At 35.4% G+C, this 144,179-nt stretch overlaps 9 protein-coding genes, 1 long non-coding RNA gene and 1 pseudogene across 19 annotated transcripts; 7 read left to right on the forward strand and 4 right to left on the reverse strand.

Annotated features, from left to right (window-relative positions):
* Positions 1–12,976: 12,976 nt before the first annotated feature.
* LOC115994096 (receptor-like protein 46) lies at positions 12,977–14,065 on the forward strand. The gene is made up of 2 exons (XM_031118126.1): positions 12,977–13,469; positions 13,665–14,065. Exons 1-2 carry the CDS (start codon positions 12,977–12,979, stop codon positions 14,063–14,065), a joined length of 894 nt encoding a protein of 297 aa, XP_030973986.1.
* Positions 14,066–16,478: 2,413 nt separating this feature from the next.
* Positions 16,479–19,536, reverse strand: LOC115975478 (putative pentatricopeptide repeat-containing protein At3g11460, mitochondrial). Its single transcript, XM_031096265.1, has one exon. It carries the CDS (start codon positions 19,384–19,386, stop codon positions 16,813–16,815), a length of 2,574 nt encoding a protein of 857 aa, XP_030952125.1. The 5' UTR covers positions 19,387–19,536; the 3' UTR covers positions 16,479–16,812.
* Positions 19,537–20,885: 1,349 nt separating this feature from the next.
* Positions 20,886–27,360, reverse strand: LOC115975531 (protein DETOXIFICATION 42). 3 transcript variants are annotated; one of them, XM_031096340.1, is made up of 14 exons: positions 26,670–27,360; positions 26,087–26,240; positions 25,317–25,438; positions 24,570–24,779; positions 24,221–24,411; positions 23,893–24,028; positions 23,676–23,772; positions 23,445–23,545; positions 22,903–23,066; positions 22,256–22,327; positions 22,023–22,139; positions 21,836–21,931; positions 21,521–21,642; positions 20,886–21,214 (listed from the first exon to the last, which is right to left on the reverse strand). In XM_031096340.1, exons 2-14 carry the CDS (start codon positions 26,161–26,163, stop codon positions 21,172–21,174), a joined length of 1,548 nt encoding a protein of 515 aa, XP_030952200.1. In that variant the 5' UTR covers positions 26,164–26,240; positions 26,670–27,360; the 3' UTR covers positions 20,886–21,171. The 3 variants fall into 3 exon arrangements, with proteins under 3 accessions (XP_030952200.1, XP_030952209.1, XP_030952216.1); XM_031096349.1 differs by lacking the exon at positions 26,670–27,360 and adding an exon at positions 26,545–26,663; XM_031096356.1 differs by lacking the exon at positions 26,670–27,360 and adding an exon at positions 26,371–26,663.
* Positions 27,361–45,717: 18,357 nt separating this feature from the next.
* On the forward strand, positions 45,718–47,486 carry LOC115975547. Its single transcript, XR_004088131.1, has 2 exons — positions 45,718–45,919; positions 46,396–47,486. It is a non-coding gene; the product is annotated as an uncharacterized LOC115975547 (long non-coding RNA).
* Positions 47,487–51,204: 3,718 nt separating this feature from the next.
* LOC115975487 (dicarboxylate transporter 1, chloroplastic) lies at positions 51,205–55,570 on the reverse strand. Its single transcript, XM_031096277.1, has 3 exons — positions 54,241–55,570; positions 52,706–52,927; positions 51,205–51,850 (listed from the first exon to the last, which is right to left on the reverse strand). Exons 1-3 carry the CDS (start codon positions 55,360–55,362, stop codon positions 51,488–51,490), a joined length of 1,707 nt encoding a protein of 568 aa, XP_030952137.1. The 5' UTR covers positions 55,363–55,570; the 3' UTR covers positions 51,205–51,487.
* An 8,273-nt stretch (positions 55,571–63,843) lies between these two features.
* Positions 63,844–68,243, reverse strand: LOC115975497 (pentatricopeptide repeat-containing protein At1g08070, chloroplastic-like). Of its 6 annotated transcripts, XM_031096298.1 has the most exons (6): positions 67,997–68,243; positions 67,581–67,667; positions 65,234–67,159; positions 65,015–65,101; positions 64,376–64,556; positions 63,844–64,233 (listed from the first exon to the last, which is right to left on the reverse strand). In XM_031096298.1, the coding sequence occupies exon 3, from the start codon at positions 66,942–66,944 to the stop codon at positions 65,361–65,363; it is 1,584 nt and encodes a 527-aa protein (XP_030952158.1). In that variant the 5' UTR covers positions 66,945–67,159; positions 67,581–67,667; positions 67,997–68,243; the 3' UTR covers positions 63,844–64,233; positions 64,376–64,556; positions 65,015–65,101; positions 65,234–65,360. The 6 variants fall into 6 exon arrangements, with proteins under 6 accessions (XP_030952158.1, XP_030952165.1, XP_030952182.1 ...); XM_031096305.1 differs by lacking the exon at positions 67,581–67,667 and having other exon boundaries at positions 64,432–64,556; XM_031096322.1 differs by lacking the exon at positions 67,581–67,667 and having other exon boundaries at positions 64,400–64,556.
* A 2,577-nt stretch (positions 68,244–70,820) lies between these two features.
* LOC115975552 (tRNA-specific 2-thiouridylase MnmA) lies at positions 70,821–76,593 on the forward strand. Its single transcript, XM_031096377.1, has 10 exons — positions 70,821–71,274; positions 71,400–71,474; positions 72,266–72,319; positions 72,695–72,773; positions 72,868–72,995; positions 73,461–73,544; positions 74,059–74,142; positions 74,557–74,708; positions 75,288–75,438; positions 75,712–76,593. The coding sequence occupies exons 1-10, from the start codon at positions 70,903–70,905 to the stop codon at positions 76,165–76,167; spliced, it is 1,635 nt and encodes a 544-aa protein (XP_030952237.1). The 5' UTR covers positions 70,821–70,902; the 3' UTR covers positions 76,168–76,593.
* Positions 76,594–79,125: 2,532 nt separating this feature from the next.
* Positions 79,126–87,067, forward strand: LOC115994105 (annotated as a pseudogene).
* Positions 87,068–94,567: 7,500 nt separating this feature from the next.
* Positions 94,568–98,442, forward strand: LOC115975559 (aldehyde dehydrogenase family 3 member F1-like). 2 transcript variants are annotated; one of them, XM_031096388.1, is made up of 10 exons: positions 94,568–94,829; positions 95,146–95,214; positions 95,505–95,601; positions 95,749–95,955; positions 96,215–96,339; positions 96,480–96,584; positions 96,679–96,851; positions 97,153–97,255; positions 97,408–97,557; positions 97,796–98,442. In XM_031096388.1, the coding sequence occupies exons 1-10, from the start codon at positions 94,632–94,634 to the stop codon at positions 98,054–98,056; spliced, it is 1,488 nt and encodes a 495-aa protein (XP_030952248.1). In that variant the 5' UTR covers positions 94,568–94,631; the 3' UTR covers positions 98,057–98,442. The 2 variants fall into 2 exon arrangements, with proteins under 2 accessions (XP_030952248.1, XP_030952257.1); XM_031096397.1 differs by having other exon boundaries at positions 94,569–94,829; positions 97,153–97,243; positions 97,796–98,432.
* Positions 98,443–115,708: 17,266 nt separating this feature from the next.
* LOC115975571 (aldehyde dehydrogenase family 3 member F1-like) lies at positions 115,709–120,867 on the forward strand. Of its 2 annotated transcripts, none has more exons than XM_031096419.1 (10): positions 115,709–116,003; positions 116,609–116,677; positions 117,734–117,830; positions 118,240–118,446; positions 118,730–118,854; positions 118,984–119,088; positions 119,197–119,369; positions 119,747–119,837; positions 119,991–120,151; positions 120,312–120,867. In XM_031096419.1, the coding sequence occupies exons 1-10, from the start codon at positions 115,806–115,808 to the stop codon at positions 120,517–120,519; spliced, it is 1,434 nt and encodes a 477-aa protein (XP_030952279.1). In that variant the 5' UTR covers positions 115,709–115,805; the 3' UTR covers positions 120,520–120,867. The 2 variants fall into 2 exon arrangements, with proteins under 2 accessions (XP_030952279.1, XP_030952270.1); XM_031096410.1 differs by having other exon boundaries at positions 119,991–120,140.
* Positions 120,868–128,541: 7,674 nt separating this feature from the next.
* On the forward strand, positions 128,542–128,940 carry LOC115994114. The gene has a single exon (XM_031118146.1). It carries the CDS (start codon positions 128,542–128,544, stop codon positions 128,938–128,940), a length of 399 nt encoding a protein of 132 aa, XP_030974006.1.
* Positions 128,941–144,179: the final 15,239 nt, after the last annotated feature.

A 144,179-nucleotide genomic window follows, 5' to 3' on the forward strand; every position in this document is an offset into this window, starting at 1 on the left:
CCCGATACGACAAAGATGCTACAAAACATTCCGACCAATCCTTGGTTGCTTTCTGGGTGCAAGTATATGACATCCCCATCCGCTTCAGGAACAAAGCAGTTGCGGAACAAATCTGCGAAGCGATAGGTTCCATCCTCCACCCGGAAGATGCGCCAGACTGTGATGGAGGCAGTTTCATCAGAGTAAGAGTCCGGGTCGATATCGCCCAACCTCTTTGCCGGGGAAGACTTATCACATTAGAGGATGGTGAATCACATTGGGTGTCGTTTAAATACGAAAGATTGGCCAATCTATGTTACTGGTGTGGCTGCCTGTCGCACGTTGACAGAGATTGTGAGGTCTGGATGGACAGCGAAGGGACTCTGAAAACAGAGGACCAACAATACGGTCCATGGCTTCGTGCCCCTCCTTTCCTTGTCTCCAGAAAGAAGGTGGTTTCGGTACCTGGTTTCTTTTCGAAGAAGTCCAACGACAAGGCCAACCTGCAACCACCCTCCCCCCGACCCCAATCTCCATTGACCTCCACCCCAAAACCACCCTCCCATGTAGCTAAACCATCTGGTTTGAACGAGATGTGCCCCGACTCTCTACACACCTTATCACCGGATGAAACGGAATGCATAACGGAGGATCATCGGAAAAAATCTCCAATCCAGTCGGATTTCGAGGACCTAATCCGTGACATTGACAAGGACCTCAGTCGATTTGACAGGGAGACGCCAGAGTTTCAAATTTCAAATAACCCTCTTCTCGCCCCATTGCTGGACTCCACTTATCTGCCAGACCAACCCCCCGGCCCATTAAACATAAGGTCAGTTACTCAACTCAAGAAGCCCATTCCTTTTAATGACCTAACTAATGTGGATCCAGGCCTAACTCAGAAACAAGCCCAAGAAGGTGGAAAGTGGATCCGTGAGCTACGTCCAAATCAGTTCGGTGATAGTCTCCCCCTAGAAACTTCCTTAGGCAAACGACACTCCTCTGAGCCACATATCTCTCCTCTCCCTTCCAAACGCAGAGCCCTTGATGGTGCGAACCAAAATGAAATTCCCTTCCAAACGGCGGCGGCTGCTCCCCAGCCCCGCCGAGCTCAATGAATTGGGTTTGCTGGAACGTGCGTGGGCTTGGGAACCGACGCACAGTCCGAGAGCTCGAGGTAGTCACTCGCGCACAAGACCCCGCTGCCATGTTCCTTGCCGAGACGTGGTCAGCTGAAGCTAGGCTAAGGAAATTGTGTTCTGACTTGAAGTTTGATCAATGTTGGATCAGTCCAAGTGCGGGTAAGCCCGGTTGTTTGGCTTTGTTTTGGAAGAACTCTACTTGCATTGATGTGGTTTCATCCTCCCCAAACCACATCGATGCCATTGTGGGTGAGGCGGGCAATGGGCAATGGAGATTTTCTGGTGTTTATGGCTTCGCCGACGCGGCAAGAAAGCATGAGACTTGGTCCCTGCTTCGCGAGCTTCACCGATGTTCCTCCCTCCCCTGGTTATGCGCAGGGGATTTTAACGAGATCCTTTGGTCTCATGAGAAACTTGGCCTCAGTCCCAGGCGGGAGTCTCTCATGTCGGCGTTCAGGGATGTTCTTGACGAATGCGGTCTAATGGACCTTGGTTTTGTTGGGGATAAATTTACATGGAAAGGTAAAAGAGCTGGGGGTTTGGTTCTTGAGCGGCTGGACAGAGCAACTGCATCTAATAGTTGGTTCGCCCGGTTCCCAGGCACAAAGGTTAGACACCTTAACTCCCACGCTTCAGATCATAAAGTCATTGTAATTAAATTTGATGGAATTGTCCCTTGTCCAAATAGACCTTTTAAGTTCGAACAAATGTGGCTCAAAGATAGTGGTTGTAGCGAAACGGTTGTGTCTGCTTGGGGCTCAAATTCAGGGGCCGTTTCCATGCTGATTGTTGCTGGGAAAATAAAAATGTGTGGGGAAAAGCTTACCGTGTGGAGTAGAAATTCATTCGGTTGTATCAAGAAGCAAATTGAAAAGACAAGGAAATTGCTCTCCAAAGTTGAGGTAGCAGTGGCGAAGGGCGAGTTGGAGTATGAGGTGGTCAAGAATTTAAATTCGGAATTGAATGGGCTTCTGGATAAGGAGAGCCTAATGTGGGAGCAACGAGCGCGCGCCCTGTTTCTGAAGTGTGGGGACCGAAATACGGGTTACTTTCACAGTAAGGCTTCCCATAGGTTCCGTCGTAACAAAATCTCCGGTCTAAGGAATTCAGGCAACGTTTGGTGCACTGAGGAAAGGCAAATTAAAGAGATAGCAGTGGACTACTTCCGTTCCCTGTTTACAACTTCTCACCCTGCAGAGCTTTCTGAAATCCTTGAGGCAGTTAAACCCTCTGTTACTCCAGAAATGAACGTGCAACTCCTCAAGGCATACTCTAAGGAGGAAGTTGATGCAGCCCTAAGCCAGATGGAACCCATTACGGCCCCAGGTCCCGACGGTATGCCGCCTCTCTTCTATCATTCTTTCTGGAATTTTTTTGAAAAAGATGTGTCTTCTGCTGTTCTTGACTGCCTAAATAATTGTAAAGTTCCGACTGAGATAAATCACACCAACATTACTCTAATTCCTAAAGTTAAATCTCCTGAATTTATTACTGAATTTAGGCCAATTAGTTTATGTAATGTTGTTTATAAACTTGTATCAAAAGTCCTGGCAAACAGATTAAAGGCAGTGCTTCCAGCTGTGATCTCGGAAAATCAGAGTGCTTTCCAATCGGGGAGACTTATTACGGACAACATCCTCATGGCATTCGAAACCCTCCACTATATGAAGAACCACCAAAAAGGGAAGTCGGGCTTTATGGCTCTCAAGTTGGATATGAGCAAGGCCTACAATCGCGTGGAATGGGTTTTTCTTGAGGGAATGATGAAGAAGATGGGCTTTGATAGAAAGTGGATTGCTCTTATCATGGAATGTATCACTACGGTTAGCTACTCCATTCTTGTCAACGGCGATCCTTCGGAAACTTTTTTTCCTTCTCGCGGCCTTAGGCAGGGAGACCCTCTGTCTCCTTACCTATTTCTTATATGCTCAGAAGGGCTGCACGGACTATTTAATAGAGAGGCGGAGATGGGTCATATCCGAGGGGTTTCCATTTGTAAGAAGGGCCCTAGATTAACGCATTTATTCTTTGCGGACGATAGCCTGGTTTTCTGCAAGGCCTCCATCGCTGAATGCCAGCACATCCAATCTGCACTGATTGTATATGAGAAAGCCTCGGGGCAGCAGCTCAACCGGAACAAAACGGGGCTATTTTTCAGCAAGTCCACCCCTCCACTCATCCTCAACCAAATAAAGGAGTTCTTGGGAGTTCAAGAGGTAAAAAACCATGAGAAGTACCTTGGTCTCCCATCTTTAGTAGGAAAACACAAAAAAGCAAGCCTGAGGTTCATTAAAGAAAAGATTTTATCTAAGCTCCAAGGCTGGAAGGAGCAATTGCTATCCCAAGCGGGTCGTGAAATCCTCCTAAAGGCTGTTATTCAGGCAATTCCAACCTTTGCGATGAGTTGCTTCAAAATCCCAACTACTCTATGCGAGGAGATTGAGTCCTTGACTAGGAAATTCTGGTGGGGGCAGCGGGGAAACCAAAGAAAAATTCACTGGACCAAATGGAGTGCCCTCTGTAAGCCAAAAGATCGTGGAGGCATGGGTTTCAAGGAACTTCAAAAATTCAACGAAGCCATGCTTGCCAAACAGGTTTGGCGGCTGCTGGACAACAGCGACTCTCTCTTCCACCGGTTTTTTAAATCAAAGTTCTTCCCCAATGGCTCCATTCTTGTGGCCAAAGAAGGCAATGGTTCCTTTGCATGGAAAAGTATTTTAAAGGGTTGGGATGTAATTAAAAAAGGCCTTCAATGGAGAGTGGGTAATGGAGAATCGATCCATATCTTCCATGATGCTTGGCTTCCTACCCCTCGGCCTCAAAAGGTAATCTCCTCTCACAGCCCTCTTGGTTTTGATGCAAAAGTTTCTGTTTTAATTGATCATGTTAATGGCTGCTGGCGTGATGATGTGATTGACTCCTCCTTCTTGCCTCATGAAGCTGCCCTGATCAAAGCCATCCCTCTAAGCTTAGAAAACTGTGTGGATATGCTTTTTTGGCCTAAGAACTCTAATGGACTATACTCTGTCAAATCCGGGTATAATTTGCTTTTGGAGTGTGAACTAAGTGATGAACCATCTTCCTCTGATTTGTCGCTGTCAAAAAAAGTTTGGAGAGGCATTTGGAACCTCAAAATTCCTAATAGAGCTAAAAATCTCCTATGGAGAGCTGGTTCGGAGTCCCTTCCCACTAGAGTAAACCTTAGGCGAAGGAAAATCCTGAATGAGGACTCCTGCCCTCACTGCTTGCTTGAAAAAGAAACATCCCTCCATGCTCTATGGTCATGCCCCTGTCTGTATCCGGTGTGGCAGGTCCACTTTAGCTGGCTCTCTAAGCTTGCCTTGAATTGCTCTTCTTTCCTTGATGTCATCCAGCTTTCCCAAGAGCACAACAACCTCGCGGACCTATTTGCCATGACAGCTATGTTAATTTGGGCGCGAAGGAACCAGATCCGTGTGGGTGACAAGGCTCTTCCCATAGAAAAAATCAACTCCACAGCCCTTGAAAACCTTCAGGAATTCCAGCGTGCTTCCTCCACTCCCTTCCGAACTCCCCCAACATCCAAATCAGCTAAATGGTCTCCTCCTCCCCCGGGTTGGATGAAGGTTAACTTTGATGGTGCCACCTTCTCATCCAAAGCTCTGGCTGGTTTGGGAGCCATTATCCGAAACGACCAAGGTCTTGTTATGGCTGCCTATACACAATCTATTCCCCTGCCTACTTCGGTAGAGACAGTGGAAGTGTTGGCAGCGCGCAGTGCAATCTGCCTGGCTAAGGATCTGAATTTTTCTAAGGTAATCTTTGAAGGTGACTCGGAGATCATCATTAAAGCCATCAACAAGGGAGATCTTCTGTCCTCAAGCTTTGGCCACATTCTGAATGACATTAATCTTCTATCCAAGTCCTTTCATCGGGTGTCCTTCTGTCACACTCGCAGAATGGGGAATAGAGTTGCCCATGGTTTGGCACGTATGGCATGTAAATTTTCTGATTACCAAGTCTGGATGGAGGATGTTCCTCCAGACTTATTTGATGTATATTGTGCTGATTTCCTTAATTGAATTGCTCCCCCCTTTCCCTGGGGTGGTTTCTCAAAAAAAAAAAAAAAACTCCCTCTTTGTCTGTGTCCCAAGCCCGAGAAAAAGAGGAGAAGGTTGCAGTGGGTTGACGGCCAACTTAATATATAGTCATTCTTTGTGAATAGATTCTCTACGGTTAAGAGATATGGCCGACCATAACTAGCTCATTGAGATTCATAGCAAACCCCAAAATTTTGGAACTAGTATTTTGTTTGTTGTTGTATAGAGGGAACAACTCTTGCCCGAAAGTTCAAATTATAGTGTTAAAACCGTTTTCAGCTTTAAGGATTCCAAATTTTTATTTTTATTTTTATTTATTTTGATAATTCAATAGGATTCCAAATTTTTTTAATTATTATTATTATTATTTTTTTTTTTGATAATTCAATAGTTGGAAGATGAAGTATTTAAACCCTAAACATTTTAACATATGATTTGATACTTGTGTGGGTGAACCACTCGAAGAACGAATTTGAAATATGATGAGGCAATTGAATTTTCTTTTTGGGCTGGAACCATGGTCATGGTGGGAGAAGTATGCACGGGCATTTTAAATTTAGTTGTGTAACATTGAGACATCCTAGCAATTTTAAAAGTAAATTAATTAACTAATTCAATCTAGATAGACATCTGCACCCTCTTGGGACAGGCTTTACTATAATTATTTTGAAAATTGTTTGTTACAGTTTATTTCTAGATGATTTATCTTATTTTCAAAGCTAATAAATCAATGAAAATAAACTATTATTACCTTTATATTTCTATAAATTCCTTTTACGAATAACTTCAAGCTTTGATTTTCTTATTTAATTGTTAAATAACAAATGGGGAATAGAGGATTCAACTTTTAACCCTTACAAGAGAGATTAGGTAATATCATTAGTTTACAGGTCTAAAATAAATAAATAAATGTATCAATTAAGCTTTAATCGGCCAGACGATACTAGAGATTGGTAAAGGACAAACAATTATGAAATGGATTGCTTTATAATTGAGATTCCTTTTCTCATTAATTAAGTTAAAGATCAAACAACTTGGCTTTTACATCAAAAATCTCCCCTCAACTATTGCTTTCACATTCACCAATTGACCTTCGTAGAATCCAAGGTTTTGAAAACTTTAAGGTACGAGTTTGGGGGAAGGTTAGGGCACCAGTTCTTTGCTTATTAGTGACCCTAAGCTATGACCATAAGATAGATGACTTTTCCTACTTGACATTGCAATGTGTACATATATTATTAGCATTAATAAAAGTGGTACTAGCTTTTCATTGAAAACTTTACCTAATTAAAGCTTGTTATTCTACTAAATCCTAATATTGTCAAACCCACCAATGTCTTATCAAGTCTTACCAAGATCTAATCAGGAAAATGACTCCATGATCATATATATTAAGATGTCATTTTCAAGAAAAAAAAAAACAAATGTTGATTCCATTAATATTCTTGTCCCTCAAAACAAAATGACACATCTTGTTAAGGTTTTTCAGAGCTGACAACCAATATAATTGCCCACACTGTTTACAATGAAAAGAGCACTTATTAGCGTGCCTGTTATTACAAGGGAAAGCATGCAACAAAGCTCATAAGATATGAGCACTTCCACAGTAGCCTTGCAAAAAGATGCCAAATTCTTATGTAAGCAATATGCTTAAGATGAAATATGGACAAATCACAAGTATGGGACAAATATATAGCCATGGAAGCAGAGAGAGAGAGAGAGAGAGAGAGAGAGAGAGAGAGCTATTTGGTGGATTAATAATTAGGGGCGAAAATGTCAGGATGTCAAGCTTAAATGTACAGATTCAATTCTTAGAAGTCCCATCAAAAAAAAAAAAAAAAAAAAAAATTCTTAGAAGTGGTCCTTTTCATACAAGTAGTGGCATTTTACCAAATACATAGAAATTGGACACTTTTTTTCTTCCCTCTCTCAAAAGCAGTGATGTTAATATTTTATATTATGGAAAAATGTTAACGGACACGACAAGTTGTTTCTTAAAGATAAGTTATTGTGGAGTCTAGCCAATAAAAATGAATAAAAAAATTGGCATGAAAAAATGAAAGTGGTTAAAAATACGGTTGAAATAATAAATGAAACTCAAAAAATTAGCTCAATTAGCTTCACACTTTATAAAGCTGGTAAAAAATCTAACATAAAGCAATTCCTTAACGTGCAACGCTGCTCCAAAACTTAGTAATCTGTCTTCATAATATCAATAACTTGGGTGATATGGAGTTGCTTCACAACAATTGAAATAATCCTTTTTGATAATCATGAAAGATTTTATTGAAGCAAGCAATAAAAGCATACTAGGAGCAGATCAAATTAGGATCCTCAAAATACACATCAAGAAAGGCTTGAGGCCCAGCGACTAAATCCAAACAGCCCCATAACCTATTCTTTATTAAGAGACCAGCCTGCTAAAACATGAGGGGCTCTGTTTACCTCTCTATAAGTCCCCAATTAAGAGAACAAGAAGAGAAAGAAACAGAGAGGGCTAAGGCTTATGCTATGTTGCTTGGAATTCTCTAAGGAGTTTCTGCAACTATCTCTTGAATGGTTTCAATACTCAATTCTGAATCACTTTCAATCATGATGTTTTCCTAATTGAGAGACTTTGCGAGCTGAATTAACCCGAGGATGGCCCCCGCCTCGGCTTGAAGAGGGATGTTGGTTTAACCCTTTTAGAGATAGCTAATTAATCCTTTACAGAATAATCAAAGAGCTCCCACAATGTTCTGGTCCCTTTTTAGCACAAAGGTTTGCAAATAATGCCCGGCATTATGAAAAACATTCTTGCCTAGACCCAAATGCAATAGAGAATGTGAAACAACATAGTGATTTTTAAATCACGTTGATGTCAAATGTATAAAGACAGTTGATAGTTTGATATATATTTAGTTGAAACTGAAAACTTTTTACTAAAAATATTATAGATAAAGCTAAAAATTAACTGGAATAGTACATTGAGATACATGAATAATAACAAAAAGTACAAAGGGACCCATGAATAGTAGCAAAAATAAGATAAATAGTAAAAGAAGTTGCCCAATATAAACTATCCCAAATGCAACCTAAGTCCTATTAATCTGTGGATAAACAAATTTCAAAGAAAAGAGGTTACATGAAGATTACATAAAATATATGTGCAAATCAATAGAAATTAAAAGAAAAAAAAAACATCATAAATACACAAATATATACATACACTACCATCATAAATACACAAATATACAGTTTCATATGCCTACTAGCGTTCATGATTACGTTCGTTGCATGTATATTCATCATCCCTACCTGTTTAAAGATCAAATTACCAAAATAATAAATTTGAAGCTTAGAAAGTTTGTAGTTGTGCCAAAAAAATTTTAGGAAAGCATAACCAGCTATGATATAAGTTAAAAGAATATGGCCAATCTTTAAAAAGCTTCATAGAGTTTGTCCTTAATATAAACATACACACTCATTTGAACACATTTCACTGTTCAAGTGATTGGTTTTATTCAATGCAGTACCGTTAGTGTGGATGCCATTGCTATACTAACTACTAAGCCATTGGTTTAGTATATCATTCAAAACATTTATGATGTTCAATCTTCATAGAGTCCACTATGAACTTTTTTACCATTTCTAATGTTTTCAAACATACTTGAAGATGAAACCTACAAATGACTTATGGTGTGGATATAGCGTATGCAATAATGATAGTTTGATTTTCCAATTCCTACCTTGATAAATATAATTATTTATAAGACCTAGGTTGACATAAACAACATACCTAAACTAACATAAATGATTTATATTTACAGGTACAAAATTCAGTTCTCAATGTTGAAGATTTAAATGCAAGTGCTACATTTCCTTTTATATTAAAAGGGCTGAAAGTTTAGTTCAAACAACAAGAAAAGGCTGTCAAATGAATGCTCAAGTGTCAGATTACAGAATATATAGTGTTACTTAATTTTCAACATAATTGTACTAAATCATATTTATTATATAATCAATTGAAATAAAAATTTTGTTTTGCCAATTAAGGCAAAAGACCTGATTGTGTGTTGATGTGTTCCTAAATCCTCATAAAGCCGAATGAAAGTTTTCAATAATACATTAGAAGCATGACAGTTCTATACATTAGAAAATGTATTTGATTAAGAAAACTTACAAAAATCAATAGTACACTTTTCAAATAATACATATGGCCTGTTTAATCTACAAATCTAGGTTACCCTTTTTTTTTTTTATGTGAATAAGACTATTTTGATTATAATTCCCAAAAAAAAAAAAAAAAAAAAGCTGCTAACCAACTAGCATTTGCAAAAGGATAGTGCTATTATACACACCCCGTTACATACACTTGAAATACACTGAAATTATGACTTGAAGTCACGATTTTCAAGATTTTAGTATATTTTAAGTGTGTGTAAAAATATGTGCATGCAATAGAGTTAAGTCCTATATCTTCCTTCTTGTTTTTCTTTTGCAAAAGGTTATAAAGGAAAACAAGAAGGAAGATATAGGACTTAACCAACGGCCTTAAGGAGGAGGCTAGGCCAGGAAGAAAGGAATGCAACCATGACGCCCTGAGGATTGCAGAGATACATCATATACCCAAACAACTGGGATTTTAAAGCCCATTAGGGAAGCTCCATCAGCACAGCAGACCCACAAAAATTTAAAACCCTGTAGACCCTCTTAAATTAATATAAACCCACATCCATTCGCTAAGGCCCGTTTAGTTGAATAGTGCCCTTGTTTGGTTGGGAGAGGAGAAGGTATACCCTGTTATGGATATATGAGTACTTTCTCTCACAACTAAGTGAAACCCACCAGCTATAAGAGAGATGACTCACATACCCGTAACATGATATATTTTTTCATTGGGAGAGGGAAAATAAAGGGATTAAAACAAAATACCCGGGTTCACCATTTTGGGGTGTTTTGTTTTTTCCCAAATTGAAGAAAAAGAGTGGTCTAGATGATAATTTACTCATTTGCCCCTGTCCTCCCTCAACATTAATTTTTTTTTTCAACATTAAGTTCAGTTTAAAAAAAAAAAAAATGTATATAGTAAAGGTATGAGAGTAAAGTTAAACAAACATTACATTTTATTATCTCATTTTTCTTTTTATCCAAACAAGATAGTTTTTCATTTTTCCATTTTCACCCCTAACCATTTTCCATTTTTTCTATTCCCTACTTTTTCTTTTTTCACCCCCTCATTAAAAACAATACTCTTCCATCTACTTTCATGATTTAAATATACATATCTTCCTTTTGTCTTTTAAAATGTATCAATCTTATCAAGAAACTTTTACTAACCACTTTTCCTTTACGTAATTTGCGCTGGAAGACCATGATTAGTAGTGCATGAGGTCTTCGCACTTTCTATCCCTTATCACACTCCAGTTCCAAGCCCAACAAAGAACAAAGAAACCCAACAATGGGTTCATGATGAATGTCATATAATGTAGCCCTACAACTAATCAAGTTTGCTACTTTTAATCAAATGTAGTGACTTACTTAACTGGTTGACGACTTGTATAGTTGTATACGTATCAAGATCACTCGAGATCATTAGTCAATCCCGAGGAAAATACTAGGATTACAACTTTTGTCACAACTTGTCTATGTGGCAAGTTATAAGTGGTGAAATAAAAGTAGTGGGTTTATATGGGTTTACAAATCTACTACTTACAACTCTCCACATGCATAAATTGTGGCAAAATTGTGATAAAAATTGTGGTCCTAACATTCATAATTGATATAGTATTTTTGGTTTGTCAAAGACGCTTCTCAAGTGGAAAGAGATCACATCACAAACCATAATCATAGTGCCTTCTAGCCTAATCTTTAACTTGACTTGACTTAGGCCATGATTATCAGTATTATGTGGGCAAGTCGTGAGTGGTGAAATAAAAGAACAAAGATGTCTTTGATTTTTATATCCCTATTGCACTCCAATTCCAAGTCCAACAAGGAACAAAGAAACCCAACAATGGGTTAATGATGAATGTCATATAATGTAGCCCTACAACTAATCAGGTTTGCTACATTTAATCAAATGCAGTGACTTGCTTAATGGGTTGAGGACTTGTATAGTTGTATACATGTCAAAAGCACTTGAGATCATTAGTCAATCATGAGGAAAATGCTAGGATTACAACTTTTGCTACAATTTTTGTCACAACTTGTCCATATGGCAAGTTATGAGTGGTGAAACAAATTTACTATTGACAACTCTCCATGTGAATAAATTGTGGCAAAATCGTGGCAAAAATTGTGATCCTAACATTCATAATTGGTATAGTATTTTTTGTTTGTCAAACACGCTTCTCAGTGGAAGGAGATCACATCACAAACCAAAATCATAGTGCCTTCCTCCCTCAAAAAAAAAAAAAAAAAAAAAAAATCATAGTGCCTTCTAGCCTAGTCTTTAACTTGACTTGACTTAGGCCATGATTACTAGTATTATGTGGGCAAGTTGTGAGTGGTGAAATAATAATAGTGGATCCATATGAGTTTACAAATTCACTACTTACAACTCTTTACATGGATAAGTTGTGATCCTAACATTTGGTATAGTATTTTTGGTTTGTCAAACACGCTTCTCAGTGGAAAAATATCACATCACAACCCAAATTATCGTGCCTTCCAGCCTAATTGTTGACTTGAATTAGGCCTTAATTACCGGTACCATTTTTATCCCACAGGCACAGCTAAGCTATGTAGCCCACTCTTTCCCAAGTTAAACATTTATAAGCATCCAATTCCAAGTCCAACAAAGAAGAAAGAAACACAAGAATGGCAAAACTCAGCCTACCATTACTACTACTTGTACTTCTCATCTTCTTCACCACTTCTTTCTCTTGTCCTCAACATCAAAAACAAGCCCTTCTCCAGTTTAAAGCCTCTCTCTTCAATGCTACTTCTCCTTTTACATCAGACAAAGAAAACAAGCCTATTTTTTTTGAATCATGGAATTCCAGTTCGGATTGTTGTGATTGGCACCTGGTCAATTGTAATTCTCAATTTGATTCAAGGAATGTGATTGCTCTAGATCTGAGGAGGTTATTCGGGAGACTTGAGCCCATAGTGTTGGCTTCCACCATCTTGACACCACTCTTTCACATTAGAAGCTTGATGCAACTTCATTTGTCCTCGAATCAAATACAGGGAGAATTGCCTGGCGACGGCATTGCCAATCTGACCAAATTAATTTTTCTTGATTTGATTGACAATCACTTCAGCGGCTCCATTCCCTCTCAAATTTTTAACTTGAGGTATCTCCAATATCTTTATGCAAGTTATAATTCATTCAATGGAAATATCCCTAACGAGATAGGGAACAAAACAAAGTTGCAGACATTGTCTCTTCAACACAAAAATTTCTTTGGTAAAATTCCATCTTCAATTTTGAACTTGAAGGAGTTGGAAGAATTGGACTTGAGTTACAATTCATAGTCCATGGAAATTCCTATTGATATTAGCAATCTATCTAACGTAATCTATTTGAACTTTGGTGACAATGAGCTCACAGGCACAATCCCATCATCCATATTGAAGATGACGAAGTTGGAAGAACTTCTGTTGGAAAACAACTTGTTCATTGGAGAAATTCCAACATGGTTGTTCAATATCACGGGGTTGAAGGCTCTTTGGCTTGGAGAAAATAATCTCATTTGGAATAACAAAGCAAAGATTGATCCAAATTCTACGTTATTAGAGTTGTCTATGAAGTCTTGTGGTCTTGCAGGAAGAATTCCATTCTGAATTCCTATGCTTAAGACTCTTAATCTTTTGGACTTGAGTGACAACCAGTTAGAAGGAATGTTCCCACAATGGCTTGTTAAAATCAAAGTGCGATATCTCTTTCTATCAAATAACAATTTCACAGGTTCTCTCCCACCTGGTCTCTTTGACAATCCATATTTAGAGCTTCTTTCTCTGTCATGGAACAATTTTTATGGAGAACTGCCAAACAACATTGGTAATGTGACTTCAATCAAGTATCTTATGTTGGATGGAAACAATTTTTCTGGAACGGTTCCTGAATCCATCAACAACTTAGATGTCCTCTTCTTATTGGACTTGTCAAACAACAGATTTTTTGGCAACTTTTTTCCAGCTTTATGGGGCCTAAGCCCTATAATCATTGATTTGTCTTCTAACGAATTCTCAGGTGAATTTCAAGTTGACTTTCTTTCTAATACTAATGTTCTTGTATTAGGCAAAAATAAGTTTTCTGGTAGCTTGTCTAGAAGCCTTACAAGTATGAGCTCACTTGAATACCTAGACATACGTGATAACAAAATTACAAGTAAATTACCAGATTTTATTTGCCAAATTTCCACCCTTAAAATCCTAAATTTACAAAACAACTCCATCCAAGGTTCAATCCCTGATTGTATTTCTAATCTTACTAGCCTCTAAATTCTTGATCTCTCAAGCAACCATCTTGTTGGAGAAATCCCTCTAAAGTTTGGAAAGCTTACTGGTACAATGGAAACACCTAACGTATTTTTGGATGACGTACTTTTGAATAATTTTTATAATGAAACTGGTGATTACGACTTGAATGTCAAGATTCATGATTTGATTGTAAATTGGAAGAAGTCAAAACAAGGTCTATCATTCAAGAACCTCAAGCTCTATTCTTTGTTAGACTTGTCAAGTAATCAACTTTCTGGTGAAATTCCAGCTTCATTGGGAAGTTTGAAGGCTCTAAAGCTTCTCAATGTCTCATTTAACAACCTTCATGGGAGAATACCCAAAAGTCTTGGAGGTTTAAAGAATCTAGAGAGTTTGGACTTGCCACACAACAATTTATTGGGCTCAATTCCACAATCACTAGCAAAGTTACAATAACTGACTATTTTGGATGTCAGTAACAACAAGCTCATAAGTACGTAAGATTCCAATGGATAACCAAATGGATACAATGAATAATTCAAACTTTTTTACCAACAATAGTGGGTTGTGTGGAATGCAAATTCGGGTGCCATGGCCAGAAGACATGTCACCAACAAAACCACCAAGAGTTGAGAGTAAGGAAACATGGTTCTCGTGAAAAGGAGCGGGAATTGGATATGCATTCGGCTTCTTTATAGCAGTGGGAATCTTTTATCATACTGAGTATTTTGTCATTGCAAAATATATCAATTACCGTTGTCAACAAAGAAGGTAAATGGTGTAAATTTCAAGTTTCTTACAGGTTATGCATGCAATCCATGGTCAAATATCCCAGCATTGTAAGACTTTAGTCAAGCAAATAATGTTGACTAGTAGTCATTCATAAGTATCAATAAGTAACATGCATAGGAGTCTACTGTTTTGGATTGTTAGGGTGATGTTTCTGTTGTAATTTAGTAGTCAGTGAAGCTTATTTCTTATTGTCTTTGTGTTGATGTCTTTTTATTAAGTTGAGGTTTTTTATTTTTATTTTTTTTATTGTTTGTTTGCAATTTTGCACATATAAAAGCAAGAATTTTTTTTTTTTTTTTTTGAGGAAAAAAAGGCAAGAAATTCAGTTAAAATGGTTTGAGGTTCTGTAATGTGAGATTTTTTATGTGATTCTTTTTAGGGTAAAATACTATTTTGGTCTCTAAACTTTATTAAAAGTTTGTTTTTCATCCTTAAATTTTAAGAAGTTTATTTTTTCCCTTAAACTATTGAAAAGTATATCTTTCGTCCCTAAACTATTGAAAATATTTTATTTATGTCCTTATACTTTACCAAAAGTTTGGTTTTCATCCCTAAACTATTGAAAAAAAAAGTTCTATTTTCATCCCTATTTTTGTCTCTAAACTATTGAAAAAACTCTTTACAAAGTTTATGGATGAAAACGAATGTTTTAAAATTTAGGCACAAAAAACAAACTTTTGATAAAGTTTAGGGACCAAAATAGTATTTTACATTTTTTTTATTTGCCTCAACCTCATCAAAGTTTAGCATTTATGTTATTAATTACTCTCTCTCTCTCTCTCTATATATATATATATATATTCAAAATCATATTGTTGGATTACACACTTTATTATGCTTAATACACTTGCCAAATTTTGTATTGATCAAATGTTATTTACTACCTAATCAACCAACTCTTCTTTTTTTAATTTAAAATATAAAAACTTAATATTTAATTATTTTGCAAAAAAAAAAAAAAAAAAAACCATTGATCTATTATAATCTTAAGTTTTTGCAAGTATAAAGAACATAAAGAGGCAAGCTTATATATAATTTTCAAAACATAATTCCAATCAAATTGATTAGGTGGTTTTATTTTGTCAGGTTACATGTTTTTTGTTTTGTTAATTCACATACCAAATTTCATATCAATAAGATGTTATTTACTATTCCATCTATAAATTCAACTTTTATGCATAATTCTAAAACTTGAAATTTAAGCATGTTAAAGATGATATATCTATTTATCTCTAATTGTCTTGAAATCTTGGATAATGTAATTTAACCGTGAATATGTTAAAACAAATATCCAATGAAAATTATATTAAGTTATTTAAGATTGTTAAAAGCTACACTAGCTTTTTAATTTTAATCAAAACCATAATTGCCTAATTCGGTGTTTTGTTTTTAGAAAGGGTTTAATGAACTAAATGCATTTATTTCCACTTATTAATTATGTAGAATGAATTTTATACTTATTTTTTCTAAAATTTGTATGAGAAACAATTGATTAGGATTATGGTATTCTTGCCCTAGTTTAGTTACTTTAACAACAATAGAAATCAAATCAAATCAAAAGGAGAAAAACATAATACGACATATGCAATTAATACTTAAAAAAAAATTTGTTAGAATCTTATTCCCTCTCCTTTGTGGATGTGTTTCGTTTCACTTAAGAAATACATTCATATTGCAAAATATTTTAGTCTTTAACAATTTACATTCTTCTATATTCACTAATGTGTAATATAATAGAAATTAATTCCCAAAATATTATAACATAACTTAAATAATTTTTTATTAAAATGTTCAAAATACTACACGTGCATCGCGCTGAACATTCGCTAGTTAATATTAATATCCAATGTATAAAGGTAATTGATACTTATGTGGCTGTTACTACTAGATAATTATATATGTAAAAAAAACGAATGAATATTTGAGAGTTGGAACCAATGAGGTCGTTTTGATGTAACATTTAAGTCTTTTATTAGTCCGTGGATAAACAAATTTCAAAGAAAAGAGGTTACACAAAGATTACAGAAAATATATGTGCAAATCAAAAAAAAAAAAAAAAAAAAAAAAACAAGGCAAGATTTTCACACACTACCATCATAAATGCACAACTATACAGTTCCATATGTGACTACCAGTGTTCATATAGTATCAAGTCAGATTTCCTGTATCAGAAACTTGTTCATTGAATATCAAGTTCCAGTGATATTCCTTGCATGAGCAGGGACCCTTAACAAATGAAAGTGTTCTATGTTCTAAGTTCCCAACAGTATCAAACTCCACATTCACCCAATTTGTGGCAATCAACAAAAAGCCTTGAGGTCTTAGTAATCATAATATGGGGCAGAACGCTCAAACTGATCAGTACAAATGCAAAACAAAGCTTCTCACTATGGCTGAACTGCCTCCAGCTTTCAACCATATTCACCTTCATCATGTGAAATCCAACTAAGATCAGGAGCATATCCATTTTCTTTGATTGTGGACAACAAAGAATTTAAATTTGCATAAATTTTGTCTGATTGAAGGTGTGACATGTCTCCAGCAGTAAAATAGTGGACCTGACTTCTAACAACAATCCAACTAATTCCTGGAGGCTTATTTAAACCCTTCTCTTTAAGCCATGTTCTTATTTGTCTAACTTCCAACCAATGTCCTGCCGCAGCATAGATGTTAGATAGCAAAACATAATTCCCTGGATTCATAGGTTCTAATTCAACAAGTTTTTCAAAAAAAATTTCAGCTAGCTTAGTGCTGTAATTAACTCGACAGGCACTGAGCAAAGCTCTCCAAACTGATGCATCTGGTTCGATCGGCATTGATTTGATAAACTCTCTAGCTTCATCTAAACGTCCTCCACGACCAAGCAGATCAACCACACAACCATAGTGAGCAAGCTCAGGTGTTATATTAAAATCCTGAATCATGGATTGAAAAAGCTCCAATCCCTTCTCTAGCAAACCTGAATGGCTGCAGGCAGACATAACAGATAAAAATGTTACTCCATTTGGTTGGTAACCTTCTTCTAACATTTGTAAGAAGGCAAGTATAGCATCATATCCCTGACCATGCATATGATAGCCAGTAATCATGGCATTCCACGAGATAATATTTCTCCTAGGCAAAGTGTCAAAGATCATTTTAGCATTTTGCATACTACCACATCTTGCATACATTGTTATAAAAGCGTTTGCAAGAGACAGATTGAAACCAAGATAGGAAAGCCTTCTAATTACATAAGCATGCAAGCATTGGCCTTGAGGAAGATTTGCAAGGTCTGTACATGATGAGAGAACATTTATAATCGTCACAGGGTTTGGCTCCACTTCAGAAATCATGCGATTAAATAGTAACAAAGCTTCATGAACTTGGTTGTCATTGATATAGTTGGCAATAATAGAATTCCATGAGATCAAATCTCTATTTGTACAGGACTCAAATAAAGTCCTAGCTGATGCTTCATCACCGCAGTTCATGTACATATCTGTAAGTATGGTGTTCAAAGATAAGTTTACTTCAATACCCTGTTTTACCACAAAGCCATGAATTGATCGCCCAACATTAAGACAAGTTTCATCTTCACAAGTGGCAAGAATAGATATTATTGTGTATGTGTTGGGTTTGAATTCTGACTTTCGCATGACCCCAAAGAGTTGCCACGCTTCACTCCTCATTTTGCTATGAGCCAATGCCAAGATCATAGTGTTCCACGATATTACATTTAAACTTCTCAAATCAGCAAAAACCTTTTGTGCAGCTTCAACACAATTTAGCTCTGCATACATGCTTAGCAATGCATTTCCCAGAGAAACATCCATCTTCATCCTGCACTTGATTGCATGAGCATGTAAACTTTTACCCATTCTCAAGCCATCAGCAAACTTGGCACATGTGGACAGCATGATAGAAATAGTTCTTTCATCTTCCTTGAGGCCTTTGTTTTTCATACTAATAAACAAACTTAGGGCTTCCTCATAACAGCCAAAGTCAATATATGCAGATATCATAGAATTCCACAAAGCAACATCACATGTAGGGATGGTATCAAACAACGCACAGGATGACGCTAGGCTACCATTTTCACTGTACATATTAAGCAATGCATTTACAATGAACAAATCACCAACATAGTTCAATTTGATAGCCATTTGATGGATTTGCATACCCAATTGGAGAGACTCAAATTCTGCACAGGCTTGGATAACAACCAACATTGTAACAGAATCAAAATGAACCCCATTCTCAAGCATTGACAGAAAAAGATTTAAAGCTTCCAAGCAATTCCCAACATCAACATAACCATTAATCATTGCATTCCAGCTCACTATGCTCCTCACAATCATCAAATCAAACACAAGACGAGAAATTCTCACATCAAATTTCAAATAAAACCCAATCAAAGCAGTACCCACATGAGGATCCAAATCAAACAATCCATTCCTCAAACAATACCCATGTATCTCCTTCCCTAGTGTAATTTCCAAACCATCCTCGCAAGCCAAAAGCAACGCCACCACAGTGCGCGAATTAGCCTTAAAACCCTCACTTTCCATCTCCCTAAACAACAAAACCGCCTCCTCATGATAAGAACACCCCACATACCCTGAAATCAATGCGTTCCACGAAACCACATCTCTCACAGGCATTTCATCAAACACTTTACGCGCCTCTTCAATCAACCCGCATTTACAGTAGAAATCAACCAGAGCCGTCCCAACTCGAACATCCCCGATCAAACTCGTACCCAGAATGCTAGAATGTATGTTCTTGCCACTCTCGACGGCGCTCAACCTCGCACACGCCTTGAGAACAAGAGGCAAAGTGGCATTATCAGGAGCTATACCGAGAGATGCCATTTGGGTATAAGTAGTGAGGATTGCATGGTCATCTTTGAGCTTAGTGTGGTGCTTTATGATTGAATTCCAACGTTCCTTTGAATGGTTTTGGTTTTTGAGGCTTAGAAGAGTTGCACTCACAGGTACTTCCATTGAAACTGGGTCCTTCACAATATTTGGCGGGAAAGCGACTTATAAAAAAGCAGATGACAAGGAAGCTAAAGACTAAATTGCATTTTTCACCCTTAAAGTTTATGTTGCTTTCATTTTGGTACCTTTGAAAATTTTCAGTTTAGATGATCATAGTGATATATATATATACACACACACCATAATCGGTCACTAATTTTGAACATTTCCAATAATATTACATGATATAAAAAGAGACACTCTCTATTTTGGATTTTCTTAAAAAATAACTATAAATTCGAAACAATACTATTAGTTAGGCAAGGTTTCAAACTATTTTCGTTTCTAACAATTCGAGTCTAGCGGACTCGATTTTGCCATTTGAAAATGCACTTGGAAATCGAGTGTGAGAAACTCGAGTTTGAAAATAGAGTGTCTCACACTTGATTTCCAAGTGCATTTTCAAATGGCAAAATCGAGTCCGCTGAATTCGAATTGCTAGAAATGAAAATAGTTTGAAACATTGCCTTACTAATAAAATAGTTTGAGGGATTTGGTTTTTTTTTTTTAAAAAAAAATCCCCCTATTCTATGAAACACATGAAACGTTTTACATTATTATTATTATAGTTTCTCCACAGAAAAAAAAAAGTTTAAGTTATTATATAAGTATAATACTTATATTATTGAAAGTTTGAAACCTGAATTTTAAAGTCATCTGGGGAATATTTATCATTATTATTACTTGTTTAGCCTTCTATCTCTAATTTCTAATACTTATTTTGTTTGTATTTTTTAGCTCAAAATTAAAGCGTTTTGCCCAAATAGAATAAAATTTCATATTTTTCAATCCAAAAATTAAGAAAAAGAAGAAAAAAAAAAAATTGACCCCAAAAAGAATCAATTTAATGTACAATTAGTTCAAAATAGACCGAAATTAGACTGAAGTGGATTGAAAAAACTAAAATGGACCAAGTGAACCGATGTATGTCAAAGTGGACCGAGATGAACTGAAATAGACTGAAATATGTTAATGTGAAAAAGAGAATATATATAACCGACTAGAGGATCCATAATTGACCCAAAATTTTAGAATTTTTTTTTGGGGGGTTGAATTTTTAAATACCACATACATTGAGAAAATTGAGTATTTCTTCTCTCTTTTGATATTGCTAAGGCTTAACATAGCAAAATCCTTGGTACTAATAATAGCAACTCTAAAAAGGTTCTATTCATGGGATACTATTTGTCTATACCAAGAAAATTGGATTGGATTTCTATTAGGAAAAAAAAAAAAAATTCCCCAACGTCTCTTTTTCAAGGAAACAAAAGCATCACTTTTAATTATAGAGACTGGCTCTTCTATGCAAGCTAGAGCTAATTATTTCCAGAATTTTGAGCACCTTCTGTAGTCATCTACAAAGACATAGGAGTTCAGATTGTTGTGGGAAGATATGCATATCATTGAAATTTTTTTTATTGATTGTTCAGACAATTATGGTGAAAATTGTAGAAGAAAATTTCTAGAGTAGGTAACTCTTTTTAAGGGAATATAATATGACAAATTTTTAAAGGGAATTATTGCAGTCTGAAAGAATATCATTACAACAATCCCTAATTATAATAGGTTAATATAGAACTTGCTCTAAATATTTCATTTCTCTATTTTCTTGTTATGAACATTTTCCATTTTTCTGTACAAAGAAGTATATGGAGGAGAAATGTCCTGGGCTGGACTTAACGCATGCCACAGGAATAGTTTCCCTGAGAATAAATCTATGGAGAAACTATGGAACCATAACCAATGTCATTAGCTGCGGAGAAAGTTCCAAGGACCTGTTCCTGTCCCTATCCTGCAAATCATAAGCATAAGCTTAGTAAGGATACCTAAAAAAAGGGTGAGCTTGAATTTAAATGTTGTTACAAGAACCATAATTAAACCTCGTGACCATTTCGTGCATAAGGTGTGGATTCAATCCAAGTTTCAAATGCAAGAGAGGCACCTGGTGCTGGTTTTTATTTTCTTTTTTAGAATATCATGGTATCAGAGTAAATGGTCTTAAGTTCGAACCTGTTTTTACTCTATCTCCCATTAAAAAATTAAAAATCCAAACATGTTGGACCCTATTTATTAAGAGGAAGTCTGATGAGGAAATTACCTCCAAAAACCAGCAAATGCACGAAGACTCATGAAGATGGTCAGGGCAACCCAGATTCCAATGAACCCATGACCAGAGGAGACAAGAAATAGATATAGAATGCTGATAATAGCCACCATAATCTGGAGAAAAAAGAATGTCAAACTGTTGAAATTTTCTTTCTTCCTTTTTTCCCCCTTCTATTTGAATGGGCAGAATATTTAATCATTTCAGCAGTGGTAAACAACATAAGAATCACCACTTCACCATACTTGTTCATATTCATAACAATCATATAATGTCTTCATAGTATGGGAAAGGGACTTATATACTTGCCATGGAATAAGCTGAATATGCAAAATCAGATGCTCCAAAGTTGATGCCATCGAAAACAAAGGCCAAAGCATTCATAGGTTGAGTAGCTGCAACAAACTGATATGGACAAAAAGAAATATTAGATCCTGCATCGTATGGGATCAAACAATTAAATTGTGGTATTACTATTTTCTAATGCAAGAAATACCGGAATGCCTCTACTAATAAGGTGGAGGACATGAACATCCTTTGTAAATAATCGTGCTCCAAAATGTAGCCCCACTCCAACAATGGTTGCAAGTATCAAACCAAGAACCAATCCCAACTGCAGTACAAATACATCATGGACTCTTAGTACTAGTAAGACATACATGATCTTTCTGTCATATAAAATGATACAGTACAAACACGAATAAGAAGAAGAAAGACATGACACAAAACCTGAAATACTCGGGATGCTGCTGCTTCAGCCTTCTTGTAATCCTTCTTTGCAAATGCACTTGCAAGTATTGCCTGAGATTGAATTTGAAAGGCAACTAAAGTTTAGTATACGCACTAATACAAAACTAGGGAATGATAAATTACCAAGTCAAGGCAGGATACAAACACTACACATTATCATAGGTAGTTAAAAAATACTATTCGTTACTTAATTTTGAACAAAATTTCTGCCAAGATCTATAAAAGGTTTTGCTCACTTTACAAAAAACAAATTCCTTTACTTTCTAAGGTGAAGCTGATGTTAATTTCTTATTCAAAAATGCTGGGCAAGTAACAATCTGGGATTAGATTGTCTTCAGAAAACTGGCAAAAAAGTGAATTTGACAATCATAAATTCAGGTCCAGGAGATTTGGGAAAAGCAATCTCACAAAATTGCAGAACTACTACAATCTTGATTAGCTCTATGTAAGTACTTTGCTGTGGATCACAAGAAAAAGTATATGTTGGAGGTGGTAATGTAATCTAAATTGCTTCAGTTATCTTTATCTCTTTAGGCCTTTATTGGCACAATACTTCATCCATTCTTTGAGAATATATACACATATAAAGTAATGTTCACGTGGTCAACAAAGAAATCGTTTCTAACCTGCCCAGCAACAGCCAACCCATCAGCAAGAAGTGATGTTGTCAACCAAACCTGCAAGCAAACTTGAAATGCAGCCATGGGTGTTGGCCCCAAGCGTGCAGCCATTGATGCAGCCAAAGTCACACAGAATGTCGCAGCAATGACCCTCATTAATAGTAGAAAACCTGGAGTTCAAGCACAAAAGAAGAAAAGACTAATGGGGTATCAACTTTAAAATGCCCAGTATTATTTTATAATGCAATGGTGAAATCTATAAAACAATTACCATTTTTAATGATAAGCTAAAAGAAAAAGGAGGAAAACTTTTATGTAGAGGCAAAAACATTTTTGAGACAATTCCATTTTGTCTCAACTCTATTTAAAAAAAAAAAAAAAAAAAAAGAACTAGCTTTTTCAAAAAAATGAGCTTACATTTATCTTTTTGTTACACTTAAAAGCTACCAAAAACTATAAATTTTGTCTAAAGTTAAAAAACTTTAGGTTGTAAATAATATGAATTAGTTTTTGGTAAAGCATTTCTTAAAGCAAAGTTATATCCTTACCATTTTTTAGAAATCGACCAAATTGCAGTTGCTTGATACTTGGAGGTAAGAGATCAACTTTTTCCATTAATTTCCACAAGAGTATAACTGAAATTAGGTACCTATACAACAACAACAACCATGCCTTTAGTCCCAACCAAGAACATGTTAAAAGTTAAAACCATAAAAAGCAAGTCCCCAGTCACAATACATGTGAAATAATCTTGTGTAGAAAGATTAGATTACACTTACTGAGATATAACATGAGCAATGGCTGCCCCACGGATACCCATATGGAAAACAAACATAAATAGTGGATCAAGTATAATGTTTGTTACATCTCCTGCCACTGCAATTGATAAGATTAAAAAATAATCAAAATGGAGTGATGGCTGAAATTTTTTTGTATTTATTATAAGCTGAAAAAGAAAAATCATAAGTTGAACTATTCCCATCTGCTAAGGTATACCAGTGGCGTATAAAGGTGTTTTTGTGTCCTTAAATCCACGAAACACCCCTTGCATGGCCAATGAAAGAAGAACTGCAGGAGCACCAAGTGACCTCAATGTCAAGTACTGTTGTGCAGGAGTTAGCATTGGAGAATCCTATATATAAATGATAGCACAATGCTGTTATAACATTGACACAGTAATAATAAATCAAGGGACTTGAAATTAGAGGAAACCCAGAGTAAATCATATATATATATATATATATATATATTTAAGCAGAAACAATAAGAAAATTGAGCACAATAAGTTCTGGATCTACTTATTACTTTAACTTAAAGAACTTACAGAACTAACTCCCATGAAGCCTAATAGAGGTTTTGCTCCCAATATGAGGAATATGGCTTGTATGAGGCCAAGTATGCTGCCAATAACTAATGCTGATGAGGCAGATGGAATATGCCTTCTTTCATTGTCAATCTTAACTATTTCAAAGCTCCCACCATTTGGTTGTGACTTGTATGCATTCTCGCATGTACCTGATAGAGAAAATTTGAAGGGACCAATATAACTTACTACATCAACTTAGGTAGTGTATGAACAGTAAAAAGTATCTGAGATTTAAAAAGATAAAAACCAATGTTTTATCATTAAAAATGCTTAAAGAGTGAAATATGGGAAAAAAAGGAAAGTATACCATTTTTTGGAATCAACTCTTTGTCTTCCCCATTCGTAGTTGAACCTGTTTCCAAGTGTTCACAATCCTGTGCTTCATGGCTCACACTTCCAATAGCATCTTCCTCTGCAACAAAAGATGTAGTGACACTGACAAGTGGGAATATTGCAATCCTTGATACTTGATTGAATAGTGCAATCGAAACTCCTACAGCTGCAAGTTCCACTGGACCTGTATGGATTAAGGCAACTCCATTAATCAGTTTCTGCAATAAAAAACATTCTATCCAAAACAAAAGTATGATTACATCTAGAATCATATTTGACTTTTTAGTCCATACGTATAACTTAAAAAAAGTCCATGGTTGTGACAACAAAACCTAATCTTGTGATAATATCATTCATTTATAGTCTATTACTGTCATCTTAGCAAATGAATGTAGAAACATCAGAAAGCTAAGGCACTTTTGGCATGAGAATTTACTGAATCAATAATAAATTTTTTGAGCAGATCTGTCAAACTGTTACAGCATCTACTAATGGGCTAATGGGGCAATCTTACTGCCATGTAACACCTTGGGCTGTCCTTAACATTATTAAATTACATAAAATAAAAGATAAGGGGCAGCTGCAGAAACAATGTATAAACCAAAGTGTGAAACTCATTTTATACTGGGAATAGAAAGCATGGAATGGTGAAGGAAGATGATTTCTCATTCAAGACCATGCCTCATAATCCAAGCAAAACAGTTAAGAGAAATGGAAATACCTATTTGGCCAATGAATGCTGTGTCAATAAGAGAAGCAATAGGGTCAGCTGCCAAAGCCATTGCAGCTGGCAAAGCAATCTGTGCTATTTCTGAACCAAGTTCGTCCAGTTTAAAAATTTGTCTGCTCATAAAGTAGAGGAACCAATCATTAGATCTTACATACAAAGAAAAAAAAAAAAAAAAAAAAAAAAAAAAAACCCAAATGATATTTTATAAAAACAAGTCAACCCATTATCCCCCATGTGAACAAATACCCAACAAAACAAGAATTGCTTAGCATCAATTAGAGCTTGCTTTATCCTTAAGTGTAAGCTCCTACTTGCAGTGGTGGGGCATCATTAATCATGTCACATTGAGTTCATTTTAGAAAAGTAATTGAACCGTATTTCTGTTCAGTTGTTACTCTTCATTGAGAAATCATTTAATATATATATAAAGTAGTTTCCAGACAACATATGAAATTATTTGTAGGCAAACGCTGAAGAGCATGACAAAGCAAAACTAGAGCAACTTACAGAATACATAATTAGCTTTACAAATTTGTTTATCATTTAATGGGGAAATTTAAAGAACAAAAAATCTCCCTCATCTCTTTATACATGTGTATTAAAAAAATAATTTTGAGCAAAAATACAGATGATTAACTTAAATAGCACCAAAAAAAAAAAAAAAGTCTACCTGCGAATTTTAAACCTGAAGCTAACCAAAGAATCAATAACCTCCTAAAAAGGAGGTGCATATGGGTAAATGCAAATTAAAAAAGTAATACCTTGCGTGTTTAAAGAAAATGCATATTGGAATTCTCCTCTCATCCTTGGATGGATATTGATAATCATATTCAGACATAGTTGAGTATGCCAGTTCACCAAATTGCCTTTATAGCCGGCTTCCAAGTTCTTTGGAGCAACCGGACTTATTAAAGCCTATGTTGCCACGGAGGAAAGAACAATTATAATTAATAAAAATAATAATCACAATAATAAATTGAGCTCCACAGTACTAATTCATAGAATTGCTATTGAATTCAAAATATTATATTGAAAAACCAATAACCTTTGTTTAAAAGCTCCCAAACATTATGAAAGTTCCCCAGAAAACTCAAAGCAGAACCAAATATAGTGGAGAATCAAAACCAATGACAAAAAAAAAATGAATACCAAGAACCAATCAAAAATCTAGTCCCTTAACATATTAACGACTTTGAATTTTTGAAATTCTAAGCTTCACCTGCTACCCCAGAAAAACGATATCAGCTTTGGAAATTCAAACCCCATCAAAATAGAAGACTCATTTGTCGCTGCTTGTGTTTTTGTCAAGGTTATAAATTCAGAGTCCCAGAGAAAAAGAGATACCTTTCACTTGCACAGAAAAACCGAGGAAGTTTCCCACTCAGAAACTTGTATCAGTTTTCAAAACCACATAACCATCATCCAGAAGAAAAGAAAGTGCCTTTAACTGTCCCAGCTTGAAAGCCACAAGCAATTTTCACACTTTAGCTTTGAAACCTCAACTCCCAATAAAGACAACACCTTCCTAATTCAAACCACAAACCTGTCTCTTACTTTCCCAAGAATCCCCACCGGTCTTTACGCATGAAAGCCTTTATTTAAGAATAAAAACAAAACAAAACAAACAAACAAAACAAAACAAAAATTTATAACTAGACAAGACCCAACAAACTAAAATTACCCAGATGACAAAAGAACTAAAGAAGTATCCCTCAATCTCACACAAACAAAAATCTCAACAAAATTGGAAACACAGGTACATGAGTAACATGACAACAACAACAATGTGGCTTGTGTGTCCTTTGTGTGTGAGCGTGTGCAACAGAGTGAGAAAGAGACAAGGGGTTGTGGAAAAACTCTCCAGATTCTGAACCTATATGCTTAGATTTCTGGCCACAATGTGTGTGTGTAATAATTTTAAGCATTAACATTTGTGGGCCAAATGCTTCGTTCTAAGCTATTTTGTCAGAGAAGGCAAAAAAGGGACGGAACTACCTAGGGGCTGAGGGGGCCATCCCCCATCCCTTAGCCTTCGAAAAAATATCCCTTCTTATATATATTTGCATAAAAAATTTATTTTTGGTTAGCCCATCTCTTCTAAACAATTAAAAAAAAATTATCAAATCATCCTTTGTTTAGTTGTCCCAAGAATATCAAGAAAAACATTTAGCTAAACATTTAGGTAATTTATAAATATGGACAACAAGAAAAATATACAAAACAATTTACACATTCTTTGGACACAGTCTAAATAAAAAAAAAATTATAACAAATCAATTATAAATCCTAACAAAACAAATCACAAAAACTCAATAATCTTTATACAATTTTTACCTCTAATTTGAGAACTCTTTGTTCCTCTTAAATGACTCCACTCTATAGTTTTTGCATTTTTGTTTAGAATATTTTTAAGAATAGAATTATGTGAAAAGAATAAATAGATTTAAAAAGAAAAATTATAATATAGATAAAATAAAGAATTGGTCTAACCTCAGTCAGACTTTGAAAATATCAAAATATACTAATTGATTTACAGAACTCTTTGGTTATAGTTATCTATTATTGATTTTTAAAAAAATCAATGCTAATAATACATCATTATCAACTCCTAAGATTAATATCCCAACTTTCTAAAATTATTGAACAAAAAATTTTAGCCCCTCAAAATTTGAATCCTGATTCCGTCCTGAGGTAGAGGACATATGTGGCAGCATCAGATTTCAGCACAATTTGCACTGTGCGTCGACAGTGCCACTGCATGTTGCCAAGTGTCCCTCATTCCTCAATTCCACGCACAAGCTTCAGTCAGTACACATTCATTGGCGGAGGAAAAAAATAAATAAAAAAGTCATTGTAAGTTGCAACAGACTACCAGAAATAGACAATAAGTTATTTTAGGAAATTTATAATACTATTTTTATAAAAAATATTTTTTAATAAATTATTTTAAAAAAAATTGATACTATATGAGAAATATATAATATCGTCAAAATAATTATTTAAAAAAAAATTTTAAAATATATTTTAAACCAATATTCTAAAAATATTTGTTAATTTTTCACAAAAATAAATAAAATTTTTAGAAAAAATTTTACAACAATTATTAATAAATAGTTTTAGGAAATTTTTGACATTATTTTTATAAATAATATAAAAAACAGTCAAAAATATTAATTACTTTTTTTTCTTAAAAAGTTTTTTAAAATATATCATATAAATATTTAGTTTAAACTTATAAAATTAATTGTTTAATTTTCCTTTCTTTAACTTGTAACTTTTAGATACTTTAATGTATGCAATTATTAAGAAAATCACAGATTTTTATTAATATTTTTTTTTCTCACCCAAAAAACACTTAACAATATTTCTTTCTAGGTCTGATGGGTCATGGAACGAAAAGTCTATGGCGTAGAATGGTGTGTAATTGATAAAGAATAAATACTTCATGGTTCATATGCAGAGAATTTCATTGTCATGTGGTAAATAGCACGTATTGAATTTACAATTTCACATTACAAATGCAAGATAAAATGGCAATTGGCATGCCGTATTAGCTTTGATAAAGATTAAGACTGGTTGGTCATGGAGCATAATCATATAATTAATTTAGAAACAAAGAGTCATATTCTAGTCACTAATGAGTGGTGCTTCACATCTCCTCCTTCTTCTTTTTTCTTCTTTTTCCTTATCAAGTGGTGTGAATGTGGGTTTAAACTTAGGTTTAACCATGAAAAGAATCAAACATTATCATTGAGTTACAAATCTTTTGACCACGTTTAGGATTTCATCTTCCAAATCAATATGTGCATAATGTGACTTAAACTGGAAGATGAGAGAAGTTTATTATCTCGAATGGTTAGTGTGGGGCCCAGCCCAGAAATAATGGGCTATTCCAAATTTAGGCTCGTCCGAGGAGCGTCCTGTCCGAAGAGGAACCACATATGAAGCATTACTCAATCCCAATAAACGCCAAGGAAACCTGTCTGAGGAGTAACTACTCCTCGGACATCACGAAGCCCAGACGAGGAACTCTCCCCAGCCATTTCAGTTCATCCTCCCAACATATAAAATGAATAAAATCCAAAATATCTCATGGAGAGCTACCACCATATTAATTGCGCCCCAACCACCCTCTTGGCCGCATTAATGAGGAAAAGACCCCTGAACAGTACCGTCTTGGCCTCTGCAACTCACAAAGGGAGAGATGAGGGCGTCTGATGGGACAGGTACTCAAGTAGATGCTTAGATGATCAACAAGTGTAAGGTTGAGATGAGAGGAGGGGAACTATATAATGTAGTGGAGTCCCTCAAAGAAGGGGGGAGAAAACTGTATTATGAACTGAAGAAATAGAATTATACGTGAGAGATCCATTCTTGTGCTTTTGTTTTCTGCAACAATAATGCCCATGTACTAGACCGAATAGGCTCACTGAGGCTAAGTTCTTTGACCCATCCTCTACAAATATTTATTGTGGGTTGCGCTTTGGGCCAAGACCTGATCAATAGAATTTGGGCCAGGAAAATCGTGCAACTACAGTTAGCAAATATCATTATAATCAAAAAAATCAAATAGGAAATGAAAAATGTGTGTAGATTTTACGGACCTAAAAAAATATAGGTTAAATCATTATTTTAGTCTGTCAACTATGTACTACCGGATGAAGTTCAATTTGATTACTTGATTATTAGTTGCGTCATGACTCATGTGTGTATGTTAAAAATAAATAAAACTATTGATTGTATAATTTATTTTCTTCAACCTTTTAAGATCAAGTCAAGAGTATCATTTTTTCTCCCAAAAAAAAAAAAGACAATAGTATCATTATATATGCAAGTTAATAAATAAAAGATAAATATCATTCGCTAGCTTAACATGAAATTTGACATGAGTGTGAGGATAAATAGGTCGAGTAAGTGTGTGTTTGGCTCCAAATTAAAAGGCTAACTTATTTTATTATTCAGCTTATTTTTACTACTATTCATAGGCCCCACTGCATTTTTTGGTACTATTCATAAGTCACACTATACTATTTTAGCTAACTTTTACTTTTATCTACAATACTTTCAGTAAAAAGTTTTTAGTTTCAACAAAATAAATAGATTCCAAACAAACCAAATGATTCAATGTTACATTTTTTCTCTTCTACTATATAAAACGAACTATATACAATTAAATGGATATGCTAAAACTAGTCACTTGCCTTTTTTTCAAACTTCTTTATCCCCTTAAATGAATTTACTCAATTTAGATTATCTAATATTCATCTTTATATTATTTGAAACTAGAAATGTGCTACTCTGTCTATAGCATCACTATGAAAAAAAAAATGGAAACATTTAGGATTTAAATTCTATTCTTACATATTCTAAAAAAAAAAAAAAAAAATATTCCTAGATGTCTAAAAAAAAACTATTCCTAAATGTCCACAAAAAAAAAAAACAGGATTCAAATTATATTCCTCTATGATAATTATTTAATTATCCAATAAAAAACTTTCTAAAAAAATTATCCAATAAAAAAAACCATTATTGTGATAAATGGAGATTAATGCTTAGAAAACTTAACCCAATTTTCACTCTACAAAACAAAAGAGTGGAAACAGGTAATCCAATGACAATCTTGTAAAAAATAAATCGAAAAGTTGTTGTGTCAATCAAACTAAGTAAACTTTTTTTCAAAACTAATTTTCAAAAATACATTTGTTGGTTTTATGATATCTTCTTGGATACTGGTTTTCAAAAATAGAAGTCAAACACAAATTGGAAAATTCTGATGAAATTGTGTATTGAAAATTGGTTTCAAATACTATTTTCAAAGTCTAGAAAAAAAAAAAAAACAAAAAAAACAAAAAAAAAACAAAAACAAAAATTGGATTACCAAACACACCTATATGCGTAAAACCAGTGCACCAGAGTTGGAAATTCATGCATGAAAAAGTTATAACTATTTGAAGAAAAACTCAAAAGGAAAAAAAGTAGGTTGCCTTCCTTGGAGAACTTTGACTCAATTACTAGTAGTACTTCCCTATACCGTTTTCCACCATATTAATTAAAGTTTAAGGAAATTGTTTTACCTGAGTACGGATTTAACTATGCAATTCTTTGAGAGGTGTGCCAGATTTTTGTTTGTTTATTATTTATTCCTAAGTTTTTAATTTATAAAATAAATTATGATAATTACTCTTTATTATCCAGTTAAAATATTAATAAAGTCTTTTTTTAACTTTTTCTAGTATAAATCAGAAATTCACCGTCTGATTTGTTACTAATAATGACCAAATTTCTGGTGTAATTTTCCTTGCATATATTAAGCTGAAATTCTTATCCCTTTCACATAGACAATGATGAGTGAAAAGATGTTCTCAATTGAAAATTTAAATCACTTGCACATGACAGAGTTCTCACGAAGTGACTTTGATATGATAAATATAATCATAATAATTGAATAATGGCTTGTTACTGATAATGGCGTGAATCATTTACCCAAAAAAAAAAAAAAAAAAGAGATAATGGAGTGAATCCAAAAAGAGCAGAAGATATGGCTTGTTACTGATAAAGAGCAAAATCTAAAGCATAAGAAAGTGATGTTATTTATACAATATCTTTGTTCATAATCATAGACTTTTGATTTTGAAAGTATAGTGAGCACCATGCATGCATCGAGTAAATAATTGCGGGTACAGTCTTTGCTTTGTTTAATTAAAATGTGTCATTTTCATGTGACATGCAGCCATATATATAATGAAATAAATTTACTGCCTTAACTGGAAATAGCTCAATGAGGTCTAGATTTTTATTTATTATTTTTTTGTGGGGGGGAGAGTAGGGTGTTTCTAATTAATGTATATTGTCATTTTTAAAGTTTGGTCGATCATTCTTATAAAAATTTGTAGATGCCTTTTTGTTTGTTTTAGCCTTTCGGGCTATGTGAACTGATGACAAAGTATCCATTTGAATACGGATGAAAACTCACGCGTTTGCGTTTTTGCCTTTTTTTACTAGCATTTTTTGCACTGTTTATGGGACATGAACAGTGCATTAAGGCAAATGTACAATATTTGGGAGAGTGAACAGTAACCCTTTTTTTTTTTTTTTTTTTTTCAGCAATAAGTTTTCAGTTTTCAGCAAAATAAACGATATTCAAACATATCCAAAGTAAGCCCACCCACTTTTTCTCTCTCTCTCTCTTCTTCTTCCTCTTCTTTTTCATCTGTATTGTTTAATGTTTGTGTTTCGAACCACATTACCCTCTTCATCAACTATTTATCTAAAAACAAAGACTAAATATGAAATTTACATTTAAAAAAACAACAAAAATTAATGAATTATAATCATAAAATAAAAAAGGAAGATTACAACAATTGAACATTTCCACGTGAGTAATGTTAGGGATACTATAGTTCACAACTTATTATTGATGTGATTTGTTGTGTTTAGAGAGTAACATTAATTACTTTTACTTGGATCCAATACTACTGAAACTATTATACTTTCATTTTTATTAAAAGTTTCTATGTGAGCATTTCACAAAATTATTATTGATGTGATTTGTTGTGATTAGAGTAATATTAATTACTTTTACTTAGATCTAATACCATTGACATTATTTTTTGTTATACATCAATCACAACAAGACGTCAACAATTATAAAAAAGCAAGATCGTGAAACATTGCAACTGGATTATTACTTGAACCCAACCATAGGATATTATGAAACATTGCTTTATACACAAAACAGAATGCAAAGGCGACATGTATAGATAGGGCCTAGGGGGGTACCCGGAACTGAAATTGTGTTCATGTGTTGTCAACATTTTACGTAAATCCTATCAAAAAAAAGAAGAAGAAGATAATATGAAATTATGAATTCTTCATTGACGTCAAAGACCCCTATAGCCATTAGCCAGTAAGTGCAAGAAAGGCATAACCTGTTGCTTTTCATGTTTTGAAGCTTATAAACCATTTGGTCTCTATTAATTATTAGTGGTTCCTTGGTTTTAAGCTTTAATCTTACATTATTTCACATATACATCTAGCTTTTTTTTTTATGATATCTTAAAGGAAGTGGGAGGAGAAGGAAGATAGAAAATTTGAAGCTGAAGCTTTTTGAGTACGTAAGTCATACATATCTAACTTTAAGAGCTAGCCTATAAGCAATTATCAGCTTTTAAGTACATTATTAGCAAAATTAAATACAAGCATGATATCATAGGAAAACAAAAGGAAGCAAAAGAGAGAAAGATGACTGCAAAACCTAGAAAATAAAGCATAATAGGATATTCCCTTTGTTTAATATGCCTCACCAATTTCTACTTTGTTCTCTCCTATATGCCCCATCAAAGTCGTTCTAAAAGCTTCAGCTTCAAGTTTAATTTCTATCTTCCTTCTCATCCCACTTCCTTAAGATATCATTAAAAAAAAAAAAGTGGCATTCCACTACCACATATGAGTAGTCTAAATCTTTCACTATAACATATATGTCACCATTTATTAAGATCATAAATAATAAGGTTGGAATTGAATTTTTTCACGTAAATTCAAAACATAACACATCACATCAATTTTAATAAACAAAGGCGACATGCAGAGATTCGGAAATTCATGGTTTATAGTTGCCCATGAGTGTAGGATTGGTACCTCTCACAGAGGTGGTGGATCCCAGTTCTCACTGACAGAGGTCACAACCTGAGGGCTGAAAATTCCATATTGGTGGTTTTTTTTTTTTTTTTTTTGGTAGTTTCTAGTGGAGCATCTGACTCAATATGCCCTTAATTTATCTTATAAAATAACATTCTGAACTTTATCCTTCGATTAGTGTCAATTAATTTGTACCTAAATATGTTGGCAATTCTTGTCTGCTAGAACCTCATGTAGTTACTGTTATAGCCTACCTTTTGAAGTGGTAAACTCACTTTATAAGAGGCTTTAACTTTTAAGTCGAACCTGCAGAACTAAAAGACCAATGGAGTTTTAAAATTAGAGAGATTAACTCTTGTTCTGTATACATATATCAATACAAAATGGCAAAATTATGCACAGTTTCTATGCATCTTAAATTCAATCATTAGTTACACAAAGGGAAAGAGTCGCTATTTTAGCTATATGAAATAAGACTTTTTATTGCACTCATTTGGTTCTTTACAAAAAGAATACTTTTCAAATATAGCTAAAGAGAAGTGGCACATAGTGGTCCACAGTGTCGCAATGGACAATATAAATATAAGAAGATAATTAGATAAAAATATGGGTTAGTCCATTAGGTTTGTTGACAAAATAGTTTTTTTTTTCCGCATGACTTAAAGATAGAATAAAATAAAGGAAAAATATATATATGTGACTAACCTTTACTAATTTGTTGAGTATCTATAGTTGATCTCAAAATTTGAGAATAAGACTTTGTTGTTGTTGCTATGATAATCAAGGTTATCGATTCCGTACTGTACTGGCCGGTACGGCCGGAATATACCGTACCGGCCAGCAATCCGGTACGCTCGACCCCCCTGTTTCGTACTGGAAAAAATACCGGCCGTACCGGCGAAATCCGGCTGTACTAGCCGGTAATTGAATACCGAACTGAAACATGAAATATACCTTTTTTTTTTAAAAAAAAAAAAATTTAAACTATGAATTATTTGTTCTTAATTGAAGTAATGTTTTATGGTAAACATGAATTTTTAAGGTATTGTTTTATGGTAAATAGAGATTTTGTGTGTGTATGTGTGTGTGTGTGTGTGTATATACATATATTAAATATATAAAATAGCGGTAAACCCGAAACGGTACATCGGTATTAATTGGTATCTGAAATATATCGTACCGGTGGCCAAACCGGTACGGCCTCAGGTACGGTATTGACATTCTTGATGATAATATGAACTATTCATTTACTGTGTGCAAAGGTATTGAGTTATTCCTTTACATTTTTGCAAGGTCCACCAAGGAGTCCTAGTTGAATCTAGTTATCTTCAAAAGGAATAACCATGTAATTGTATTTAGTTAAAAAACATAAAATACAACTCTTTTTTTTTTCTTTTTTTGTGTGTGTGGGTTGAAATAAGATACAATTACAACACTTAAATTAATTATAACTAAATTTTTTCAATTAATAAAAAAAAATGCTAAAATACAAATTACACCCTCTAAGTTTGACTAAAATTCGTTTTAGTACTTTTAACTTTATTTTTGTTCAATTGAATCATCTAACTTTCAAATTTATTCAATTCAGGCATTTCATCGAATTTCATTAAAAATTTGCCATTAAAAAAACAATTTTTCTCACATGAAAAACATATAAAAATTAATAAGAATATTCAATAGGTTTTTTATGTTAAGTTTTTTTTCATTAGTTAATTGCATATTTAACATAAAAATTTTAACGTAATTGGACAAAATGTCATTTTTTAAGTTAGATGCCAACTAACGACTTATGGCCTGTTTGAATTGAGGGGGGAAAGAAGGTGGAGTAGAGAGGAGTAGAATTATCTGAAAATAGATTAATTTTGAGCTAAATTTACTTTACTCTACTCCTTTTCTCTCCCTCCAATCTAACATACCATTAAAGCTTCGACCTTCGACTATACGGTCAGAGCTTTAACGGACATTTCCAAGCAATACAGTTACAATCATCTTCCAAGGCATCTTCAACAGTACGACTTCCAAGGCATCTTCAACAGTACGACTAACTTTAACGCTTATTTTCTTTTTTGTCTTTAGAAATTAAGAGCAATGGCAATTATTGCCTTCGATTTTCTAAGTCACATGACTCACATTTTCACATTTTGGTTTCAAACTTTTCTTTCACTTAGGTTACGTTTGGATTCGGCTGAAAAACCCAACGTGTTTGTGTCTGGCATTTTTCTTTTTTCTTTTTTCTTTTTTTTGGCACGCGTTTGAGAGACAAACCTCATTGTTACGTCTACTGTTTATGCACTATTCATGAACAGTAGCCGCAATGTTTAACTTTTTCCACCCTTTTCAGCATATCAGTGGATCCCGTATACTGTTCACGAGACTCACAAACCTTACTTTTCAGCAATTTTTCATTAAAAATTGGTCTCATAGTACTATTCACACATTTAAAAATTATTTTACTACAGTGTTTTTCAATTTTCAGCTGTATCCAAACGGACCCTTATTTTTCTATTAAAATATTAGAGAATGTTAGGTAGCCAGTTTTCCTTCTTCTTCAATATATATATAAATATATATATATATATATATATTTTTTTTTTTTAAGTGGTGGGCCCTGTACAAAAATTCTCCTTTAGCAAGATTAATACTTTGCACCATTTTTTTCTTTTTTATAACATGTAGTAGAACTTTATTCAAATTAGTAGCACATTGCAAAGCATACTATACAACAACTTAGCGATAATATGGCTAAATCAACAATGCTGAATCTAATCTTTATCAAGAACAATGACCATAAAGTGGTGAAATTTTATCTACGTTCAATTGTATATTAACTAATCTCTAAATTAAGATGGCTTTAAATTAATTTCAATGTAGCCTTACATCACTTTGATGGTAAAAAAATGTTCTTAACATCTACAGAATATAATAGGCAACTGAACATAAAATCAAAAGCTCGATTCATTCATAATCAATTGATTATGCCAATTGTTGTGGGGCGTTCTCCTAGATTATGCAAATTAAATTGCGTAGCATAAAAACAAAAGTTGATTTTCTCATTCAAAGGCTCTTAACATTAAATCTTGTTTTCCCCTCAAAAAAAAAAAAAATTAAATTAAATCTTGTTTTATTTTCTCTAAAAGAAACTTTTTTGGAAAATATTTATCTTCAAACTAGTTTGGAGAAAAATCCTTCAAACTCCTCTTAGATTTTTTTTATTAGTTGAGATTTTTGAAAATCTAACCGTTGCATTGTATGTTCTTATTATATCATTCATGTTTGTAAAATTTCAAGAAGATCAAAGATCAATAGTTATGTAATCAATCAAATTTTTTTAATTTCAAGTTTTTGTAGTCTAAAATTATATATAAAAAATAATATTATTAATTGAATAGTAAATGTAGGATTAAGGGCCCAAATTATATATTGGGCCTTGGGTCTTGTCCGAGAGCGTGGGTGGTCCAAGGAGGAACGAATGGTAATAAACGGTTTAGGCTTAGGATTTAATGAGCAAGATACAAATGGGAAGGTTGTCCGAGGAGGAATATCTTATCGGATATGATAAATACAACTCAAATATGTATTCCAATGATCAGAGTGACCTTCCATGAAACTCCAGTGATAGGAACGTGCATCATGAACATACGAGAAGGAGTGAAACCCAAAAATATCTAAGAAAAGGTTGCTACCACCACATTGAATGCACTGTAGCTACTTTTCTAACCGCATTTATGTGGAGAAGACCTCTGAACAGTGTTATCTTGGTTACCACAACTCACAGAAAGCCAAAGAGGGTGTCTGATGGGACAGGTACTCAAATAAGAGCTCAGATGACTAAGAAGTGTAGGATCAAAATAGTCTAAAGGGAGCTATATAATGTAAAAGACTCTCTAGGAGGAAAGGATTAGAAAAATAAAAAGAGAACACTATAGCTATCAAAATTATACTTGTATCCAATCTAGTTGATTTATATAAAGACTTACCTCCTCAGACAATGAATTGATTCAGATCAGTGCTTCTTGTTCTTGTTTGATCATCATTTAAATCCATACTAGCCGTTATCCAATTCATTAGGGTCTAGTTCTTTGACCCACTCTCTACAAATTTATTGTACTGGGCTCACTGCGTCAAGATCCCATACAGCTTGGTCTTGGGCTGCAAAACGTGTCCTCACAGTAAATAACATCCAATTTGATTGAAATTTAACATATATGTTAAGAACATGAAATTCAACGATTCAATTTTAAAAATTCACATCCAATAAAAAGATATAATAAAAATTTGAAATTTTTCTTTCTAAACTAGTTTAAAAAGAAAAATAATTCAACTTTTTTTGGTTAGAGAGAAAAGAGATGCTAACAAATCTTCAAGTTACAATCCTCTATTTTAATACTTACTTCAACCTTAAAATCACCACACTCCAATAAAAACAACTTTACCAAGCTATATCCACTTTTTAAAAGTTTTGGTTCGTATTTTGAAATAGACAGTTAATTGTACCATCTAATAAGTATAGTTTTTTGCCTTTTGAAGTATGTAAAAAGTTTGTGAGTATGATTTTTATTACTAAAAATAAGTAACTAGGTAAACTCAATAACATCTACCAAATAAATAAAAAATAAATAAAAATTATAATATTCCACAATGCAAAAGTAATTAACCACACTACTGTTATATGTCTAGGCTAAAAAATAAGCATGATTCATGCCTACATCATCAAGTCTAGTGTGAAAAGAACAACACCACCGCACTTAAAGTAAAGATTCGAGAATTTTCAATATATGACCTTTAGTTTGGTTTCGATAGGGACGTAGTGGATGATAATCAATAGCTTAGCACAACCCTTATGGCAAAAGTAGTTGATGTTGAACATAGCTTAGACTTATATTGACTAATCTTTATATATTTATAGTAATTAATTGATTAAAATTTGAACTAAAATTAGCAATCTATATATAAAATAATAGGTGAAGCAGAGAGAGTGTGAAATTGAATTCCAAATTAGAACTCTAATTTTGTAAAATAATAGGTGAAGCAGAGAGAGTGTGAAATTGAATTCCAAATTAGAACTCTAATTTTGTGCCATGTGTCTAGAATCTGAAATTGAAGTTGAATTTTGCATCATGTGACTAAATGTATGTGGACTCATTCTCATTAAAACCACTTCTATGTATCGGGTCAAGTGAGTTATTGTGCTAATTAAGTTTTTTCTTGATTTTGTAGTCAAACGTAAAAACCAAAGAGATTAATATCGGTGATAAGAACTTGGTTTGGGTACATTGCATAATTTCCAAAAAGATAGCAAAGCCAGAGTTTGCATCTTTGTTATAAATTGTTTACAAAGTTTGCATCTTTACATTTGCACTGAGTTTCAGATTAAAGTGTTTTCTTCTTGGTTCTGACACTGAGTTTTGTTTACTATTCACTTACAAAGTTTGCATCTTTACATTTGTTAAAAATTGCTAATATGTGATCAGATGCACATTATGCCTAAAATTCACTATCCTTATATTTGGCTTTTTGTTCAGGTTTGGCACCTATAACAATGAAGAAAACACTGCTGTGGACCGATGGATGATACTTTTTGCAGGCTGCAAAGGAACTTAGTGATCAATGAAATCTCACGCGAATTGGAGAGGACCCGGCTGTAGATGTCTGGATGGCAGATGTGAGTCACTATGTTTTTAAAATGTTCAGTAAAGATAAAGGTTATGAACAATGTAAATTTTCCAGAGAGAAATTTATTATTCTATATTGACGCAAGTTTGGTCGCCTTCTTGGAGTGGATCACTCCACTCTGTCTTTCTACTGGAATTTTTTATTCAGATTGTTACAATTTAATTCGAAATTTTATTTGAATTTTCCTATTGTTGTTACTATCATATATTATCATTCCAATTGTTCAATTAGAATCTGAAATTGGAGTCCAATTTTACTATACACGTGTACAATCTAATTATTTTTAATTTTGCTGTCATGTGTAGAAGCTAATGAGATGAAATTAATAACACATTAAACACTTATGCTTTGGGAATCGGTAGTACCAATCTAAATCCATTGGACCTGCTTCGTGATAATACAACTATGAAGGATGTATAAAAACACGCACAAACCCCTCTCTCTATAAAAAGAGATTGGAGAGAATTTCTTTTATCAGCCATAGAACTTTAGAGGTTTTTTCTTCACACAAATACCCATCATGTTACAAAATAACCCATTGTAAAACTACAAAATGAGTACAACTCTGAAGGTTTTTTTTTTTTTTTTTTTAATTTAAAATTTTTTAAGCTGCGAAAATTTCAATCACCAATAGAGATTGAAGATTCAAAAGCGTGAATGGATTTTTTAGATAAACATTGTCACCAAGGTTCATCTTTCTATGTAAAATATATATACTGCTAAGTTTTGTTAATGAAATTTTCTGGTTAATAATATGAATTTAGACTTAACTGAGTTTTTTAAACATGAATAAACTCATGATTAATAATATATCCATTCCCGTGCAGTAGCACGGGACTACATACTAGTTGATCATAAAGCATTATGACTAATCTTTATATACTCTCAATCCACCACGCGCAGTGCCTTTATCTATATCTATATTGTTTATAAGAGGATTTTTTTCTTTGAATTGGACTTTTATGTAGTTTAAAAATACCCCTAAACTTTACGTTTAAAAGAGAAAAAACTTGAAGACAAATCAGTAAACATATACCTCCAACTTCACTTAAAATGCTTACAAAATAGGAAACTTTTCAAAATAATCTTACTGAAATTTTTTTTTAAAGAAAAATTATGACAATAGACAAAGAAAAAAAAAAAGCCTCATCGCCCATGCAAAGCACGTGTAATGAGGCTAATTATTTATAAACAACACTTCTCGCAAAGTTAATTTTTATCATATTGACTAATCTTTATATACTTACAGTAATTAATTGATTAAAATTCGAACTAAAATTAGAAATTAATCACAAAGCATTATGACTAATCTTTATATACTCTCAATCCTCCACGCATAGTAACTTTATCTATATCTATATTATTTATAAGAGAATTCCTTTTTTTGGATTAGATTTTTATGTGATTCAGAAATACCCCTAAACCTTACTTTTAGTAGGGAAAAAACTTGAAGAAAAATTAGTAGAGATATATCTCCAACTCCACTTAAAACGCCTACAGAATAGGACACTTTTCAAAACAAATTTACCCAAAAAAAAAAATTTTAATGAAAATTATGACACTAGACCAACAAAAAAAGTCTCATCGCACGCGAAAAGTATGTGTGATAAGACAAGTTATTTATAAAAGAATCCAAATGCTTCACGCAAAATTTATCTTTATCATATTGACTAATCTTTATGTACTTACAGTAATTAATTGATTAAAATTTGAACTAAAATTAGCAATTAATCATAAGGCATTATGACTAATCTTTATATACTTCCAATCCACCATGCACAATACCTATATTATTTATATAAACTAGATTGGAATTGAGTTTTTACAACAAATCACAGGTGGTTAGTTGCTATTAGTTCAAATTTGAACCTAACACTAAGATTACTTTTTTGCCCCAACAATAACAACCAGTAACAACCTGCCACTTAGAATTTATTGTAAAAATGTTGTAAACATATCATTTCTCTTATCTATATCTATATTGTTTATAAAAGGATTTTTCTCTTTGAATTGGATTTTTATGTAATTTAAAAATACCTCTAAACTTTAGGTTTAAAAGGGAAAAAACTTGAAGACAAATCAGTAAAAATATACCTCTAATTCTACTTAAAATGCCTACAAAATAGGACACTTTTCAAAATAATCTTACTGAATTTTTTTTTTTTAAAGAAAAATTATAACACTAGACAAAGAAAAAAAAGAAAAGCCTCATCGCCCACGCAAAGCACGTGTGATGAAGCGAATTATTTATAAACAACACTTCTCGCAAAGTTAATTTTTATCATATAGACTAATCTTTATATACTTACAGTAATTAATTGATTAAAATTCGAACTAAAATTAGAAATTAATCACAAAGCATTATGACTAATCTTTATATACTCTCAATCCCCACGCATAATAACTTTACCTATATCTATATTATTTATAAGAGAATTTTTTTCTTTAGACTGGACTTTTATATGATTCAAAAATACCCATAAACCTTACTTTTAATAGGGAAAAAACTTGAAGACAAATCAGTAGAGATATATCTCCAACTCCATTGAAAACGCCTACAAAATATGACACTTTTCAAAACAAATTTATCCAAAAAAAATTTTAAATGAAAATTATGACACTAGACCAACAAAAAAAGTCTTATCACATGCGAAAAGTATGTGTGATAAGACAAGTTATTTATAAAAGAATTCAAACACTTCACGCAAAATTTATCTTTATCATATTGACTAATCTTTATGTACTTACAGTAATTAATTGATTAAAATTTGAACTAAAATTAGCAATTAATCATAAGGCATTCGGACTAATCTTTATATACTTCCAATCCACCATGCACAGTACCTATATTATTTATATAAACTAGATTGGAATTGAGTTTTTGTTTGTTTTGAAAGATAAATTTGTCTTAATTATCCATAATGCCAATGTAGGACATGCCTCAGAGTTTTAAGCATCCTACACTTTTCACAGAAACCCAGATAATATAACAAAAGAATTGAATATTCACAGCAAAACCCAGATCAAATAAGAAATGAGAGACTAGACAGCAAAACCCAGAACAAAAACAAAAGAATTGAATATTCACAGCAAAACCCAGATCAAATAAGAAATGAGAAGAACCAAAAAAAAAAAGTGATGGTTCATTTAGGATGAACTCAACGGGTCTTGTTGGGCACAGGTGAGAATCAACCTGTAATCCTTCCACTGCCAAGGGAGGGAGGTAGTCGCTGCTCTGTGAAACCAGCCTCACGCAGTTCCCTCCACTCTAGAAACCATGAGACCCAGAGCCTTCGCCCAAGTCACATGGCTCAACCCTTGGCTTGGAATGGGCAGGCCAATTGGTAGCCACCTCGCACCCGAGCAGTTGAGTTGAACCACTGTTCAATCACTTTAGTGCCCCTGCACAGGTTACAAGCTCACGCTACTGAGCTCGGCGATTCAAGAAATGATTTATGCCTATTATAAAGTATAGTTTTTTCTTGTACTTGAGCGGTGTGGGACTGATGTTTGTTTTCATTTAGGGGTGCAAACTTCTCATTTAACCCCCCTCCATTTAAGTGATTAGTTCTGAGAAGTTCTAGTCCTTGATGGGTGGAGATATACATCAATTGTTTGTTTGATATCACTTTAATTTAACAAAGTATTGAATCATTTAGGTGGCTCAAATTGGATCACGCATACCATCCATTAGTTCAATGATAAAAAAAAAAAAAAAAAAAAAAAATCTGAGACATGGAAGAATTGGGAGTTGGGAGCTGGGAGCATTATCCACACACGTACATAAAAATATAAATAATTAGTCAAATTAATTTTTTGAAAAAATAAACATAAATATTCACATATTAAAATTTTTACCTAAATTTAATACTACTTATAATTATTTTTTTCTAATTTTTAATAAAAAAGAACATGTGGTGATCTTTGTTGTATGGTGATTTTTATTGAACATATGTGATTGATTTTTTTTATTTATAAATTTTATAATTCATTAATATTAGATTTTTAGTATTTTGCCTTTATTAATTCATTTGATACAAAAATTAAATAAATAAAAAAAAAACTTGAGTATATATATGACACAAATTTAAGTGGATTTTTCTCTTTGAATTGGATTTTAATGTAGTTCAAAAATACCCCTAAACTTTACGTTTAAAATGGAAAAAACTTGAAGACAAATCAATAAAAATATACCTCAAACTCCACTTAAAATGCCTACAAAATATGACGTTTTTCAAAATAATCTTTACTAATTAATTGATTAAAATTGGAACTAAAATTAGAAATTAATCACAAAACATTATGATTAATACTACTACACGTGTCTTGGGCTCAAGCTTATAAGGCATATGTGGGAGGCGTCTCTCCCCGATGTGGGATTGAGCAAAACCGTGAGGCATACCCAAAGCAGACAATACCTGTTAATTGGGGGCTGAGACAAGAAACCCTCCCACACCCCTAAACCTTACTTTTAATAGGGATTAAAAAATTTGAAGACAAATCGGTAGAGATATATCTTGAACTCCACATAAAACGTCTACAAATAACAAAAAGAATCTCATTACACGCGAAAAGTATGTGTGATAAGACAAGTTATTTATAAAAGAATCCAAACACTTCACGCAAAATTTATCTTTATCATATTGACTAATCTTTATGTACTTATAGTAATTAATTGATTAAAATTTGAACTAAAATTAGCAATTAATCATAAGGCATTATGACTAATCTTTATATACTCCCAATCCACCATGCACAGTACCTATATTATTTATATAAACTAGATTGGAATTGAGTTTTTGTTTGTTTTGAAAGATAAATGTCTTAATTATCCATAATGCCAATATAGGACATGCCTCAGAGTTATAAGCATCCTACACTTTTCACAGAAACCCAGATAATATAACAAAAGAATTGAATATTCACAGCAAAACCCAGATCAAATAAGAAATGAGAAGAACCAAAAAAAAAAAGTGATGGTTCATTTAGGATGAACTCAACGGGTCTTGTTGGGCACAGGTGAGAATCAACCTGTAATCCTTCCACTGCCAAGGGAGGGAGGTAGTCGCTGCTCTGTGAAACCAGCCTCACGCAGTTCCCTCCACTCTAGAAACCATGAGACCCAGAGCCTTCGCCCAAGTCACATGGCTCAACCCTTGGCTTGGAATGGGCAGGCCAATTAGTAGCCACCTCGCACCCGAGCAGTTGAGTTGAACCACTGTTCAATCACTTTAGTGCCCCTGCACAGGTTACAAGCTCACGCTACTGAGCTCGGCAATTCAAGAAATAATTTATGCCTATTATAAAGTATAGTTTTTTCTTGTACTTGAGCGGTGTGGGACTGATGTTTGTTTTCATTTTCGGGTGCAAACTTCTCATTTAACCCCCCCTCCATTTAAGTGATTAGTTCTGAGAAGTTCTAGTCCTTGATGGGTGGAGATATACATCAATTGTTTGTTTGATATCACTTTAATTTAACAAAGTATTGCATCATTTAGGTGGCTCAAATTGGATCACGCATACCATCCATAAGTTCAATGATAAAAAAAAAAAATCCGAGACATGGAAGAATTGGGAGTTGGGAGCATTATCCACACACGTACGTACAAATGGATACATTTAAAGTTAAACACAATTTTTATCATAAAAATATAAATAATTATTCAAATTAATTTTTTGAAAAAGTAAACATAAATAATCACATATTAAAATTCTTACCTAAATTTAATACTACTTATAATTATTTTTTTTCTAATTTTTAATAAGAAAGAACCCGTGGTGATCTTTGTTGTATAGTGATTTTTATTGAGCCTATGTGATTGATTTTTTTTTAATTTTATAATTCATTAATATTAAATTTTTAGTATTTTGCACTCATTAATTCATTTGGCACACAAATTTTTTTTTTTAAAAAAAATTGAGTATATATATGAAACAAATTTAAATGGATAATTATATCGTTATCTCCCTCTAAATTTAGAATTGGGATTCTAAGTTGTAATCGAACAGACATGGTGGGCTGGACTTAGTTTATGGGCCCAACCAAACTCCCATCTCTGTGTGTCTAACATATGAAAATATCAGATTCCAAGCTCCATCGTCAATAAGATGAGATCTCCTTCTTCTTCTTCTTCTTCTTCTTCAAGTTCCTCTTCACAATTGTGGGGCTGTTTCTTTGTCACAATCGGTTCAGTCTTCTTCGTGGGGTTTCTCTTCGCCGCCGTTATATCCAAGCTCCTCCCTCCATCGCGTAACGCTCTAATTTCCTCCATTCAAAACGACTGGTAATTTCCCTTCACTCACACTATTCTATTTTTTACTTTTTTGTTTCAAGCTATTACACCCAGGTCTCCTTTTTACTTTTTATCTTCAATTTGCACGAGATTCCTTGATTTGGACAAGCAACGTTCAAGTTTCAATTCTTCCAGTGCTTTTTTAGCTGCAAGGAATTCTACATGTCTCTTTCTATTTTCTTTAGTTCAAGCTTTTAGACCCAGATGGCATTTTTACTTGTTATCTTGTATCTGCATGAGATTCCTTGATTTGGACAAGCAATCAATACTCAAACTTCAGTTTTTCCAATGCTTGCTGCGTTGGCTTTCCCAATGGCTTACTGGGTGTCATTAATTTTTGGTTGTTTTTATGTTGAATTGAATTTAGTTATGTAAAGGCTATCAAATATTGGGCTTGTTTAGCATTTTGTTCTGCAATGAATCCTAAAATTCATTGTTTTGAAAAAATCTCAAATGTTTTGTGTTAGGTATTACTGCTTCTTAGTGCCCTTGACTCTTCCTGTCCTTGTGGTTGCTGTATATTTCCATTGGATCAGCATGAAATTGTTCAAGCACGCATGACTTTGTCTTGAGCTCATCACGTTGATTTATTGCCTTGACAAAAAGTATATAGCAGCTGAGGCTGCCTTGGCATTTGGTAGTTGAAGATCGTGGGGACCTACAAGTACAACCTTCCCATTTGTATTTACCCTTGGCATATAACCTAGCATTTTGCCAAACATTTGTATTGATAGCACATTGCCTTATTTGAAAATGACCTGCTCGTTTTTTGTACTCACAATTGTCATGTAATTTCCTTCCTACCCTAATTCAGAAAGGCAAGACCTGCTTTTAGATTGCCTTTCTATATTTTTTTCCCTGAGCCGTGTCCAATGATGTTGAAGTAACTGGATCATTAAATTTTGGATGGAATTTCCACATTTTGGGTCTCAGCGACAATTACTGCATAAGGATAATGGCTAGGAGGAGGATTGAAAGGCATTCTAGCATTAAGCTTTCCAGGATTTAGAGTTTGGTTGTTTTTGTCTCTGTACTGTATACAATTGTAATTTATTGGCTTTTCAAATGGCGATTGTGCATTTGAACAAACCTTATATAATCCATGTTCAAATTAGATCGAAATTAAACCGTATTCCTTTTCAATGCCAATTTAAACTCTTCTCACTCAAACATCTTTCCCCTTTCCCTTCCCTTTTCCTTCAGGCATCAAACCACGTAGGTTTAAAATTTGGAATGGAGAATAAACTGAATAAATTATACTCATACATATAACAATATGGTTTGAAGGAAGTTTAGTCATTCTCTTCCTATCAAGTTCAGACCTTCATTTCTCTTGCTGCACGAACTTCAGAAATATTTTGTTGCAACCACGTAAACAATGTTGCCAAACTCCAGGTGATTTCTCAGCTACTCAATGTATTATTAGAAGAGGATTGGAGCAATTCTTTCTTTATGCAGTATAATCTACTGGCTTATTTGAGTGGAAATCAAGTTGTGGAAGAGAGCTAGTCTGTTGCAGAACTGTACCATTGTACTTGATTTGGAGCATCTAATTACTTATTAGGGGAAAAAAAAGAAAGTAGACCATCTGGTCAAAAGAAGAATATTAGAGTATTTAAGGCTAGAAGAAATATTTGGTAGAGGTTAGAATTATTTAGGGCTTTCTTTTATGGGGTCTTGTTTCATCCTGCATTTGCAGATTTGGGATCTTTCCTATGTTATTGATGCTTTAGATTTTAGGATTTTCTTTTCATTTCCTGAGGGATGTCCTTTTTATACTCCCCATGCACTTAGGCTGCAACATTTTTGGCACCTTTTTGTTATATTACTCATCAAATAAAAGAAACTGCAGATTCACCTATATAATCACTTGATCCATTGTTTCATATCAATTGATCTTGTTCATTTACTTAAATTTGATCATCTCTATGCATTTTGGCGCTCGGTGATGGGTCTTCTGCACAAATCCATATTTGTTTAACTTTGTGCAACTCAAACTCAACTTTTGATGGATAATACAGTTCTTACTTTAGTTGTTTTTACTTTTTTCTGAAGGAATCAAAGTTTATGCATGTGAGGGGAAAAAGATTGTTGTTTGTTACATAAAAGTTTTATTTTTTGGGGGTTGTTTTTCTCATCCTTTTTGAGCCACAAGTTCACTTACAGATGGATAATCTAATTGATTGTGTTTGTTTTGTGCGATTGTTGTCTTTTGCTTTTATTGAAGCGCACTGCTTTCCTTCTCCGTTCTCTGTCAACTCATTTTTAAAAAACAAAATTAATTGACAATGATTTCCTCTCTTTTCCTTTGTTATCTCTATAGTGTTTAGTTAGTGAGTTCTGGATCAGGAAGGAGGTTTTTGACCCCACCTAAGGAACTTGGGAATTCTTGCTCAATCCTCCATCTGAATTTCGCCTGCATAATATTATGATTTCCACACTTCTCCATAATAAGAAACAAATCCTTGTAGCTGAAAAATAAGACGGTTCCGATTTTTGTGCTACATTCCATACTTATAATGTCATGACTCAACATTGGACAACAATTGACCCTCCCCAGCACACTATCGTGCCTGTCCTGCACAAGGGACGTCTTGGGTTTCCTAATGAGAACACCATCACTACTAAAAGACCTGCAGTTGTTAGTAATACTCTACTTTATTTGGTTTCAAAACAGTCTCTCTCCTCTTTCTTGGGTTCTTGTCCCTAGAAATGGCAAGATAGTTTTCTGTTTCTTCATCATAAAACCAGAAGATGAGGCCCTCTTCTTCTTCTTCTTCTTCAAGAAAACATGAACTGAGGAATAAAGTATTACATAGGTGTCCATGGTGTTATAATGGACAATAGAAATAAAATATTATAGATACATCATACATGGATTAGTATATACGGTTATATTGACCAATGCAATAGGAAAAAGGTAGAATGTATATGACCATGGGCTATTCATACGTTCCAAATTCCAAGCAATTGACTCGATTTCTAAGCTAGTTTCCAACTAACGTCTTAAAGCTTCAACAATACACTCAGAGCTTTAACGGTCATTTCCAAGTTAGGTGCCAACTAACATCTTCAACAATACGACTAGCTTTTTAACACTAATTTTCTGTTTGTCTTAGGAAGAGCAATGACAGTTATTGCTTTCAATTTCTACTCACATTTGACTATCAAAAAAATTTCTAGTCACATTTTCACATTTTGATTTCAAACTTTTCTTTCCCTTTATTTTCTGTTTCGTAGCTAGTTTTCCTTTTTTATTATTATTTTTTTTAAAATAAAAAATAGAAGTGGTGGATCCCAACAAAGAATTATCGTTTGGCAAGCTTTATACTCTGCACTTTGAAAGCTTTTGAGTCGAACCTAATATGAATGCAAGCTGATTCTAAACCCAAGTCACAGTAAACTTTTGGAACTTAATTTGACAAGAAGAGAGAACATATTGAGTATTGATGCGAGTATCAGATTCACAATATCCCTTGATAAGTCATCGTATCCTATGTTACTATTTTTTACGTTCAATATATCACTGTATTTCAATATGAAGACAATTTCATAATCTTAAAGCAGAGCAAAATTAACTCATCTAATTGTATGCATGCGTTAAAGAACAATTTCGCATCACTTAGAGCATTTCTAGCAGCTTTTCTAAATTTTTGTACTGTTTGGAAAATGAACAGTGACATTTAGTTTTTACCTGTCCACTTTTTCAAATACACTTTCAACAGATTCTCTATCCCATTCTCTATCTCATTTAAATATTATTTATTCATTCATTGTTTATTCTTTTTTTAATCATCATTTATTCTTTTTTTAACATCTATATTTTTCAATAAGAAGTATTATGTTCACAACATTTTACGCAATACTTTTACAACAAAATTTATGTGGAAAGTTGTTACTAGTTCTAATTTGAACCCACCACTGAAATTATTGTTTTACTCGCCAATATTAACTAATAACAATCTATTACTTAAAATTTATTGTAAAAATATTGAGGTAGTATTTTTCAATTAGGATTTTTTATTTTTTATATTATTTTTCTTCCTTTCATTTCATTTCTTTTTTTCTTTTTTCTTTTTCTTGTTTTTCTCCTCCACACAAGACACATAGCCCCCCTTCTTTTTATTTTCTTTTTCACCTCAAGAACATTCGCTTCACATAAGTATGAGAGAGAGAGAGAGAGAGATCAGCTTGGGCCTCCACCGCATGCATCTCCACCGCCGCTCCAGCATCTCTACCACCGCTCCAGCATCTCCACCGCTGCTCGTCGTCCTCCCCACCCACCGCTACTCGTCGTCCTCCTCACCGATCAACTTGGGTCAGATCGGCTTGTTCTTTTTCTTTTTCCTTTTTTTTCTTTTTTTGCATATTTGCTTGTTCTAATTCAACTTTATTTTAAGAATTTGATTTTGTTTTGTGCTTAGATTATGTGAGAAACGGGATCAGATCGACTTGTTCTTTTTCTTTTTTTTTTCATATTTGCTTGTTCTGATTCAACTTTATTTTAAGAATTAGATTTTGTTTTGTGTTTTGTGTTTGGATTATGTGAGAAATGGAGAGAATGAGAGAAAAAAAGAAATCCGGAGGAGAGAGAAAGAATTGATATAATAGTAGTTAGGATAATTTTTTAAGCAAAAAAATTGATTTGAAGGTGCTACAGTGTTCTCTAGATTTAGAGAACTACTGTAGCAACTTCAAAAAAAATTTGGAGAACCTGCGCGTTTGGAGAAGCTGTTGGAGTGTGAACAGTAACATTTGGTCGTCCAAAAATGGCTTTACAGTGGCTGTTGGAGATGCTCTTAGTTAACCGCCAGAAAAAGAAGTTGTTAAACCCTAAACTGGCATGTGTTAAGGTTCAGAGACACAATGGACTAATTTAAATTCCATTTCCTTTACAACTTGGTCCAGTTTGATTTTGTAGAAGATCCCATTCAATCCTGAAAAGGCAATCATATTCATCCAGAGTTTGGCCCTTGATAAGAAAATTTTCATTTTAATGCTCAAATTGAAGGGCATCATATTTGGTAATTCTTATTTCATATATAATATGTTCAGTGAATGGTCATGCTAGTAATGGAACACAAGCTCGTTCAATTGGTTTTTTTCACCATCAAAAGAAGCAGATGGATCACTGCTTTTGCTTCTCTATGTTAAAAAATCCATCATAATCTCCTTACACTGTATGAGCCTTCCAATACATACTGCAATGATTCACCTTTCCCTTTCTCCACATAACCAAAAAAAAAAAACAAACAAAATGTGTAGCGAGGAGAAAGAATCATTCAAGGATCCAAGTAATCACTGTTATAAATTTCAGGCAGTTATCACTCGTGCCATGTCAAAATTTCAGGTACAAATTCGAATGGTCTGCTCTACATAGACCTTATCTGTATACCAATTTCCCACCTAAAGCCTGTCCACTGAAGCCACCAAAAGATTCTTTCTAAGATAAAGAATCGAAATAAATTAACATCCTGCCTCAAAAGTAAACATGTAATGAAAATCGAAAAATCAGAAATTACTAAACTTTGGCTCGTAAAATTCTAATGACCAACTGCTTTACCACAAGCCAATGAACTTCCACCAAACTCCTCCAACTCCAAGCCAGATAATAATGTTGACAATAGACATGAGGAATCCATAGCCCCACCATTTACTAAGAGGGACGTAGTTGGCACCATAGAAAACAGGAGCTGACCCAATGCCATAGTGGGTAAGGCCACCCATGAGATTCGAAAGGAAGGCGAGCACCATGGCTCCAAAGTATGGTGGAGTGCCTAGAGCACTAGCAACAGACAAGAACGCTGTGAACATGGCACCAATATGAGCAGCTCCACTTGCAAAGAAGTAGTGAGAGTAGAAATAGAGGAGAACCAGAATGCCAAAAGATAGCTGCCATGAGAGACCCAATCCACCAACAAACTGTAAAAATAGTTTAACATAGTGTTAGCGATACCTTTATAATGATTAGATACAAAATCTGCATCAAAGCCTAAGAGTAGAAATAATTTGTCACTAATACAAAGGCAACTTAAATCTCTGATCAAAACTAGAAGGCAGTGATAAAGGAATTAGAACATAATACAATGCTTTTGGAATATAAATAAACAATATATATACTGTGTGTGTGTGTGTTCGTGGTCAATACACAGATTTAAGGTATTGCTTCAATTTGCTCTCAATTTCTAAGTTAAACACACACACACATTCAAGCATTTACTAAAAGATTATTGATACACTGTTGTTTTGCCCCTCCGTTCTGACATCTTACTTATCAAGGAGATTATTGATGATCAATTTAGATTATTACAATGCAACTCTCTAAGCATCATTTTCCCAGCAAAAATAAAATCTTAGGAAACACCATATGGTATAAGAATAAACAATTCAAGATACTATTATGAAAAAAATAAAGTGTTCAAGGCATCTTGCTAGACTGATTAGTCTATCAGTGGCTAACATCAAGACTGCACCTATGAATAAATGAAATCATGTAATTCATTAAACCCAATGTTGAAACTTTTATAGTATCATTCAGAGGATTCAAAATCAAATAATGTATTTACCATTAATCATAGGAAAAGGAAAGGGGAGATGAATTTTTCTGAGATAAGTCTCAGACATTTTAAGTAATGTCAATGATATATATATGTCTCAGTCATGGCACCCAACAACCAAAACCCACAGTTTAAGCACTTTGATGTGAGCAAACCATCTACACATGATTGAGAAAAGGGACAAAGCAATGAGATGCCAGTAAGAGGATAGAAGACAAACCTTGACTACAGTTTGGCTGAACCAGGAGATGAGACCATATTTGTTGAGATATCCAGCCATTGCAATGAGTGCAGCAAACCATGTGAGTGTATCCCAGGCAACTGATTCAGCTAAGCACTCCTTCCATGTCACAACCCCGGTGACCAGGAGGACAGATAATCCAAGAATGGCGGCAGTGACAGCGTCCACATTCAGCATCCCTCCAAAAATCCAGAGGCCCACCTGAAGTAATAAAGAGCGGAGGAGAGAGGTATTACAATAAAGAACACATGCTGAGATTAAATAAATATTTATAACACTGCATACATATTGAAACCAGCATGAACTTGGTGATTCATTTGTCTAAATGCATCATAGGGGAATGAAGTCAATGACCGAAAGAACGTGATACGACTTTTCTTTTCTTTTTTTTTTGCATAAGTAAAGACTTGGGGATCCAAACACCCATACTTGTCCACCACCCCAAACCAATGTGAGGTGAACAACAGAATACCACTTCAGTTCATAATTAATTTAGTGAATGACTTCTAGGTGGCCCAAATGCCATTGGCCTAATATGTCTTTGAGTTGATAATTAATTTGGTGAATAACAGATACTAAAGACCAACATATATAAGGTCAAATAATTAGCATACTGCATAATGAATCAGTGAAAGAAAACATTAATACTCTTGGTGCTTATAGAATTTGGAAAGTCCAGTTCTGGAATGCTAATACAATTGAGTTAAAGAAACTTGGTTGCAGAAAGACACGTACGTAACATGCAGGAGACACACACAAACATATGCATACCAATCAAGAAGTGTGCTCTACAACAACCCAAGTGGCAGAAAATATAATTTATGACCACTGGTGCTTGCCCAACACTCTTGGGTAGAAATCAATGAAAGATAGCAACCTTGTAAGAAGGGTAAGTAGCATGCAGGGATAAACACATCCACCAAACCACCCCCACCCCCCCAACATCAGTGAACTTCAAAAAGTATTTACAAAACACTAAAACTTACACTCAAATTTGGTTTTCGGATATGTAATTGCCAATGTCAGAATTTTCTGACCACCTTATCTTATAAAAATCGAAACTTTAGCATGCATATGGACACATGATTCAGTAAACATAACAATACAAATTCTTGAACAAAAATATACACTCAATCATCCAAAATAACCTCTGCAGCGAAACCGTCAAAAATCTCCAAATTCGGCTACTTTTGCATCAATCTACTCAAAATTTTCCCACAACAATCAGCAAGAAAGAAGACAAACTACCCTCTGCTATGTGCCCATAAGACCAAGACACTAGCACATTATTGACACTCTGTCACATTATCCTCAACCAATTGAGCAAGAAATCTCTACTTAAGATACAATAGTTACCAACATGAACACCATCCAAAATTTCAAAATACACAAAAGCACGGATAGCAAGAGTAGCTCAAAATCACTATATAAAGCATCAATAACCTAAAATCCAATAGATAAGATTATCACAGAGAGAGAGAGAGAGAGAGAGAGAGAGAGAGAGAGAAATGTACCGTAAGAAGCAGAGTTCCACCCATAATAATCTCATTCTTTGTCATTGGTCCCATCTTCTCCAACTTCTCTTTCGCCAATTTCGGCGCATCGGGGCTACTCTTCACCGTCGGCGGGTAAATCAAGTACAGAAGAAACGGAACCACAATCAACGACACCAAACCAGGCACGATCGCCGCCTTGGCCCAATCGGTCCACCCGATCGTCTGCTTGATCGTGTTGAAAGTCAGATTCGCGCTCAATGGATTCGCCGCCATAGCCGTCAAGAACATCGCCGACGAAATCACCGACGTCTGAAAGCACGTGAGCATCAGCCACGATCCGAGCCGCTCCTCGGTCCCGTCGCCGACGTTGCTGCCGCAAGCTACGCAGAGTGACTTCACGAGCGGGAGAAAGATCCCTCCGGCTCTCGCGGAAACCGACGGAATCGCCGGAGCTAACAGCGCTTCACTGAAAACCAAGCTGTAACCTAGCCCCAACGACGAGCTTCCGAACAAGGAGACGAACTGGTAAGCGATTCGGTTCCCAAGCCCGGTCTTGATGAACCCGCGGGCGAAGAAGAAAGCGAGCGCGATGAGCCACGGGATCGGATCTCCGAAGGCGGAGAACGCGGCGGCGAACGTCAAAGTCTTGGTGAGCACGGAGGCGCCGAGGCCGAGCAGCGCGACGGCGCCGAGAGGCAGAGGCTGGGTGATGATCCCGACGATGGTGGCGAGGAAGATAGCGAGCAGCTGCCACGCGTTGCGCGTGACTCCCGCGGGCACCGGAACGAACCAGAGGATAATTCCGGTGGCGATCGACGCCACCAGCGGCTTTATCGCCGCTCCTTGCCACGGCGGCGAAGCCGGCGCCGGCGCTGGCGGATTAGATGACGTGGCAGCGCCACTGGCTGTAGCTTTAACAGTGAATGTTTTATTGTTGTTATAATTAGTAGACTTGTTTGGGAACTGGGATAGGGGAATGGGAAAGGATTTGTTAGAGAATTGGGAATGGGAAATGGAAATGGGATTTGGAATTCTTAGGGAGGGAAGGAAATGAGCGGATTTGGAGGGGGTGCGGGAACGGAGGGAAGGGAAAGAGCGAGGTGGTGAAGTTAGTGAAGAAGTGAGCGCCATCGACGCCATGTTTTTTTCTCTCTCTCTCTCTCTAGCTCTGTGTGTGTGTGTGGTTTTAACTTTTTAAGTGGGGAGGAAGGAAATGTGGGGGGGTTTTAGGGGGATGGAAAAACGAGGACCGTTAGATGGGGGGATCAGAGGGTGTTGAAGGTTTGTTCTTTGTGAATGACGTCGTTGTGGGAAAAGTTGAAATGTCCGCCAGGGGAGTTTGATGAGATTCTCTGTTGCCAACCGGCCAGGTTGGATTTTATTTTGGACTCCCAATTATTGCTGCAGACGCTGTGTCAAGTTGAAGTCGTGTTTTCAATTTTTTTTTTAACACTCTAGTACCTACTCCAGCTGAAATCTAGGTAATAAATTATTTTAGGAAGTTTCAATACTAATTTTATGGAAAATTTTATAAAAGAATATTATAAGCTGTCAATCTATTAATTTTTTTTTATAAAAAACTTTCTTAAAATAATTCTCTAAAAATAATAATATTAGAGATACAAATTATTTTACAAAAGATTTTACAAACTGTTCAATGTGATGAGTGATTATTGATAAATGAAAAAATGATGTTAATGGTGGGATTAGATGAAAATCAATAAAAAGTTGGTCATATTAGCAGTTTGTAAAAATGTTATTGTGGGGCCCAGTAATTTGTGACCCTGGCCCATTTATTCATTGGGGCCTAAGGTCCGAGCCGAGGAAGGTTATGGCACAGGATCGGTAATACAAGTACAAAATAGTCTTGGGACACAGCCGAGGACAATTCAGTCTTCGGCATGTCCAAGGTCTCACTAGAAGGAATGACAAAAACGGTATAGGAACAGTTTGGAAAAAATCTAAAATATCTAGGTCAGTAGAAAAGGATACGCTGGAAAGTATAACGACCAGAGAAAGCTGCTCTTACTGTCATTCAATACTCTGCACCTGACAGAACTATACTCTCCAGTTTTTGCAACCACCCCCAACCACTCTGGATATGGGTTGATGGGACAAGTATCAGTCTTGGAAAAGTCGATCCTACACGTGGACGAAGGATAAGGAACACATGCTAGTATAAAAGGAAAAGTAAGCAATCCAGAGTAGGGGCTGGGAAAAAATAGCCAAAAACCAGAGCCTCCCAGCCCGCCTCCAGGAGAAAGACTCCCGGGGCGAGCACGAGTTAAATCATGTATGAACACCACGAAAAACCCACCGTCTGGTGACCAAGGTTTAGCATTTCAAACCCACGCTCTATAAATGATATTATTTGGGCATTTTTACGTGCGAACCCAACACTGTTACAGGTCGTTACAAATCGCGTCCTTACAATTGGCGCCGTTTGTGGGAAAGGCTTGTGTGTTGGCATAGGCGGTAGGTCGAGACAGTTCCTTTGTCATTTCTAACAGCCGGTTGTAGTGTTCTAGCGTAAAGTTCTACTAGGGGCTATGTTTCTTTACTAGGGGCTACGTCTCGTAACGTCAACCGCACGGATGGTTCTAGAGGCTTGGCCGAGGAGCTAATTCCCCTAAAACTAAGGTCTCATGCCATAGTCGAGGGGTTAATTTTCCCAACTACTTAGAAGAAAAATCAAGAATCAAGGTATTGCATGGTTCTCGGACTCAAACCTATGGGGAAACCAACTACTTATCAAAATCAAGTTTTGGACAGAACCAAGGTATTGCATGGTCCTCGGACTCAAACCTATGGGGAAACCAACTACTTATCAAAATCAAGTTTTTGACAGAACCAAGGTATTGCATGGTCCTCGGACTCAAACCTATGGGGAAACCAACTACTTATCAAAATCAAGTTTTTGACAGAACCAAGGTATTGCATGGTCCTCGGACTCAAACTTATAGGGAAACCAACTACTTATCAAAATTAAATTTTGGACAGAACCAAGGTATTGCATGGTCCTCAGACTCAAACCTATGGGGAAACCAACTACTTATCAAAATCAAGTTTTTGACAGAACTAAGGTATTACATAGTCCTAGGACTCAAACCTATGGGAAAACCAACTATTTATCAAAATCAAGTTTTGAACAGAACCAAGGTATTGCATGGTCCTCGGACTCAAATCTATGGGGAAACCAACTACTTATCACAATCAAGTTTTTGACAGAACTAAGATATTGCATGGTCCTCGGACTCAAACTTATGGGGAAACCAACTACTTATCAAAATCAAGTTTTGGACAGAATCAAGGTATTACATGGTCCTCGGACTCAAACCTATGGGGAAACCAACTACTTATCAAAATCAAGTTTTGGACAGAACCAAGGTATTGCATGGTCCTCGGACTCAAACCTATGGGGAAACCAACTACTTATCAAAATTAAGTTTTGGACAGAACTAAGGTATTGCATGGTCCTCGGACTTAAACCTATGGGGAAACCAACTACTTATCAAAATCAAGTTTTGGACAGAACCAAGGTATTGCATGGTCCTCGGACTCAAACCTATAGGGAAACCAACTACTTATCACAATCAAGTTTTGGACAGAACCAAGGTATTGCATGGTCCTTGGACCCAAACCTATGGGGAAACTAATTACTTATCAGTATCAAGTTTTGTCAGAACCAAGGTATTGCATGGTCCTCGGACTCAAACCTATGGAAAGATCGGCTACTTAATAAAGATTCTAAGTTGCTCAATCCTCGGATCAAATACCAAAAGAGGTTAAAGTTATGAAAGTTGTTAGGAAGATGGTGAAACACCTTATTACTCAGCAGCTTGTAGGGGTTGTTCATTTTTGGGTTATGTGTTTTTAGATGATTACCTCCTACACCGCACCGAGCATTCAGTTGTCATCTTGGCTATTTTGGGGTAAGTGTTGTTTTCTCAGGTCGGCATTATTGTGCCAAACCGCTCTATTAAGTTCATAATAATATCTTTTCCTTAGCAAGGGTTTTTGACCCTAAGTGTCATTTGTTCAAGTTGGTATTATTGTGCCGAACAGCACTTGTAAGTTCATGATAGCGTCTTTTTTCTTGGTAAGGGATTTCGTCCCTAAGTATTGTGTTCTCAAGTTGGCGTTATTGTGCCAGACAGCCCCAATAAGCTCATCATAAATATCTTTTCTTTTTCTTCTTAATATGGATTTCAGCCCTAAGTATCATTTGTTCAATTCAGTATTATTAAGTCGGATAGTTTCAATAAACACAGAGTAAGATCTTTTTATTAACTGGGATTTTGGCCCTAAGCATCGTTCAAAGTATAGAAATAAAAGAGAAGTCGCAAAGTAGCGCGTCTATTCACAACATATCCATTCCAAAAAAGAAGAGATAGAACATATGAAATAAAGAAATTATAATTTTTATTAATGTAAAGGGGTATTACAGTGTACAAAGAAGGGTTTAAACAAGCCTATATAGAAAACGAGTTACTAAAACAATAAAAAAAAAAAATACACTCAAACGAACAGCCAGAAATCTTTTTAAGTTCTACTCCCAAGTCTTTCCAAACTCTGCTCCACTAACATCCATATTGAGAAGAGGACCTTCCTTGATGGGAGAGGAGAAGAAGAGGAAGAAGGAAAAGCACCAGGATGGATCTGATGGTGGAAAGAAGAAGAAAGAGAAGCAAAAGGAGGCACCAGTGAAGGAAGAGAGGAAGAAGTAGGGATACTTTATCCCTGCGTCAGTCCTGACTCCTAACACACTGGTGCCATGTTAGCTATGCTCATAAGAGAGCGGCTGGTACTGATAATGGGTGACCCCAGCTCAGTCGCGCCAAAAGTTTGGCGCGACGAGCCCCTGCTTCGGATTTTAGCTGAAAGGAGGGTAAGAAGGATCTTGAGTCTCTGCCATCCCTGCCCTGACCGAGCCATTTTGAACTTCATAAGAACATGGTATTTTTGGGAAGGGTGTGGTCCCTTCATTACTTACTCGTATCTCGAACGTAACACAATTTAAGGTATAACTAGCAGATAAAGTAAACTCTGGAGAAGGCTAAGTATTTTAGGTTTCAGAAGAATTAAGAGGGTCTTTGTACAAGAGAAATAACCTCTTGCTTTTCTTCTTATATGAAGGGCAAAACGGAAGGTATTTAATCTGTCCAGATTTCCAAGAAAATCTGTAAACGAGAATATACCCGTTCCACTTCCCCACACCATCAATAACTGTCGAATTTAAATGGTCTCGTAAAGGGAAATCATTAAAGACGCGTTTTGGATAAGCAAACCGTAAGAACGCATTGTGAATGAATTTAGAGGAATGTCTCGTAGCCCGGTATGTTTCCTGAGTAGATGAATAGACACCAACATTAATGAAGGACCGAGTTAAACGAGCCGTAATAAAGGCTTGGCATTACCAAAACCCTCATCTCCAACCAAGAGGTTGGATAACAGGATTTTGAGGGGTTATTGTGGGGCCCAGTAATTTGTGGCCCTGGCCCATTTATTCATTGGGGCCTAAGGTCCGAGCCGAGGAAGGTTATGGCCCAGGATCGGTATTACAAGTACAAAATAGTCTTGGGACACAGCCGAGGACGATTCAGTCATCGGCATGTCCGAGGTCTCACTGGAAGGAAGGGCAAAAACGGTATAGAAACAGTTTGGAAAAAATCTAAAATATCTAGATCAGTAGAAAAGGATACGCTGGAAAGTATAACGACCAGGGAAAGCTGCTCTTACTGTCATTCAATACTGATAGAGTCATACTCTCCAGCTTTTGCAACCACCCCCAACCACTCTGGATATGGGCTGATGGGACAAGTATCAGTCTTGGAGAAGTCGATCCTACACGTGGACGAAGGATAAGGAACACATGCTAGTATAAAAGGAAAAAGTAAGCAATCCAGAGCAGGGGCTGGGAAAAAATGGCCAAAAACCAGAGCCTCCCAGCCCGCCTCCAGGAGAAAGACTCCCGGGGCGAGCACGAGTTAAATCATGTATGAACACCACGAAAAACCCACCGTCTGGTGACCAATGCCTAACTTTTCAAACCCACGCTCTATAAATGATATTGTTTGGACCTTTTCGAACCCAACACTGTTACGGGTCGTTACAAATCGCGTCCTTACAGTTATAAAATAGTTTGTGGTTATAACTTTACTCCTTTAAAAAATGTCTTGTTAATTTTTCCCTTAAAAATCTATACCTTTATAGTTCTATATCTATATTTATCTATATTTAGGCTTCCGTTTAAGTTGTGGATTCTAAGTTTTAGATATCCCAAAATATTTCCTTCTTGCTCACTTACTGGTTTTTAATTATGGTAAACAAATTGGTAAAATAAAAGTTCACAATTTAAAAACTTCTTACTAGACTCACGTTCACAACATTTTACAATCTCTTTATCTCTTATCACTTTAAAAAAAAAAAAAAACAAAAAACAAATACACTATCTTATTTATTTATTTATTTATTTTTGCTTCTTTTACATTTTCTTTTATTTTGAATAAAAAAATCTTTAGGCATTCAATAAACTTAGTGCACAAAAAAGATGAATGAATGGAAAATTATTATACTAAAACAAAAATAAAAAGCCTCATCGCACATGCAAGGTGCTTGTGATGAGACTAGTTTTAGTTGTATTTCTTATACTGTAGGGATAAGGGCCCAGGATCATATGTTGGGCCTTGGACTTAATCTGAAATCGTTGAATGGTCCGAGAAAGGCCAAATATTCATTAGGGGTTCAAATCCAAAGTCTTATAAGTAAGGAATGAATGGAGGATGGTCCGAGGAAAGACTCCTCCTCGGATATAATGAATGCAGCTCAAATATCTATTCCAGCAATTAGAGTGATCCTCCAGAAAGCTCAAATGATAAGAACATGCCATATGAACATACAGGAAATAATGAAACCCAAGAATATCTAAAGAAAAACTACTACCACCGCATTAAATGCGTTGCAGCTACTTTTCTGACTGCATTTATATGGAAAAAACCTCAAAACAATGTTGCCTTGGCTATCACGACTCACAGAGAGTTTAAAAAGGTGTCTAATGGGATAGGTACTCAAGTAAGGGCTTAAACAATCAATAAGTGTAGGATCAAGATGATCCAAAGGGAGCTATATAATGTGATAGACCCTCCATGAGAAAAGGATCGAAAATTGAAAGAGAGAATGCTGTTGTAATCTAAATTGTCTTCATATCCAGTTGTGATCAATTTATACTAGGTTATCTTCTCGGACTGAAAGTCTATTGATATTATTTGTGTTTGATTGTCATTTAATTCAATATTAGCCGTTGTCCAACTGATTAAACCTAATTCTTTGACTTACTCTCTACAAATTTTATTGTACTGAGCTTATTGAGCCGAGATCCCATACATCTTGGGCTTGTACTGTAAATCAGGTCCTTACATATACCATATGCTAATTTTGTTAAATATACTAATCGTGTTTTCACACTTCTTACCCACTCTAGTTGAAATCATATTTTGTTTATCTCGTACATTATATGTAATTATCACAACTCATATTTAAGTTCTTTGTATTGTTTATTTCTATTTTAAAAAGTTAAAAGTTAAATTATTCAAAATAAAGATAAATACAAAATTAGCTAATAATCTATCACTTAAGTATAAGTGAGCTGTTTCTCCCAGAAAAAAAAAAAAAGAGCCGTGCTACAGGTGTCAGGTTTTTAGTGGGTAGCTACTATCAACTATATTGCTCTACTATCTACTTTACAGTGGTGTTTAGTAGTGAGACTTTTGGGGGACGTGGACCAATGAAAGGGATAGGTGTGATGACGTGGCGTGGTGTGAGTGGAGGGTGATGGATTTTGGACATTTTGGTGGAGGGTAGGTGACCAAGACTGATCCAAATCACAAAAAGCCGAAAAGACCGAAAGGCAAAATTGGAAAGGGATGGCCAAGTAGGCAGGAGAATCTGCAATGTGTGTATCAGAGATTTTGAGGCCAGTTTTAATGCAGAGAGAATTATTAAATGACGGAATTGACCTTAAGAAAGAGTGTGAAGCTATTGCTTTGGGTACCATAGAAAGAAATTGCACGTGAAGGAGTATGTAGTAGTGTAGTACCAGAAAGAAATTGCACGTCAAGGAGTTTTGTCCAGCGAAGGTTGTTGTTGGTTCATGGTTGTGTATGGTGGAGGACAAAGCTGTCTTTGTTGTTTTATTTTTTAATGTCAGAAATGGTTTGGGCTTTTGTGAATGACGAAGAGTCTGATTCTTCTGTCTCTAAACTATAACCATAGGACATGAGTTGACAACTTGGATTTCAAAACTATCAACTACATCATCAACCGTCGACCGACGTTGGGTAACAAAGGCTTTTTTTATTATTTATTTTTTATTATTAGACTGAAATCATTAAAATAATAATGATGAAAATTCAAAAATACCCACTGAATTTTAGGTCATTAATAATTCACAATCAACCAACCCTTGTTGTTTTAAAGCAACAGAGTTCAAAGCAAACTTTGATGTAGCGTGGTTCAATGAAAGCGATGAAGCTGGAATTGGTGTGGTGGTGAGGGACTCCGCGGGTCAGGTAATTGCTGGACTAGTAGAAAAAATAAAAAAAACCTCACTCCGTGGACTGTTTGGAGATGATGGCAGCAATAGAGTAGCGGTTTTTGCACAAGAGATTGGCTTACAAAAATGCCAATTCGAGGGTGATTAAGAAACTATCATTAAGGCTATTAATAGAGGGGATATGTCCTCTTCATCTTTTGGTCATTTAATTAGAGATACTTTAATTGTTGTTAATTCGTTTTTGGATTTTTCTTTCTTTTATATTTTTAGGCAAGGTAATGCCGTGGTACATGTCTTAACCCAGAGAGCTCGTTTATCTTTTCCTTTACTAGTTTGGATGGAGTTTGGATGGAGGATGTCCTATAAAAAAATAATAATAATAAAAGTCAAACTTTGAGAAATCAAGTCAAATAACAAAAGAATGAGTTTGACAAAAAAATTGTTATGACCTACTGAACACATTATTCATTTTAATGATTTTTTTTTTTTTTTTGAATATGAAATAAATCATTTTAGAGTAAAGCTTAATAAAAATTATTATAAGATTCATTTAATTTGTTTTTCCTTCTTATTTTTCTTACATTAGTGGTGAGTGGTCATGAATGGGTTTACCCATGGCCAAACTCAAGGTTGGCCACCTTAAACCATCCATGATAACTCCATCCATTCCTCTTGCAAAATTCTCTTCCCCTAAAAACTCCATTTTTCTTTCACATTCTTTCATTTTCTTCACAACCAAATAAGCAAATACCACAAGTACCTTGTCTTTGCAAGCTAGTACCTGTTTTTTTTTTTTTAAAACTGCCAACTAGTATCTTGTCTTTGCCAACTGCTTCCTGAACCAGCTTAAATTCTTTATCTACAGTAAACTTCCATAAGATGGCTTGAGCATTTATCCAAAAATAACCCAAATAGAAAACCATACCAAAAGCATCAAAACCAAATTTAGAATAATATTCAAGTAAAAAAAAATTCTAAGAACCAGTTCCCGCACTCCACATAGCATACACTTCATAATCAGAAATCAGAATTAATTAACCAAATTGTTAAGGTATTTTCAAAATTCAAAATTAAGCAATAGATGCTAAATTTTAAATTGAATTTGGGGGAAAAGATAAAATAGCATCTTCACTTGAACAAAGTGAATTAGCAAAACAAGCTCAAATAGAACCACCCCAAAAGGGAGAAAGGCTGGATACAAGGCATCAAAATTTTAGTTCTTTTTCTCATCAACAACATCGAGCTCTCAGCTTCTGAAATTAAAATTTAATTCCTAATCCTTTACAGTCATCACAAACATTGGAGCACTATCATGCAGTGCAGTGCAAAATCTCTTTTCAGACTCTCTACTATTCCTCTCAAAGAGCTCCACCATCAAACCCATCCTTTTCTCATTGTCCACCAATTTAGAAAAGAACAGGTGCATGATCGTCCTAAAGCCAACTCTATCTGAATACTCTCTGCAATTTTAGGATCAGAATATTTTAAGTAATATAGAGATAGATAGTAAAAACATATAAAGCAAATATTAAATGGCATCAGGTTATTGAAATGCACATGCTTGGCAGGCTGCCTGAAGAGGGTGTTTATCATGCAACTTACTAGTTATTACCAGGAGAAAATTACTTTAGTACAATTATTTCGAAGGCCATATACACCTTGATGTGATATGCAGGTTCCACGGTAGCATTTATGCAGAACAGCATGAGTCACGTGGTACATCTGATACTCAATAACATGTACATCTTGATGTCTGGGTGTGTTAGAATGAACTTCCCAGGAGCTGCAAAATCATTACATTCCCCAGTGAAAAGACTTACATAGCAAAGTTCAAGTCTAGAATGCAAACAAAGAAAGTTTATTATTTGTTACGTCCATCAACAAAGAAGATTCATTAATCAAAGTCGTCAATTTGTTCTAAGATATGCTTGTATAGTAATGACACAGCCAATTGTTCTAATTGGAATGTTCTATCACTGTGTCACCAAAAGTAAAATTTGAGGGGAAGAGCTAGAAAAGAATAGGCTTAACTGAATTTGTACCATGCAAACAATACATACCAACATATTCTTCCCAGGTTGCAACACCTAATCTAGAGTTGGTTTATGACTATCTTACACTGTATAAAACCCAAAAATATAAATGAAAGAGAAGGCATTCAATAAGTTACTGTAATTTCAAGTTATTCTGGATCAATAATTACTTCATGTAAAAATCAGCAGATGAATTCATCATACTAACCATGAAAGATACCCCGGATCAGGGGTCATGTAGTTCCAATCAAAACTATGCATTCAACATTGGAGGACCCTCCATCCAACAGCATACCTGCATTATTAGAAAGTATTTAAGATAAATTTAGAGAGTCTTATATATGAGAATCACATACAATTTAAACAAAATATAAACTCCTGAACAGGTGTACAACAGATAGAAACAGCAAACAACTTCCACACTTACATGAATACAGAAATGTTGCCTCTTCCTCTTATGATACAAGGATGCAACGGAAGAATATCCAAATTCTCAGAAAAATCGGATCAGTTCAATTAAAATCTTCTTACGGATGATCAATAACGGCAGATTATTATCCTGCATATGCGAAGCAAGCATCTGGTTTATCCAGGGTATGGGTGGAGGGATTAACCTCTATCCAGCTACACCCTGCCATCTTCTTCAACCCCATGGATCTCATTTCATCACGGACCTTATTAGCATCTTCCCATCTATCAGAACTAGCAAATGAGTTTGACAATAAAGCAAAAGTCCCGATACTCACACCTCTTGTATCAAGAAGACATTGTCTGATCCGTTCAAACATCTTCTCATTCCAATGAACTCTGCAAGCGTTAAGCAAAGCTCCCCAAATTGGTCCATCGGCATCCACAGGCATCTTCCTAATAAAATCCTCTGCTTCCTCCAAGAGCCCAGCACGTCCATACATATCTACCATGCAAGCATAATGCTGTACTTGGGGCATAATACCATATACATTTTTCATTGCTTCAAAGATCATCAAGCCTTTATCTACAAGGCCTGCATGGCTGCAGGCTGATAGTAAGCCAATGAAAGTTACATCATCTGGAGGAACTCCATGAACTAGCATGAGAGAGAAGAGCTGCAATGCGTGCATGCCATGGCCATTCATGGCCATGCCGCTAATAATGGTACTCCATGATATGATATCCTTGTGCAGAAGCTTGTTAAAAATGTGAATTGCCACACCCGCAGTCCCACATTTAACATACATGTTGATCAAGGCATTTCCCATATTACCCTCCACTGGAAGATCACTTTGCGTTTCAATGTAGGAGTGCACCCATTGACCCAAACTCAATGCACCAATTGAAGAACATGCTGACAATACATTGACAATAGTGGCCTCATTAGGCTGAGCTTCTCCTCCTTCCACCATTTCCTGGAAAACCCTCACTGCCTCTTCACTAAATCCTCTTTGTGCATAACCACCCACCATTGTAGTCCAAGAAACCACATCTCTCTTAGGCATGTTCACAAACAAGTACTTCGCACTTACCAAGGACCCACATCTCACATAAAAATCAAGTATTACATTATCCAAAATAATATTACTTTCATCCAAATTCCTCAAACTATATCCATGAATGGCTTTGCCAAGCTTGAGAGCTCTTAGGCTAGAACAAGCAGACAAAACACTAACAAGAGTAGTAGAATTAGGCTTTACGTTCATGGAACAAAACTTAACAATAGCTTCCTCCTCAAAACCACACTTAGAAAGCCCCGAAATGATTGAAGTCCATGAAACAACATCCGGGAAAGATATAGAGTCAAAAATCCAGCAGGCAGATATGATATCATTTGCAACAATGTAGAAATGAAGCAAGGAGTTCTGGATGAAGATATCAGAATAGTAACCAGATTTTATGACATGTGCATGGATTTCAAGGCCCTTTTGGTGTGCATGCAATAAGGTGGATGCCTTGAGTGCATGGGTGAATGTGTAATGATTGTGGGAAGTTGGGTGGTGGAGCATTTGGTTGTAGAGGACAAGGGCATTTTGTGGGGTGGGGGAGTTTGTGAGAACTCCCACTAAAGCATTTAACAAACGGGGTTTTGAATTTTTGAGGATTTGAGCATGGATTTGATTTAGTTGTTTAGAGGTCAAGGTGGGTATGAGAGGTTTTACTAGCATGCTATGTTTTGTGCCTTATTGGTATCAATCTGACATACATACAGATCATATAAAGGAATACTGTCTGATTTATGTGTATATACATATATAACCATACAGTGCTTTGTTGGCTATATAAGGAGATGAGGAGGTGGCACCTAGCAACTTGGTACTTGGTCAATCTTCTTGAAGTTCTTCAGTGCACCGTCTTGATCGTTCAACTTTTAAGTTTTAACCTGCAACAAAGTAGTGAAATAAATTCAATTTCATTCATATCAATACAAATATGAACCCACACCCGAGGTTTGCATCACACCATCGAGTTTAATATCAATAACTTATCACAAATATAAGTATAACATCGACAAGCCACTATATCTTTAAAATGCGTGTACAACATATGAGGCATGTAACTAATGTTTAAGACTTTATAATGTAAAGAACAAGTTTTACAATTTATTATAGTGTTAACTGTTAAGATGAAAATACCCACAATTTTTTTTTTTTTTTAGCAAAAAAAAAAAATACCCACAAGAATTTCATACCCCAGCACACAAAAAAATCTCAACTTTCACAAGCACCAACGTTTGAAAGTTAAAAAAAAAACTAAAACCCAAAATTTTCTTCTAGCCCAGGAGGGTCCTAAAAAATCCTAACCTGTGGGAATAGACCCACCACCTCAACTTGACGCAGAGAACGTCGTCCCAGCCCAGATCACTGCTGCTCACCGCTCGCCACTCAAAACTGTCAAGGTTGCTTTATTTTCAATCTCAATATACAACTGAACTTGAGAAAAGCAAAGCGGTGGAGGAATAAAAATCAATTAAAGTATTTGACGTTGAATAGATATAGCCATTCGGTGATAACGTGTTGGGTCTTCAATAGCCCAAATCAACAAGAAATATACAGTAAATTATGCGGTCAAACAATTGCTAAAAACAATAGGAAAAAAAAAATTTTGATAAAGCAAAATTAAAGAAATTTAAAACAAGAATGGAGATAGAACAGATGGTGGTTTTACAAGCAGAATGAAAATGGCTTTACAAACAGAGGACAATAATCTGCACACCCACCTTGCACAATAGAGCTTCCTTGGCTTTTGGCAGAAAGATATTTTATTCTTCTTTGATTTTCTCATCTATTGTTCTGCTTTTACCTCTTTTTTTCCAGAAAGTAATGATCTTGGAGCCTTTGATTCTCAGGCGAGTGTGACGATGTTAGAGAGATAGGGTCAAAAACTTAAGAGAGAGATAGAAAGAACGAGAGAAACTGAGAAAGAGAGACCAAAAAATTGAGGGAAAATCATAGTTGACGTGGGTGGTTTTTAACCTTTGGATGTGTCATTTCTACTTTACATATTAATTTTTTTATTATAAGAAAAACACTCCATGCTATTTTTAATTAAAATATCAATTTTTATTTTTTATTTTGTTAGTTGTTTATTTTTTTATACACAATTTATCATTATTTATTCTCTTCTTTCATCTAAAGAAAAATAAAAAATAAAATGTAAAATGAACCGTATGAGTATAAATTTATAGGTTTAATATAGTAATTTTATATTTTTGCAAAACTTTGCATGACATAATGTAAGTAAATTTTGAATTTATTTTTAAAAGATAATTATAATATGCTGTTAATTTCGCAACTTAAATTATTTTTCTCCTAGACCACTAAGTTCTTTTGATTAGCTAAAATATTGTCATTTTTCTATTATACTAGCACTTATGTGTAATATTCTTTCGTATTATTTTTTCTATAAACCTTTTTATTTTTGTTATTTCTATTAATACTCTATTATTTCGGACTTTCTCTACCTTTTTTAATTCCCTCAATTTGCATCAACTAATTTTTCTTACTAGTATATTAATCATTATTCTCCAAACATGACCAAACCATCTCCAAGCTTAGAAAGAACTATGCACATCAAGAAGGAAGGGTGGGCTTGGATTCAAAACAACCAAGAGCACTAACAAAGCTCTGCTTGCAAAATTTGCCTGGATGATTGCTACCAAGCGTGATAGTTTATGTATGGAAATTCTGAGATCGAAATACAAGGTTCGGCATAACTGGCTCTACAAGAACCCCCCAAAAAAGCTTCACCAATTTGGAGGGCTATTGAAAATGCTAAAGAAATTATCGTCAAGGGTGCTTGCTATCTTATAGGAGATGGAGCGTCAGTCAACATTTGGCAAGACCCGTGGGTACCATGGCTGCAAGGCTTCATCCCAAGGCCTAAATCAGAGCACCTCATCAGATCCCCTTTAATGGTTTCCCAGCTGATCAATCAGAATTCACACGAGTGGAAGTCTGACTTTGTCCACAAAATTTTTGAACTAGAATTTGCCTAAGCAATTCTATGTATTCATTTACCAACAAGAGTCAAACCAGATAAGCTCATATGGACACCTGATCCTAAAGGGAAGTTTTCAGTAATATATGCTTACCATATCTCCACTGAACAAACTTCCAATGGCACAAAAATTCATTGGTCCAAGCTTTGGAGAATCGGCTCAAATTCTCTTCCTACAAAAGATAACCTAAGTAGAAGAAGTGTTTCATATGATCCCATCTGCGTTTTATGCAAACAAGAAAATGAAACAAGCCAACATATATTCTTCAAATGCCTAGTAGCACGAGCAATATGGTACTAAGGCTTCAAATTGGAAAAGCATCATATCATGGATTGCGAGGACATCATTAAAATCATCCTAACCCCCCCAAAGGTCTATTGCCCAGCAGAAGATCAGTGGCTTATTCCGCTTAATATGGCCTTCGTAATTGATGAGATTTGGTACCTAAGGAACCAAGTGTTGAACCATCGTGCAGAAATCAACATAGAAGAATCCTTTAAGCGGGTAAGACTTAAGTTGAGTGAACATTCAGCCTTGTTCACAAAGGAAGATGCCTCTCTCAACTTAGCTCCTCCCCCAGACAAATGGGAAGCTCCACCACATCTTTGGATCAAGCTGAACTAATTCATCTTCTGCTTTAGTTGTAGTGGCTAGAGACAGTATGGGGGACATCATCAAAATCTGGTCCAAAACCATACCTTCAGCTCTCCAATTATAGCTAAAGCTGCTACCATCCTCTGGGCTGCCCAACTCGCACATGAAGAAGATTGGAACCACATCATCATTGAGGGAGATGCCAAAAACTGTTTTGATCCTCTTTCCTTAGAGAATGTTATCCCCGACTGATCCATTGTTAACATTATTAGTAGTATTTTAATCCTTAAGTCTAGTTTCTTAGGTTTTTTGTTGAGATGGTTTAAAAGGGATTGCAATATGACTGCTCATGCAGCTGCAAAGTTTTCCCTCAATACCAAAAATCGTTTTGCTTCAATAAAGACAATCTACCAGGAGCTCTCGCCTCCACCTGTAGGTAGATTGTCTAAGTTGTACCTTGTTTTATCTCTATGAACATTGCAGTTTATCAAAAAAAAAGAAAAAACCTTCTCAAATGACTCTCTCAATTTTTTTCAATTTGTATTGGATACATTCATAATAAAGTGACTAAATTTTAGTTTAGTTGTCAACCTTTCACAACTCTCCTCCTACTCTCAAGCTTGAAATCAACTATGAACAAATATACAAAGGTGGATTTTTTTTTTTTTTTTTATAAGGAAGGGGATTCCACCTCTCGTTGACATAAATATTATTAGCATAATGGAATTTTTTAAAAACTTTGAAATATATATAGTAATTTTTTTTTCTTTTTACTAAATAAAAAGTTATAATTAGTTAAATTGTAAATGTTATCATCTAATTTTTACCAAATGTCTATTCAATTATACAAGTTTTGATTTATTTATTTTAGGTTTATTACTTTTACCTTTATTTCATTTAATAAGTGACTTGTTGTTCCAACTTCCAAGTTTGAACACAAAGGTACACGTTTAGCAAAAAAACACACCAAAACTTTTGTGTGCGTGTGACAAGGCTTATCGGTAGACATTGCGTAGCACATCAACAAAGCAATGCTGCTGAGACTGAGACTGAGGCCAATCTCCATGTCCATGTCCTCCTCGCTAACTCTCTTTCACCTCCCATTCCAAAGCCTCTCTCTCCAACGCCAAACTCAAATCAAACTAAAACCCTTCCTTCAATTCAGCCCCTCTAGACCCCTCTCTATATCTTCTTCTTTCTCTACTTCGGTGGCCCAAGTGCCACTACGCTTTTCAAACAGCCTCGATGTCGATGATCATCATCTCTCTTGCTCCATGCCCAACACCAAGCCCCTCAGAGTCGCCGTCCTTGTCAGTGGCGGCGTCGACAGCAGCGTCGCTCTTCGCCTCCTCCACGCCGCTGGCCATTCCTGCACCGCTTTCTACCTCAAAATCTGGTTCCAAGTATGCCCATTTATACATACATGATCATGTTGGTTGTGAAATTTTTTATTTTTTGCAAAAATGGAGAAAGACCCATCGCTCAAAATTGAATTGTGGTACTATACTGATGTGTGGTTTTGGTGTAGGAAGACTTTGAGAACTTCTGGTCAGAGTGCCCATGGGAAGAAGATTTGAAGTATGCTAAAGCTGTTTGTAATCAAGTAATTAACTTTACTTCTCTCTTTTCTAAGTTTTTTTTTTTTGGTTGAAAGTTAGAGTTAGTATTAAAGATGTGCATGGCGTCCATAGAATGTGTTAGGAAGTAAGATAAAATTTTACTCTTTCTGTTGTCTGCATAGAATATGTTAGGAAGTAATATAAATTTTTAATCTTTCTGTTGTCCAATAAAGTTTCAGTATGATGAATTACATTTTTCTTTAATATTTTTTATGTGGGAGAGGGGAGGTTGGAACCCTGGACATCTCTATTGAAAGCCACAGGAAATGCCATTCTATTGGTAATTACACGTGCACTGGACCTAATTAGTCCGTTGAGGATCCATAGCCAATTGTTAAATTTCGGGACTAAGGCATGGTTGTTGTTGAGGCAGTATTTATACACACACACACCTAGTGGGTCATGAACCCAGAACCTTACATCGATTTTGCTTTTACAAGGGAAGGAGGTGCCATTTGAGCTAGAGGCTAGAGCACATGGGCATCTAATGATTTACATCTTGTCACAATTCTTTAATTTGTGTCCCATGGATTTTTTCCCCCCATTCCTCCCTTTGGACTTAGTCATAAATTGATACCCTTCGAAGTTCATTTAATTTCTTAAATTTCTGTAGTCACATTTGCTAATCCAGCTATTACACTTGTTTGGGTGAATAGCACCCACCTGCATGATTTCAATGAAAGGCTTTTGCTCATGTTTCATAGATACAGCCTTTGATTTTATTTTGTGCTTTATGCTGAAGAGAGGTCTTACAACTGAATTTTTTTTTTCCCAGGTTGGTGTCCCATTAGAAGTTGTGCATTTGACAGATGAATATTGGAAGAATGTGGTAGGCGTTACCTCTCTGAGTGTATCTTCTTTGGATAATGTTTACTTGGCGCTCACTTTGCACTGTACTTTCTGCTGTATTTCTAATGCTTGCTAACTATATTTGTTAAACTTACACTGCGTGATGTTCTATCGTGTCTGTGAATTCAACTTAAAGCATAATATTGTTGTTCAGTCTTCATCATTGCTTGCATTCCTGTTTAGTAACCAGAGGAAGTCCTGAAAGGCTTAGTTTGCCTATTTAAGCGTTCTTTTTTTTTTTGATAAGTAACATAAGGATATTATTAATAATAGAAAAGGTGCCAAGCTGAGTACATTGGGGATGTACTATGGGGGTGCCTATTTAAGCGTTCAGAATTAATGGCCATTATTTCAGGTGTCTTACATTATTGAGGAGTATCGATGTGGCCGTACTCCTAACCCAGATGTTCTTTGCAATACAAGAATAAAGTTTGGTATGCTGTCAACTTAATTAAAAAAATGCACCTTTTACCACTGCAAAGTTACACATACTATTCTATTGTCTCTTAAGGGTATGTCATTTTCCAGGTGCATTCATGGATGCCATCAGCAGTATGAATTTTGACTATGTTGCTTCTGGACATTATGCAAAAATCGTTCACTCCTCCACAGATCAGATGGATAACCCTTCTGTTTTAGAACTTTCGAAAGACATGGTACCTTCATGAGATATTACTGAGTTCTATTATTCCCTGTCCTTTTTGGCTTTATTGCTGTTCTTTATATATTGAAGATGTGTCTGAAGAATTTTATCTTGTTAAATATGAGCTTTATTTATAATGCTTTCTCTTTTTCCTAACTGAGGAGATGCTTTAGATGGCTACTCTTGCTTGTTTTTAGAATATATGCAATTTTTATGATCATTATACATGTCTAGGAGGTTTTAATGTTACTTTAAGATGAGAATGTTTACAGTCATGGAATTTTGAGTTTGCAAGCAGATGGTTGTAATTCCTTTAATTCTTATATGAGGAAAGAAACACAGGACTGATTTAATTGGTTTTCTTTTGCAATTTGTACACAGATCTCAGTTTGAAATGGAGCACCCTTTTTAAAAAAAAAAAAAAAAAATTCTCCAGCATATTGTCTGGTTATAACACCTTCTAACTTTGAATTTTTAGGTCAAGGATCAAACATACTTCCTTTCGCATCTCTCGCAGGCTCAGCTCAAGCAACTAATGTTCCCACTTGGTTATATCTCAAAGGTTAGCTGGGACTAGTTTTACTGCAAGGTAGAACTTTACTTGAAAGTTTTTGTTTATCTATTTACATTCTGTTTCACATCATCTATTTACATTCTGCAACTGCTGAATATTTTTGAGGGTTTGAAAACTTTAGATGGGTATCATAGATTTTAGTTGCGAAAGATGCCTGATATTGTACACATATTATCAAACAGGATTGTTCTCACTCAAAGTGATGATATGATTACAAAGTAAATTAGTTACACAGATGCTGCCATGAATATTTGCCTTTATTCATAGTGTTTCTCATTGTTAATGGGAACTGAAACATCCATAATCGTGAACTTCTGAAAATTTTAGTTGCCGTAAATCCTCATATGGTTAATACAATCTCTCTTTTTCCACTAATTCCTCATTTGCCAAAGCAATTTATGGTCATTTTGTGTGGCTTTAATTGTCTCTTTGTGGAGCACTTGCATTTGTTTTTTCCTATTCTGATTCCCTTTTCTTTTTATCTTTGCCCAATTACCTGCAGGAAGAAGTTCGCAAACTTGCTACAAGATTTGATTTACCTAACAAAGATAGAAAGGATTCACAAGGAATATGCTTCCTTGGGAAGGTCTGTCTATAAAGTAGCTCTTTTGGACAATTTATTTATTTTCAGTATTTATTCCTGTCCAAGATATTATCTCCTGGTGCAGCATGTGTAATTGCCATTACTTTTTAACTTGAATTATATAGGAAAGCTAAGCAGATTGCCCTCAAGTCTCAATCATCTGCTGTTAGGTTTTGCTTGCTTTAAACCTTGTTCTTTGCTGGTGAAGGCTAATAGGAAAGAGTCAGAATAATATCTTTTTGCTAAGCTACAGAATAACATTTAATCATTATCTTTATCATGTGGGTTATGGATTTATTTTTATTGGCTATTTAAAAATTGTCATTTTGGTTTCTTATGATTGGTTTTATCACAAGGTTGCGAGTTGTGAATGGATTCATCTTGAAACCTTTTGTCTCCCTTTTTTTTGGGCTACAGATAAAGTTCAGTGAATTTGTTGGTAGACATATTGGGGAGAGGGAAGGTGTAATATTGGAAGCTGAGACAGGAGATTTCCTTGGAAAACATCGAGGTTTTTGGTTCTACACAATTGGTCAACGCCAAGGTCTACGTCTCCCTGGAGGACCCTGGTAGGCTCTCATCATTTAAACCTAGCATCCTTCTTCACTCCTTTGTTTGAATTGCTAAAATCCACCACCATCTCCTTTACGTCTTCAACGTTTCTATATGCTTCTTAGTTATGTTTTGTTTTCTCTGATGTGCTCATGTGCTCTTCTCTTGTTCACTTCTTGTGTACTTGGGCAGAATAACCCACTGTTCATGTTTTTAATGAAGTCTCTTATCAAACAATAATAAAAATGCCAGCATTTGTTTATTGTATTGTATCTTAAATTCATTTTTATGTTCTCTTTAGTGGTACTAGCATACCAATCAATATTGAAGTGTTGTATATGTTAAAGAAGCAGAGTGGCTATTATGACATTTCTTTCCTATTAACCATAGCATTTATTGCTGCAGCAAGATATGTTTCTGTATAATTTGATGGTCTGAAAACTGGCTATTGTCAAATACTTGTTATGAACTTATGATGCTTTATACACTGGCTATTGTCAAACACTTGTTATGAATTTATTCAATATGGGCCGTTGTTTATTCCAACCTTGCCTATTCTTTCTAAAGAATTCTTCCTTATGGTGTATCTCATGCAGGTATGTTGTTGAGAAGGACATTAAAAACAATGTAGTGTTTGTGTCAAGAAATTACTTCTCATTTGACAAAAGAAGACGCATATTTCGTGTTGGCTCCATAAAATGGCTTAGTGGGTTGCCTCCAAATCAGTTATGTCAGCTCCAGTGCAAGGTAGAAGTGTCCAATTCCTATTCCAGTGACTTTTCATAATTAAGTTCTGAAAATACCACAACCTTATTTCTGTGCTACCGCCCTGACAGAAAATGGCCCAAGCAGACATTATGCATAATTTACTTAGTGAATACTAGTCCTCTAAAGAATGCCCATCATGTACTAATAGGCATGCTATGAATCCGGTTATGTCGTTTGAAATTCCCATGTTGAGTCCCATCCCAAGTCTATAATCCTAGTAACTCGAAGCTCATGTCTCAATAATTTTTTCAGGTCAGACATGGCCCTGGATTTTACAACTGCAGTTTAGAAATGGAACTTGGTCAAGACGGTAGTGAAGACATTGCAGTTGTCCACTTATCTGAAGATGATCAGGGCCTGGCAGCTGGGCAGTTTGCAGCCTTCTATCAGGGAAGAACCTGCTTGGGCTCTGGCATAATTTTGGAGTCCTGGGATGATCAAGGTTTTCCTGTGTGTGCAAAGGCGCTCGAAATTGCAAGAATGGAAGATAAATCAAAGCTTGGGAAACCAATTAAGATAAAAATTAAACCAGAAACTCCTCTAGTGGAATCTAATGATACTGATGGACAAGAGCTTTGTAGAGGACTACAAAATTCCCATGTTGTAGCCGCTAAACAGAGAAAACGGGCATCTAAGGAAGAATCAATCTCTATATTCCCTGCGAATTGGCTGCGAAAGATTCTAGGGAAGTGGAGGCAGATCTTTTAGCTTTTGTGATCTCAAGGGCAGGAGAATTGACCACAGTGGAGGAGAAATCATACAAGTGATAGTTTGCATCCAGTATAAAATCTTGTGAATGGCTGGAATAATGCTTCAGTCTCTTATCCTATGTTTGGATGGAGGGGTGGGGGGGGGGTGGGGTCTAGTTCCAGCTATCTTCCCCCCTCTCCTCCTGACTCCCTCCATTCTAAACATATCCTTAGTGATTCTCATGTTGAGGTAGAAAGGTAACATGGAAGTTCATTAGGTAGTACATTAGATAGTTTGAAACCTTGAATTGGTCATTGGGTTGTAGCAACTATTTTACATCATATTCTTTGAGGCAATCATATTCTTTTTCATGGGGTGGGTTGAATCTGCAACAATTAGCTGCAGATATTAATATATCTATAATGTATGTTGTATTTAAAAATAGTTCTAAATCCCATTGACTATCTGAAAAGACTGAAATCATTTTGAGCTTCAAAGAACTTTGAACTTCTTCTATTGCATTGAGCTTTGAATCATGCTGAGCATTTTAACTTGTTATCAGTTAAAATGCTGGGAAAAGGACCATCTCCATTTGCTTTAAAATGGAGAAAGAGAGTACATTTTATGAACAAAATAACAAATTTAAAAATAAATTTAACACCATGCTTTTATCATTCCTTCAAATAGAATTTTAAATAGAGTGACACTTAACCATAAGATGGATTTTGTCAACTTTTGGATAAATAAAAATGGACAAAACTTCAGATGTAAAATTTAAACACCCTCAAAATTTCAGGGGGTAAAAATGCACCACATTTTTTAGCCATTCTAAAAACGGTATCAATTATGACTACTTGAAAAAAAAAATTCAATATTTTGGAAGCTTTTTTTTTTCTTAAAATTTTATATATTAATGTTTACTAACTAAATTTATGATAACGTCCATTATTCACACGAGAGAGAGAGAGAGAGAGAGAGAGAGAGAGAGAGAGAGAGAGAGAGAGAGAGAGAGAGAGAGAGAGAGAGAGAGAGAGAGAGAGAGAGAGAGAGAGAGAGAGAGAGAGAGAGAGTCACATGACTAAACTCTACCTCTAGGAACATTACTTCATTCATAAATTGTTATTTGGTCCACTTTGATCCATTCGGTCGACCTCGGTGCATTTCGGTTCACTTACTTAAGGAAAAGACAAGTTTGGGTTGAGACTTGAGAATACTTTCTATGAATCTGAATTTATTAAAAAATATAAATTTCAAACTCGTTCCAAATTTGATTAAATCTTAGCAATTTAATTTTTAATTTGTTTCACATATATTTATTAAGGAATTAAAACTCATTTCAAACTCATCTATTTATTTATTTATTTATTTTGCTTAATTAAAAAAAAAGACTAACTTAACATTATTTTTAAGTTTTAAAATATTATTAAATCACATTCAAATCTTAGAGCTACTTTTACTTTATTTAGTCGTGAGACTAGACAAATTGGAGTAATATTAATCTATAAATATTAAAACTTTCTAATAATATCAAATTTGCAAAAGAAGAGAAAAGGGCAAAAAGAAGAAGAAGAAGAAGGTAAATTGTAAATTATACTCCTAAAGTTTTGGGTAGTTTGAATTTTACACCATAAAATTTTAAAATTTAGATTTTACCCCTTAAAGTTTGGAGATGTTTAAATTTTACACCCTGATGTTTCAAAACTTGAATTTTATTTTCTAAATTTTAAGGATGTTTGGATTTTACTTCTAAAATTTGGAATTGTTTGAATTTTACATCTTAAATTTTCAAAATTTAGGGTGTAAAATTCAAACATTTCTAAATCTTAAGGGGTGAAATTTAAATTTTGAAATGTTAGAGTGTAAAATTTAAATACTACAAATATCAAAAAGGTAAAATCTAAATTGTGAAATTTAAAGAATAAAATAAAAAATACCTACATTTAAGGGTTTCAATTTACTGTGAAAAAAATAAAAAAAATCCTTCACAGTCCACACTCTTGTTTACGCTAAAAATGAACTTTCTTCTTCTACTACTCTTCCACTTACAGTAGCAGTAGCACTCTCACTATCTCCAAAACCCTTTCCTTTCTCTCCCCAATTCCAATTCCAATTCCCAAACTTTCTCCCACTTCCCTCTTCCCTGCAACTCATCTCTCCAAACGCACGCTTTCACATTTCCCGTTTCTCAAACACCAAACAACACCACCACCACCACCAACAACAACAACACGGAAAACCGATCGATGACGACGAGGAATTCGAATTCCAACACTTCGATGTTACCGGAATCGACGTCTCCGCGCTCGAGGAAGAAGCCAGACACGCTGCTTATCTCGCCAATTGACAATCGGTGAGCCTCTTTTGGATTTTTTTTTTTTTTTCATTTTCCATTCCATTCAATTCTATTCTATTCTCTGTGACATTCAATCGGTGAGTCTCTCTCTCTCTCTCTCTCTCTCTCTCACACACACACACACACACACATTTTCAAGTTGCTTACTTTGTTAAGGTAGTGGGTTTATTGCTAAACTTGTAAAATGTGCTAAGAATGAGTAATTCTTGTTCAATTGATAGAGTTGGGAAAATTCTAGTGCCAAAACATATCAAATTTGGAATGCAAAGAAGATTGATAAGTGGAAAACTAGATGGGTTTTTTTTTTTTTTTTTTTTTTTTTTTTTTAATATTTATTTTAGAAGAGGATTATATCTGAATCTTTGTTAGATATAATGGGTTCAAGTGAGTATTATAAGTTTTAACTCTTAGTGATTGCAGCAAGTGAACAAGGTTAATTGCAAGATTATAGTAAGCGTTTCTCTCTCTCATTTTCAAGTTATTTATATGTTAATGTGTGAATAAGATAGTGTTTTTTTTTGCTAATGTTGTGTAAAAAAACTTGTAATAGATGCTAAGAGTGAGTAATTCTTATCCAGTTGATAAAGTTAACTAAATTATGTATTTTGGGGTTCATAGATGCGATGGCAAATTCTAGTGCTGAAACATATCAAATTTGGAATGTAATGAATGATGGCAAATTCTCAATTCCAAGGGTTGATCATTTTTTGTTTTCATTGTTTTTGCTAGATTTTCCTGAAGTATGTGTTTTGTGGGTACTTCGGATAATAGCAGATAACCTTGGAATTGAGAGTCACTTATTTAGAGGATGCAGGAATTTGACAGTTTAAACATAAATGAAGTTTTTAAGAATAACAAAGGATATCCTTACTTATATAAAAAAAAATAATATCAAAGGATATCCTTGTGAAATTTTATTATGAATAGGTCGTACCTGGTGTACAAAGCTTCAAATTTTGTGGGGTCTAAGAGAGGTGATTGGTAGGCAGCCTTATTCCCAATATGGGTAGAAAATTTTTCCAGAATATGCATATGCCCTCAATTTTGTTTATTTATATTTCAAAGTTTACCACAAAACAGATAAAGAACCTAAAGAAATCGCATGTTTCAGTGATGCAATTTTACTTGATATTCCTTGATAACGTTTGATGTGCGCTTTCTCTTTTGAAAAGAAGAGGAAAAATAGCTGTTGCTTGCTAAAGTTTATAAATTCAATGTGCAGATCCCTGACCATCTACTTCCAAGGGTTGCAATTGTTGGAAGACCAAACGTTGGTAAATCAGCGCTGTTTAGTCGTCTAGTTGGGGTATTTTATCAATAATTCTGGCTTTTGATTCTCTGATTAGTATTGACGCTTTCCCATACTGTGGGAATAAAAATAGAAACTTCCATATGTGTGTTTTCATTTAGTGTAAGTTGACTTTCTTTTTTGATTAATATAGGGGAACAGGGAAATTGTGGTGGATGAACAAGGAGTTACAAGGGATTGCTTGTATGGTAGATCCTTTTGGGGAGAGTGAATATATGGTGGTTGATACCGGAGGTGTTCTCAATATAGCAACATCACAGGCTGATGTTATGGAAGAGTTGGCTATTACCACAACAATTGGTATGGATGGGATTCCACTAGCCTCCAGGGAGGCAGCTGTTGCCAGAATGGCCTCAATGATTGAGAGACAAGCTACTGCAGCTGTGGAAGAAGCATCTGTCATAATATTTCTTGTTGATGGACAGGTATTGTGCATGACTGTATGACTTAAATGTACTGTCTGTCTTCTTTCCATTATTTTGTCCAAACTCTTGAACTTACTCTTTCAAATTCCCATGCTTGTTAGCACTGGAAAAAGAATAGTATATTTATCCTTTGTGCGCTTGGAACTTAAGGGTGTGCTCGTGAATGAATGTATTGTACTGTTGGTCTTCTGGCTTGCAGGAACTTGGTAATACTGTTCTGCATAAATTTAAGATTTTCCACCAAGAGAATTATCTCTATTTTGAAGACCATTTCTCATGGTGAAGCACATGTTGACATATCATAGGGAGCCTCTTTTCCACCTGAAAGGCCTTCTAACAAATATTTCAATATACAAAGGCCTTAAGGGTGGTAACTAGTAATAGTAATAGTATACTGATTATCTATCAAAAAAAGAAAAGAAAAAGTATACTGATAAAGAATCAGCTGGCTGTACAATCATCATGAAATTTGAATTATTTGTTTCAAAATGGTTGGGGCAAAAATAGGATCCAGATAGAGTCACAACCATGTACAAGAGACCTGTTATGGTATCTGGACAGCTGCCAATAAATCAAATCCCTTTTTTCCCCTGATGGATCAAGTTGATAATGCACACATGAAACTTTGTATGCTCAAAAAAACTTGTCCACATAACTGACTGAGTAATAATTAATATCCCACATTACTGTGTTTATTATGCGCCAACCGTTGTTGGGAGCCAAGATTGTAGATGACCATTAATTTCTATTGAAATTGATGCCATTATTCGAAAATTTTAACTAAAACTGGTTCTCATGGAGCATAGCTGTTTCTATGTCCTAGTTGGGTGATTGCACGTGGGACTTATGTGTCTATGTATTCTAATAAATGATATCATATTTGTTTCTCTAATGTCACAATAGGCAAAAGAAATATCATTGGAGGAGATTCTTGAAGTTTGAATTAATTTGGGCAGTTTTTGGCTATTACAATTAAAAGTTTACAATTTGCTAATAAATGAGTGATTATGGTTAATACAGGCCCATCATGATTTTACAAAGTTTTCAATTTTTCCACATCTTGTATCATAAATGCCTTGATTTCTTGGAATCAGCCTCACCCTTTAAACAAAAAATTTTAAGTTACAACAGGCACTTGATAGGACTTGTACCCACAACCTCAACTTTCACCTTGGTCTTACAAAGGGAGGAGGTACCATTTGAGCTGGAGCTGATTGGTAAGTTACACACGTAAGGTAGTTTTGAATCCACGACCTCACCCTCCATTTCATTGTTATTATTGGAGGAGGAAGTGCAATTTGAGCTAGAGCTTATTGACTTCCTGGAATCAGCCACTTTATCATCAATATAATGGAAACGTGTGTTGTTTGGCGCTAGGATATTTGTATGTGGTAAACATCATAAGGTTGACTCTTTTCAATTTCAGTGGGGATTTATTTTTGAGGAACAATGATCCCACTCAATGTACTTTGTCCACCTCTTATATGAGCTTGAACTTTTTGTCAAAAATGCTTTGGTTGTGTCCATCTTTTTCCAAATTGCAAGCTGAGAGCACTTGAAGCTCTTAAACCTTATATGCTTCCTATTTCTAATCATTGGGGTGATCTTTAAAGATTCTGCAGTTTAGCGCTCTTTATGAATGTAAATGCTTGTGCATTATCTTTTACAGTATTTTTTGATTGGTTGTATCCCATATTTTGGGGTGTGTCTGGGTTGTGGGACACATTTTTTTGAATATAATGCAATGAAGCTTCATATCTTGGCTTCAAATCTGAGTGGACTAATTAGAACCGTAGCTAGAATTTTGAATGAGAGAGACTATTAGGTGCTGTGGAGTGGTCAGTCATGTGGGTAGGATGGGCTGTATTTCTTGGATGGCTGAAGGAGGGTTTTTGCTGAAATCATCATCTGTAATTTCTTGGGAACTACATATTCAACTTATTTGGAATGTTTTCATATGTTCCCAAGTCCTTGTCTTTATAATTGGGCAAGCAAATGTTTATAATACAAAGAAATAAAGATAATGATGAACAGGCAGGTCTGACCGCAGCTGATGAAGAAATTGAAGACTGGCTACGAAAGAACTACTCAAATAAGTATGTCATTCTTGCAGTTAACAAGTGTGAATCTCCATGTAAAGGACTCATGCAAGCATCAGAGTTTTGGTCATTGGGGTAAGGTGTCTCTTATTTTCTCCTCCTTGCTTTTTTTATTTCAAGTTTTTAGCAAGAGTATTGGTCTTCAGTCACATAACAGATGTGTATCGTTTAACAATGTGTGTGTATTTTTATGTGTTAATACAACACTCATTCATTCAGTAGACATTAATTTTATTTAGCATTTTTTAATTCCAAATTTAATGTGACATTGTGTGATATTGTGTTGTGCTAATTTAGTAAATATATGAATGATTGCGATATTGTATCTAATGCACCAAGGAGCACCATCTGGAGGCTGCATATGAATTTTGTAAATCGACCATGAATCCTCTATTATAAAGGTTTGAGACTTGAACTGCATTAGATTCTCTCTCTAACATAGTCAAAGCATGTTAAGATATTTTAGCAGACTCCACAGATGTAGTTTCTATATTCTTCTCTTATTATTAGTATTATTATTTTGGAAAAACACACTGATGTTTGGTTGGATACCATCTTCTAGTTCTATTTTATGTGACTCTCTGAGTTGACATCAAATTTGTTATACTATTTCTATGGGAAAAACCTGTTGGGTAATTTGTTGAGTTTTGTGGATTTTGATAAATGGATTGATGCTTATCTTTTGAAAGTAGTTATAATTCACTTGCGCATTTAAAGGATTGTCTGGAAACTGATTTCTTGATGGAATAAGTACAGCTCTCAGAAATAACAGTTTGTCATAATTAAGGTTGTGGGGTGTGTATTCTCAGGAAAAAAAAAAAAAAGAAAGGTTGTGGGGGTGTGCATCCCCTACCCATCTCACCCTAAAATCCATATTTTTTCATGTTTTCTATCAAGATTAACACACACTAATATCCCCCATCATGTTAACCACATCCAACGACCTTGATATAAGTGTAGGCCTTGGTGCCTTAAGCATGCGGAATAGACTAAATTACTAGAACAGGGGTTTCCTAATTCCTAGGATGGAAACACAAGACCAAAGATACATGAAAGCTCTGGTACCATGTTTTGGAATTGAAAAATTAGAAAAGTTGGAATTGAGGATTGCTTTTCCAACCACCAACTACTTCAAAGATCCCTCTTGAAACATTTTTTCAAATAAACAGAGTCTACCACAGTTTCAAGTGTGTGTGTATCTATGTATTAAGCAAGTGGATCACACCCATGCTTCCTTTGGCAGTCCTGGCCATTGATTGCAAACCAGTTCCATTGAACAAAACAGGAAAAGAGTGTGTCTTACAAATTTGAGCTTTCTCTTTTGGCATGTGACTCGGTAGTCATACGGAATCGAGTAGATTAATTTATCAATTTTTCACAGAAATTTTAAACTAATCAAGTTAATCATAACGATTAAATTAGTAATCAGTTTCAAAGGGGCTTAGAATGCTTTATATGTGAATAAGTGTGTAATAATGATCCATTTCCACTTCGAAAGGCATTCTGCGAGCTTCAATTGTCTGGCGAATTCCGGATATATTTTGTAAACAGCTGAAATGTATATGATCCACTGTTAGTGGGTTTTTACCTTGTAATGTATGGTTTTAACCAACAAAGAGAGAGAGAAGCAGATATGGTAGCTGAAAATGTTGTAGTCTTGCAGATGACCTCTTGCCCCTAAGTAGAGGCTGTCTTATCATACTGTCCACTTTATTTCAATATTTTTTTTCCTTGAAAAACTCTTTGGTGCTGCAGACATTTGTATTCTCTACATTTTATTGATTGAGATCATTGTTTCAAAGAAAATAATTCATTGTAGATGTATGAAGTGATAACATGAGCTTCAAGAAATATTGAGAGAACGGATTGTTCTTTTGATTTTCTCAAATCTAGAATTACTGCTCTTTGGCCTGTTTATAAGGTGAGATGCAGGCTGGCGCTTTCCACCAGTGATCAGTTCTTAATTACATTATATTGTATTTCCTGAATGTCCTAGGATTGCGGATTGCTGAAAGGATAGAAAGAGCAGGGAAGGGGTGCCTGATAGTCGTCAACAAATGGGATACCATACCAAATAAAAATGAGCAAGATGTTAGGGAGAAAATTCGTGTTCTTGATTGGGCACCTATTGTTTATTCAACTGCAATAGCTGGTCATAATGTTGAGAAGTATGTTCAACTGAACCATATCTTTTGTTTCATAACTCACAGTCCAGTTGCATTCTTTACCTAACTCTATCCTCCCTCTGCACTTTTATTGTCTCTAAGATAATTCTTTACTGTATATGATACCTGAGCATCTTAGCAGGCTATACATTAATTGCATTTATGCTAAGTGCAGGATCATTGTTGCTGCTAGTACAGTTGAAAAGGAGAGGTCAAGAAGGCTTAGCACTTCCATATTAAATCAAGTCGTACAGGAATCAGTAGCTTTTAAATCACCTCCAATGACCAGAGGTGGCAAGAGAGGACGTATTTATTACTGCACTCAGGTAATGAAATATATATATTTTTGGTGGTAGTCTGTGTACCATGGGTATTTTGGTGCATTTTGACAGTGATGCATTATCATAGTTTTTGAGAAAAGATTCAATTTAGAATGACTTCATTAAGTTATTATGTCAGAGCTGAAGTATTTTAAAATACAATTTTGGCCAGAAGAATGTGGTTTTATTTCGAGTTTTACTGGATCTAGAGATGATGAAATGTTAGGGTTCCATTCTACAACTCCTCTTTCAATAGGTCCATAAACTGAGTGTAGTAGAGATGAGGATGTTAAGATGGATTTGTGACAACACTGAGAAAGATGGAATAAAGAATAAGAGTATTTGTGAGAAAGCAAATATTTTTGAGTGGGTCCAATTGCACCCACTGATTTTTTTAAAAGGGGGGAAAAAACAGGGACACATAAATTTAAGAGAATTGAAATATTTGTACAGTTGCGCCCACTGAATTTTTTTTTTGTGGGGTCAATTATGAGAAACTCTTTGAAAGATTAGATCCTATTGCAATTCTAAAAGTGGTCCTAAAAGATAAAACTCATTTAAATATTGACAGGTTTAGTTAAATTCTTTATTAGTTTAGTGCAAAATTTAAGTTAGGTTGTTAATTAAAAAAATTGAAATTAAATTCTTAAAAAGTCTTGAAATTGCTATTTTTGAATTATTTATGGATAAATTTCTCAAGAGAAAACCAATATCAAAGCAAATGCTACTTGCCCAAGAAAATAGGTAGTAGTCACAGTAACTGAACAAAATTGTTCAAAGCAAAACCATCTTAAAACATTGAGGCCCAAGGTCTGAGAGATGGATCGTCTTGCCATTTTTGGGAATTCAACAAGCTACTCTATTCCACCTACGCAACTAGTTGCTTGCTGGGTCATCTTCCTTCTTACAGTACAGCAAAGCAGCAAGCTTAACGCAGCAAGCAATGATCAAGAGATCTTTTTCGGTGCTGACTTGGATCTTGGGTGACAGAAAAAGGTGGCCTGAAGCGACGAGCAGTCGTGGTTGAAGCTTGGCTCTAGCCGATAGGTTAGCGGTAAGCTTGGCTACAGCGAAGTGCTTACCAAGCGCGAAGGAAAGGGCCTTCGCTGCTTGAGCTGTATGCGGGGGAACTAGATGACTTGGAAAATCATCTCGTGCATCTTGGGCTATATATTACCATCCAAATTATCGAGATAAAGTTAATTGGGCATATCTACAAAAGGATCCTTAACAACCTCATAACCACAACTTTCCACGAAGAAAAATTGGAAAATTTTTATCAAAATTTAATAGTGCTTGGTTTGATGAGTATGGAAATTGGTTGTAGTGTAGTTAACAAACACTTTTTTGTTTTTCTTTTAAACAGAACACTATCAAATCCATGTATTTATTTACTTATTTTAGTTAAGACCCATGGGAAAAAATGCTAGCTCCGCCTATGTGAGAATGTGAGGGTGGTATCAGTTGAAGATAGAATATGGATGAGAATTGTCTGAGATGGTTAGATATGTGCAATAAAGGCTTAGGGATGAACTAATACAAGTGTATTATATTGATCTGGAAAAAGAAAAAATAGAGGTAAAAAAAAACCTTGGATTGTAGGAAAGACATGATTATTAAAAGCATTTATGTAGCCAATCTTAGTTACTTGGGATTAAGGCTTAGTTTTTAAAGAATTGGAAATGATATGCTAATACACTATGCTAGGGCGGGGTAAGTTGAGTTGTTTTAGGAACTTTTTTTTCTCCCTTAATGCAAATAGTGTATAATTTGAATGTATTGTATAAATGAACTACTACAAGATATAGCGTATCTTACTTGATTTCCTTTTGCAGGCTGCCATAAGACCACCCACATTCGTTTTCTTTGTTAATGATGCGAAACTTTTCCCTGAGACTTACTGGCGCTATATGGAGAAGCAACTACGTACAGATGCAGGGTTTGCTGGTACTCCAATTCGTCTTCTTTGGCGCAGCAGACGAAAAATGGAAAAAGATGAAGGTCAGTAGCAGTCTTATTGTCATCACCATCATATTTGTTTATTGCAGTTTATTCAATAATGTGTGCATTTGTTCCACTTGCGATGTTTGATTGCATCCTTAAACGTTTATTTGATTTAAATGTCTATGGTTGATTTGTTTACAGGTAGAGCTGCAAGGACACAATCGAATCTTGTGCCACGTGATAGCAAATTGGAATTGGCTTCATGAGTAACGAGGTTCTCCCATCCTAGAACCACCACACCCCCCCCCCCCCAAACCGCTGCTAGGCCCTGTTTCACGGGAAAACTTCATGCAACTAAATGAAATCATCCAGTGGCATGGAATTCATGTCTTTTTGATTTTGTAGACCAGCATCTGTAATTCTTGTAAATTCTGTGTCTCTCATTGATTAGGAGTGGGTATTGGTATTACTTTATAATCCCACTGAAAAACCAGCAAAACAAGGAGTGACAATGTGTATGCATCCCCTGATTAGATGAACAGTGAACTTGTAACTTTGTGTTTGGGGTGGATTAGAGTATGAACAATGTAAATATGATATAAAAAAAAAAAAAAAAAAAAAAAAAAAAAAAAACCCTAAATTGTCTAAAGTTGTGTCTTGGGACTCTCCTCTCTTCCATTAAAGCCTGACACTCATTAGGCTTTGGTCCACAAATTGTGGTTGAGCTAATATTTATGTCATTAAAAACTCTCTCTACTCCCTGGTTGCAACTTAATTGGTAAAAATTAGTAGCTCTCTCTCTTTCTCCATATAGAAGCCATAACCCATGTGCATTATTGTCGGTGATTGAAGATGCCTGTTCTGCATATCATAAGGTTGATGTAATTTAATTCACAAACTTACAACTTCTCGTTACTAATGTAATAATCATATCCATAATCTACCCCCAAAATGTTTAAAACTAAGATTTTATTGTTGTTTCCTAATAATGTCATCACTAACACCACTAAGGATATTTAAAAATAAAAAAATAAAAACCCAAATCATTTTGAAATGAGTGGATTAGATTTTACCAAATTAACATTATCAACATTAAAAAAAAAAAGGAAAAAAGAAGGTGACTATCACCATTTTTGTATTTATTTAAATTATTAATAATGTGACAAAGTCTTTTTTTTGTTGTTGAGATAGTTTCAACCTCAAAAATCAGAGCTTTTGAGAGAAGGTTTCCCGGTTGCATTGGTTAGTAGATCCCCATCAGTAGGAGGTGTTGATTCATCCCGCCTCTCTCCAGTAGTTGACTGGTTTGAATGGATACTATTCTTGCTTTCTAAGAACTCTAGTGGATCCTAATCTATACTGAGGATTTGGTATTAATTTATAACTTGCTCCCCTTAAAAGAGAGATTCAAACTTCACATTTAAGGTAGTTTTACCTCACTTCTTTGTCATATATTCCTCAAAAATACATTTTTTTATTTATTATTTTTTTGATAGTTGAGGAAATGAATATCTGAACTTAGAAATCTCCGTTGGAAATATCTAGAGATGTCAATGTCAATAAAGTTATTAGACGATTGGCCTCAAAATGTATACTCTGTCGTATGCTTCCCATAGTCTATTCCACATTAATTGTATTATTCAAAATTGTAGCAAGTGTACCAAGTGAATATCAGCGTGTAGGTTTTACAATCCACCTATGTTAGACAATTCTACATCACCTCTTTTATTTGTAGGATTGTTGCGAACCCATCTTTTGCGTTTCCATTCTGCTGGACCTAATAACAACGTGGACTGCTTTGTTAGCCTCACGGTGAACCCAACTAAATGAGACATAGTCAAGTCTCAAAATAATAGACCTGACAACCTTAACAAGATTTTACAACGTCCAAGGGACATTATCAACCTAAGCTTTAATTGCATCTGTACACAATTTAGAGTCACTCTCACTGACAACTGTGTAAAAGTTTAAGCTCATTCATTTAATTTTATTTTGAAGTTGATATCATTACCAAATAAGAATTATATGTTCAAACTTGGTTCATTTCTTGTCAAACAATCTCAAGTTCACGGGTTATTTAATTAACTTATTTTTTTCTCACATATAGTAAAACCGTGACAAAATTTTTTTACCTTTTCAAAAATTTCTGACTTTTAAGGATGAATGAATTGTTTATATTATTAATAAACTACAAATAATAATTTGATAACATACAAATTCATTTATAAACTTATGCAATCTAATGTCAAGTCTATTTAAGTATACTTTTAAACAAGTATTTATATAAAAATATAATATTATATATAATTAAATCAAGTTAAGTTCATGAGCTTGTTCAGAAACACATTATTATGTTTGAGCTTGACTTGTTTAATAATCAAGCTTAAACTTGAGCCTAACTTGAACTTGACTTGTTTGCTAAATAAATGGATAAAAACAAGTTTTTTCTTAAGTCAAACTCTGGTTTATTTAAAATCCTAACCAAGTGAGAAGCATTTAGTCGGCAATTAAGATTGAGGGCCCATAGAATTGCCTTTGTCTCTACTCGGATAGGAACGTTGATGTTCACTTTTTGATGGTCGTGTACTGCTTAAGTTTAAACCTTTGTTTTCTTGGTGCTTTTGTCATTTTTAGTGTGAAATCTCCCATTTTGACATTTTTTAGGAGGGTCTAGATTAGGTTCAGTGTCTAGTGACATTAGATCTGTTAAGATTGTGACACATGTCTATTTTTAGACACATGTCACCATCCCAACGGGTCCAATGCATCCAAATTGCCCCTTTTCTAGGAACTATACAATCCTAGCGTGACACATTCATGCATGTAGCTTTAGATTTGAACTTAGCAAGGGTGGGGCCAAGTTGCCGTACTAATCAAATAGTCAAGACAAACTCTCATACACGTGCACGCACGCAACACACAACTTAGTATTATCAATCAAAATTATGATTGATGATGATTTTTTATAGAATAAAATTCATCTTTTACCAAATTTTATAGTGAAATCCTTAAAATTTTCACTTTCAATATAAATGACCAAATTGTTTATCGAAGCAAGCCAAAAAAAAAAAAAAAAAAATCAATCAATTGAATTAATGAAGTTTTCAAAGTCATGAAGGATCCAAAACTTTAAAAAAATACAACACATTTTACCAAAAAAGAAAGGAAAAAAAAAAAAACCTTCTCTTTAACTACTAAATTATTAAAATTTTAAATGTATATAGATTTTGTTAACGCGTTTAGGAAATGTTTCTAAAAATTTTTTATGAAAAATGAAAAAAGTAATTGATTTTTTTTTTTTTTGTTTGTGACAACTTTCTATATTTCTCATAAAGTCGGATCAAAACTTTCATGAAATAGTTTATTAATAAATGTCATAAAAGCACCTATTAACCGAACCCAATATTTATAAAGTATTTTTAGGACGACAAATTATTTTACAACTTTTTGCCACAATTTTGATGTTGCAACTGTGAGTGGTTATTTATCACTTACACATTGATAAAAAAAATTTCTTCACCACTCACACTTTGTCACCTCACAGAGTAACAGTTATAGCAAAATAGTTTGTGTTACTATTATATATATATATATATTTTTCATAATTTATAAATGGTAGTTAGAAAATTTCAAAAATTTTAGCCCCTCACTGTGTATGTTTGGCAATAGCCTAGTCCTTTCTGGTTTCATTAATGATTACTTTTACTGCCTGGCACTTGCTCTCTAATCTATATATATATATATAAAACCGAAGCCTTTGCTGGCACCACAATTTTCCACGTCAGCACAATATTTAAAAAAAAAAAAAAACATTATAACTCCTCAAAACCCTAGCAACCTTACCCCTCTCTCAAGTTATGACCATCTTTTGGCTGAAAAATTCATTGAACTACCAAACCAACTTATCAAACACTAATTAATTCCCGTTTCATTTTGAAACTTTTAAGGCAGTATCTAGAATTCTATATAAGTAGGTGACCGAAAGCAAGAACCCTAACAGAAACCAAATTCTCAAAGACAAGCTAGCTATAGCCACCAGATCATCACTCTAAGACGTTAAGGTGATTTTCTTTGCACTTATATTTTCTATATTCTCTATATAAACGAAGGATAATCTTCAGGAATGAAAAAGCACATGAAGCTCAATAATCAATTTTAACATGGCTTTTACATCGTATTAAGCGTGTTCTAGGAATCAATATATGTTTCATTTTGCATTCCTATATTTTTCAACGATAGGTAATGGACCAACTATACATATGGCATATGTGCAGTTATTTTCATTGTATAATGTATTGCACGTACTCAATTCAAAAAAAAATTCTGCAAACTCTCGCTTTCCAAACATAAATATCAAATTCAACCCCTTTAATTTCTCTTTATATTTTTGAGGCTTCTATAGAGTTATAGTGAGTTATGTTGATTTTGTTTTTTTTTGTGTGTGTGTATAGATGGTCATAATACTTCGGTATTCCAAGAGAAGTTTGTGTTTTCGTTAATTGAAGGCCTTAGAGAGATAAGTGTTGCAGTTTGGAATAACAATACAGAAGACGATTTCATTGGCAGCGGAAAGTAATTACTTTTTCTCATATTTTTGTTTTTTGAATTGATTTTATGTGCTTTTTAGACCCTTTTGGATCAATTTTGTTAATTGGGTGTTTTTTTTGTTTTTTTTTATAGGGTCCAATTGGGGAAGGTTCTTTCAAAGGGTTACGACGGCCGCACTTGGTGTCTGTATACTAATAGTGGGGGGTACGTAAGTGCTATAAATTACTAACCCTTTTAAGTGTATAATCTGTTTTTAAAATTTAAGTGGATGGAGGGGTTTAAGTTTGCTCAAATTAACAGAATCTTCACATGTTCTCGTAGTGGAAAGGCTTTGATAGTTTTATTGAGCTAATTCATAGTCCTGATATATTAATAAGTTTGGATTATATAGTAACACAATCAAATTAAATTCGTTGCTACTCGTAGAATACTGTGTGAAGAAGTTGTTACAATGCTCAAATTTTAACTTCATTTTTGTTCACCATTGAATACTCATATAATCAATTTTCAATTCAGTGTTCAAGAATTAAACCAAAATTCTAACTGCACTATCATAAAATATTATTATTAGTATGAATTTTATGGAGTTACAGTGTTCAAGAATTAAACCAAAATTCTTTTAAATTATCTATAATATTTTGTTCTTCGAAAATTTTCTCTCTTTAATTTTAGTATATTGTGTTTCTTAAGCTATAGAGAGATTTTCAAATGATTGTACCAATAAAAGTGAATGTGTACAAATTTCGTTTAACTATCCCGTGCATCACACGGGTTAGCGACTAGTTTAATGAATTTTGGTGCCTTCGCGTTACAAACTCTTGCTAATCAATTACTGCCACTTAAATAGAAACACTCTATTGACTGAAAGTCTGAAATGCTATCAATTTTGCAAATGTAGGTCCGGATAACATATGCCTTAAGAGATTTGTTAATGTATAATTTTAATATATGGAAAATATAAAAAGTTATTAAAAATATTAATTATTTTTTTTATAAAATATTTTTAAAAATACTTTCTAAACTAATGCTCAAATCGGTTAACATTTCTCTACAAATGTTGTTGTACAAACTAAAGAGTATGTCATGTCATAACACTAAGCACAACAACAAAAAAATTAAATTAAATATTTATTTATTAGGTCTGGTTAACAGGCGTCCTTAGGACATTTGTTAATAGACTATTTAAGAAAAGTTTTAATAACAATTTAATGAGAAATATAAAAAATTGACAAAAAAGTTAGCCTTTTTTTTCTCCCCTATAAAAAGCTTCTAAAAATATTTCTTAAACCAATGTTTCTAGGCACCCATTAACATTTTCCTTATTTTTATTATGTTGTTGAAGTCTATTAACATTTTCCTTATTACAATAAATGTAATTAATGTCATATATTTTCCTAATTATAATAAATGTATAATATTTAAGCTTATAAAAATATTATAATATATTATAATCTTACAGTGTTATACAATTTTTTTTAAAAGAAAATATGAATGAAGAAAATCAAGTTTTAAAATTAACAATATTGTTGGCAAACATAAATATTATACAAAAAAAAAGTATTAAGTATTATATGTAGATTCTAATATACATAAAAATGATTTCAAATGAAATTGTGAAGTAGTTTGCGCATCACGTGAAATATCATCCAATTATTTTTAAAGGGCGAGCTAAATATATCAATAAATTTCATCAAATTAAGTTTTTACTTTTAGTTTTTAGTATGAACAGTGATGAGTTGGTAATACGATTGTTAATGGCCTTGATGCTGACCATTTTCAACTACCTCTTCGCAACCTAGGCCATGATGCTACAAGTATAACAAGAAGCTAACTCCAATTCACACTTATAGTTCTTTCTCTTAGTCAGAGCACCTTCCTATATATATATATATATATATATATAGGAGTTAGAGCACATTTGGGGGGCCATTGCTTTCATCAATGACTATCACATCGATCACCATGTTGCACAATCTTGTTTTATGAAACTGCTTCTGTTTTTGTAGTAAGGGTAAATTTTAGAATTTAGAATTTAGATTCAGTTTTATAGATGTTATAGTTTAGGTTTTTCAATTAAATTCAACCATATAATCTTCAACTAAATGCAAAGAAGTCCCTAGCTCAATAAGCTATATGGTTATGCTACGTTAGCCAATAAGATACAACAGATAAGAAATTGTATTAAAATTTTATTGCACTTCTAATAATTCTTGTACAAGTTTGTACAAAAAGAAAAAGTCTATAAGGTATGAAAAAAAGGAAAACATAAAAAGGCTTAAACTTTAACTTGGTTTAAGATTAAGTTCTAGGTTTTTAATTTGTCAAATTAAAGTTCCAAATTTATGAAATCATTTCAATTTGAAACCTTTGTTCATTTTCATTATTCATTTCTATTAACTTGGCGTAATGAAGTATAGAATAGCAAGAAACCATTGATTAAATTATGTGTTTTACCTTTTTTTTTTTTTTTTTTTTAAGAGTTTCAACCTATGTCGTCCGCTCTTGATGATAGCTCTTTATTATCAGACTAAGACACTAATCAGTTTTTGGTATAAGCGAAGATTGAACCTCAGATCTCTTATTCAACCATCCGAGATTTTACCAGTTGAGTTAATTAGAATCCACAATTATGTGTTTTACTTGGGGTTTGATGGGTAATCATTTTGACAACCATTGAATGAAGAGAGTAAAGAGAGAAAGTTCCACTTAGAGAGAGAAAATGATTTCAGGAAATTGGAGTTGCTTACTTAAGTGAAACACTAAAGTTTATTAACTTCTAATTTTTTTTCAGCTTTGTTACTATCAAGAATAATAAAAATGAATAATGAAGATGGATTGGAGTTTCAAATAAAGGCTTTAAAAATTTAGATTTTAATTGACATAATTAAAATCCTAAGACCTAATATTAAACATGATAAATGTTGGGCGCTTTTACATAATTTTCTAAAAAATGTATATTTGTTTTGAAAGTTGCAGCTGACACTAATAGAAAATTCTTAGGTACTCTTAGTGTATAGTGCAATAGTGTTTCATTCTCTCACATTCATGATAGATCCTACTATGAATTTAATGAGTGAACATTACTATGAATGTGAGAAGATTGAGCATCATTCATCGTGCTTGGAGAGTACCTAAAAATTACTCAATATTGAATCCCTTAGGGCCCACATCATTACTGTATGCTGCTAACGTAAGACTGCATGAGGCAATGAGCAATGAGGAGCAGCTTTTATAAAGCCCAACTAGGCAGCAAAGAAGGCCAATTGAATTAAGTAGTGGATGAAGAGCTAAGGTCTAGTGTATTGTTTTTACCTTAGCCATGGAGACTTGGAGAGATTTGGAAAGAGATCTGGAGGATATGAGGGAGTATTACAGGCATGGAAAAACTAAAGAAGCATCTTGGAGAAAGTCACAGCTCAAAGGGTTGCTTACTCTCTTGAAGGAGAAAGAAGGAGATATCTTTAAGGCACTTAAGCAAGACCTGGGAAAGCATCATGTTGAGGCTTTTAGAGATGAGGTACAAACAATTCTTGTTCCATTTTAATACTCAATTTTTTTTTTTAAATGGACTACCCTTTAAAAAAAAGTCATAATAACTTTTTGAGAGGTTACGAACTTCTTTTATTTTAAGCATATGAGTGCTTTCTTTAGTCCATTTTGAGTGCATGCTTTTGTGGTTGTCTAGTTTCTAGGATTGATGTGATGGTCCTGTCAATCCTTGAGTTGTATCTCCATTTACAAGTTAAAAAAAAAAAAGAACTATTTATCACAAGTGTGCCAAGCCAAATTTTGATCTCTTGCTTTTCTTATGTATAAAAAATCCTTGTTTGCAGATAGGAACCTTGACTAAGACAGTGAATACAGCATTGGAGTCTTTGAAGGATTGGATGTCGAGCAAAACGGTAAGCTTATTTGCTAGACATTACATGGCATTTAAAAAATATAGAGAAGAAGAAACTAATTATGTGTATATTTCATGAAAAAAGAAAAATTAAGTTTGCAGAACCTTTTTAATTTTTTTTCTGCTATCTAGGTAAGCAATTAATTTTTTTCTGCTTTCTAGGTAAGCAATTAAGTTAATAAACTTTATGCATAAACCACCATGTTCAAATGTCCTAATAATGTTCAAGAAGTACATTGAGGGCAAGACATACTTACTAACAACAATGTTTGTTAAATGCATGGTTTATAGGCTAAACTACCGAGAATTGCTTTGCTCACTAGTGCAGAAATTGTTCCTGAGCCTCTTGGCCTTGTCCTCATTATTTCATCTTGGAATTTTCCCTTTGGTGAGTAAATCATTATACTTTTTTGAACAAAAAAAAAAAAAAGAAAAAAGAAAAGAAAAGAAAAGAAACTTATAACAGTTTGCTTCAATTTCTTCTCCAATATCCTTAATCATGATAAAAATTGTTGTCATTTGTTACAAAACATAGGACTGTCCTTGGAACCAATGATAGGGGCATTAGCTGCTGGAAATACAGTGGTTCTAAAGCCCTCTGAATTGGCTCCTGCTTGTGCTTCTCTTCTAGCAAATGCCATTTCCACTTACTTGGACAACAAAGCTGTCAAGGTTATCCACGGTGGACCATCTGTGGGTGAACAACTCCTACAGCAGAGATGGGACAAGATCTTCTTTACAGGTAAAATTTGTCTCTCATCTTTCTAACACTGCCTCTCACATGTGGACCCAGATTCAAGCTCAATATGACTTTTTAAATGAAAAGTAAAGTGAAGACATGGTTCAAACTCACAATTGCTCACTCTAACATTATGATAAACTAACACTCGTTCCGAAAGCATAGACTGATATATATGCAATAATGAATTTATTCACCTGATCATTATTCTAACCATTGGTTTGAAAAGATTAAGTAGTTCTATCTTAATATTAATGCTTAGGAAGTGCATATGTTGGACGGATAGTCATGTCTGCAGCTGTGAAGCATCTAACACCTGTTACTCTAGAGTTGGGTGGAAAATGCCCTGCTGTTCTTGATTCCCTTTCTAGTTCTTGGGACATGAAGGTAAGTTCAGCCTTAGTATGTTACACTATGATTTGATAGTAGTCACAGAATTGGCCTAATTGGTTAAAACACCTATGCATTTCTATTACCATGTTATGACAATTTGCTAAGTTGAGTTCTTTTGTGCTTTTAATCGCAAGGTGGCACTAAAACGAATTATTTTTGGGAAATTTGGTTGCTGTGCTGGTCAAGCATGCATAGCAATAGACTACATCCTTGTTGAAAAGAAATTTACACACACTGTGGTATGAAAGTAGTAGTTTATTCTGAATATTATATGGGTTTTAAATTTTGTTCGTAATGCAACAAAATTTTGAAATTATGATGCTCTTTTTTAAGGTGGAGTTGATGAAGAACATAATCAAGGAAATGTTTGGAGAAAACCCAAAAGAATCACACAGCATTGCAAGAATCATAAATAAACAACATCTCTTACGACTGAATAATCTTCTTAAGGACCCGCATGTTGATGCTTCTATTGTTTATGGTGGATCAGTGGATGAAGACAACTTGTAAATGACACTTTAATCTCTTTTGTGCATATGGACCTTACAGTTTAAGCTTTCTTTCTTTAATACCCCCTCCTCCCCCCCCCCTCCCCCCCCCCCCCCCCCCCCCCCCCCCTCTTTTTTGTGTAAGAAGCTTTGGTTATATATGAATTTGTAGTGTTCATATATGATAAACTGGTTTTTATATGGGATTTATCCTATATTATGATTCCATTAGGACAATTTTCTTTGACAATGTGTTTTATTCTTAAATTAGTATGTTTCACAAGTAGTTTTAATATGCATGTTATTGATCTCCATTCAGGTTCATTGAGCCAACAATCCTGGTGGATCCCCCTCTCCAAGCAGCAATAATGACTGATGAGGTCTTTGGCCCATTGCTTCCAATAATCACAGTAAGACACACAGTAACACATGTAGACCTACGTACAGTTTTGTATGTTTATTTACTGGCCTTACTGGGAAGCTTATAAATGTGGTCGTACCTCAAGAAAGCTGAGTACTCAGCTGCAGATAGTGATGTTGCACATTTATAGTGATTCTTTTCTTGGTTTGACAGCTGGAGAAGATTGAAGACAGTATACAATTCATAAATTCAAGGCCTAAAGCACTGGCTATATATTGCTTCACCAAAAATAAAACACTCCAAAGAACGATGATTTCTGAAACATCATCTGGAAGCGTGACATTCAACGATACAATTATTCAAGTATGTTATCAACAAGTCAATTGTCTGCACTACTTTTAGTTTCTCAAGTAAACATAAGAAATATGGCAGGCTATTTCATGGCTAAACTGTCTAATCTGTGCTTAATTAGTGAATATTAAACTACACTTCCTTACAAAGGCAAAAAACAGTTTAATAGAATAGACCTCAAGACAACTATATATTGCTTATAGCTCCTAATATATTCTCAGTCTAAAGACTTTCATTTGGCTATGTGTAGTATGCAGCTGATACCCTCCCATTTGGAGGAGTCGGTGAAAGTGGGTTTGGAAGGTACCATGGAAAGTTCTCATTTGACACATTCAGCCATGAGAAGGCTATTGCAAGAAGAAGTTTCCTAACTGATTTTTGGTTTAGATTTCCTCCATGGAACAATTACAAGCTGCAACTCTTAGAATCCGCTTTCAATTATGATTATCTTGGATTAGTCCTTGTCATATTGGGCTTGAAGAGGCATACACAGAGATCAGCTGGGATATAGCAACTTTTGGAAGTACCTTGAATCCAAAAAGAAGAGAGAGCAAGATCACATTCAGATGTTTATTTAAAAGTGTTGTAATTTTTATTATAGAATCAACAACTAATGTGTGTGTGTTTCTTAATAAAGTTTCTGAATTTTGCAGTGAAAGCAAATGGGAACTTTGGGGATATGTTTCCCTATGTGAGTTAGAAAAAATTTCTTAGGGCTGAGAGGTCTGTATTACTAATAGGGTAAAGTTATGTTGGTTTTATATATTAGGAGTATGTTTAATCATTTACTCTATGTTTGAAATGCTAAAGGTTATAACATCTAATTAAGAAGTTTGTCATGTATGATGTATGTCTCAGTAATAAGCCTAGATCAAGGATTTCAGTTATTCCTATTTCTGTTTCTGTGTTTGTGTGTATGATTGTGACTGTCTATGAATTCTAAAGGATCCTAATTGACGTTCAATTCTAAGCCTCCACATGGTTGGAAGGCACACTTCAATTGACAAACAAGCAAGAGGTTACTAGTGTGAAGCTGCTCCCTGGGCTTGGCTTGAGGCCCCTTTGTTTTTACTACAGATGGAGCCTCTTGTAAAAAATGCGTTGGCCCTTGTTTTGCTGAGTTCAGTTTGTCATGGTAGCTGTGGTGAAGTAGGCACGTGTATCAACGTCTAAGCCCACAGTAAACCAGTCGTTCGAGCATTAGCATCCGATGATGCAAAATGCATTTTTATCCATTTTAGATATTATTGTAACATCAAATCCACAAAAAGAGTCTCACATCCGGTGATGCAAAATCATGTTGCTTCATGTTCATAAGGAGACCCATGTGCTTTCCTAGTGATAACTGATCAACTGTTAGATCTAGCAAAATGAGGGGGGGAAGCTAGATTCAAACTGTAAGCAACAATGGATTAAGATCTTCTAAGAGTTTTTAGGTTAGTTCTAATACAACTTTTTTAAAAATCCTTTCAATTTATTTTGAAATAAATGGATTGAATTTTGTCACATAATCAATATTCAAATATATACTTACCATCATCAATAATAACTTTGTCAAATAATTGCTATCATCAATATTCTAAAATTGTAGCTTATGATTCTCCTATCTTCCAAATAAAAGCTCGACCTGGGTCCCAATTAACTCAACTGATAAAGTTTCTAATGATTGAATAAAAGATCTATGATTCAATCTTCACCTACACCAAAAATCAATTGGTGTCTTAGTCTGATGATAATTTCTAATGATTGAATAAAAGATCTATCATTCAATCTTTGCTTACACCAAAAACCAATTTGTGTCTTAGTCTGATGATAAAGAGCGCAATTATATTAGAAGAGGATGCCATAGATTAAAACTCTTAAAAAAAAAAAAAAAAAAAAAGAGGAAGAAGAAGCTGGAGTGCTGGATACTCATAATGTCATATGGCTTTGGTCTGATGATTTGTTCCTCAAGATGCTTGCTCCCTTTATTACATAACGGTTGGTGGCATTTGATTTGATCCACAAAGTGTGGTTGAGCTAATAATTAAGTCATTAAAAACTCTCTCTACTCTTTAGCCACTGTAATGACAACTTATTGGTAAATTTGATGCTTGTCTTGTATCTCTCTTATTTGGTCTCCTTATTTTGATGAAGGTTGGTGCGATTTTGAATTATACCTCATTACAGATCTAATAATTATGCCACTAAAAACTCGATATCTGTCACTTGGTTCTAAGAGGAAACTTGCAAGTTCTCAATCTTGGATCTCTTACTTGGTCTTCTTATTATATGAAATTTGGTGCGTTTTGAATTATATCTCATTACTCATCAAATAATTGTGCTACTAACTTTTCTACAAAATTATTGTGCTACTGAAAAGTGCATGTCATCACTTGATTTACAACTTATTAATAGATTCTCAAAAAAAAAAAAAAAAAAAAATACAAAAGTTCCAAGAGGAAACTTGCAAGTTCTCACACCCGTGAGTACTTTTTCTATATTTTGGAAGTATAACAACGTGGAATTTTCTCTTCTCACTAATTAATTTATGGTAGATTTGAGACTACCGTACTTCAAGAGTATATAAGAATATTTTCCTACCCATGTGTCTTGTTCAGGGTGATTAAAAATATGAAAATATTATTTAGTACTCTTAGTATAATTACTAATTACTCAGATTGGGTTTAAAAAAAAAATCACTTAGGTTGCGTTTGGTTGAATGTAAAATATTTTCCGAGTGTAAAATATTTTTAGGTGTAAATTATTTTCGGGAAAGGAAAATATTTTTAAGTGTTTGGCTGCATTATGAAAATTGTTCTAGAAAATGTTTTCATGTGTTTGGTTGCATTCTGAAAATTCCATTTTTCTACTAGTTTTTCACATTTTCTCAGCTACCAAACAAATTTTATAATAGAAAATTTCAATATATAAACTTAAAAAAAAACAAAAATCAAAACAACGCCATTCGTTAAACTCCACAATTCGGTCAAACTGAGAGAGGGAGGAAGAAAGAGTGATCAAAAATTGAGGGAAAGGGACAGGTAGATCGAGAAAGAGAGAGATCGGTCATGGGTGGGTCATGGGCGATGATCTCGACGGTGCAATCTCGGCGGTGCTAGGATGCGATCTTGGCGGCGTGATCTCGGAGGTGAGGTTGAGTGATAGAAGAGAAGAAAAGGGAGATGGGTTTGAAGGGATGTCGATCAGGTATTGTAAAGGGTGGGGTTGAGAGAAGTGTTTCGCCGGTGGCTTTGGAGCGACGGATCAGAGATGTTGGAGGTGAGATGGGCTTCACCGACGTGAGGGTGGGTTTTGCCTTGGTGGATTGGATACATGCAGAGCTCGAAGTGGGCGGGCGTGAGGTTGAGTGAGAGAAGAGAAGAAAAGAGAGAAAACCCACCGGCGCGGAGGGGAAAACAGCGGCGCTGCTTGTCGGAGTGTGGGTGGACCTCGGACTGGTGCCAGCGTGTGGGGTGGAGCTCTGTCTCTCTCTCGTTGGTGTGTGGGGTGGAGTTGAAGCACTTGGCGAGTCGGACCATATAGAGCTCAAAAATTCCAAAAATGCTTTGAAGGTAAAATAACTCCTGAAATCATTTTCTGGGTCTGAGGGGTTTATTTTACGGTCAACGGAAATGATTTTCCATTTGACCAAATTTTCTATGCACAACCAAACATAAGGCAAGGTGTAAATTGTTTTCCTGAATCCATTTTCAACCGAAACAAATGCAGCCTTAGATTGATAGTTTTTTCAACCATTTGACCCAATGAAATTTAACACATATATTTATTTGGACAAAACTTAGGTACAATACTTTAGGTGCTGTCATTTAGGTTCCCCTCTTAAGATTTAGCCATGTATCTATTTAACTAAAAAATACACTTCATCCTATAAGAAAAAATTCACATGGCAGAGTCTTAAAAAAGGAACATAAGGAACAACACCTAAGTATTGTACATAAGTCTTGCTCTATTTATTTTATCTCTTATTTCAATAATTTATTTTGATTTATATTAGTATTTTGAGAATCAATTTGGATGAATTTGAAATATAATTTAGGCATATTATATGCATTGTAATAATTTGTTGAAAAAATTGACTTAAAAGTTGATGGCTACCCCCCCCCCCCTCTTTCTTTTCAATAGATGAAATATTTAAGACCAACCCACCAACCCAACTCAATCATATGGGTTGAAAATTTCTAAACCCAACAAAGTTAAGCTGGGTTAAAAAAACACTCTAACCCAACCCATGCACACACTTACCATTCAATATATATGCTAGTGTGTGCTAAATGAAATACAAAATTGACATGTGACCATTTTAAAATCTGTATTGTTTCATGATCACCTCTAGGTCCAATGCACTTTAGCATTAGATGGAAGCCAATTAGTCAAACCTATATAATAAAAGCATCTCTCTCTCTCTCTCTCTCTCTCTCTCTCTCTCTCTCTCTCTCTCTCTCTCTCATGGTCTTCTTTACGTGGTACAAAATGAACCGTACAATCAATCAATCATCAATATATATGCTAGTATTTTCTTTTCAATAGATGAAATATTTAAGACCAACCTACCAACCCAACTCAATCATATGGGTTGATTGGGTTGAAAATTTCTAAACCCAACAAAGTTAAGTTGGGTTAAAAAAACTCTCTAACCCAACCCATGCACACATTTATCATTCAATATATATGCTAGTGTGTGCTAAATGAAATACAAAATTGACATCTAACCATTTTAAAATCTGTATTGTTTCATGATCACGTCCAAGTCCAATGCACTTTAGCATTGGATGGAAGCCAATTAGCCAAACCTATCTAATAAAAGTGTCTCTCTCTCTCTCTCTCACATGGTCTTCTTTACGTGGTACAAAATGAACTGTACAATCAATCAATCAATCAATCAATATATATATTCTATGCAAAGAGAATTGAAATATTCTTAAGTGCCACATCAAAGATAAGAATAAATTAGATATTGACTTTTGTTTCATTTAATTCAATGTTTCAATACTTTTCTAATTAACAAATAAATATTCTTTATACCATTTAGTTCAATGTTTCAAGACTTTTCATCCCTCATTCATACACATAAAACTCTTTGCACTTTAATTCACTATTTTTATCTCTTGCACTTCTACCTCTTTATATATACATACCCATAGCCCTTCATGTCATCCCTGTCAAATACACACCGACTAAAAACAATGTCATTTACCTTCAATTTTTTGACGACACCTACCTAGTTCTAACCTTGTTGTTTCATCTAATCCTAACTCATATAAGTTGGCTACAACCAAGGAAGGGATGCTTGCATTTTATATTGAATAACAACAACAATTACAATTTTGATGTTAAGGTTGGATGTTGTGGGTTTTGTAAATGATGTAATTGACTGTGGGTATTTAAGATATGTATTTTGTTTTAGAATTAAAAAGAAAGAGAAAGTCACATTCTATATCAACTTTATTCTATAATATTCCTCCAAAGTTTATTTATTTATTTTTTTATTTTTAATTTCTCATTATTTCAATTGAATAATTATAGTGGTTATGTGTGTGCAATTTATAATTGTTGCTTTTTATGATGAATTCATTTCTAATAAAGTTCTATAATAATTATGCTATAATACATATACAACATTCTTCAAAACCATCTTATATAAAACATTGCAATATTATCCATGTATCGCACGGACAACTTACCAGTTGTCTAAAACAGAATACAAAATAAAGGAATATATGACAAATAGGTAAAATTGAGTTAGATATAAGTTTGAATCTGACATGTATTCAAAAATCAGCAAAGCATACATAGGATGCACCACATACCCATTTCAGACAATTATATCACCTAAAGCAGACCATGCATGTGGATTCTAAAATAAGGTGTACAGTACACACACACATGTGTGTGTAATACATGACAAGGCTGCTACTTTTTTTTTTTTGGTTAAACTGTATATTTAGGTCTTAACCTTTGACTTATGTTTTAAAATTATCATTATGCTTTAAAAATTGTTTTAAAATTAATGTTGTCATCACTTATCATTATCTAAAGAATTAAAAATGTTAAGATAGTAAATGAAATTCATGCAACTTCATAGGCTTCATGTTATCAAAATAACTTTGGTTTCATGAACTCCATTAAATACATTAGCATTTCCCATCCATGAGATGACAAGAAGGATATTTTTGAAACATTTGAAAGTATAAAATGGATTTTGAGACAAAGGTTAAAGGTTTAATTTAAGGGAAAGTTCAACTCTATTAACCATGGGTCATGAACTTGTAAATATGGGAGCAAGGGCGGAGCCAGAGGGGTAGAGAGGGGGCAACTGCCCCCCTGACTCCTTTGAAACTTTCTTAGCTATAGGCTATGACAAAAGCTTGCCCCCTCTGATTTATTAATATAGGAAAAAAAACAAAACAGCACTCAGTAAAAGGAACTAAAAATTGACACAGTCTTTTCCTCAAAAAAAGCAAAAGAACATGGCGCTGTAACAAAGATAACAAGGAGTTACCTGACATGACATGTCAAAGTCTTTTTATTTTTGATCTGGACACAGCGAAGTTAATAAGTCAAAAAGAACTTTTAGTTTTGGCTTGTCTCACCTTTTAACTTTCTCACTAATATACTGTCACAAACTCATAACACTATGCCTTTTATTTTTTATTTAATTTATTTAAATGGTAAGAAACACAATAATTTTCACAATAGTTGAGTTAGTAAATTTTTACTTATTTACAATTGTATATTTATTTTGTTATAAATATTTATTAATAATTTCAAATTAATTTTGCCCCCGAATTAAAATTCTGGCTCTGCCACTGTGTGGGAGGAAATGATTTGCACACAAAGGGATTTGGATTGGCTGCTATGCTATTGCTTTGATTAAAGTAGTTCAATAGTGAGCTCATTTTTTGTTACATGGAGCATTAATATGATACTATTTATCACCATAGTTGATTTGGTATAACTTATTTTTATCGGTTTATTTTTATGGATTCATTTTGCTTGAAAGATAAATTGAATAAATATACAACTATACCTTAAAAAATGAAGGAAAAGAAAAAGGGTGAAGCTTAACCTATACGTCCTCTTTTATGGTTTTGAACCTACCTGGCTACTTCATTTTTGGCCAGTTGGAGCCTATTTCCAAGCATGTAGCTACTTATTAGAACCTAGCTAGTCATTTCTGGCTTCAATATTAATTAAGGTAGTTAGCTGTTTATTTCTATTACTATTAGAGCATTCACATCCGGAATTCCTATCTCATCCTATTTTACCATCCCAAAAAGTTACTTTATCAATTATACAATACAATTTTACAATACTCTCAGCAACCCAATTTTTATTTTCCTATTCTACTCATTAAAATAATATTTTCACATAATAAAATAATATATCCCTAAACCCAAATAAAAACAAAAACCCAAAACCCAAGACCCAAATCACAACCACCTGCTACTAGAACATTCCCAAACTGTTGCTTGAAACCCCGGCCACAAACTCCGGCAACCACGGCAACCCACAATCAAAATCAAAATCAAACCAAACCATGGCAACCCCCAACTCCACCACCATGAACCCACCAAAAAAAAATCATACCAATTCCTTTAAGCACCGATCACAGCCAAAAAAAAAAAGAAAAAAAAAGAAGAACCCAATCCAGAACTCAGAGAAGACGATCCAAGTCCCAAATAAAAACAAAAACCCAAAACTCAAGACCCAAATCACAACCACCTGCTACTAGAACATACCCAAACCGTTGCTTGAAACCCCAGCCACAAACTCCGGCAAGCACGGCAACCCACAAAATCAAAATCAAAATCAAACCAATCCACGGCAACCCCCAACTCCACCACCATGAACCCACAAAAAAAATAAATAAATAAAACCAATTCCTTTAAGCACCCATCACAGCCAAAAAAAAAAAAAAAAAAAACCCAATCCAGAACTCAGAGAAGACAATCCAAGTAGAAGATGATCCACCACGATCCATGGAGAAGATGATCCACCACAACCCACCATGATCCACGGAGAAGACGAGAAGCTTGGCGTTGGCAGCGATGGAGAGAGAGAGAGGGGATGAGAGAGAAGAGAGAGGCTTGGTCAGGTGGCTTGCGGTGGCCTTGACGGTGGCTTGCGGTGGGGCCTGTGGCAGTGAGTCCGGCCATGGTGGTTTGGTGATGGCATTCATGTCCACCATGGCTTTGGGTCTGAAGAGGAGAGAACAAACCAGAGAGAAGAAGACAAGAGAGAGAGAGGGAAATGAAAGAATGAGAAAGGAAGAGAGAGAAGAATCAGATAATATAATAATAATTTATAATTATACAATGTTGCTACAGTACCATCTTATTTGTAAGATGGTACTGTAGCAGTATTGTAAAATTTTTTACAATCCACACATTTTGCAAGTCCGGCTGGAGCAACATTTGAAGGCTGAAATGCTAAAATATCTCAATATATGCCATATAGCATTTGGGCTGCGGATGCTCTTAAGGTAGCTAGCTGTCTCTCTTTCAAATGGAAGCCCCCCCACCCAGATGGTTGCATTTAAATCACACAAAACGATATTGAGAGCATTCTTTTGATGATTACTTCTAACACGTGCTTCTCTTATTTAATGAAGTTTGTTCCCGTTGGACCTGGAAGCAATAACTAATCAAGTAATTAACTTTTTTTTTTAATCAATACTGTACATTTTATTACATAAGTTTTACAAATTGATGTATCAATAATTATTATAAAAAAAAAGTGTTTATTTTGTTGTTGATTTTATGCTAATTACATTTAGAGTATGTTTGGTTGGAAAAAAAAAAGGAGAGAAAAGTGGAGAAAAAATATTTTTAGTGGGCATTTGGTTGAGGAAGGAGAGGTTAAAAATTTGATGGGCCTTGGTGTTTTCTTTCTTGGTCCATCAAAATATTTTCTTTCCAAAATAAAGAAAAAACTCCTGATGAAGAAAAAAACTAAAAACTATGTGCACATTGCACATGGGTTTGTCATAAATTTAATAAGTCCATTACTATCGGTGAGCAATAATTCCACTTCTCACATAATAGTAGATCTCACTAATTAAATTCACATATCACGACTATCATCTATGTGAGAGGAGAAAACATATTAGTTACGAAATTTTGAATAATTTTCCTCAATTTTCTAACTTGCTTCTCTTATATTAGTAAGGTTGTGTCATTTGAATGACCCATTACTTATCTACTAGTAGTAGGTTTCAATTAACTCAACTGGTACAATTTCTGATGGTTGTATAAGAGATCTGAGATTCAATCTCCGCCTACACCAAAAATTGATCGGTGTCTTGGTCTGATAATAAGCGAACGCCATAGGTTGAAACTCTCTAAAGAAAAAAACATCTACTAATTGTGCTACTAAAAATTCTACATGCTCCATTGAATTATGTTCCATTGAATTACAGTTAATAGGTGGATTAAATGATTCTCTCTCTCATATATATATATATATATATTTTAAATCTTCTTGATTTGACGCTAATTAAATTTATTTTCAGGCTAATTTGCTTGTATTTTCAATAAAATTGATTAATTTTAACATTTTATTTCATTGAAATTACAATTATAAGAGAATTTAATGGTTCTATTACCCTCAGTGAGTAATAATCCAACTTTTCACATAATCGTGAGTATTACTAATTAAATTTATACATTATGACCATCATCTATGTGAGAGGAGAAAACTTATTGTTGACAAAATTTTGAACAATTTTTATCAACACTTAACGATTCTCTTATTTTAGTGAGATGGTGTCATTTGAACTACTCATTACTTATCTACTAATTGTGCTACTAAAAATCCTATGTGGTCTGTTGAATTACAGTTAATAGGTGGATTAAATGACTCTCTCTCTCTCTCTCTCTCTCTCTCTCTCTCTCTCTCTCTCTCTCTCTCTCTCTGTGTGAGAAGTCATCACCCACGTGTTTTGGATTTGGTTAGACTTCTCTTGCTTGCTCTCTTTAATATATTATGGTCACTTTCTTTTTCTTATATTATGGTTCCAAACATATAATATTTCTTAGCATGTACCATTAACAAACTCAGTTAACAAGACACATTTAGTTAATAATCTCTTTGTCTCTCTCTCTCTCTCTCATATGTCATATTCAACTTTAACATCTTAGTCAACTTTACCTCGCTTGTTTATTATATAATTTTCAAGTTTTATTCGAATTTATGCTTTACAAACTCCATTTACACTCCGTTTTAAGGCAAGCATATATGTCAGGGACGGAATCAGGATTCAAATTTAGGGGGGGCCGAAGTTCGTTATTGAAAGATTTAAAAAAATTTGAATATCCATACTAGAGGTTGACAACGTTGCATTATTAGTATTAATTTATTAATTATTATTTGTATTTGAATTTTTTCTTTTGAAAAAAAAATCAATAATAGGATTTTATAATCAAGAGTTTTGAAAGTCAATTGGCACGTCTTAATATTTTCAAGGTCAAATTAATGTGTGGATGGAGCGATCAATATGTGGCATAGAGTTGTCTCTACAGCTATGAGGGTGGAGTCATTTGAGAGGGTTATAGAGCTCTCAAGTGAGAGGGAGAAATTGGGTAAATGTTATTGGATTTTTGTGATTTTTTTTGCTAGGATTTGTAATTGATTTGTTGTTATTGTTTTTGCTTAGATTGGATTTATGATTTGTCCAAAGATTTTTCTTGTTATCTATTTGTTGAATTTCTTGGGTCAATTTGTAAATTTTTTGTTAATATACACACTAGCATTTTTTTTTTTTACAAAGGTTGGGGGGCAGGGGGGAGGGGCATGGCCCCCCTTAGCCCTTGAGTAGTTCCGTCACTAATATATGTCATTTGATTTTCAATATAGAATGTTCCATGTATACCTAGCTTAGGGCATTTATATGTCCATCTGTCCATGTATAATAGAAGAAATCAAGAAAGGTATAAAAGTTACACAATTTTGTCTAAAAATGACTAACATCAGTATGTGTATAATTGTGTAAATTATTTACAAATTTGCAATAGTTACCGTGTAAATTTACACTAATATTATTCATTTTACATTTAGTTATTTATTATTTCTTTACATATCTCGATAACGAAGGAAAATAGTGAATGATGGTTGTTAACATGTTGTATGTGAAAAAAGAGAAACAATTAAATAAAATTAAGAAAAATTAATATTTTAATTAAATGTAATGTAAAATAGAAGAAATAGATTTTTATATTAAAATAGACAAAAAATTTTGCATGAATTGATTTGTATGCTCTAATGCAAATCATTGAGATCCACATACCGTGCGTGGTAACATACCATGTGAATTTTTTAAATTTGATTGTACCATTTATTAATTAAATGGACTGATCAAGTTTTAGCAAAAAAAAAAAAAAAAAAAAATGGACCGATCAAGAATGTGAGAACAATTAAGATGTAGGCCAAATAGTGAATTGACAAGTCCCCATATAATGGACATTGATTTCAGGACGTGTTTTTTTGACCAAAATTTTCAACTGTACTGAACACTAATAAATACAAAAAAAAAAAAAAAAATCAAAGTAATAAAAGAAGCTTAAAAAGACAAACGAGAAATTGAAGAGAAGCATCTTATTTAATTATTTTATGTCTGTGGCTTGAACCGCCTCCCTCTCTCGTTGTTTACTTATCTAAAAAAAAATTTCAACTTTCTTTTAGTAATTATTTAGTGCATATGAGATGGGGATTACATATATTTGGAAAAATAGTTAGATACCCAGACTTTTAGACACCCACTTTAGCATGGGTTTTAGTCAGTTCAATTGGTAAAGTTTCTGATGGTTGTATAAAAGATTTGGAGTTTAATCTCTGTTTACATCAAAAACTAATTAGTGTCTTGGTCTAATGATAAAAAACTATTATTAGGAGTGGACGTCATAGGTTGAAACTTTTTATAAAAAAAAAAAAAAAAGGACACTCACTTTAGCACAATAAATAAATAAATATGTATGTATGTATGTGTACATATACACACATATATAGTCAATGTTTGTATTTGTTTCTACAAAAAATTTTATTTATAACATTTTTACAATATTTTTACAACAAATTATAAGTGATGAGTTGTTATCGGCTATTATTACTGGACAAAAAAATAATTTCAATGGTGGGTTCAAAATTAAAAGTAGTAAGTAATAATAACTTATTACCTAAAATTTGTTGTAAATTTTTTTTAGATATAGCATTTTTCTTGTTCTTTTGTGTTCTTTTTTAGGAGGGAGAGGTTCTTCTTTCCTCTCTTTTTTTTTTATTTTTATTTTTATTTTTTACCTTCTTTCTTTCTTTTTCTTTTTTTTTGGTGGATAAGGGGAGAGGTTCAGTTGATTTGTCACAAAGAGAAAAATTGTCCCATCTCCCATATTCAAATTGAAAATACAAGAACGAAATTAATTATGTGTTTGACTCTCTACCAAAAGATTGGGCCCAAGCCAAATTGCATGTCCTGGTCTTCCCACTAGACCTCATCTCTGTTTTTTTGATAAGCACAAGACCTCAGATCTTTATTATTCCACATTCTAGACTTTTCATGTGAATTTTGCAGCTTGTCTCATTCCTAGGTTAACACCTTGTCGTCATTTTAGAGTTGGAGGGGCCTGTAATGCAAATGACTCATGGCCCAATTTTTTGTTAGCTTTAACTTTAATCTCAGAATATAAATTTAAGATGGGATTAAATGTAAAAATGAAAGAGTCACAATTAGGTGGAATTTCTCTTTCTTTCTTTTTTTTTTTTTTTTTTTTTTGGGGTACCCCAAATTTTAAAAGTTGCAGTTTCATTCTAAAAAAATTTGAAAAACATCAAAATTTTCGTCCCATCCTTCTAAGTCTTTAAGAAATTGCATAAATGGAAGATATAGTATTGACATGGCAAGTTAAAAAGTTAAAATGCGGCTTGAAAAAAAATTTAACAACAAATGGATGGGAGGCTTGATTCTTTTAAAATTTTGGGCTAATCCAATTCTCCCTTTGGATAAAGTTTTGAAATTAGGTTCCTTATTATGACTTAAGTTCCCTACAAAAAAAAAGTATCATATTATTAAATTCAAGTTAAAAATTATGAGTCATTTTCTTTCTCTATGTTTTAATGCATGTGAATTTGAGGTTGTATCGTTCATAAATTCAAGAGAAAGTTCATTGAAGTTTCTCAATAAAAAAGGACTAAAAAGATGGAGTATTGATCTCTTCCTTAAAAAACTTATTTGTAGTTTAAAATAATTTAAAAGGTGGGAAGATTTGAACTCTAGATATTTCAATTGAAAACACTAAGAAATATTAGTTAAACTATAAAGGATTTGGCAAAATGCTTATTTGTAGTTGAAAAAAATACAATTATACCTTAAAAAAGTGAGATAATTTTTTTTTTTTTGAGAATGAAAAGTGAGATACTCCCTCCGTCCCACTTTGTTTGTCCTCTATTCTATTTCTGGATGTCCCAAAATTAGACATGGCAAAACGGGTCAGAATTTTCTGACCCGACCCGAAAAATACCCAACCCGAACCCGATTTTGTTGACCCAAAGCAAAAACGGGTTGACCCGTGACCCGACCCGTGTTTTGTACGGGTTAACCCGACCCGAACCCGAACCATTTTTTTAAAACTTTTTTTTTTGGGTAAAAAAATAGTGAAATTAAGACAATATTGGTTTAATTGTATATTGCGAGTTTTAAGGAAACAATTGATACATTTACATAACTGCATGCAAATTAATTGAAAAATAAATGGTTGAGCATTCTGTAATGAGTAAAGATTTTTAGATATCAAATAGCAAAGTACATGCCAAAATAATCAGGTTACAGTAAAGTTAAAAACAGATTTAAAATTGTAGATATGTGTGAGACACATTCACAAGTCTGAAAATAGTAAAGCCAAAGTATCAAATTAGCATAAATTATGAATGCTTAGATCTATTTTTTAACAATTTATGTTCAAAATAAACGACTTTTCAAAATATATTATGATATTTCTTAGAGTGTGTGCTGCTTAACAATGATATGATCTTCATAAAAGAGACTAGGTATAAATAAGTAAGCAATTAAACTTTAATGTATATCTCAAATTGAAATAGAGTGTCAACCACAATTGATAATAGATTATAAAATTAATTTTTAAAATTGTAACTTTCTTATTTGTTTTTATTCTTTATCAAATGAGTTATCCAATAAGTCATTTATAATTTTTTTTTTGGAATGTTGATATTGTGTAAAAATAAAACTTGTATATTTGTTTTACTTATCTTTGTGTTGTTTTGTTTTAGATAGCAATGTTAGGATTTGTATAATTTTAAAATTATTAAATAAGTATTAATAAATTTAACTGAGTTTTTTCTTGATATAAGTAGTGAATTCAAAATAATTCATTTTACATCAAGTAATATGTTGCATAACTATCCAAATGGCAAATACATATTGTTTTCTTTATAAAAAAAATAAAAAATAAAAAATTTCATGTGAAAAATACGGGTCAACCTGACCCAACCCGACCCGACCCGCAACCCGATTGACCCGAACCCGTTTTCAACCTGCTTAAAATGACCCGTTTTTTACCCGTGACCCGTTTGACCCGTGACTCGATTGACCCGACCCGAACCCGACCCGACCCGCCCGTTTTGCCATGTCTACCCAAAATATTGTCCTGTTTCTAAAAATATAAGTCTTTAATTTACTAATGTTCCAATTATACCCCTATTTTATTAATAATTCAATATTTTGATAAATTTATTTAAGGGTAGTTTTGGAAACTTATACATTTTTAAAAGGTAGACAAGATAATAAATGATGTTCCCTTAAAAAATTTGACTTTTCAAACAGGACAAATAAAGTGGGACGGAGGGAGTAATTATTAAGTTCACTCGAAGTACAATTAATGTGATACTTTATGCTAATACAAGCAAGTTATCTAATATAAAAAAAATTAATAAATGTTCTCCTATGAGTTTTAATATAAGAAAAAAAAATACAATTGTTAATGATTTATTGGTTTATATTCATAGATTTATTATGTTTGTGTGTCCTTTTTTTAAAAAATTTGTATGTAATTTGACTTTTTAAAAATGTATAAAAACATTATTTAATAAAGCATTAAATGCAATTTAACCTTACAATTAGGGCATTGTTAACAAAAACCATATAAAAATTGACTTTTTGCATGTGACTTTAGAAGGTTTTTTTTTATATTTTTTTTTAGAAACAAACACACACAAGGAAGAATGAAAGAGGTTCTTAGTTCTAACACAAAAATATACTATAACTCCACTAAAAAATTATAATAACTTTTAAGAAAAGGGGTTTGCACTAGGTGCTTATTAATATCCGAAAAAAGTAAAGTCTAATAAAAGATTAAAATATGAAAAATAAAGAGAAATAAATTTAAGTGGTTTCAATTAAAATATAAGAAATATCGATGAATCATTAATAATTGTACTTAACTAACCTTTGGACTGTTTTGGAGCCAAGGGTAGTTTGGCTCCTGACCAAGCTCATTAATTTAAGGGGGATAGCTCTTGTGGATTCCAAGGAGTTTTTTTTTCTTTTTTTTTTTTTAGAAACGATTTCCAAGGAGTTGGTAACACCGTAACACCATTTATGGGTTGGTGGGTTTCATTGCCTTCATAATTGACTATCACATCACTTTCCATATTGTACAATCTTGTTTATCATAAAGGCTTTTGTTAACGGGTGATGTTCAGCACCCGGGGGGTTCCAATCCATGGCTTTCAAAAAATGAATATCACATCACTTTCTATGTTGTACAATCTTGTTTATCAAAATTTCTTATTTTAGTCCCATCAAAAAAAAAAAAAATTTTTTTTTTCTTATTTTAGTTAAAGATACATTTAAGCTTCTGTCATTAATTACAAAAATTCAGAAGCCTAAGGACATCAGGAGATTCTTGGGTAAAAATTCTAACCTTTGGTGATTACAATAATTTTTTTGTACACAATTTGTTAGGAGCATCAATCAATATGGTTTTTTCTAATGGTCCAACACACACACACACACACAAAGGTGTGCTATAATAATCATAATTACTAATCCAATCTAGTTGAAAGTACTTAATAAATGATTGCCCTTGATATGAAGCTCTATTTCAATATATCTCTAATGGTAACATTAAAAAAAAACACTAACAATGCAACTCTGTCTCATTGTGTAATTTATAGGTAAATGATTTGGGAGCTACAAAGTTCAGGCAGAATTCTAGGATAACCATCATCAATACCGGTGCATCAAACATAAAGAATGAATACATACTATAGAGTGCCTGATATCAAGTATTTAGATAATGGCAAGGTATCCATCATCAGATTATGAAGAAAAAAATAAAAAAGATTATTCTTACCAACAAAAAATAAACACCAAGAACAACAAACATCCCCTTTATCCTCTACTGTGTTGAGTGAGAAAAATCCTTAATTCCCCCCATTTATCAATCTTGAAAAAACCCACAAACAATCCCTCTTTTATCAATCTAAGTCTTAATTAATCCCTTATATTTCTATATGAAATAATTTGTTGCTGTCACCCACTTTCCCCTAAAAAACAATGTATTAGTATAAATAACATTGTTTGAGACTACATATATTGCAATTGTTAAAAAATCAGAACATAAATCTCCATATGAACAATTTCCACCAAAAGAAGAAAAAATTCCAACAATGCCATGGTTTTCTTTCCAATAAAATAAGATTATGCAAGTAAAGTTCATAATTTTTCAATAAGAAAGTACTTTGGCTTTCAGTTACTTATCAAAAAGAAATGTACATTTCAGTTGCCCTTTCCAACTCACACCTAAACTACCTTATATCATGAATGAACTCCCTAATTGAGCATCTTACATAATCTCATGGAATAAAAAAGGCACACAGTTTTGGCAAATTTGTGGTTATACGTTTTTGTTTTCTTTTGTTTCATATTAATAAGTATTTTGATTTCAAAGTTATAGCATAAAAACAATAGTATTCCACCACCCCAAATACAACTACCAGTAAATACTCAAGGCTTCGGCCATGGCTAATATGAGAGAGAGAATCTGAGATAGAAGAGAGGGAGTGAGACAGATCTAGTGGTGGTGGGTGGGTTACAGATCTAGTGGTTTTGGTGGTGTTGGTGGACTTTTTTTGTATTTTTGTATAAAATATTAGTGAACCATTTTTTAACGTCTCCCATAAAAAAATGCTAGCAAATTGGAAATGCTACTATTTTTTAAAGGGAAATGTTAATGAATGCTTTAAGGACATTTGCTAATAACCATTTTAGAAAATTTTTTATGGAAAAAGAGAAAAACAAATTAATATTTTGATAGCTTTTTCAATTTTCCAAAAAAGTGATAATAAAACTTTCTTAAAATAATTTATTAACAATTGCCCTAAAGGTTTTCATTAACATAACCCTTTTCTAAATAAGGTAAAATTTAGATTTTAGATACTGTATAATCATTAATTAGATGCTAAACTTTAGTTTTTCTAATTAAATTCAACTTGTGGTCTTATAACTATTTTTTTGATAATCAACAAATTTATTAACAAAGGAACCAGAAACTACGGACAAGAAACCAAAATCTTAACTTTCTCAAGAGCTAATATATTACAAAAAATCGATAGGACAGAGTCAAATAAAACAAAACAACCTAGAGAGGCGAATCAAACTGCCCATATTTTAGCTAACTGTGGTCTTATAACTATACACAAATTAAAGAAGTACACCGGTCAATAAGCTAATAAGCCATATGATTCCCGTAAAAATAAATAGAGAAGCCATATGGTCATGCTACATTCTAGGACACATGGATGAATTCTATTATTATTATTATTATTATTATTTTGGCTAGGTAAGTGCGGGGATAGAACCCGTGAGTAAGAGATTACAAAAAAAAAAAAAAACCGGGGTATCACTTGGCTATAAGGCCATTGACAATTCTATTACCCTTTTTTTTTTTTTGTTAAAGGATGAATTCTATTACTTGATAATAAACTAATAAGTCATACCGTCCCATAAAAATAATTAAATAAGATTGTACAAAAATCAATAATAAATGTTCATCTGTTTTGAAAGGTGGACCGTTGAAGCTGACACTTAATCCTCTCTTGACCCCATATATTTACTGTAGACTTGTAACGTAGACTGCATGAGGAGAAGCTTTAATTTATGAACCCAACTAGTCAGCAAATAAAGAAGACTAGTTGAAATAAGCTGCTGTGGATGAAGAGTATAGTGCCATTTTTTTTTTCTACTCTAAGCTATGGAGAATTTTAGAGACTTCGAAAGAGATCTGGGGGAGATGAGAGAGTATTACAGTCAAGGAAAGACCAAAGAAGCATCTTGGAGAAAGTCACAGCTCAAAGGGTTGCTTACTCTGCTAAAGGAAAAAGAGGGTGATATCCTTAATGCTCTTAAGCAAGACTTGGGAAAGCATCAGGTTGAGACTTTTAGAGATGAGGTATACAAACTACATATCTTGTTCCATTTTTTAATTTTATAAATGTACACATATATATGGATTACCCTCTAAAAAATAAGTCATAATAACTTTATTTATTTATTTTAGTAATCATAATAACCTGTTTGAGAGGTTACTAACTTGTTTGAGTGCATGTTTTTGTGGCTGTCTTGTTTCTAGGATAGGGTTTTTTTTTTTTTCCTTAATAAAAAAAATTCCTAGGTAAATTACACATATATCCAATAGGATTTGAACACACAAATTCATCACCTTCATTTGGTAGGGTCTAATATTATTTATCACATAAAATGGGATTAGAAGTAATATTGCACAAGTTTATAAAAAAAACAGTAATATTGCACAACTGTTCTTAGCCAAAATTACAAGAAATTTGTTTAATTATTCACTACCCTCACAAGGGAAAAGGAACATGAATAGAATTTGAAAACAGGTTAAAGAATAATCACAATCACGAGGAATTTGTGAACATATTTTTACAAGGACTTAAGTAGTGGTAAAGACTATTGGATTCATTTTTAAGATGTAGGAGAGATTGAGAGTTTGATCTCTTGCTTTTGTTATACATAAATTCTCCTTGTTTGCAGATAGGAACCTTGATTAAGACACTGAATTTGGCATTGGAATCTTTGAGAGAATGGATGTCAGGAAGAAAGGTAAGCTCAACTACTAGACTTTACATGGCATTAATAATAATAATGTTGGACTATGACACTCCCGTGATTCGAACCCATGACCTTGGCTCTGATACCATTTGTCGGACCGTGAGTTGTGTCATTCCACTTCAAAATCAATTGGTGATGAGGAAAACACACTCAAATCTTTTATGGAATTTGACATCACACCACGCGAACCTGTTTTTAGAGTGGTTGTAGGGAGTTAAATTGTGATCCCAACAAATAATAATAATAATAGAGAAAAGGAAGAAAGAAATGAATTATTTGTATATTTCATAACAATAAACCCCCCAAAAAAGACTAAATTATATTTTTGACTCTAGAATTTTGGATTTTTTTTTTTTTTTTCATTTTGGTCTCTTAAGTTTGAGATTTTTCATTTTAGTCTACCAAGTTTGATTTCATTTGGTCCTAATGTCTATTTCCATGACTCCTATGGCCATTAAGGGAAAGAGGGTAATTTTTTTTTTTTTTTAATTTTTAAAAGAGAAGTAATGTTGTTTTGTTGACACTTAATGGCTAAATTAGTCATGAAAATAGATGAAATATTGATTATTTTGAAAACTTAATCAAACTCAGTGGACCAAAATGAAGACAATCTAACTTTAAGGGATCAAAGTGTAATTTAATAAAAAAAAAGTTGGTGTAATAATATTTTATTGGGATTCTGCATGGGAAAAAAAAAAAAAAAGTTTGTAGAACCTTTTAAAATTTTCTTGTTACCACCACGCACTCCTGATGCGGTAGTCACTCCACAGTATAAATGCTTGTGAGGTGTGGGGGGGTAAGGATCGAGATTCAAGTTTCTATGAGAGAGCTTCACACACATATACACTTAGATTATATTAGAGTAGAAATTCTATCTTGTATAAAAATAAATAAAAAAAATTTTCCTGCTTTCTAGTAAGCAAAGAAGTTAAATTTTATACATAAACCACCATGTCGGTTTAGTCACGTGCTAATAATATTCAAGAATTTTTTTTTTTTTTTTTGGACAACATATACTAACAATTCTCGTTAATGTATGGTTTATAGGCTAAACTGCCGCGAATTGCTTTGCTCACTAGTGCAGAAATTGTTCCTGAGCCTCTTGGCCTTGTACTCATTATTTCATCTTGGAATTTTCCCTTTGGTAAGTAAATTATTATTCATTTTAGAACATGATAAATTATTATTGATTGTTTCAAAAGTTTAAAATATTAAGAAATGTTGAATTTAGTTATTTAATAATTATTCTAACACTTTTCCTTACGTTTGGCCCAAACTCTCCTTAATAAGTGAGGCCTAGCACAAGGAGTTTTTAATTTTTTAAATGGGAGGTAGAGTGAAGACAGAGTTCAAACTCAAGATCATAGTTTTTGATATCATGATAAATCATTGATTGCCCCAAAAACTTAAACAATTAGTAAATGGTGAATTCAATCATTAAACTAATATTGTAACATAACTATAGGAAAAAAAATAATTACAGTTTGCTTCATTTTTCTTCTCTCATATCCTTAATAATGATTAAATTGTTGTCATTTTGTTACAAAATATAGGACTGTCCTTGGAACCAATGATAGGGGCATTAGCAGCTGGAAATACAGTAGTTCTAAAGCCCTCCGAATTGGCTCCTGCTAGTGCTTCTCTTCTAGCAACTGCACTTTCCACTTACTTAGACAACAAAGCTGTCAAGGTTATCCAAGGTGGACCATCTGTAGGTGAACAACTCCTACAGCAGAGATGGGACAAGATCTTCTTTACAGGTAAAATTAGTCTCTCATTTTTCTAACATTCTCCCTCGCACATGGACCCAAAATCACTCTTAATATGTGAGGCCCGCCTAACATGTGAAACTTTTAATTTTTTAAATGAGAAGTAAAGTGAAAACATGGTTCAAACTTATGATCACTCGCTCTAACATTATGACCAACTAACGCTTGTTCCAAAAGCTTAGACTGATATGCAATAATGAATTTTATTCACCTAATCTATTCTAACCATTGGTTTTAAAAGATTAAGTAATTCAATCTTAATGTTAATGCTTAGGAAGTGCACGTGTTGGAAGGATTGTCATGTCTGCAGCTGTGAAGCATCTAACACCTATTACTCTAGAGTTGGGTGGAAAATGCCCTGCTGTTCTTGATTACCTTTCTAGTTCTTGGGACATAAAGGTAAGTTTGGCCTAGTGTATTACACTAATATATTTTATAGTCACAAAATTGGCCTACACACTTATGCATTTCTGGTCTATGTTATGACAACATGCTAAGTTGAGTTCTTTTGTGCTGTCTAATCACAAGGTGGCGGTAAAGCGAATTGTTTATGGGAAATATGGTTGCTGTGCTGGTCAAGCATGCATAGCAATAGACTACATCCTTGTTGAAAAGAAATTTACACGCACTGTGGTATGAAAGTAGTAGTTTATGTTGAATCTTATATGAGTTTTTAAGTTTTTTGTTTGTTTGTTTGTTTGTAATGCAACAACATTTTGAAATAATGATACTCTATTTCAGGTGGAGTTGATGAAGAGCATGATCAAGGAAATGTTTGGAGAAAATCCAAAAGAATCACACAGCATTGCAAGGATAATAAATAAACAACATCTCTTACGACTTAAGAATCTTCTTAAGGATCCACATGTTGATGCCTCTACTGTTTATGGTGGTTCTGTGGATGAAGATAACTTGTAAATGACATTATTTAATCTCTTTTGTGAATATGGACCTTATGGTTTCAGCTCTCTTTCCCTCTCTCTTTCTCTCTTTAAAACCCCCTCCCTTTTTCTTTTTTGTTAAAGAAGTTTTGGTTATATATGAATTCATAGTGTTCATATTCAATAAATTGGTTTTTATATGGGATTAATCCCTATATTAAATTATTCCATTATGATATTTTAAGGATTTGAAAAGAGACAAATGCTTGGTATATAAGAGAAAGTCGAGCTTCTGTTCTTAACCCCCTTTTTATCACTAGGACAATTTTCTTTGACAGCTTGTCTTGTTCTTTAATTTGTATGTTTCACAAGTATTAGTTGTAATATGCTTGTTATTGATCTCCATTCAGGTTCATTGAGCCAACAATCTTGGTGGATCCTCCTCTCCAAGCAGAAATTATGACAGATGAGATCTTTGGTCCATTGCTTCCAATAATTACAGTAAGACACATGCAGAAATTATGTATTATTTAATAAGTTTCTTTACTGGCCTTAATGGGCAGAGTATATATGATTGTGGTGGTAGCTCAAGAAAGCTGAGTACTCAGTAAGGCATGTTGCACATTTATAGTGATTCTTTTCTTGGTTTGACAGCTAGAGAAGATTGAAGACAGTATACAATTCATAAATTCAAAGCCTAAAGCACTGGCTATATATTGCTTCACCAAAAATAAAACACTCCAAAGAAGGATGATTTCTGAAACATCATCTGGAAGCGTGACATTCAACGATACAATTATTCAAGTATGTTATCAGTAAGTCAATTGTCTCAAGTAAACAAAACTGTCTAATCTGTACTCAATGAGTGATTATTAAACTGCACTTCATTACAAAGCCCAAAAAACAGTATAATAGTCCTCAATGCTTATAGCTTCTAAATTCTCAGTCTAAAGGCTTGCATTTGGCTATGTGTAGTATGCAGCTGATACCCTCCCATTTGGAGGAGTTGTTGGAAGTGGATTTGGTAGGTACCATGGAAAGTTCTCATTTGACACATTCAGCCATGAGAAAGCCATTGCAAGGAGAAGTTTCCTTACTGAATTTTGGTTTAGATTTCCTCCATGGAACAATCACAAGTTTCAACTCTTGGCTTCTGCTTTCAATTTCGATTATCTTGGATTAGTCCTTGCTATACTCGGCTTGAAGAGTTATAGGCAGGGATTAGGTGACATATAGCTACTTTTATTGGAAGTACATTGCTCATTTAAATGGAAGTGAAAGAGAGAGAGTGAGAGGAATCACATTCCGATATACATTTGAAAGTGTTATTATTTATACTTTATTGTATCAATAACCACTGTATGCAAATTGTTGCGCTCTAAATTTAGCAGATAAAGCAGTGGGAGCTTTGAGGATATGCTTCCCCCTGTGAGTTAGCAAGAATTTCTTATGAGGGCTGAAAGTTTGTATTACTAATAGAATACAGTTATGATGTTTTTATATATTAGGGGTATGTTTTATTGTTTACTAATATGTTTGAAATTCTAAGGTTATAACTTCCAATTATGAAGTTTTGTCGTGTATGTCTCAGCAATGAGCCTAGATGAAGGTATCACTCAATTATTCCTATTTCCTTTTCGCTGTGTGTTTGTCTATGAACTTAGTTTATTTCATGGAGGTTAGGTGATAGTCTAATGATAATGACATTATTTACAGTGCTCCAGTCATGTGATTTGAACTCCACATCTCTCTTCTCCACTATCTACCTATCTAAAAAAATACATAAAAATAAAATTTTCACTTCATGGGGAGATTGGCCCATATCATTAAGTCACAAGACATTTGGCAATTTGGTGTGCTATAGTTGGAAGAGTCATCCCAAAATACCAATTATTAAAATTTGTTTTAACTATTTCTTTTCACTACAAATATATATTTAAGGGGACTAATCATAGGTATTGAACCCACTCTCCAAAAGGTATATGAATATAGGATTTTTTTTTGGACAAGCGAGGGTTATTATTTATTACATTAGCTGACTTGTACATTTGATGTGAGAAAAAAAGTTTAAAAAGTAAAAAGTTTAAAGGTAAAAAAAAAAAAAAATTATGATACAAGGGCTGAGATTAAAAAAGAACTCTTTAACTTGTAATCTTAGACCTTGAAAGACAAATGTACTGTGTTTGCTAATTTGCTATTGCACCAAATCTAAACTTGTGTATATATGTATAATAGTTAACTGTAATTATCCACTCTAAATTATGGCGTATTTATAATATGCACTCTAAATTACAAAATTTTGCAACCATCACCCCAATTGAATAATTTTGTGGTGTTCATCATCGTCCAAATGAGTGTCTAAATACCAAATTAATATCAAATCAAGTATCAATTGCATTATTTTTTTTAGTTTAAGTTGTCTTGTTAAAGTTGTTCCCAAAAAAAAAAAAAAAAGTCATCATTATAAATACTCCAATGGTTTATAGTAGATAACTATATACTAATCAATTAATTACGACTCTGTCTGTAGAAATATATATATATATATATATCTCAATGCTTGGGTTTGTTTCTACAAGAAATTTTATCCATAACATTTTTACAATATTTTTACAACAAATTATAAGTGGTAAGTTGTTACCAGTTATTATTGTTGGACAAAAATATAATTTCAATGGTGGGTTCAAAATTAAAAGTAATAAGTAATAACAATTTACTATCTAAATTTTGTTGTAAAATTTTTTTAGATGTAACACTTTCTTGTTCTTTTGTGTTCTTTTTTAGGTGGGAGAGGTGGTTCTTCTTTCCTCTTTCCTCTTTCCTCTTTCTTTTTGTTTTTGTTTTTGTTTTTCTTTTTTCTTTGTGCATAAGGGGAGAGGTTCAGTTGATTTGTCACAAAGAGAAAAATTGTCCCATCTCCCATCTCTTCAAATTGAAAATACAAGAACGAAATTTATGTATTTGTCTCTCTACCAAAAAATTGGGCCCAAGCCTAATTGCATGTCCTGGTCTTCCAACAAGACCTCAGATCTTCCATTCCCAAATGTAACCCAAAAAAGAAGAAGCCCAATTATTTATTATTCCACATTCTAGAGTTTTCATGTGAATTTTGCAGCTTGTCGGCATGTTAGAGTTGGAGGGGCTTTGTAATGCAAAATTGCAAATGACTCGGGGCCCAATTTTTGTTAGCTTTAATTTTAATCTCAGAATATAAATTTAAGATGGGATTATATTTAATTAAATTTTAAAATGAAAGAATCACAATTAGGTGGAATCTCTCTCTCTCTTTTTTCTGGTACCACAAATTTTAAAAGTTTCAGTTTCATTCTAAAAAAAATTGAAAAATATCAAAATTTTCGTCCCATCCTTTTAACTCTTTAAGAAATTGCATAATGGTATTGACAAGGCAAGTCAAAATTTTAAAATATGACTTGAAAAAAAAAATTAACAATAAATGGATGGGAGGCTTGATTCTTTTAAAATTTTGGGCTAATCCCTTTGGATAAAGTTTTTGAAATTAGGTTCCTTATTATTACTTAAGTTCCCTACAAAAAAAAGTATCATATTATTAAATTCAAGTTAAAAATTATGAGTCATATTTTCTTTCTCTATCTTTTAATGCATGTGAATTTGAGGTTGAATCGTTCATAATTCAAGAGAAAGTTGATTGAAGTTTCTCAATACAAAAGGACTAAAACGATATATTGATCTCTTCCCAAAACAGTTATTTGTAGGTTTTTTTGTATAATAATTCAAAAGGTGGGAAGATTTGAATTCTAGATGTTTCAATTAGAAACGTTAAGAGATATTAGTTGAACTATAAAACATTTGGCAAAATGCTTATTTGTAGTTGATAAAAATACAATTATACCTTTTAAAAGTGAGATAATTATTAAGTTCACTCGAAATACAATTGTTGTGATACTTTATGCTAATACAAGCAAGTTATCTAATATAAAAAGTAATAAATTCTCCCTTATGAGCTGTAATATAAAGAAAAATAAAACACTTGTTAATGATTTATTTATTTATACGTATATGTAAGGACACGATTTTGTAACGAACCTAAACAGTATTGGGTTCGCACGTAAAAAGGCCCAGGCAATATGATTTGTAGAGCGTGTGTGTAAAGAACTAGGTTAACTGTGGTCTCTCCTAAAAAGATTCACTCTCAAGTACGTTAAAGGTCTAAAGTTGGTACAACGAACGTTTTCTTTAGTGACCAGTGCAATTCTTTTTCTCTACTCTTCCTTTCTTTTTTTTCTGTTTATGTCTTTTTCTCCTTTCTTTTTCTGTTCCGATCCTCTTTTTTCATACTCTTCTTTTAGTTTATATACTTCCATTTGCGCTCCATCCTTACCGCACACGTGTAGGTTGGGTTCGGAGGATTTCTTTCTGTCCCATCTGGCACCTCTTGGAACTTCCTATGGGCAGCTGTAAGGCTGCTTCCTTACTGTTTAAGTATCACCTCCACATTAATGCGGCCAGAGAGTTGGTTAAGAGGTCATTAATGCGGAGGCAGCTGTAGTTACAGATATTTGTTTGCCTTATCTCTTTCATCCTTAGTCGGTTACTCTATCCTTTACGGTGACCTAATTCTGAGATCTGGTCGCAATAAGACCACGTCCCGATCGTCCTCGGACGCGATCGTCCTCGGACGCATACTGCCGAGGAGTATGGTGTTCTCGGATGGATACACATCCTCGGATGGGCCACGGGCCCAACAATCCTGAATCAATTCTGAATCCTATGGGCCTATTGATCGAACGGTCCCCACAGTATAGATTTATTATGGTTGTGACTTGTGTGTGCTTTTTTTTGAAATTTGTATGTAATATGACATTTTTTTTTTTTTTTGTAAATGTATAAAAATATTATTTAATAAAGCATTAAATACAATGTAACCATTACAATTAGGGCATTGTTAACAAAAGCCATATAAAAATTAACATTTTGCATATGACTTTTGAAGTTTGTACCATATTTTTGCACTAGGTCCTTATTAATAGGGGTGGCAAAATTGGACATGATTCACGAACTTGACACGACACGACACGAAGTTAACAAGTTATGAGTTGAAGTTTAATGGGTTTGTGTTATATTCGGGTTGACACAACTGACTCGTTTAATAAACAGGTTGGGTTACTGTTTAACACATAGAACCCGTTTGACCCGTTTAATCAAATGACATTTTACTAATATACTTTTCAAATTTTAGGTATATAGACTTATTAGTTGTTGTGGTTTATTTTCTTTGATATATTGTGATTAATTATTTGTGATATTGGGATATGCTTTAGTTTTGAATGATTATTTGCAATACAGTTACTCATTAGTTCTGAATTTTATATTAAAAATATTTATTTTTTTGCTTTTTCATAAAATTTTTTCTTCATTTTTATAAAATCTGATAAATAGGTCGACACAACTAACCCATTTAATAACTGAGTCGTGTTAGGGTTGAAGAATCTTGACCCGTTTAATAAACATGTCGGTTAGTGTTGACATATATAATTAGATACTCATGAGTTAACCTGACACGAACCCGACACGTGAATATGAATTGTCACCCCTACTCAATAATACTCGAAAAAAGTAAAGTCTATTAAAAATTTAAAATATGCAAATAAAGGGAAGCAAATCCAAGTGAGTTTCAGTTGGTTCAATTGATAAAGTTTTTTGTCGTTAAATAAGATATATAGAATTTGAATCCACCAACCTTATAAACTGAATAGTGTATTAGTTTAATGATAAAAATAATCATCATAAAATAAACCTAATTATTAATAATTGTACTAAACTGACCTTTGGATTGTATTTGGAGTCAAGGGTACTTTGGCTCCTGACGGACATCATGAATTTGAGGGGGACTAGCTCTTGTTGATTTCCATGATGTGCAATCTTATTGACCAAAAGCGCTGGCAAAATCTAATATAAAAAAAAAAAAAAAAATGTTTTTCTAACAAATGTCTTAGGCCTATTATATAAATATTACAATCACAAACTATTTTACAATATTTTTACAAAATGTTGATGTAGTCAACCTTTTATTAGTTTTTATCTAGACCCACCATTAATATTACTTTTTCATTTACTAATAATCACTCACTATATTAGCAGTTTGTAAAAAATTTGTATTTCTAAGATTATTCTTTTTTAATTTTTTTATAAAAAGTTTCTTAAAATAGATGATTAATGTATGCCTAACATATATTAACCGGACCCATACAAAAATGCAAAAGAATATGCTACTGTTGTCTAAACAAGGTAAATTTTAGATTTTAGGTACTGTACAATCCTTAATTAGGTGCTAAACTTTAGTTTTTCTAATTAAATTCTACATGTGGTCTTATAACTTTTTTTTGATAATCAACAAATTTATTAACAAAGGAACCATAAACTACAGAGAAAAAACCAAATCTTAGCTTGCTCAAGAACCAATACATCACAAAATATAGACTAGAAGCATTAACTCGCCAAAGTGGCGAGAGTACCACCAATAATATAGACTAGAAGCATCCATATTAACAAGAGAGGAAATATCAGAGTTGGGGAGCAAATCAAAAACAACAAAGTCCTCCGGCAGATTAGCAACCAAAAAAAAAAAAACGAAGTCCTCTGGCATAGAACAACCCCTTTTTGTAAGGGCGTCGGCACATTTATTCCCTTCCCGGAATACATGCTCCACTCTGACTTGGTGAAAGCTGCCTAACAAGGACCTGCACCTGCCATCATTAAGAAGAGGGGAGTATGGTCTATTTTAGCACTGGTGTTGGGCTTAGTCACGTCTACAATCACTTTCGCACTGTCTGATAGACTAATAAGCCATGTGATTCCATATGGATATGCTACATTCTTGGCCACATGGATGAATTTCATTACTTGATAAACTAATAAGTTATATGGTCCCATTCCATCAAAAAAAAAGTCGTATGATCCCATAAAAATAATTAAATAAGATTGTACAAAAATTAATAATAAATGTATATCTATTTTGAAAGGTGGAAGCTGACCAAGGATGAGGCTGAGGTCTTTGTCCTATCAAAAATGGAGCAAGAGATTCATGCCTCGGTGAAGGTATGTAATTCAAACACTACTTGGTTAATTTCTTCTATTTATGCTAGCCCACATTTAGTTGAAAGGAGAATTTTGTGGTCTAATCTATCTAAAGTGGCCGAACTGCACTCTCTCCCCTAGTTAGTTTTAGGGGACTTCAATGAAATTCTGAGTGGGGAAGATAACTTTGGGGGTAGGAGGCTTAACCTCAATAGGGCTATTGAGTTTAAAGACTGCATTGACTCTTGCAACCTTTTGGATTTGGGTTTCTCTGGACCTAAATTTACTTGGTCCAACCTAAGACAAGTGTCTGGCCTTATTTTGGAGAGACTTGACAGATGCTTTGCCAATCCATCTTGGCGCATTCTATACCCTGAAGCGTCGATGACTCACCTCCCAAGAGTGTTCTCTGATCATTGCCCTGTTCTAATTGAACTGACCAACCCCCCTCCACTTAATAGAAATAAACCATTTCGTTTCTAGACAATGTGGCTGCTTCACCCTGAATTCTCCAGCTTGGTTCAAAATGCCTGGGGCTAGGATATACCCCTCAGCTCGGCAATCCCAACCTTTACCAATAGAGCTAATCAGTGGAACAAGGAGGTATTTGGGAATCTATTTGCTAGGAAAAGGAAAGTTCTAGCTCGGTTAAATGGAGTCCAGAAAGCGTTAGCGGACCAACCCAATAATTTCCTCATCCAAAGAAGCAGCTCATAGAGGAATACTCACTTGTTAGGCTGCAAGAAGAGGAATATTGGGCACTTAAATCTAGGCTAAATTGGGCTGCCTTTGGAAGTATTAGAAGTACATTGCTCATCCAAAAGGAAGAGAGAGAGAGAGTGAGAGGAATCACATTCAGATATTCATTTGAAAGTGTTATTATTTATATCATCAATAACCAAAGTGTGCAAATTGTTGCGCTCTAAATTTAGCAGATAAAGCAATTGGAGCTTTGAGGATGTGCTTCTACTTCCCCCTGTGAGTTAGCAAGAATTTCTTATGAGGCTAAAATTCTGTATTACTAATAGAATACAGTTATGTTTTTATTTTATATATTGGGTTTATGTTTTATTGTTTACTCTTATGTTTGAAATTCTAAGGTTATAACTTCCAATTAAGAGGTTTTGTTTTGTATGTCTCAGTAATGAGCCTAGATCCTATCAAAAAAAAAAAAAAGGTAATGAGCCTAGATCAAGATATCAAGGTATCATGGAAGTCTAGTGATAGCCCAGTGATAATGACATTATTTGCAGTGCTCTAGTCATGTGATTTGAACCCCATATCTCTCTTCTCTACTATCTACCTATCTCAAAAAAGAAAAAAAAAAAAAAAAAGTTCACTTCGCGGGGGAGATTGGACAGTATCATTGTGTCATAAGACATTTGGCAATTTGGTGTGCTATAGTTGGATGAGTCATCCAAAAATACCAATTATTAAAATTTATTTTAATTTTTTTTCACTACAAATATATTTTTAAGGCGACTAATCATAGGTATTGAACCCACACTCTCCCTATTGGGGAACATTACAAAAGGTATATGAATATAGGATCTTTTTTTTTTTTTTTTTTTGGACTAGTGAGGGTTATTACATATTACATTAGCTGACTTGTACCTTTGATGTGAGAGAAAAAAGTTAAAAAGTTTAAAGGTTAAAAAAAAATTATGATTCAAGGGCTGAGATTAAAAAAGAACTTTTAACTTGTGATCTTAGACCTCGAAAGACAAATGTATTGTAGTTGCCAATTTGCTATTGCACCAAATCTAAATTTGTGTATATATGTATAATAGTTAACTGTAGTTATCCACTCTAAATTATGGTGTATTTACAATATGCACTCTAAATTCCAAAATTTTGCAACCATCACCCCAATTCAATATTTGTAGTGTGGAAAGAGGAGGTGGATCTTCATATACAAACCTTCTCTCCTAATCATATTGACGCCCTCATATTTAATGGATCCAACCCCACATGGAGATTAACTGGTTTCTATGGATGGCCAGAGGAACAGAGAAAAAAAGAGTCTTGGCAACTTCTCAAACATCTTCATACACGAAGCACACTCCCATGGTTATGCTGTGGTGACTTCAACGAGATCCTACACTCCTCCGAGAAGCAAGGACGCTTACCAAGACAACCACAACCTATGATGGAATTCCGAGCAGCTCTCCTCCATTGTGGTTTGGTAGATATGGGCTATCAGGGCAACATTTTTACATGGAACAACGGAAGACCAGGGGATGCTTTTGTTCAAGAACGGTTGGATAGGGCTTGTGCAACATCCGAATGGTCAGAACTCTTCCCACACGCAAAGGTCACTCATATCCAATCTTCTTACTCAGACCACAATCCGATTTTGATCATCTTGTCTCAACCGAACCAGATTGGTAGAAGAAAGAAAATTCCTACAAGGTTTGAAGAGAAATGGGCATATCATCCTGATTGTGAAGGGGTGATTCGAGGAGCTTGGGCAGCCGAAAATGTTGCTAGCAGCCCCATGTTCTGTCTCTTTGAAAAAATAAAAAGGTGCAGGTTTGAACTGGTGTAATGGAGTCGGAATATTTTTGGGAATTTTAAGACACAATTACAGGCAAAGCAGTCGGCATTGGAGGACTTGTCCATGCAAAATAATCCAGATAACTTGCAAGCAATTAGAAGACTAAAAGGGGAGATTAATACTTTGCTTAACCAAGAGGAAATTTTCTGGCGGCAGAGATTTCGGGCCATATGGTTACAGGCGGGTGATAAAAATACAAAGTTCTTCCATCAAAGAGCCAGCCACCGTCGTAGGAAAAATCATATCTCCGGTATCACTTCCCAATCTGGGGAATGGTGCACATCTGATGATCAGATAGCAGATACAGCAAAGCAATATTTTCAAGATTTGTTCACAACATCCAACCCAACAGGTTATGGAGGCGTCTTGAACTCGGTAGATCACCTTGTCACCCCAGAAATGAACAATACCTTAATCCAAAGGTATAGCCCAGTGGAAGTGAAGCAAGCTCTATTCCAGATGCACCCATCAAAATCTCCCGGACCGAATGGTATGTCCCCTTATTTTTTTCAAAAGTATTGGCACATAGTCGGTCAGGACGTTACAAATGCAGTTCTTTCAGTTTTAAATTCTGGCTATATGTTGCACAAAATGAATTACACTCATATTGTTTTAATCCCAAAAAATAATGAGCCAAAATACATGTATGATTTTAGGCCAATAAGTTTGGCAAATGTGATCTCAAGAGTAGTGTCCAAAGTACTAGCCAATAGATTAAAAAATGTACTCCCCCGTGTGATATATGATGCCCAAAGTGCTTTTGTACCTAACCGGCTCATTACTGACAATACTTCTGTAGCATATGAGCTGATACACAGGATGAGAAACAAGAGAAAAGGCAAATTGGGTCAAATGGCTGTCAAACTCGACATTAGCAAAGCATATGACAGGGTGGAATGGGGCTTCTTGCGACAAATGATGATCAAACTAGGCTTTGACACTAGGTGGGTGAAGTTGGCAATGGAGACAGTTACCACTGCATCATATTCAGTCCTAATCAATGGGGAACCACGTGGCTTCATCTCACCTTCAAGGGGTCTTAGACAAGGAGACCCACTCTCTCCATATTTGTTTCTATTGTGTGCTGAAGGTCTATCTGCCATGATAAGAAAAGCTGAAGAGGGACACTCACTAAGAGGTGTAAAATCTAGCCAACATGGGGTTTGTATCTCCCACCTCCTGTTTGCTGATGATAGCCTCTTATTCTGCCGAGCAACTGTTGAGGAATGCCAGAGATTACTCCACATTTTGGAAACTTATGAAGCTGCTTCAGGCCAGGCAATTAACAGACAAAAAACATCCTTGTTTTTTAGCACTAATACTAAACCGGAAGTGAAAAGAGCCATTCAACAAATGCTGGGTGCTAGAATTATGTCCAATGGGGAGAAATACCTTGGGTTTCCAATGGCAAGCGGAAAATCCAAGGTGAACACTTTTAAGTAGCTCTAAGAAAAAATAACCAAAAGGGTAATGGGGTGGAAAGAAAAGTTTATTTCAAAGGCAGGTAGAGAGATTTTGATCAAGACTGTGGCCCAAGCCATTCCAACTTACTCCATGAGTCTATTCAAACTACCAAAGACCATATGTGACAAGATCAACTCGATCCTGGCCAATTATTGGTGGGGACAAACGAAGGAGGAGAGGAAGATCCACTGGATAAATTGGCAAAAATTGTGTACACAAAAGAAAAGGGGAGGAATGGGATTTAGAGACATTTCAGCATTCAATTTGGCAATGTTAGCCAAGCAAGCATGGAGACTCATCCACCAAGATCACTCGCTATTCTATAGGGTATACAAGGCACGGTATTTCCCAAACTGTAGCTTCTTGAAGGCAGAATTGGGGTCAAACCCATCTTATGTCTGGCGGTCTCTCCTAGCAGCAAGGGATGTATTATGGGAAGGCTCATCTTGGAGGGTAGGTGATGGCCAACAGATTGGGGTAGTGACACACAAATGGCTGCCAAACACACCAATCTTCCTACATGAGCCCAGGGGAGATATGAAGGTGTGTGAACTGATAGATCAGAGTACAAGATAGTGGGACCGAGGTAAAATAGCGGCTACCTTCACCCCAAGAACTTGTGCAGACATTCTAGCCATCCCCCTCAATCAGCTAGACTCACAAGACTCCCTGATTTGGACAGCAAATAAGAACCATAGTTTCACGGTGAAATCAGCCTATCAAATAGCTCTACATCTGAAGACATCAGAAAGGCCTGAGCACTCATTGGCACGTGCCCATAATGCAACTTGGGGAAAAATCTGGAAGCTCAAAATCCCCCCAAAAATTCAGACATTTCTATGGAGAGCATGTAGTAATTGTCTGCCAACAAGAGACAATCTATGTAAGAAGAAGATACAAGTCGAAGCAACGTGCGAGTTCTGTAGAAGTGAAACTGAAACAGTGGCGCGTATACTCTGGACGTGCCCATTTGCAAGAAATGTTTGGGCATTGGTCAAGGGTCGGATCCAGAAATGTAGCAATGACACTGAGGATTTCTTCCTCCTCTTTAAACACCTACAGTACGTGCTGGATGATGAAGACTTGGACAGATGGGCAGCCACGGCATGGGCCATATGGAACTCAAGAAACAAGTTTTACTTTGAGCACATTCAACTTGAGCCAAAGTCTATCTTGGAGAGGGCCACGAGTCTGATAACGGAGTACCAAGCTCTTTTGGAAGCAGGGTAGGGATAATCTATATAAAACACTACTCAAGGATTTTGAGCTTGTTTTTCTGTATTGAAAATATTAAAAGTCAATGGGGATATGTCTGAGATGTTGACAGAATCCCCCAAGCCCAAACATTTCAGTTTTGGCACTACCTGTATAAGTTTCAGTTTGTTAATAAAAATTTTCTACCATTCGTTCAAAAAAAAAATATTTGTAGTGTTCATCATCATCCAAATGAGTGTCTAAATACCAAATTAATCTCAAATCAAGTATCAATTGCAGTATATTTTTTTTAGTTTAATTTATCATGCTAAAGTTGTCCCCCCCCCCCCCAAAAAAGTTGTCATTATAAAAACTTCAATGGTTTATAGTAGATAACTATATACTAATCAATTAATTAAGACATTGACTTGAATTATGATGCGGATGTAACAAATTAATCTTGAATTAAGGTCTCAATTGCAAAAGTCTATATTTTATGGGGTGTATTACAAATATGTCCGTAGTTTAGGATGAATAATTGCAATTAACCTTGTATAATCTTTGAATTTGTTTAACATTTCAAAAAAAAGAAAAGAAAAAAGAGACAAGCATGATGAGTAGAGATAATGTGATCAAACGGTGTGTATTACTTGAATATCTTATTTAAAAATACAAAGAGGCGTCAGCCAATTGAACCATGACACTAAGATATCAATAAATTTTCTTCTTACATTATATTATTTTTGATAGTTACAAAAGAAAACCTTTTGTGACCCTAGGGCCCAAAAGAAGCAAATTTTAATAACAAAAATGAAGATCAATCTTCAATCAATACCAATCTACCAAAAAGAATGTTAAAAAAAAGAAAAAAAAAAAAAGAAACTCTCTAATAAATTATTGGAAAGGAAAAAGAAATTTTACCTTTAAAACATTTTAAAATTCACCTTATAATGAAACCCAAAAAAAGACTTATTTATATACGTTGTTCAACGGTTCAAAAAGGTCTCCAAATTGTGAGGGAAAGTTTCCCGCCAATTTTCTCTTTCTTACAAAAACTAACTCTCTTTCTCTCTCTCCGTGCTCGAAATCCTAGCACCACCACCACCGCCATCTCCATCGCACTGTGTTTTCCATACATCCATCGCAGAGACTCCAAAGAAGCACCTCCTCAAGTCGCCAAGGAGCTCCAAACACCAAGCGAAATCGACTCCAAAACCTTCTTCGCCTTTGCCTTTACCTTCGCCCCTCGCTTCTGTAACTCTTCAAAACTAAACCCTAACCCTTCGCAGCTCCTCTCGCCTAAACTCTCCACCCTTCAATCCACCAATCCCGATCGAAGAACCAAAGGAAACCCCAAGAAGTGGCAGCTCGACACAAACTCGATCTATCGAGCTTTACAAATTCAGAATTTTCATATCTGAATTTCAACCCATATTGATGTATTTGTTTAGGGTTTCTTCTCTCACAACCATCGTAGACATATATAAAATTTATTTTAAGAGCCATCACACATGGATACAAAGACCAAGAGTTTATTTTTTCTGTGAAAAGCTACTACGTTTGCACGCCATAGGGTTTTATTACCAAGTACTTCCTGATCTTAATTGTTGATAAAGTGAAGAACTTTACAGCCAACAACAACCATTTAAGTTGTTGGAGTTCGTCATGTATTGAATCCATACAAAAGAGTTAATCACAGATTGGAGATTTGTGTAATAAATGAAAGAAGACTACTATAAGATCAAGTCCAATTGGGTATTGGAGTAAAGGTTTAACTGTAGGTTGGTATTTCGGGATAGGCCAAGGTAGTGGTAAGATTCCTTATACTTGTAACCGTTTGATTATTGATTAGTGAATTCTTGAAAGTGGTGACATTAAATTCACTCAGTAGGATTTTTGTATTGTGAGAAGTTTTTCCTATTTGTCAACAAATCACCATGTTAATTTAATTTCCACTGCATTTAGTTTAATTGGTGATTTGTTGGTGCCTCCATGATTTGCATGCAATTTAACATAATTAATCAACTTGAATAATTGAATTAATTAACTGGGTCAAGCTATCTTAACCCAACATAACTTATTTTTATTGATTCAATTTGCTTGAAAGATAAATTGAATGAATATACAATATACCTTAAAAAATGATGAAAAAAAAGAAGAAGGTGAAGCTTAACCTATACGTCCTCTTTTATGTTTTTGAACCTACCTGGCTACTTCATTTTTAGTCCTTGCATTTTTGGCCAATTGGAGCCTGCGGAGTTCCAAACATGTAGCTGTTGTTATTTTCAATGAGCTAAGCACGTGTACTCTCTCTTTTTCACACTAGGAAGTAGGATCTGAGTGTGACACCATTAATTCATGTATCTAGCTTTAGCGTTTATGTTAGATTTTTTTTTTTTTGACAGAGAGAGAGAGAGAGAGAGAGAGAGAGAGAGAGAGAGAGAGAGAGAGGTAAGAACTTAGAACCTAACTAGTTGTGTGGGTAAAATTCATCAATCAACAGTGGGCCTTGATACCCGTGCGGGGCCCAACCATAACAGGAAGTGAAGACATTGCCAGAGGACTTCCAGCCCAATCCTGTTGGGCCGGGCTTGTTTAAGGGGCGTCCGAGGAGGAGTGTCTCCTCGGACGAACCAAATATGAGCCCAACGCACACCCTTTACATGGTGAGAAACCGTCCCAAATCGAAGGAAAATGCTAGACGTTTAGGGGCAACCACAACTGCCGCATTAAATGCAAGGAAGCACTTTTCCAGCCGCATTAATGAAGAAAAGACAGGAGAATAGTATTATCTTGGCCAATGCAACTCACAGAAAAGAAGAGGGATGTTCTATGAGACAGGCACTCAAGTAGAAGCCCAGATGGTTAACAAGTGGAGGGCCATTACCAATTGAAGGACGCTATATAAGGGAAGAAAATCCCCATGACCAGGGATCGCAAAGGGGGGAGAGAAAAAGGAAGAAAAAGAGAAAAGGAGAGAGTAGTTCTATAAACAAAGCATAAGATACAGCCCCATGGACTGCTATCCCATGAAGCTTAATGAAATATCCCCACGTTCCAATGGTTGCATGGCTTACTAATAATTACGTTTACTCTGTCAAGACCTAGTTCTGTAACCCACTCTCTACAAATTCATTGTTGAGGGTCTTTTGGGCCAGAATCGCTTGCCTGCTGGGCCTGGGCCCCAAAAACAGCCCCTACAATTGGCGCCGTCTGTGGGAAGAACTTGTGTCTCGACAAGTGAAGCAATAAGAGATGGAAGGATCAGGTCCGCGCCAAATCAGACGTGCAGAATCTCAGCGACAGGACAACTTTCTGAATCTCGAACGAGCGAAGGACCAGGATAATCAACGAGAGGGCAGTGTGAACACCTCTCCCACAAGTAGAAGCCACTCAAAAGGAAAAGATCACGCGTCCCACAAGCACAACGAGCGAAAGGCTCTACAGCAAGAGATTGATGATTTGAAGAAGAAGCTGCGTCGGGCCCAGCGAAAACGTCCTTCACCAGGCTCAGACATTAGCAGTAGTGAAGATGGCGAATACAGACGAAGGTCAAAAACCCCTACGAGCGAGACTTTTTCCTATGAGGAAGAACGGCCTCGCAAACGCAGCCACAAAAGCCCGTACTACCAAGGCCTGGCCAATAACGCCATGAGCAAGGCCCTGGATCGCATCTCCCAGTCGCCATTCACACGTAGAATAGAGAGGGCAGTGCTTCCTCGACGGTTCAATCAGCCAACGTTTGCCATATACAATGGTCGAACTGACCCAGTGGAGCACGTAAGCCAATTCAACCAGAGGATGGCCATCCACTCCAGGGACGAGGCGTTAATGTGTAAGGTGTTTCCATCCAGCTTGGGACCCCTGGCAATGAGATGGTTTGATGCCCTCCCGCCGAATTCCATAGATTCCTTTAAACAGCTGACGCAAGCTTTTGGTTCCCGCTTTATCACCAACACTAGAGTCCCTCGGCCCCTCGACTCCCTCTTATCCTTGTCCATGCGGGAAGGAGAAACGCTGAAGGCTTACTCGGACAGATATTGAGAAATGTACAATGAGATAGAAGGAGACTACGATGACGTCGCCATTAGTACATTCAAAAGGGGCCTGCCGACGGAGCATGGCCTGAGAAAGTCACTCACTGGAAAGCCAGTCACCAGCGTGCGACAACTCATGGACAAAATAGACAAGTACAAAAGGGTCGAGGAGGACCAGCAGATTGGGAAGGGTAAAGCGAAGGTTGTCTCTCAGGAGAGGAGGGACTTCAGGTCAGACCGCTTTAGCAGCAGTAACAGGTTGAGAAGAGATTACATGGAACAGTCCAGACCTACTGGGGCTCAGGTAGTCCATGCTGTGTTCCGAGAACCATTGCACAAGATCCTGGAGAAGGTGAAATGCGAACCTTTCTTTCAGTGGCCAAACAGGATGGCAGGCGACCCCTCAAAACGCAATCAGAATCTATACTGCGCGTACCATCAGGAGCCCGGTCACACCACCGACAATTGTAGGAATCTGAAAAACTATTTGGATCGGCTTGTCCGAAAAGGAAAGCTGAGTCATCTATTGCACCGCCCTGAACAATCAAATGTCGAAACCAGACAAGGCGCATTGAGGCCACCTATAGGCACGATAAATGTCATCCTTGCCGCACCTGGGAGAACCGGTTCCGGCCCGCTCAGAGTAATGTCAGTGGGCAGGTTCCCGGCGAAGCCAGATGAAAGGGGATCCAAGAAAGCCAAAGTGAGTGCCACGCCGTTAATCGGGTTCACGGAGGAGGACAAGCAAGAAACTATTCAACCCCACGATGATGCCCTAGTCGTCACGCTCAGAATAGGAGGGTATGATTTGAAAAGGGTGTTAGTTGATCAAGGCAGCGCCGTGGAGGTAATGTACCCTAATTTGTACAAGGGGCTGAAGTTGAAGCAAGAAGACCTGTCGCCGTACGATTCTCCCGTGCTCAGCTTTGAAGGAAAACTCGTCATCCCGAAAGGCATGATTAGGCTGCCTGTGCAAACAGACTCAGACGTGGTAGAAGTGGACTTCATTGTCGTAGATGCATACTCCCCCTACACAGCTATTGTGGCCCGGCCGTGGCTTCATGCACTGGGGGCTGTGTCATCAACCTTGCACCAGAAAGTGAAGTATTCGTCAGGAGGTCAAGTTAAAGAAATAATAGGGAATCAAAGAATGGCTAGGCAATGCATGGTGTCGACAATCTCACAACAATCAAATAGGGAACCTTCCACTTCAGCCGAGAGCGGCTTATGGCAATCAATGACCCCGGTCCAAACTGCGGGTAGTGAAGGACCGGCCATGGAGGTGAACTGTGAGGAGCAAGAGAAAGTACTCGTCGGATCAGACCCTGAGAAATTTTTTCAAATCGGCTCAGAACTACCGGAACAGGAGAAGTCAGCGCTAGTTGACTTTCTTTGACAGAATGAGGACATATTCACCTGGGATCCCTACGAAGCCCCCGGAGTTGACTCAGATCTCATATGCCATCACCTTAATGTTAACCCGGCCATAACACCAAAGAAGCAACCCCCTCGGCAACCGTCAAAAGAATATGCAGACGCTATAAGAGAAGAGGTTGTAAAATTGAAGAAAGCTGGGCCTATCAAGGAAGTATTCTACCCCGAATGGTTAGCAAACATAGTCGTGGTAAAGAAGAAAAGCGGGAAATGGCGGGTCTGCGTAAACTTCACGGACTTAAATAAGGCCTGCCCAAAGGATCCTTTCCCAATGCCGCGGATAAACCGACTGGTAGATGCAACTGTCGGACACCCCCGGATGAGTTTCTTGGACGCTTTTCAGGGCTACCACCAGATATCCCTGGCTGCCGAAGACCAAGAAAAAACCGCTTTTGTCACCCCAGTTGGCAATTATCATTATAAGGTTATGCCCTTCGGCCTGAAGAACGCCGGGTCGACCTATCAGAGGATGATGACTAGGATGTTTGAACAGCAGATGAGTAAAATCGTTGAAGTGTATATAGATGACATGGTAGTAAAGAGCAAATTGGTGGCCGACCACATTAGGGACCTTGGAGAAGTGTTTCGAATTCTGAGAAAGTACAAACTACGACTGAACGCATCCAAATGTTCATTTGGGGTGGGATCAGGAAAGTTCTTGGGCTATATGGTGACCCACCGAGGAATTGAAGTTAACCCTGACCAAATAAGAGCCATTCATAGTTTGCAACCTCCTCGGAATCCCAAAGAGGTCCAGAAGCTTACCGGCATAATAGCTGCTTTGAACCGTTTCATCTCCCGCTCAACGGACAGATGCAGGCCTTTTTTCCTCCTATTGCACAAGTGGAAGGGCTTCGAGTGGACTGAAGAGTATGCTTTAGCTTTCCAACAGCTCAAGGAATACCTCGCCCAACCACCGATCATGTCCAGTCCCGATGCGGATGAAGTGTTGTTCGCATACATCACAGTAGCCCCTCATGCGGTGAGCTTAGTGCTAATCCGAGAAGACAACGGCATGTAGCGTCCTGTGTACTACGTAAGCAAGTCGCTGTAGGAGGCAGAGACCCGGTATCTCCCCCTCGAAAAAGCTATATTGGCCGTCGTACAAGTTACGCGGAAGCTCCCCCACTATTTTTAGGCACATACAGTAGTTGTGCTAACTCAACTTCCACTGAAATCGGTTCTCCGCAGCGCCGACTACACGGGTCGAATAGCCAAGTGGGGAACGATCCTAGGGGCCTTCGACATTAGATACATGCCTCGCACCGCCATAAAAGGCCAAGTCCTCGCCGATCTAGTAGCTGAATTTGCGGAGCCCACCCTAGAAGGGATGGGAATGTCGGGGTCACCAAGTGCTGATGGGAAACTGGTCAACACTGTCTCTCATCCTGAGCATAATAGGTAGAAAGCACACATTGATGGTGCAGCAAACCAAAGGGGCTCAGGAGTGGGGCTCGTTCTAGTCTCTCCCGAAGGGATAATCCTAGAGAAGTCGTTGAGGCTCGGATTCTCTGCCACGAATAACGAAGCCGAGTATGAGGCACTGTTGGAGGGGATGCCAATGATTCGGAAATTGGGTGGGAAATGCGCAAGTATATTCTCGGACTCGAGACTCGTTGTGGGACAAGTAAAGGGGGAATTGGAGGCGAAGGATGAAAGGATGCAAGGTTACCTAGCCCGGGCTAAGCACCTGCAGACCAATTTCGATGACTTCCATATAACGCATATACCCAGGAGTGGGAACACCCATGCTGACTCTCTCGCAACACTAGCCACCTTCTCGGCTCAGCCCCTTTAGCGGGTTATTTTAGTTGAAGATCTCAGCCGCCCAATAACGGAGAAGGCTAACGGAGTTCAGGTGCATAACGTCGGGGCAGGGCCTAGCTGGATGGACCCCCTGGTGCTGTTCCTAAAGCACGATACCTTACCGGACAATAAGGTTGAGGCTGACAAGATCAGGAGGAAAGCTTCTCGATTCTGGCTGTCCGAGGACTCCAAGCTTTACCGACGCTCATTCTCGGGGCCATACCTGCTGTGTGTGCACCCAGAGGCTACCGAACTCATACTGGAAGAGTTACACGAAGGGATCTGTGGAAGTCATACAGGGGGTAGGTCCCTCTCCCACAGGGCCACGACGCTGGGTTACTGGTGGCCGAGCATGCATAAAGAGGTTCTGGAATATGTGAAGAAGTGCGACCAATGCCAGAGATTCGCCCCGAACATACATCAACCGAGCGGGGTACTTAACCCGTTGTCCAGCCTTTGGCCATTCGCACAATGGGGCCTAGACATACTAGGGCCGTTCCCCAAAGCGGCTGGGAACAAGAAGTTTCTTCTTGTCGGCACCGATTACTTCACAAAGTGGGTCGAAGCTGAGGCGCTGGCAAACATAAGGGACGTCGATGTCAAGAAATTCATCTGGAAAAATATCATCACTAGGTTCGGGACCCCGCACACCCTGATCTCGGACAACGGCCTCCAATTTGACAGCAAGGCCTTCAGAGAATATTGCGCTGAGCTGGGGATTATCAATCGATACTCCACACCAGCCTACCCACAGGGTAACGGACAGGCAGAAGCCATCAACAAAACCATAGTGAATGGACTGAAGAAGAGGTTGGACGACGCAAAAGGGAGGTGGGTTGAAGAGTTAGCCCACGTCTTGTGGACATACTGCACCACGCCTCGCAGGTCCACGGGAGAAACCCCCTTTTCATTGACCTACGGAGCCGAGGCTGTCATCCCACTGGAGATAAACTTCCCCACCCAGAGGACTACTGCCTTCAACCCCATTGCTAACAACAGCCTTCTGGAGAAAAGCCTGGATCTCCTTGAAGAGAGGAGGGAAAGTGCGATGGTTCATCTAGCTTATTATCAGCAAAAGCTCAAACAGGGCTATGACGCCAAGGTGAAGTCAAGGCCCTTGACGCCCGGGGATCTAGTACTGAGGAAAGTCCTGGGCACCGCGAGGAACCCTGCATAGGGAAAGGTTGGACCAAACTGGGAAGGCCCATACCGTATCACATCCGTAGCCGGCATTAAGGCGTACTTTTTGGAAGATTTGGACGAACATGTAGTACCATGTCCGTGGAATGTAAATAACCTAAAAAGGTACTGTTATTAATGAAAGGCGCCACCCTTGATGTCGTGTTACTGTACAGCAATTTGGAATAAGAGTTAAACAGAACCCAAGTCCTGCATGGCTCCTCGGACCACAGACTTGGGGGAAATTAACCACGCAACGATTCTCGCTAAGCGTTAAACAGAACCCAAGTCCTGCATGGCTCCTCGAACCACAGACTTGGAGGAAATTAACCACGCAACGATTCTCCATAAGAGTTAAACAGAACCCAAGTCCTGCATGGCTCCTCAGACCACAGATTTGGGGGAAATTAACCACGCAACGATTCTCAATAAGAGTTAAACAGAACCCAAGTCCTGCATGGCTCCTCGGACCACAGACTTGGGGGAAATTAACCACGCAACGATTCTCAATAAGAGTTAAACAGAACCCAAGTCCTGCATGGCTCCTGGGACCACAGACTTGGGGGAAATTAACCACGCAACGATTCTCGCTAAGTGTTAAATAGAACCCAAGTCTTGCATGGCTCCTCGGACCACAGACTTGGGGGAAATTAACCATGCAACGATTCTCGATAAGAGTTAAACAGAACCCAAGTCCTGCATGGCTCCTCGGACCACAGACTTGGGGGAAATTAACCACTCAACGATTCTCGATAAGAGTTAAACAGAACTCAAGTCCTGCATGGCTCCTCAGACCACAGACTTGAGGGAAATTAACCACGCAACGATTCTCGCTAAGCGTTAAACAGAACCCAAGTCCTGCATGGCTCCTCAGACCACAGACTTGGGGGAAATTAACCACGCAACAATTCTCGCTAAGCGTTAAACAGAACCCAAGTCCTGCATGGCTCCTCGGACCACAGACTTGGGGGAAATTAACCACGCAACGATTCTCAATAAGAGTTAAACAGAATCCAAGTCCTGCATGGCTCCTCGACCACAGACTTGGGGGAAATTAACCACGCAATGATATTCACTAAGAGTTAAACAGAACCCAAGTCTTGCATGGCTCCTCGACCACAGACTTGGGGGAAATTAACCGTGATACGATTCTCACTAAGTGTTAAACAGAACCCAAGTCCTGCATGGCTCCTCGGCCACAGACTTGGGGAAAATCAACTTCGCAGCCATTTTTGTCTAATTATAAATTATCATTATTTTCACGTATTCATTCATTTATACTTAACTTTCAACAGTAAGTGACAGAACAGACATCCATTCATGATGAAAACAGAAGAGAATAAAACAACGATATCTGAAAGGAAATAATCTTTATCATTCAAACCCAAAAGCGGTTCTGTTCACAAACATTAACAACACGAAACAGAACAAAACACAAAAGGTAAAACAAATAAAATCCTACACTACTTTCCTAAGAGCCCTGAGTCGGAGCAGGCTGATCATCTGCTGCTTGGGTCTCCGGGGCAATCTCCTTGGCCTGTGCAATGATCTCACTAATACGAAGGCTGTCCTCGGGTGACTTGCCCTGCGCGGCTTGCTCCGTGCCCCCAGTCTCGGGAATAAAGGAGTTTGTTGGAAGAGGCTCTTCGGAGGCAACCTCGTCAGGAATCTCGCGTATGTCCTCCGGGAAAAAGATGTTCTCAGCCTTCTTAAGATCAGAGTCTGTTGGGACAGCTGCCTAATCCAGGGCTACACCCCAGGACGTGGTGATGTATTCCCTACAGACGGTGGCCACTTCCTCGGCCAGCCTAACCTCAGTATCATGGACTCCACGTTCATATGAGGCCGCCACAGCCTTCTCGGCAGCTTCCCTGGCCAAGCGGGCCTCCTCTTTGGTCCTTGCAAGCTCAGCCTTGAGCGTTGAAACCGGCTGCTGCTCCGCTATAAGTTTCTCCTTAGATTGGCGGAGCTGTATACGCAGATCGTCAGCTTGCTTTTCGGCATTCTTAAGGTCGGCTTCCGCACTCGCATGAGCCTTCTTCACCTCCTTTATTTCATTATTCTGGCGATCAAAATCCTGTTTGAGATCGCCAGCGGCCTTTTCGGCGGCAGAGCGGGACTGAGCCTCCCTATGCAAGTCCTCACGAGCCTTCTTGGCCCATTCCTCAGCAACAAAAATTTGTTGAGTGACCTGCGCTCGGAAGGAAATAAAAACCCTATCAAAACATGACGATAAGAGGGTACACAATATAGAGACGAGATAGAAGATTCCACTTACCATGGCCATGTCCCTCTTCAATGACATGAAAAGGTCTGGCTGACGAGTCTTTCTGAGACCCTCCATATCACGAGGCAAGAGAAGAGGCTGCTGCAGGGCCTCGGCCAAGAATGATGCCTGCCCTCGTTGGGATTCCCATAGGGTCGCATCCCAGGGGATCGGGACGCCGTCTAATTCGATCCGCGGCAACCATGTTCGTTGTTCCCTACAAATGGCCGCCTCGTCTCGGCTATCAACGGACCTAGTCCTCTTTTCTCGGGGCTCTTTTGTCTCCTTGCCCTTCTTCTGAGGCTTGGCCTTTTCACGGCCAATTTCTCCCTCCTCTGTTTCTTCTACAGGCCTTTTTCGCCTTAAGTTAGGCATAGGTTGCAGCCTCGCATCCGACATGGGAGGGAGAGGAGGAGCAGGAGCCTTAGGAGCAGTTTGTTCCTTCGAGACGTCCTTAGAGGACTGCCCCTTGCTCCTGTTAGATAGAAGGCCCTTGAGGCCAGTCCTTGGCTTCAAATCCATTCCTTCTTCTTCAGTCTCTTCGCTGGTATCAACTTGTGCAATGACTAAACCAGTTTCAGGAGCCGCTGAGGCACGGTCTAAATCGGCGTCGGAGTCCGAGAGCTCTACTACCCTGGTCGACACCTCTCCCTCCTCAGTAAATTGGAACTAGTCTATTTGTTCCTCTAAGGATGAATGCGAAGAACCAGCCTCCTCCTCCGAGATAACCACTGCGGGAAAGGCGCGTTGGGCAGGCAGCTGAACAGGAGGTAAGTCTGTTGAAGCAAGGAACCCTGGTATGGATACGTCAATACGTGCCAATCTTGGACTGCCAGCCCTTATAGCTTGGCTGGCGTCTACCAAGGATCGAGTGAGGGGAACGTAGTCCAAAATCAAAGGAGCCAACCGTAATTGTCCGTCCTCGCTTACGAAAATATCAGATTTCAGGAGGTAATTTAGAGCCGGGACGTTGACCAAGCTCAGCCGAGGGGATGTTCGCTCCTTGTCTGCGAAGGCTGTTAAAGGGTTTACGTTAGTCCGAGGAGGCATACAACCAAACCAACAACTTTAAAATAAAAAATAAAATAAAATAAGAAAAAGAAAGAAAGAAAAAGGGGGGGGGGGGGAAGAGCTCAAAACTAGGGTCCTCCCCACGGAATCTAGTTCTATGACACCCCACCTGGCGTTCCCGCCTTAGTTGGACAGTGAATGCCGTCATGCCATGGTCCGGAGACGATCAAATGGTCGTCCTTCAAGCCTTTGCTGGACTTAGGAAGGTAGGATATCAACCTCACTTCGTCAGTCCTGGACTTTAAGTAGTATGAGTCGCCGAGCTTATGGCATTCATAGAGATGAACCACGTCGTGCCATGAAAGGCCGAGGTTCATCTGGTCGTTTAAGGCGTCGGCGCACCCCAGGATATGGAACAGGTTCGCGGTGCACTGATGGGGGGCCAATCTATGACCACGTAGGTAGTCCCTAGTTATTCTCCCCATTGGAATCGTCATTCCTCCTTCCACGAAAGTTATCATTGGAATTGCGACCTCCCCTGTCCTCCTCTTGAGCAAAATTTCCTCTTGGTGGCAATACTCTAGGCCTACCTCCGGAGGAATACGATACTTCGCCCTGAAGCCCGCCATACCGGACGGAGAGTCTACCATTTTTTCAATCCTACCCATTCTCCCTAATCCTAGACAACACGAAGGGAGTTTGCCTAAAGAAGAGTAACAAAGAAGGAGAAGGTAAATTGCGCGCACTTACGGGTAAGAAACTCGACGGAATCTTCAAGAGAATGACGGCGAAGGTAAGAGTGTGCTGAAGGAAAAGGCGCTAAGACGTTCTGAATACTG

The sequence above is a fragment of the Quercus lobata genome, chromosome 1 (genome assembly GCF_001633185.2).
Source record: "Quercus lobata isolate SW786 chromosome 1, ValleyOak3.0 Primary Assembly, whole genome shotgun sequence".
Taxonomy (NCBI): Eukaryota; Viridiplantae; Streptophyta; class Magnoliopsida; order Fagales; family Fagaceae; genus Quercus; species Quercus lobata.

Coding starts and splice junctions, on each gene's coding strand:
- LOC115975478 (XM_031096265.1), bottom strand. CDS start 19,386: ATGGAAGTACCTGTGAGTGCAACTCTTCTAAGCCTCAAAAACCAAAAC.
- LOC115975487 (XM_031096277.1), bottom strand. CDS start 55,362: ATGGCGTCGATGGCGCTCACTTCTTCACTAACTTCACCACCTCGCTCT. Junction 52,928..54,240: donor GTGGAACTCTGCTTCTTACG/GTACATTTCTCT, acceptor TTATTACTTCAG/GTGGGCCTCTGGATTTTTGG. Junction 51,851..52,705: donor TCAGCCAAACTGTAGTCAAG/GTTTGTCTTCTA, acceptor CTATTTTTACAG/TTTGTTGGTGGATTGGGTCT.
- LOC115975571 (XM_031096410.1), top strand. CDS start 115,806: ATGGAGAATTTTAGAGACTTCGAAAGAGATCTGGGGGAGATGAGAGAG. Junction 119,370..119,746: donor TCTGTGGATGAAGATAACTT/GTAAATGACATT, acceptor ATCTCCATTCAG/GTTCATTGAGCCAACAATCT. Junction 120,141..120,311: donor TCAACGATACAATTATTCAA/GTATGTTATCAG, acceptor GGCTATGTGTAG/TATGCAGCTGATACCCTCCC.
- LOC115975497 (XM_031096329.1), bottom strand. CDS start 66,944: ATGCTAGTAAAACCTCTCATACCCACCTTGACCTCTAAACAACTAAAT.
- LOC115975552 (XM_031096377.1), top strand. CDS start 70,903: ATGCTGCTGAGACTGAGACTGAGGCCAATCTCCATGTCCATGTCCTCC. Junction 72,774..72,867: donor CAATACAAGAATAAAGTTTG/GTATGCTGTCAA, acceptor GTCATTTTCCAG/GTGCATTCATGGATGCCATC. Junction 74,143..74,556: donor GAATATGCTTCCTTGGGAAG/GTCTGTCTATAA, acceptor TTTGGGCTACAG/ATAAAGTTCAGTGAATTTGT.
- LOC115975559 (XM_031096388.1), top strand. CDS start 94,632: ATGGAGACTTGGAGAGATTTGGAAAGAGATCTGGAGGATATGAGGGAG. Junction 95,956..96,214: donor GGACAAGATCTTCTTTACAG/GTAAAATTTGTC, acceptor ATTAATGCTTAG/GAAGTGCATATGTTGGACGG. Junction 97,256..97,407: donor TAATCACAGTAAGACACACA/GTAACACATGTA, acceptor TTGGTTTGACAG/CTGGAGAAGATTGAAGACAG.
- LOC115975531 (XM_031096340.1), bottom strand. CDS start 26,163: ATGTCTGAATATGATTATCAATATCCATCCAAGGATGAGAGGAGAATT. Junction 24,780..25,316: donor AGCATTCATTGGCCAAATAG/GTATTTCCATTT, acceptor TAATCCATACAG/GTCCAGTGGAACTTGCAGCT. Junction 23,546..23,675: donor ATTGCTCATGTTATATCTCA/GTAAGTGTAATC, acceptor GTTGTTGTATAG/GTACCTAATTTCAGTTATAC.
- LOC115994114 (XM_031118146.1), top strand. CDS start 128,542: ATGGAATTCCGAGCAGCTCTCCTCCATTGTGGTTTGGTAGATATGGGC.
- LOC115994096 (XM_031118126.1), top strand. CDS start 12,977: ATGCTTAAGACTCTTAATCTTTTGGACTTGAGTGACAACCAGTTAGAA. Junction 13,470..13,664: donor CTTGTCTAGAAGCCTTACAA/GTATGAGCTCAC, acceptor ATCTTGTTGGAG/AAATCCCTCTAAAGTTTGGA.